This window comes from Podarcis raffonei, chromosome 1 (assembly GCF_027172205.1).
Source record: "Podarcis raffonei isolate rPodRaf1 chromosome 1, rPodRaf1.pri, whole genome shotgun sequence".
NCBI classification, from domain to species: Eukaryota; Metazoa; Chordata; class Lepidosauria; order Squamata; family Lacertidae; genus Podarcis; species Podarcis raffonei.
Window position 1 is genome coordinate 6095381 of NC_070602.1, and position 136778 is coordinate 6232158.

The 136778-nt window shown below is 46.6% G+C and overlaps 2 protein-coding genes and 1 pseudogene across 5 annotated transcripts; 1 reads left to right on the forward strand and 2 right to left on the reverse strand.

Moving 5' to 3' along the window:
- Positions 1-4387: 4387 nt before the first annotated feature.
- Positions 4388-20235, reverse strand: ACTR10 (actin related protein 10). 2 transcript variants are annotated; one of them, XM_053391719.1, is made up of 13 exons: positions 20038-20233; positions 18545-18617; positions 17646-17728; positions 16060-16168; positions 14407-14514; positions 12936-13003; positions 12057-12136; positions 9424-9459; positions 8124-8203; positions 7951-8024; positions 6843-6924; positions 6264-6465; positions 4388-4932 (listed from the first exon to the last, which is right to left on the reverse strand). In XM_053391719.1, exons 1-13 carry the CDS (start codon positions 20112-20114, stop codon positions 4751-4753), a joined length of 1254 nt encoding a protein of 417 aa, XP_053247694.1. In that variant the 5' UTR covers positions 20115-20233; the 3' UTR covers positions 4388-4750. The 2 variants fall into 2 exon arrangements, with proteins under 2 accessions (XP_053247694.1, XP_053247617.1); XM_053391642.1 differs by having other exon boundaries at positions 7951-8203; positions 20038-20235.
- A 10415-nt stretch (positions 20236-30650) lies between these two features.
- Positions 30651-90885, forward strand: ARMH4 (armadillo like helical domain containing 4). 3 transcript variants are annotated; one of them, XM_053391849.1, is made up of 8 exons: positions 30651-30804; positions 43560-44880; positions 52338-52547; positions 61368-61592; positions 70241-70528; positions 83994-84025; positions 89294-89428; positions 90538-90885. In XM_053391849.1, the coding sequence occupies exons 1-8, from the start codon at positions 30790-30792 to the stop codon at positions 90604-90606; spliced, it is 2295 nt and encodes a 764-aa protein (XP_053247824.1). In that variant the 5' UTR covers positions 30651-30789; the 3' UTR covers positions 90607-90885. The 3 variants fall into 3 exon arrangements, with proteins under 3 accessions (XP_053247824.1, XP_053247913.1, XP_053248006.1); XM_053391938.1 differs by lacking the exon at positions 52338-52547 and having other exon boundaries at positions 30652-30804; XM_053392031.1 differs by lacking the exons at positions 30651-30804; positions 52338-52547 and adding an exon at positions 33411-33433.
- Positions 90886-120507: 29622 nt separating this feature from the next.
- Positions 120508-121301, reverse strand: LOC128415635 (peptidyl-prolyl cis-trans isomerase A-like; annotated as a pseudogene).
- Positions 121302-136778: the final 15477 nt, after the last annotated feature.

A 136778-nucleotide genomic window follows, 5' to 3' on the forward strand; every position in this document is an offset into this window, starting at 1 on the left:
ATTATTATTATTATTATTATTATTATTATTTATTATTTTCAAGAACATGGCTCCCCCCCCAAGTGCTGGGAGCTGTAGTTCACACCCCTCACTGAGCTACAATTCCCAGCACCCTTCACAAACTAGTTCCCAGCCCTGTGCTTTGGGTGTATGGTACGGATTGCCTGCTTTTCCTCTGTTCCCCTGGAGATCTTTGAAGGCGATGAAGATAGCCAGCTAAAGCTGCGGTACCGGTTGGAAGACTGATCGTCTCCCAGAGCACTTCAACAGAAGGAAAAGAGCTTAGGAAGACACCCACAAAGCATTAAACATGTGGCATGTCAGGTTAGCAGAACCCAAGCGCAGAGGTCAAGTTTCCTTTTCAGCACAGTGCAGGCTGAATAGAGACGTCTTGGGATTTGTTGAGGTTAAACGTGTTCAAAAGTAACAGACCATCAAGCTGGGCTTCCATTTTAATCTGTGGTGGAGAACGTAGGAAGGTACCTTCCACCGAGTTACACCATTGGCACATTGTCACCTTTTCACCAAGCTGCGTGGCAATAGTCTTGTAGCCCAGTCCAGCCTTGTGCAGGTCTACAATCTTGTCCCTGACACCCTTGGACAGCTCTTTGGTCTTGGTCATGGTGGCTACTTTGGAATCTGCTTGATTGATTGCTTCTGTTGACAGGTGTCTTTTGTACAGGTACTGTTAACGAGCTGGGATTACAGGTAAGACCTCTCCCTTACAGCAGGTGCTTCTAATCTCAGCTCGTTACATACAGTGAAGATACCAGGTAGCCTGACATCTGGCTGGTTGATAGGGGATCAAATATTTATTTCACTCATTATAATGCACATCAATCTCTGACTTTTTGTCTTCTGGGTTTTTTTCTGTTGTTATTCCGTCTCTTTTGTGTGCATGCACACTTCTTCAGAACAAACTTAGTTGGTCACTAAGGTGCTACTGGACAATTTTTAAATTATTTTTATTTATTCAAACTCTTGGACTACACCGAAAAGGCAAAACTGACCAGAAAGCTCAGGAACCAAGAAGACAGAAACTTCAAAAAAGAATGGGAAAAAATTATAATTTATCTTGGAGACCACTGTAAGCAGATGAAAACAGTAGTAGAATTGAATCATAGAATCATAGAGTTGGAGGAGACCACAAGGGCCATCGAGTCCAACCCCCTGCCAAGCAGGAAACACCATCAGAGCACTCCTGACATATGGTTGTCAAGCCTCTGCTTAAAGACCTCCAAAGAAGGAGACTCCACCACACTCCTTGGCAGCAAATTCCACTGTCAAACAGCTCTTACTGTCAGGAAGTTCTTCCTAATGTTTAGGTGGAATCTTCTTTCCTGCAGTTTGGATCCATTGCTCCGTGTCCGCTTCTCTGGAGCAGCAGAAAAACAACCTTTCTCCCTCCTCTATGTGACATCCTTTTATATATTTGAACATGGCTATCATATCACCCCTTAACTTCCTCTTCTCCAGGCTAAACATGCCCAGCTCCCTTAGCCGTTCCTCATAAGGCATCGTTTCCAGGCCTTTGACCATTTTGGTTGCCCTCCTTTGGACACGTTCCAGTTTGTCAGTGTCCTTCTTGAACTGTGGTGCCCAGAACTGGACACAGTACTCCAGGTGAGGTCTGACCAGAGCAGAATACAGTGGCACTATTACTTCCCTTGATCTAGATGCTATACTCCTATTGATGCAGCCCAGAATTGCATTGGCTTTTTTAGCTGCCGCATCACACTGTTGGCTCATGTCAAGTTTGTGGTCAACCAAGACTCCTAGATCCTTTTCACATGTACTGCTCTCAAGCCAGGTGTTACCCATCTTGTATTTGTGCCTCTCATTTTTTTTGCCCAAGTGCAATACTTTACATTTCTCCCTGTTAAAATTCATCTTGTTTGTTTTGGCCCAGTTCTCCAATCTGTCAAGGTCGTTTTGAAGTGTGATCCTGTCCTCTGGGGTGTTAGCCACCCCTCCCAGTTTGGTGTCATCTGCAAATTTGATCAGGATGCCCTTGAGTCCATCATCCAAGTCGTTGATAAAGATGTTGAATAAGACGGGGCCCAAGACAGAACCCTGTGGCACCCCCCTAGTCACTCTTCTCCAGGATGAAGAGGAACCATTGATGAGCACCCTTTGGGTTCGGTCAGTCAGCCAGTTACAAATCCACTGAGTGGTAGCATAGTCAAGACCGCATTTTACCAGCTTCTTTACAAGAATATCATGGGGCACCTTGTCAAATGCCTTGCTGAAATCAAGGTAGGCTACATCCACTGCGTTCCCTTCATCTACCAGGCTTGTAATTCTGTCAAAAAACGAGATCAGGTTAGTCTGACATGACTTATTTTTCAGAAATCCATGCTGACTATTGGTGATCACAGCATTCCTTTCTAGGTGCTCACAGACTGTTTGCTTAATGATCTGCTCCAGAATTGCAGGAACACTTGTAATGTAGCAAGTAGTATGGAGATAATGGAGTTATATAAAATATGGTCTATTGAAAAAATATGCAGTAGAAAAGGTTAAAAATATGACCCCTGGAGGGGAAGGTGAGAAGCCCAGAGATTTGGAGAAATCTTTAAATGTGGGTGTACTGTATATGGTTGTATTGTTATAATTTTATACTTGTAAAATCAAATAAAAATATTTTTTTAAAGAAAGGGAACACTGATTTGCACATGCTAATTTAAACACAGGAGCATTTATGGAAATAAGTTATATATGCAGAAACACAAAACATCTCACCCTAGCCAGGAAGACTGTGTCTGCTCAATCTGTTGTCTAGGTGTTCACTGTTGATGGGCAATTTCCAAGGTCCCTCCCCTATTCCCTTATTCTTTATATTTAAACTATTCTTTATCTTTGAACTGGACTTTGACCAGAGCGTCCTTTGAGCAGAGGATGCCTTCAAATCAAGGATTTCCATGGCCACCCAACTTAGCAAGAAAAGGATGGTTACAAGGGCCCTAAGTCAGACTATCCTCCACCAGGGCCAGGGCCTTCTCAGTGATGGCTCCGACCTGGTGGAATGCTCTGTCGCATGAGACTAGGGCCCTGCACGACTTGATCTCCTTCCACAGGGCCTGTAAGACAGAGCTATTCCGCCTGGCCTTCAATTTGAATCCAGCCTGATCTTTTATTTCCCTTCTCTTCCCTCCCCCTCCCCTTTTATGAAGATCACCCGCTGTGAGACCCCACAGCTAATTCTCCCCAGCCTCCTCGCTGGCCCAAGCAGGACCAATTCAGCCAGCGAGCTCTGGGGATTATCTGATTTTTTATTTTTATTGTTATTCATGTTTTTATACTGTATTTTATGCTGCTTTTATAATTATAAAGTGTTTTAAAGTGTTTTAAATTTGTTGTTAGCCGCCCTGAGTGGCTTATTATTATTGTTAATACAACAATGGTTGCCTCAATCCAAAAGATCCCACCTCAGGTAACTCTGAGGCGACTGTCAGCAGGCAGAGATCACTACGAGGGACTTTGGTAGTGAGCAAGTGAAAAAGACAGTACAGTTTGATATAAAGAGAGTGTTTTCTGGTACCTTAATGACTAACAAATGTACTGCGGTGTAAGCTTTTGAGGACTCAAGGCCATTTCATCCGATACAGAGGTGTAAGATTTCACTTCAAGCCTTTGGCAAAGTAGGCCTGAGAACATGAAAAAGACTCAAAAAGGGGGGAAACTTCCAGAGGGGTAGAAGTGTTAATCTGTGCAGGAAAAGCGAAGTCTTGTAGCATCTTTAACCAGTTTATTATGGTGTAAGCTTTGGGACGCCTGCTTCTTGGGAGAAAAGCAATGATGAACCTAGACAGCATCTTAAAAAGTAGAGACATCACCTTGCCAACAAAGGTCCGTATAGTTAAAGCTATGGTTTTCCCAGTAGTGATGTATGGAAGTGAGAGCTGGACCATAAAGAAGGCTGATCGCCGAAGAATTGATGCTTTTGAATTCTGGTGCTGGAGGAGACTCTGGAGAGTCCCATGGACTGCAAGAAGATCCAACCTATCCATTCTTAAGTAAATCAGCCCTGAGTGCTCACTGGAAGGACAGGCCGTGAAGCTGAGGCTCCAAGACTTTGGCCACCTCATGAGAAGAGAAGACTCCCTGGAAACGACCCTGATGCTGGGAAAGATGGAGGGTACAAGGAGAAGGGGACGACAGAGGACGAGATGGTTGGACAGTGTTCTCGAAGCTACCAGCATGAGTTTGACCAAACTGCGGGAGGCAGTGGAAGACAGGAGTGCCTGGTGTGCTCTGGTCCAGGGGGTCACGAAGAGTCGGGCACGACTAAACAACTAAACAACAACAACAAAGCTTTGGGAAACAAGAGTCAGCTGCACAAAAGCTTACTCTAGGAGGATGGGTGGAGAAAACACACACGCACAAATACTGATAAATTACACATTTTAATGAACTACTGTGAAATAAAACGTTACATTGAGTTTGGCCGAGAACACTGGAAGTGTGGTTTCAGGTTCTGACAAGTTTTAGAATGCTTTAAATAACAGCAAAGGTTGAAAGCCAAGGCCCTTGTAGTACTGTACATATAAATAAACATTATCATTGGGGTATCATCTTAAGTTGGGGAAGTGGAAGTGGCTGATAGCTTGTCTACTGCTCCAGAATTGGACCCTTGCTGGCTTGCTTGAATGTGTGCTTCCAGCTCCATCACAGTCCAACCTCAGGAGAAGGGAGGGAGGGAGGGAGGAAGTGCCGCAATGCAAACAAGACCCGTGTCTCAGCCAGACTCCTACTTCTCTGTGGAAAAGGCCCTTTTCATCAGGGGCGGGGGCGTTTTCCCAACATCAAACATCATTTCCAATGGAGGATTATTGAGGCAGCACCAGTCAGGGATGCGGCCTGTCTGGTTGTAGTATTCTTTCGACACAGAACGACTGCCCAGGATGTCTTGGAGGGCTCCAAAGATTGCTCCTGTAACACGGAACAGAAAGCAGGAATTAGAGAGTCTTGGGACAAGAAGTGTTTGTTTCATTGGGCTTCATTTGAACTTGGGCAATGCAGCACCTCTGGAACGATCTTGGTATGGACTCAGGGCTGGAGTTGTTATTGTTATTATTAATTTATTATTATTATTATTAATTGAATTTATATACCGCCCTAAACCCGGTGGTCTCAGGGGTCTCAAATAATAATAATAATAATAATAATAATAATAATAATTTATTATTTATACCCCACCCATCTGGCTGGGTTTCCCAAGCCACTCTGGGCGGCTTTCAACAGAACACTAAAATACAATAACCTATTAAACATTAAAAGCTTCCCTAAACAGGGCTGCTTTCAGATGTCTTCTAAAAGTCTGGTAGTTATTTTTCTCTTTGACATCTGGTGGGAGGGCGTTCCACAGGGCGGGTGCCACTACCGAGAAGGCCCTCTGCCTGGTTCCCTGTAACTTGGCTTCTCGTAGTGAGGGAACCGCCAGAAGGCCCTCGGCGCTGGACCTCAGTGTCCGGGCAGAACGATGAGGGTGGAGACACTCCTTCAGGTATACTGGACTGAGGCAGTTAAAGGTCAGCACCAGCACTTTGAATTGTGCTCAGAAACGTACACACAACGTAAAAGATCACAATGTATAAAATCAAAGTAAAAACAATAACCCAATTGTTGGGATGCAGCCAGGGGCAATTTGCCAGCCCCCAGCTGGCCCCACATCACCGACCGGTAAGCTGGGCGGATCTCCAGTCCTTAGATCAGCATGAAACTGCGACCCACAGCTTCAGAAGCCTTCAGAAGCTGGAGCACCCACACTCAGCAGAGTAAATAACACTGCACAACAGAAGTGGCAGGAGACGGCTGCGTGAGCATATTTACAAGCTGTTTATTCAGCGTACATCACGACAAAAGGAAAAACATGTCTTCTCCCCTTCATGTCCAAGCAATAGCTATACACCAAACGGAAGTTCCCAGCAAGCTGTGCTGGAGTGTAACCAGACATGTGACATACAACAATCCACACATCTGTTCTTAAGGTGGAACAAGATATCCTAAATCCAATAATGCCCTCCCCCCAAAAAACAGAGCCGTATTTTAAAAGGGTACAGGATGTCGATCAGGTCAACCAAAAGCCTGGTTAAAAAGGAACGTTTTTGCCTGGCGCCTAAAGGTGTATAATGAAGGCGCCAGGCAGACTTCCCTGGGGAGAGCATCCCACAGACGGGGAGCCACTGCAGAGAAGGCCCCGTTCTCGAGTTGTGAGCCCCTCAAAGAATCCCAACGTTAACTCGCAGGTGTCTCAGACTTACCTCCTAACCAGGCCACGCAGTTGGGCTTGGCTGGTGGCGTGTGCACTCGGAAGGTCTTGGATGCCAGCGTCTCCTTATACTTGGGCTTCTCCACCAGGTGCCTGATCTCTGCCATTAATCTGTGCAGGAATCCTGGCAACATGGCGGTGCCGCCAATCACCAGCAAGTTCTCAGCCAGCTGCTTCCTGGTGTCTATCGGGCACTGGCAGAGAAAGGGAGGAGAGAAAATGATTCACTCGGGCCACGGGCTCAACAAGGGCTGGTGTGCAGCTTGCAGGTTCACCACAATGTCCCTGTGTGTGTAGCGATATAGTGATCTGGGGCGGGGGGGGGGAGGGAAAGGGGGCAGCAGATGGCAGGGAGTGGAGCAGATCAAACAGAGGATTGGCAGACAACATGACTGATACTGTGTGGCTGCCATGAGGTTCGCTGTAGCTTTGCTAAGGAAGCTTATCTTCTGCTCCTGGACAGAAGGGTCAGCTAGTTTGCAGGGTGAGTGCGCTCTGTATGGTGGGGGTGGGAGATTCATCCCTGGCGGAGTGGGAGAAAGCAGGAGAAGCAAATTGCCAACCACAGTACCTCAACCAGTGAATCCAGGATCAAAGTAGCCACTGATTTTTCTTCGTTGTCCTGCTCAAAGAGTATTTCGACGACAGAATCCCTGTTGGAAAGAAGCAAACGGAGGCTTTGAGTAATCCAGGCTTAGAATAAGGGATCAGAAGACGCCGCCCAACTCCTCCCAGATGAAAAACCAAAGGGACAAAATTGACATTAGGACACCCCCACGGGGCAAAGTTTGTTGCTCCTTCTGTTTGGCTATGTGGGTTTACAAGGCTGCCGGCTGAGCCGTCAGGGAAGACAATTTTTTTTTTTAAATAAATGTTTATTAAAGTTTTACAAAACAAAGAGTTCATCATTTCACATAGATCATTCCATTAATTAAAACCCACAGAAAAATAAAAAAACAAAAATATATAACACAAAAAAAAATAGAAAAAAGAAAAATCCACTTTAAACAGTTACAAAATTCCTTATCCCTCTGTCCTGACCTCCTCACATCTCCCTTTTTTGTGTTCCTCTTTATTCATCTGATTCAGCAAATTCAAACCCATCTTCAAACCATGCTTACAAATTATGTTTTTCTAATTATTATGTCCCAAGTTTTCATTATCTTAGCCCATTCCTCATCTTATATACTAAGACATAATTTTATTCTGTTCATAACCCCCTTCTCCTTTTTGAAAATTTACTTTTCATTCACATTTAACCAAATCCCACATGCCCTGTTACCTTCACTTCCCACATCATGTTAACACTCAAACATTTTGCAATATTTTTGTAAATAGTCCTTAAACTTTTTCCAGTCCTGTTCCATCAATTCTTCTCCCTGGTCCCGGATTCTGCCAGTCATTTCAGCCATCTCCATGTAGTCGATCACTTGCACCTGCCATTCTTCCACGGTGGGTAGATCTTGTATCTTCCACAGGGATGACAATGTTTTGGATAGCGGCCGCCACGTTTGCACAGCAAGTCAAAAGAGAGCAGCGTTTTTCTATCTCTCTCTCGTACTACTAGAACACAGGATAAAACTACCGTATTTTTCACTCCATAAGGCGCACCGGACCATAAGGCGCACCTAGTTTTTAGAGGAGGAAATCAAGAAGAAAAAAATCATTTTTTATCTAACCTAATTGCTCCATTCACGTGCAAAATCTTCTCTCCGTCCAACGGATAGTCCACGTCTGGAGGTGGAGTGGGGCGCTGCAATACAAGAGAGGCTGTCAGAAGGCAAAAAGCGAAAGAGAAGGCAATCAAGTTCATTCTTATTGAATGGGGAAACCCAGCTCCTTCATCACATACCTCAGCGCTGCCGTCGATGTTGAATTTCGCCGCCTGGATTTTCAGCCCCCGCTGGAGGTCGCTCACGAAACAGGTGCGAACTTTGGAGACGAGCAGAAATGGTTTCAGAACTGTTCTCAGCCTAACAGTCTATACCAGTGGCTCTCAACCTGTGGTTCCCCAGTTGTTGGACTACAACTCCCATCATTCCTGAGCTCTGGCCTTGCTAGCTAGGGATGATGGGAGTTGTAGTCCAACAAACATCTGGGGACCCACAGGTTGAGATCCGCTGGTCTATACAGTCCTTTTAATGGGCGCACGGATGGGAGGTTGCCTGCTATTAGCATGTCGCTTGAGGCCCAGGTGGCCTCACTGTTGCAATGTGCCTTCCATCAGCTTTGACGGGTGGCCCAGCTGCACTCCTATCTGGAAAGGGATAGCTGAACTTCTGTTGTCTATGCTTTGTATCCTCTAGGCTGGATTACTGCAATGCATTTATATGTGGGGCTGCCTCTGAAGACTGTTCAGAAACTTCAGCTAGCGCAGAATTCAGCGGTCAGGTTACTCATCGGAGTAGGCCGGTTTGAGCATGGGATTTTTTAAAATTTAAATTGGATTTTTAAAAATTTAAATTGGATTTTTAAAATAAAATGCTTTTGGAGGAAAAATCTTTCTAAAGATAGTTTTCTATTTGAGTTACATTATAGTCCAAAGGCTATTCATCAGAAAATAAGGATTTGTTTTAAGTTTTTCATGTGTGCTAAAACTCAGTTAAGGTGTTTTTTGTTTTAATTATTTAACCACATCAGTTAACAAACATGGATGCATATGCTATAATGTTATTGCTTTAGTTAAATAAATTATTTAAATGGTTATTAAGGAAATGATTACTTTTCTCCTTCCAATAAAGTACAGCAGAAAAGTTGTCCAAATACAGTTAACTTATTAAACCTCACAATAATAATCATGATTATTTGTCTATGCATTTCTAATAGTATAACCAAATCAGTAATTTTTGATATAACTGTAAATACTACTCTGAAAAATTATTATTCCAAAAATGAAACCTTTATCTCGTTGTAAATATTAAGATTATACCAGCAAGAATGAGGCAATCTATTAAAATCAAGGCAATCCATTTTAGGAATGGTTTGCTCCCTCTACCGAAATGGAAGGTGGAAATTGCCTTGCGAAGTTTACGAATCTGCGCTCCCTTTCCTGGGAATAAGTCCCAACCTTTCTCAATACATTTTATAGCTCTAAAGATGGCAATTTCTGGATGAAAGGAAAGCTAAGGTTTGTATAAAGGCAGTCATTTTACCTTTGATGTCTTCTACAATGTCTTCTGGAACAGAACCTAAAATACAGGATGATGATGATTATTATTATTATACCCCCCCTCAAGGTGGCTTACAGATAAAATAGGTTTTGCTCAAACAGCATCAACAGAACTGTAAGCACCCAAAGACAGAATGCACTTAGAATTTACAGTGGTGCCTCGCAAGACGAACGCCTCGCAAAACGAAAAACTCGCAAGACGAAAGAGTTTTCCGTTTTTGAGTCGTTCCGCAAGACGAATTTCCCTATGGGCTTGCTTCGCAAGAAGAAAGCCCATAGGGAAATCTCCGGGGACCTCTTTTAAATGCTGGCGGTGGGGATAGCTATCCCGGACCGCTTTTAAAATGCTGGCCGTCGGGAGCAAAGACTTTCGCCCACCGCTGGCCTTCAGAAGAGGTCCTGGACCTCTTCTGAAGGCCGGTGGGGGGCAAAAGTCTTTGCTCCCCCCCGCCTGCCTTCCCGGGATAGCGGAGAAGTGTAGCGCGTTTCTCCGCTATCCCGGACGGCTTTTGAAGGCAGGCGGGGGGGAGCAAAGACTTTCGCCCACCGCCTGCCTTCAGAAGACCTCCGCTGTCCCGGGGGCTTTTAAAATGCTGGGGGTCGGCAGCGAAGGCTTCGCTGCCGCCCGCCAGCATTTTAAGATCGCCCTGGGACAGCGGAGAAGTCTCCGCTGTCCTGGGGGCTTTTAAAATGCTGGCGGTCGGGAGGAAAGCCCTCCTGTCCCCGGAGCTTGCGGGGTGGGAGGTGGGGAGAAGGGCTTTTCTTCCCACCACCAGCCTTCAGAACAGCCTTCTGAAGGCTGACGGTGGGAAGAAAAGCCCTTGTCGTCGTCCCCCCCCCCAGCCTTCAGAAGAGGTCGGGGGACAGACTGTCCCCGGATCTGGTCTGAAGGCGGTTTCCATAGGAACACATTGATTGATTTTCAATGCATTCCTATGGGAAACTGTGCTTCGCAAGACGAAAAACTCGCAAGAAGAAAAAACTTGCGGAACGAATTAATTTCGTCTTGCGAGGCACCACTGTAGTACAAATGAGCAGAAGAGTCCTTCAGAATAATCCAATTATTAAAAAGATAAGCCTTTGGTCTGATCCAGCAGATGGGCTCTTATGTTTTCAACCAACATGCTCATGGTTGGAAACCAACAGATTCAGTAATGCATGTGGATCACTGCTTCTTAGGGGCAGTAAGAATTCATGAACTGACACTCCCTTGAAAGGGTTACAGAAAGGTAGCCGTGTTGGTCTGCCATAGTCAAAACAACATTCCCAGGACATTCTATACAAGATCTCAAAGTAGCTGTTTTACTACAAAGGAATTTCAGAAATAGACTGGAAAGAGAAGCTGCTGAATTGCAACTCATTACCAAACTTAAAACCATGGAGAGACCTGGTCTGAACAAAGACATTGGATTCTTATCTCATTATACATGACAAAGCCATTTTTCACCTTCTCACCCCTTGCTTTTTCCTGTAAGACCTATTGCAGTCGTTAAGAGTCGTCAACAGGCTCATCACAGCTATCTGCCAATCACCCATTCCCACCACCCTTCTGAGTAATACCCCTCCCCACCTTCTCACTATATAGAAGGATCTGGCAACTTCTGTTTCAGTGTATCTGAAGAAGTGTGCATGCACACGAAAGCTCATACCAAGAACTAACTTAGTTGGTCTTTAAGGTGCTACTGGAAGGAAAAAAAATTTTGTTTCCCTTGAAAGGGTTTACTTTCTACTTTTCTTTTAGTAACAATAATCAGATGGGAGGTGGAAAATGAGCAAGGTCCCAACTAAAGAAGAATGGCAATTTAAGCTGATGGAATATGCACAGATTGCAGACTTAACATATACAGGGGAAACTCAAAAAATTAGAATATTGTGGAAAAGTTCATTTATTTCAGTAATTCAACTTAAAAGGTGAAACTAATATACGAGATGGACTCATGACATGCAAAGCAAGATATGCTTCTACTTCTCAGAGGTCCAATATTGCTCTATTTGCAATCCTGGTTTTGCTGATTTCAATTAATATTCTAATTCTCTGAGATAGTTAATTTGGGGTTTTCATCTGCTGTACGCCATGATCATCACAATTATAACAAATAAAGGCTTGACATATCTCACTTTGCATGTCATGAGTCTATCTCATATATTAGTCTCACCTTTTAAGCTGAATTACTGAAATAAATGAACTTTTCCATGATATTCTAATTTTTTGAGTTTCACCTGTAGAATAAGAGAACAAGAAGAACACACGTTTAAAGAAGATTGGAAAACGTTTACTGTATATATGGAAAATAATTGTGTACAGATGAAAACGCTGGCAGCATTAAGATTAATTCAACAGTGTAAATAATTTTTGATGGACGTAATAATGGAAAATTGGTATGGTTTTTGTAAAATATGCAGGGATATAAGATATGCAATCTGAACCATGGAAAGAGACGGGAAGTCATTGATATTTCAAGTATGTAAAATGTTTATCTGAAATTGTAAAACAGAAAATTTAATAAAAACTATATTTTTAAAAAATCGAATGGGAGGAGAGGGGATTTAGCTCATTCTCCTCTGAACAGTTCCAATATGCAACACCCGCCTCTCATTAATTGTAATAATAGTTACCCATCACCGAGGGAAGGCTCTGTCCTTTGGTGGTTCCTGTATCCACAGTGCTTTGCTCCAGCAGCTGGTACTCCAGTTCTCTAAAGGATTGCAAAAAAAGTGATTTAGCAAAAAATAGCATTCAGGCAACACGATACATACGCACAACAAGCCATTTCCAACTTTCTGCTCCTAGTATTTATGAGACGGACAGTGGCTCACCGCCAGCCAGTGTTAACTATTCCACAAAGGCCTGCAAGGCAACTGGAGGATGCTGACACGTTTCAGATGTCATGCTTGGAGGACTGGTGGAAAATCTTTCTCCTTATGAGCAGCAAAAAAAAGCTAATGCTATTCTAGGCTGCATCAACAGAAGTCTAGCGTCCAGATCAAGGGAAGGAATAGTACTGCTCTGTTCTGCCTTGGTCAGACCACACCTGGAATACAGTGTTCAGTTCTGGGCGCCACAATTTAAGAAGGATATTGACAAGCTGGAATGAGTGCAGAGGAGGGCAACCAAAATGCTAAAGGGTCTGGAAACCAAGCCTTATGAAGAACGGAAGGAGGAGTTGGGCAAGAGGAGACTGAGAGGAGATATGAGAGCCACCTACAAATATCTAAAGGGACGTCACGTGGAAGATGGAGAAAGCTTGTTTTCTCCTGTTCCAGTGGATTCAAATTACAAGAAAGGAGACTAAACATCAGGCAGAACTTTCTGACAGTAAGAGCTGCTTGGCAGTGGAATGGAAGGTTGTGGACTTTCTTTGGAGGTTTTTAAGCAGAGGTTGGCTGACTATCTGTCATGGATGCTTTAGTTCAGATTCCTGCATTGCAGGGGGTTGGACTAGATGACCCACAAGGTCCCATCCAACTTTGCAAAAATATTTGCTGTCAACTTACTTGTGAATGGCTTTTCCTCCCAATGGTAGCGCCCCCCAGCAGTTCAGAACTGGAATTCCTTCATAGATCTGCAAGCAGCTAAGGATGTTTCATGAATAGTATTTAGGATATACCAGGTGCAAGAACCACACAAGCACCATCTTTCTAACAGCTGCTTCCTTCTCCATTCAATCAAATGACAAGTCAAATGGGCCAAAGAGGCAAGAAGACAAACTTATATTGTTTGGCTCCAAATACCGCAGCCCTGAGCTCTCCAAAAGCTTGAGAAATGTCTTTTGGAGGGCTGGATGCAGTCCAGTGACACACTATCTTTTTGTTTTAGTTACAGGTAGGTAGCCGTGTTCGAATCCCCGCGGCGGGGTGCGCTCCCGTCGCTCAGTCCCAGCGCCTGCCAACCTAGCAGTTCGAAAGCACCTTCGGGTGCAAGTAGATAAATAGGGACCGCTTACCAGCGGGAAGGTAAACGGCGTTCCGTGTGCTGCGCTGGCTCGCCAGATGCAGCTTTGTCACGCTGGCCACGTGACCCGGAAGTGTCTTCGGACAGCGCTGGCCCCCGGCCTCTTAAGTGAGATGGGCGCACAACCCTAGAGTCTGTCAAGACTGGCCCATATGGGCAGGGGTACCTTTACCTTTAGGTAGCCGTGTTAGTCTGCCGTAGTCGAAACAAAATAAAAAAATTCCTTCCAGTAGCACCTTAGAGACCAGCTAAGTTTGTTATTGGTATGAGCTTTCGTGGTCTTACAGGAAAAAGCAAGGGGTGAGATGGCCGAGATGGCTTTATCATGTATAATGAGATAAGAATCCAATGTCTCTATTCAGACCAGGTCTCTCCATGGTTTTAAGTTTGGTAATTAGTTGCAATTCAGCAACTTCTCTTTCCAGTCTATTTCTGAAATTCTTTTGTAATAAGACAGTTACTTTGAGATCTTGTATAGAATGTTCTCCTATTTTTAGCCATCTCACACATTGCTTTTTAATGTAAGCCCAACTGCAGTCGTTAACAGTCGTCAACAGGTTTACCACACCTATCAGCCACTCCCACCACCCTTCTGAGTAATACCCCTCCCCACCCTCTTCCTATATATAAGTGTCTGGTGACTTCTGTTTCAGTGTATCTGAAGAAGTGTGCATGCACACGAAAGCTCATTCCAATAACAAACTTAGTTGGTCTCTAAGGTGCTACTGGAAGGAATTTTTTTATTTTGTTTCGACTATCTTTTTGTATTCACGATATGGAAAGAGGGAGAATGTGAGACAGAAAGGAATGGAATTGTGATGAAAGCATGTTGCAGAAGCAGGTGTGACCTCATAAGGCCAGCATGGGTAAGAATCAAGGGTCTTCCGAAAGTTTGGCAAAGACAGACATGAGACAAACAGGCCTCCCGTTCAGGAGGTTGACTGTGTGAGTTAAATGTCTTGATTAATGTTTTCCTCCTTAAGTAGTCACACCGGAGGGTAAAAAAAAAGATACAGGGAGCACCATGCTTTCTGTATAGCCACAATCCAAGACCATAGCAGAATTGATTCCAAGGGTCAGGAGAGACATCAGGTGGCCTGGGGCAAAGAGCACCGAAGGAACCTGGAAGGAACACAGAGGTGGCAGGCTGAACACATTGCAAGAGAATTTAGAAGGTCTGGAAGCATCAATTACCTGCTTTTCTGAGGCAACTGGTAGCTAAGGTTCAAAAGGATATGGGCTTATAAAACTCTAGAAATTTCTATACAGTGGATGCGCGGGTTGCGAACGTGATCCGTGTGGGAAGCACGTTTGCAAACTACAGTGTTCGTAACCTGCCGCGCCGCGTGTGCGCACGCACGGGTTGCGATTTGGTGCTTCTGCGCATGTGCAAGCACCAAAACCAGAAGTAACCAGTTCCGGTACTTCCGGGTTTGGCATAGTGCACAACCTGAAATCGTGTGTAACCTGAGGTATGACTATAGTACCATATTTTACCATCTTGAGCTCTCATATTCAAATAACCATCATGCAGCGAGACAGGCTACTGCTCTTCCCTTTAGATGTATTTGAAAGAGAGAGCTAAGTCCCATCTGCATGATACATTTAAAGCAGCACCACTTTAGAAAGCCATGGTTTCCCCCAAAGAATCCTGGGAGCTGTAGTTTTCTATGGGAGCTGGGAGTTGTTAAGAGACCCCCAGGTCCCACACAGAGCTACAATTCCCAGAATTCCCTGGGAAGAGTGATTGTTAAATCACTATGGGAACTGCACCCATAGAAAACTACAGCTCCCAGGATTCTCTGGGGGAAGCGGCCAACATGTTTACAGTGGTAGGACACTGGGTTGGGCATATAGTGCAGATGGGACCTTAAGAGTGTTTGTAGCCTGGGGCGCCCAGGACACCAGATTGGAGAAAGCTGCCCTTGTGATAAGCTGGCCTTTTGGACTGGTGGCGCCAGTGTTGTGGAATGCCCTCCCTGCCGAAATATGAGTGGCCCTCATCGGTATTGGCATTCCGCCGGCTCTTGGAAGACACAGCTGTTTAGACAAGCATTCTCCTGCTCTCTTGATCTGAAGATCCTGTTTTAACCACCGTGCTGTTTCAATGGGCTTGCTGCATATTTTAACTATGGATATTCATTTTAATGTTTCGGTGAAATTGTGTCTTTTAATTACGTAGATGCTTTTATATTTATAAACAATCATAATAATTCAGCACTCCTCTGCAGGTGCATGGGCTCTGATGTACACACAAATCTCCCCGTTGCTCACTAGAGCTTCCTCTTGCCTTTGACTAGCTCTGCGAATACCTGTCTGCCCTGCCTATTCAGGTCAGTATGGAAAACTTTGCGAGTGAGGATGCTCCATAAGGACCACTGGGGCAGATACAGGGTTCTAGGCTGCACCACCCAGCAGGTTCATGTTGGAACTGCAAAGGCAGGTGTCCAGCACCTGGCCATCCTGCTAAACTCCATTTTTAAGGGGATTGCTTTGCAGGTGCTGCCGTGGAACTGAACCAAGACCCAGGCTTTGGCCATTATTCAACGGTTAATACAGCAGCTACTGAAAAGCCCAGGTGAGCTCAGCAGCTGCTTTCCCCACAAACAAGCCAAGAAACCTAGACAAGTAGACAGGCAGCTGCAGCAGACGTCTGGAATGTATTACCTCAAAGTATTTGAACAAAACCCTTGTAAGCGTCTCTCTGAAATGGGAAGGGCACAGTACAGACTCCACAATCACAACACGGCGGTCTCGGGGGTTTACCAGCAAGTGCCTGAAAAGTGAATGGATGAGACCAGAAAGCAGAATCAACAGCTGGAACCTCTTCTTGTAAAATAAATCACCCCCTGTCAAGACTTTGGTGATTTCCACAGTCACTCAACATAAGCTGCAATCCATTGTATGGGATTCAATCCCTTCAAACACAGTGGGACTTACTTCATTGCAGACAGGACTGCACAGCTAATTAAGAAAACAACAGGAGCCAGAAATAATGTTGTATGGATGGGACTGGAATGGGAGAATGGGCAGAGCCACATGTTGGAACACTGCCTCTTGGCACAGAAAAATATGAGGAAGGAGACCCAGTCTTCCCTTACTTACAGGCAGGAAAACAGATTTTGTTGCTCTTTAAAGTTGCTATGACCTTTCTGAGACAGAACATTTTCCTCATTGTATATGAAGAGCTTAATTCCAAAAGGGGCTTAAGTCAATTTTGACAAAAAAACCAATTTTGACCTGTAGATGTTTCCGTGAGTCCTACCAATACAAAGTAAAAAATCTTGTATAAATTTTGGGCCTATGTCATTGTTAGCAAGCCTTGAAAATCGTGTTTGCATTTAAAAAAGGCCCTAACCAGTAATAATTTTCTTCCAAATGGAATGTTAGTCAAAACTGACTCAAGCCCCTTTTGGAATTAAGCTCTTTGTAAGGCATGGGCGGAGAAACTTTGGCTTGTGGGCCGAATAAGACCCAGTACTGGTCCCAATATGGCTTGCGAGGCAGTCGCCCCTACCCAAATCATGCCCACCTGCCCCACACCTTATATCATATGCAGTAATGCACAGATTTTGCCACGAAGGAACAATCAGGACTTCCAAATGAACTCCTGAAAGCTAGTTTACTAGCAGGGCTTGCTGACTGATCGACTCTTGAGTGAGCCAGATTTAGATTAGCTGCACTATGGAGTTTCTAGTGGGAAACTCCCTAGTGCTGTCGAGGTGGTTTGCTGCCTGCAGGAGTCTGTTATTTTGTCTTCAGACACATTTTGGGTTCAAGTTGCATTGCAGATGGACATTTTTCTTCTAGAAACACTGTCGTTGTGATATCAGGTGACTTGGCAGGTGACTGGCTTGCAGGGGACGGGTGGGTCCAATATTATCCAGTTTCCAATTCCTGATACAAGGTTCCAGCCCATCCTGGCTTAGTTTAACGTACAAGCCAAAGCACAGAATTCCTGTGTCTTAGGCTACGTATGATTCAAAGAGTCCTGAAGGTCAGAATGGTCTTTGAGGTGCCTCTTACCTGTTTTACACAGACAATCTGAGCTCAACACTAAGAGCAGCCACCTCCCAATTCTGGGATCCTCTTCACAGACGCAACACCAAATTATGTACAATTCAAATGCGGATGTAGACTTTATAATGCTTGATACAACCATTATGGTACTGTATTGCAACAGGATACCTAAGCAATCCATTTCCTAGTCAATCACTTGTTAGAGGAAAAGTCATTACAGCGGCATATCCTACCTGAAGTATAGCATGTGGATGAACTCCTTCAGGTACGAATATAACTCCTCTGTATTGATGTTGTATTGAACAACTTTGACAGGCTGTGAAAGAAGTCCATTTGAAACAGTTTTAACATCGTCATCACGCACACTGATTTGGCTTCAAAAATAAGAACAGGTTTCTTTCTCAATAGTTGTAATCTAGTGGGAACCTAGTGAACTTTTTCCTGTGCAAGACCCCTATGCAGGCAGCCCAATACTGGTCTAGCTAACAAAGTGCCTCCTCCTCAGTCTCTCTCTCATCTCCTAGTCCAGTCCGCCTTGCTTAGGGTAAGATGCCATCCAATGTCACTACTGCCACCTGACAACTGGTGTTTAGCTAGGAAGATTATTCGCAAGACCCCAGAGAGCTTAAGCACATCCTTCAACCCCTTGTATTTATGGCTACACCAGTTTAAGGGCACATGACTTGTCATCCTATCCTATGAGGAGGTCTCAGCAACTTACACAGAAATGCAGCATCACTTGTCCCAGTAATTATACAGATATTGATAGAGAAGGTATTACATCTGATAAATCTGTCGAACACAGGACTTATTTCAACTTATTTCAAAAATAAGGCCCAGCCATTTTTTATGTTTTATTTATTGTAGATGGATGATGGCGGGATGTTTTCGTTCCTGAACTCAAGCAACCAAAACAACTAAATCTTGCTTCCCTGTCTTTCCTCCATTTCCTTCCCAGCGTTGAACTTCAGATTATAATCTTCTCAGGACACAATAACAATAATACTAAAGAAAAATTAACGTTAGCGTTATAGAAGTTACCACAGATAAAATACCTTAAATGGATTTGCATTCAATAAGCTTTTAATATACAGCAAAAGTCAGCCGTTTAAACAAAAAAAAGGGGGCCTACCTTTGAAATTCCAGGTTTCTTTATTTCGCTAGGGATAACACATCTTGGCCCTGTTTCGCCTGCAAAGCCACACCTGGAATTTTAAGATTGAATAGTAAATGTGTGTATTTCTATAAATATTCCAACCTATTCCAAAGAACTTTGTCTGGATTGGCAACAGAAGAAAATGTTTTTAGCCAGCAACCCACAGTGTCTTTAGTAAAGGCAGCAGCACTGGGGTTTTTTTAATTTTGGAGAAAAGGCGAGTGAGAGGCAGCGTGATAGAAGTTCGTAAAATCACATTATGGCGTTTTGGAGAGCGAGCATGCGAGCATGCATCAATTTATTTGTTGCTGTTTTTTAATAATAATAATTGAATTTATATACCGCCCTATACCTGGAGGTTTCACAGAATAGAATCAAAAATATAAAACCACAAAATACATATCATCTCAGGATGATACTACTACTACTGCTAATAATAATAACAGGTATTAATATACCACCTTATACCCGGAGGTCTCAGGGTGGTTCACAGAATAAAATCAAAATATAAAACCACAAAATACATAATCCAAATAAAAGCAACAGCCCAATAACCCCCCTCCTTTACTTAGTGCCCTTTTTGATTCATTTGAATGAAAAGAGGCCTAGAAATAAACCAAAACCAAACCAAAACCAAATTTCCAGGTCTGCGACATCCCTCCTGGGAGTAAATAGGAGTGAAAGGCAAAAATATGACATCATCTTGCAAAAGGAGAGACGTCAACACATCACGTAGTTTTGTGTTTATATCTTGTATTTTTATGCTGTGATCTGCCCTGAGATCTATGGATCAAGGGCGGTAGAAAATATTATTATTATTACAGTGATACCTTGGGTGAAGTATTTAATTCATTCCGGAGGTCCGTTCTTAACCTGAAGCACCACTTTAGCTAATGGGGCCTCCCACTGACGCTGCGCCGTCGGAGCACGATTTCTGTTCTCATCCTGAAGCAAAGTTCTTAACCTGAGGTACTATTTCTGGGTTAGCGGAGTCTGTAACCTGAAGCGTCTGTAACCCGAGGTACCACTGTACTGGGCCGAGGCCGTTTAGGGCTTTAAAGGGCTTTAAATATGACATATGTTCTCCATTCCCCAATACAGTGGTATTTCGGGTTAAGTACTTAATTCGTTCTGGAGGTCCGTACTTAACCTGAAACTGTTCTTAACCTGAAGCACCACTTTAGCTAATGGGGCCTCCTGCTGCTGCCGTGCCGCCGGAGCACGATTTCTGTTCTCATCCTGAAGCAAAGTTCTTAACCCAAGGTACTATTTCTGGTTTAGAGGAGTCTGTAACCTGAAGCGTCTGTAACCCGAGGTACCACTGTGTTGTTATTATTATTAACGAGAGGGGGCGGAGAGGGCAATAACAACAACAACAACAACAAATAAGCGAGAGGGGGGCGGGGAGGGTCGGCGACGCCCAGAGGAAGAAGGAGGCGGGGGGGGATAAATCGAGGGACGCCTCTCACTTGGTGAAGGCCGCGCCCAGGTCGATCACCACCGCGGTCTTCTCGCCGCCGCTCCCGAGGCCCTCGTAAAGCGGCATCGCGGCGGCTGCTCTCGGGACGACGACGAGGAGGAAGAAGAGGAGGCAAAACCCCAATAAATGCCAGTATGGGAAAAGAGGAGGGGGCTTTCTTCACCGGGTGGCGCGCTGAGCTGAATGGCTGGCGGGGCGGGGGCCTTTCGCCTCAGCAGGCGCGTTTCAGGCTGCCCAACATGCCGCCTGATCCCGGGGGTTATTTATAACGCCCTCGTTTCTTTCCGCACGTCTTCTCCTTAACTCCACAGAGTTGTTGTTGCTCGTCTGAAGAGTCACAAGCGCCCCTCGTTTCTCCTCGCCGCCCTTAGGTTCGGCAGGCAATGCGGAAGACACCCCACCGCCGTCGCTGGGCGAAGAGTTGAGGCTGGCGGCGGAAAGGGGAGAGTAAAGGGGGCGCAGTCTAACGAAGTGGAAGCCACATTTCCGGGTGTCGTTGGGATGCTCGATAGGAAATCTCCCACTTGGGTGTCAAGGCTGGTGGTGCATTCACACAAGGATGAAGAGTGGTCATGAAATATACTTTTGATGATAAATGATTGAAACTGCAAAAGAATAACAAGCTAACCATTCCCTGACGTGTTTTTAGGGATGCTAATTACAACTGATTGGTTCAAAATTGGGAAAGGAGTACGGCAAGGCTGTATATTGTCTCCCTGCTTATTTAACTTATATGCAGAATTCATCATGCGAAAGGCTGGGCTGGATGAATCCCAAGCTGGAATTAAGATTGCCGGAAGAAATATCAACAACCTCAGATATGCAGATGACACAACCTTGATGGCAGAAAGTGAGGAGGAATTAAAGAACCTTTTAATGAGGGTGAAAGAGGAGAGCGCAAAATATGGTCTGAGGCTCAACATCAAAAAAACGAAGATCATGGCCACTGGTCCCATCACCTCCTGGCAAATAGAAGGGGAAGAAATGGAGGCAGCGAGAGATTTTACTTTCTTGGGCTCCATGATCACTGCAGATGGTGACAGCAGCACGAAATTAAAAGACGCCTGCTCCTTGGGAGAAAGGCGATGGCAAACCTAGAGAGCATCTTAAAAAGGAGAGACATCACCTTGCCAACAAAGGTCCGTATAGTAAAAGCTATGGTTTCCCCAGTAGCGATGTATGGAAGTGAGAGCTGGACCTTAAAGAAGGCTGATCGCCAAAGAATTGATGCTTTTGAATTATGGTGCTGGAGGAGACTCTTGAGAGTCCCATGGACTGCAAGAAGATCAAATCTATCCATTCTGAAGGAAATCGGCCCTGAGTGCTCACTGGAAGGACAGATTGTGAAGCTGAGGCTCCAGTACTTTGGCCACCTCATGAGAAGAGAAGACTCCCTGGAGAAGACCCTGATGTTGGGAAAGATGGAGGGCACAAGGAGAAGGGGACGACAGAGGACGAGATGGTTGGACAGTGTTCTCGAAGCTACCAGCATGAGTTTGACCAAACTGCAGGAGGCAGTGGAGGACAGAGGTGCCTGGCGTGCTCTGGTCCAGGGGGTCACGAAGAGTCGGACACGACTAAACGACTAAACAACAACAACAACAACAACAACTAATACGCCCAGTCGCCTAATACGCCGGAATCTATGGTATTTACCATTTCAAAGGAATAATTAGGCTACCCAGAAAAGGCAATCAGATAAGGCATTTTCAGGTATCCTGGCAGACAGGAGAGAAGCAACACACTCAAATTTCTGCTGGGGACCATCTCTTTCTGTGATGTATGTATGGTGTTTTGGGGGGTGGTCTTGAGCTACAGGGGAGGCAATTTCAAAAGTCTATATAAAAGCTTGCGCACCATGAGTTTGACCAAATTGCTGGAGGCAGTGGAAGACAGGAGTGCCTGGCGTGCTCTGGTCCAGGGGGTGATGAAGAGTCGGACACGACTAAACGACTAAACAAACTTCATAAATCCTTTGTCAAGTCCTGCATCTTTTGCGTTGAACCCCAGACTTCCCGCCCCTTCTTTACACACACACACACACACACACACACACACACTTTTAAAAAGGAAAAAGTTGCTTACAGGACAACTAGGCATGATCTCCCTTAATTACCGTATTTTTTGCACCATAACACTCACTTTTTTCCTCCTAGAAAGTAAGGGGAAATGTCTGTGCGTGTTATGGAGGGAATGCCTACGGGTGGCATGCCTACAGATTTTCCTCCTCTAAAAACTACGTGCGTGTTATGGTCGGGTGCGTGTTATAGAGCGAAAAATACGGTAAGCGTCATCGAATTATCTCTTAAGTTCTAGTATTGGAGAGAGGGAGAAAAACATCTCGTCCACTCCCAGAAAAACACATTATTTTATATACCTCTGTCATGTCTCTTCTTTCTTGCCTTTTCTCTAAACCAGGAGTCAGCAAGCTTTTTCAGCAGGGGGCCAGTCCACTGTCCCCCAGACCTTGTGTGGGGGGCCCAGACTATATATCTTTTTTTTTGGGGGGGGAATGAACGAATTCCTATGCCCCACAAAGAACCCAGAGATGTGTTTTAAATAAAAGGACACATTCTACTCATGTAAAAACATGCTGATTCCCGGACCGTCTGCAGGCAGATTTAGAAGGCGATTGGGCCGGATCCAGCCCCCGGGCCTTAGTTTGCCTACCTATGCTCTAAACCAAAAAGTCCCAAATGATGTAAGTTTTCCTCATAGGGCAGTTGTTGCATCCCTTTAGTCATCTTTTGTTCTGTGAACCGTCTTGAGACCTCCGGGTATAGGGTGGTTTATAAATTCAATTAATCATCATCATCATTATTGAAGTATACTTGGAGTTGAGAGTGGATTTCATGCTCTTTATTCAGCTCATAGTGGTGAGGAGGAATGGAAGTTCCCCCAGAATGTCTGCTTTATATACATTATTTAAACAATGGGCCCCAGGTGATTGGCTAATTCTGGGATTCTCCTGTAGGCCAATCAGGTTGCGGATTCACTTCCACTTGGAGCTGGATTAGGTGGCTCCTGTGGACCAATCAGACTGCTGCATTCTGGAGCCTATTGTTTTAGGACCAATCAGACTGCTGCATTCTGGAGCCTATTGTTTTAGGACCAATCAGACTGCTGCATTCTGAATCCTATTGTTCTAGGACCAATCAGACTGCTGCCTTTTGGATCCTATTCAACTCAGTACATAACAATCATCACCATCTTGGTTGCCCTTTTCTTACTATTTTCTAGCTCTAAAGATATTTCCTTTGTACAATGGCATTACGATATTGGAAATTTTATTTTCAATCATTTTCCTAATGATCCCTAACGATTGAATTTGCCTTTTTCACAGCTGCTAACTTCTGGGTCTGCATCGCCATTGGGCTGTCCACTACAACCCCAAGTTCTTGTTCCTGGTCAGTTCACCTCCAGTTCAGACCTCAGGAGTATGTATGTGAAATTAGGATTTTTTGCCCTGATGTGCACCCCTTTGCACTTGCTTATAATGAATTGCCTTTGCTATTTTACTGTCTATTCATGCAGTTTAGAGATATCATTTTGGAACTCCTTGCATTCCTGTTTTGTTTTAACCACCTTGAATAATTATGTTGCTGGCATCCGTCTGTCTGGAGAGACAATGGAAGAGTGTGTTCTTGTGGGTTGAGGTCAAACTGAATGGTTATGTACCATGAGGAAAACTGAAAATTTTGAGAAATTGTGCTTGGCAGATCGAGTATTTGAAGAATAGGTTGGGATAAGGAAGAAGAGAATTAAGAATACGGCTGGAGGTTATTGAAGAAACTCTGGGGATTATTAGACTCTCTTTCCAATGGAAGGATGGGCAGATACAAAATTTCATTTTTCATTTTCCCCCCATTTCACTTTTAATTTGTACACTGGCTTTCTATATTACTATACGCAAGGCGGTTTACAAGCTGAAGAAACAACAAAATAGACAGCAAAGATCACACACCTAATAATCTGATCCAAAACAGAAAAGTCAGAATAAAAACATAACTTTAAAAGAAACAACTTGTATAAAACAAAGCAATATTCAGTCATCCATTAGAATATAATAGTAAACAGTAAGATTAAATATCAGCAAATAATAATTAAATAGTTTATACTTAACAATTACAATAAATAATTATTAAACTATAATCAATAAAAATAAGGCAAAATTTGTACAATGGCACTTCATGGGACTTATCCAATAAAGCTGAATAGTGGAAGATTCAAGGTGGTCAAAACGAAGCACAGTAAACTTGAGACTTAACACTCATTTACACACTTGGCAAAAACATTTTTTAAAAAAATTAAAGGGGGCAGAATACAGGTGGGGATCCGGGGGGGGGGGGAATGATAGATAGATAGATAGATAGATGATTGATAGATAGATAGATAGATAGATAGATAGATAGTTTATTACGGCCATAGGCCCATATTCAATACATCATACAGCAAAACAAATATAACAAGATAAAATTAATAAATTAAAATACATTTAAATCAAGTACATCTCAAACCGTATATTTCTAAATTCCATTAAATAAGAACAATATAGCGCTTAAGGTATCAAATTATCAATATATATCAATATTATTTAAGCAAAATCAATAGTCATAGAGTAATCCATTTTTCCTCTTATATGCTAATACTGTTATCAGAAATCTGGCAACAGAAAGGGACCTACTCGGATCAGAATCTTGCAATAAATGTATTAGCTGTGTTTCCAAGGAGTCACCTGAGATTTCCAATAATAAAGGGGACAAAAATCTGATCCGAGAAACTGAATGTAGTGAACAACAGAATAGTATATGTTGTAAAGATTCAATAGATCTGTTATCACATACGCACACCGCTGAGATCTGCCCATTGGAAAATCTATTATTCAAGACATTGGAAGGAAAGGCATTAAATCTTGCCTTAATAAAGGCATATCTGTGGGCCGCTACAGACAAAGAAGTCAGATAAGATGGTATCTGCTGTGAGGACACTATGCCAAGATTTAATAGTGAGCAAGTGCCACTACCCAAAATGATGTTTTGTTGCAGGTCAATCTCCTCGAGTTTTTGAGTGAGGGTTTTTTTTTGCTGTGGCTAGGTCCAATTCCAATAATTCTGATGGAGACAATCCATAGGTCACTATTTTAGAATGGATCTCTTTTGCCCCTAGGACGGGAAAATCATCTCTCCAGAGGCATTGGATCAGATACAGATTCGGGAGCCTATGCCTTAAGGACAACCAGTAGCAAATGCTGCGCCTCCAAAGAGTATTTTCTAAAGATGTAGTTTTTAATTCTAAGCGAATAGCTGCGTTACTAACGCACTGAGGAAGTTTTAGCAGTCGTCTTAGAAATTGATTTTGAATTACCTCCAAGGGCATCAAATTTACTGCGGTCCCCCATAATGGAAAAACATATGCCAATGTTGCAATTACTTTAGCTTTGAATACTTTCAAGGCAGATGGAACGGGGGGGGGGGGGATGACTTCGGCAACCACCTGCCACTGACCGCCAGGTGTTTTGACTATATGGCTTTCGGCACGATCCCTTGAACGTAATGCCTGCATAAGTTACGGACTCCCTGTGCATTTTCACACAGCACATAGTTAAACTAGGCAATTTGCTCTCTCCAGGGGATTTGACAAATGCAGGGAAGAAAAGGCAATTGGTGGTTACTACTTGCCATTTTGGCCATGTGCATCCTACATATAAGCTTCAGTATCAAGTAGAGGAAATACCGTATTTTTTTGCTCTATAAGACGCACTTTCCCCCTCCAAAAAAGTAAGGGGAAATGTGTGTACGTCTTATGGAGCGAATGCAGGTGGGAGGCTCTGCTCATCGCTCCCTTTAAAGAGCCGTGTGGAGCGTGTGTGCGGCTCTTGGGGGCTTTTCCCCGAGGAGGGAGAAGGGCTGCCCTTCTCGCTCCTCGGGGAAAAGCCCCCAAGAGCTGCACACATGCTCCACACGCTCTTTAAAGAGAGCACGGCGCCTGGGGGAGCCTTCATCTCCCTGGCCAGGGGAGAGGTTGTGCACGGCTATCCCATTAGCCAGAACAGCAAGAGGCTATCCCAGAAGCCAGATCCCTGTTGCTGTTCTGGCTTCTGGGATTCAGAATACAGTGGTGCCACACAAGACGAAAAGAATCCATTCCGCAAGTCTCTTCGTCTTGCGGTTTTTTCGTCTTGCGAAGCAAGCCCATTAGCGGATTAGCGCTATTAGCGGGTTAGCAGGCTTAGCGGATCAGCTGATAAGCGGCTTAGCGGATCAGCTGTTAAGCGGCTTAGCGGATCAGCTGATAAGCGGCTTAACGGATCAGCTGATAAGCGGCTTAGCGATCAGCTGTTAAGCGGCTTAGCGGCTTGGGAAAAAGGGGGGGGGGAAGGAAAAAAAACCCCGCAGGAACTCGCAAGACATTTTCGTCTTGCGAAGCAAGCCCATAGGAAATTCGTTTTGCGAAGCACCTCCAAAACGGAAAACCCTTTCGTCTAGCGGGTTTTTCGTCTTGCGAGGCATTCGTCTTGCGGGGCACCACTGTATTTTTTTTCTTGTTTTCCTCCTCCGAAAACTGGGTGCGTCTTATGGTCTGGTGCATCTTATAGAGCGAAAAATACGGTAAATGTAGTAGTCGCTGGGAAACAATGCGTGAGAAATATTGCACTCGTTTCCCCCTTGTGAGCTTTTCGAGAGGGCTCTGTCTGCCCTGCTGCGGTAAAGGAGATGCTGAACAAGATGGACCACTTTTGATCTCATCCCACGGCAGGGCTCTCCTTAGGCACAGTCTGATATTGTTTCCATTAGCATTAATTAATAGGCTGGCCTCTTGAGGTGCCCTTGAGAACATCTCCTTCGGTCGGTTTCCCTTCTCCCTCCCTTCCCCTTCCTTATTTCTTTCTTTGCTGTGCTTGTCTAATTTTGCAACTCGCTATGTAGGACAGGGAGAGGAAGGAAATAGCTCAGTACTGCAGGGAACCGACAGATGGTGGTTTAAATTTAAGTTGAGACGCTACCGTGCGGTGTGACTTTTTCAGTGGGTTCCCTCTACCCCCAAGATTTATTCTCTTTACTTCCGGGCACTTATTTGCTCCATTGATTTATGTACACTCTTAACAGACTCTCTGACCCTGGTTAGCCCTGGAATGCGTAAGGGTATTTCTCTTCCGGGCTTCCTTCCCAGAATTGCAACTTCCTCGTGTGACCTTGGCTAGTTCAGCGAGAATATCTGGGTATTTCTTTTTACTCAGCAGTTCTGCCTCCCAGGTTGTAACTGCTGACTTGATTCACACCAAGTAAAATATTTTCTACTTCCATCAGCGCTGGAGAGATCAGGAGCGGAGCTGGACTCTGTTCTTTTGGGGTCAAACAAAAATGGAAATCTCAAGAACACCCACCTGCCGTGCCACAAGGGGGTGGCCTGGGCAGAGCAGGTATAAACTGGCTTGCAGGTTCTGCTTTGCCGCTTGTGATGTTCTTGTGGAAATCATTAAGAGAGAAAATCCAGGTGAGCTAAAGGAAAATTATATGCGTATTGTTATGGATGGAAGGGGAAGGGAAACACAAGTTGAGGAGTTGAGTGAGGGCTGTAGCTCACTGTAAGGTAAAGGTAAAGGGACCCTTGACCATGAGGTCCAGTCGTGGCCGACTCTGGGGTTGTGGCGCTCATCTCGCTTTATTGGCCGAGGGAGCCGGCGTACAGCTTCCGGGTCATGTGGCCAGCATGACTAAGCCGCTTCTGGCGAACCAGAGCAGCGCACGGAAACGCCATTTACCTTCCCACCAGAGCGGTACCTATTTATCTACTTGCACTTTGATGTGCTTTTGAACTGCTAGGTTGGCAGGAGCAGGGACTGAGCAACGGGAGCTCACCCCGTCACGGGGATTCGAACCGCTGACCTGATCGGCAAGCCCTAGGCTCTGTGGTTTAACCCACAGCGCCACCCGTGTCCCTTGTAGCTCACTGTAAGGAGGCAGCAATTTCTGTTCTGACCTGCATTCATCACAATCAGCGCCGTTTTCCTGCTGCAGTTTGGTTTCCATCAAATACTGTGTTATATGTATTGCCATCCCCTACCTAAAGTTAAGTGATGCAGATTACATAACTATTTATGTAACCGATGTAACTTACATTCATTACAGTGTAATGGAAACTTCTAAACAGTAAAAGAAAGTAATTGCATATATTCTGCACACTTAAATGGCTCAGGGCTGCAATACCTCAAGGACCAACTCTCCCCATATAAACTGACCCAGACCTTGTGATCATCATCTGAGGCCCTTCTTCTACAGCCTTTTAAATGTGTGTGTGCGGGGGGAGTTATTATTTCGTTTTACTTTTGTTTTAACTATTTATTTTGAGCTCCTGTCATGTATTTTTATCTTGTGAACCACTCTGAGATCTCCGGATGCAGGGCGGTAAGTAAGTAAGTAAATAAATAAATAAATAAAATAAATAATAATAATAATAATAATAATAATTAGGTGAAAAAACAACAATCTAAGTGAAAACCAATCGCGTTCGCTTATTGAATTCTGTTCCTGACCGCAGACGAACATGTGAACTGCAGCTGTTTCTGCTTCCTTTTCTCTCAGAATTCTCCAGTGGTCCTGCTCACTGGTAGAGCCCATCCTTTGCATCGAGAAACTCTCAAGCTTGATCTCCTGGTAAGCACACCTGGATGGAGGCTGCACACCTGTAATTCATCGTGGGATGCATCAAATCCAGGAGGAAGCCATTGTTTCTGTTATTGTGGTTGTTGATTTGTCCATCATCCTTCTAGGGCAGGAGTCAGCAAACCTTTTCAGCAGGGGGCCAGTCCACTGTCCCTCAGACCTTGTGGGGGGGGCCAGACTATATTTTGAAAAAAAAAATTAACAAATTCCTATGCCCCACAAATAACCCAGAGATGCATTTTAAATAAAAGCACACATTCCTTTTTTTTAATGATATTTATTAAACTTTAACAATTACAGAAAAAAGAATATCAAACAATAAAAAGTTACAATACTTCAAAAATAAAAAATACAATAAAAAACAACAATACAACAAAACAATAAGAAAGAAAAAACAAAAACATTTAAAAACAAAAACATTTAAAAAAGAAAAAAAAACCATCCAGTATTTTCATGTCTTTATCTTTCATTTACTTGTTTCCTTGACTTCCTCACACCTCCCTTTTTTGTATTCTAATTCAATTAGTTGTTTCAGCAAGTCCTTTCCCTCTTTCTCAGATTTTGTTCCATAATTTATCTTAACGCAATTTAACCTTAGATTTTACACCTTGACCCGTTAACAATCTATTCTTACTTAATTCTTTATAACATTTCTGCTAAAGCCTAAAAGCACACATTCTGCTCATGTAAAAACACCAGGCAGGCCCCACAAATAACCCAGAGGTGCATTTTAAATAAAAGGACACATTCTACTCATGTAAAAACACGCTGATTCCCGGACCGTCCGTGGGCCAGATTGAGAAGGCGATTGGGCCAGATCCGGCCCCCGGGCCTTAGTTTGCCTACCCATGTTCTAGGGTCTCAGGTAGGAGTCCTGTCCTTCACCTCTGCTCCTTTAGATTGTTACCGGAAAAATCCGAGGGCTCCCTTGGACAAAAAGTAAAGACACCAACCAGGATAACTTGGAGCAAAACAGCAGCCTGTAGGCTTGGCCTTTATTGAACTGTTGCAACAGGGTGTTCCCCTCACTTGCAAGAGAGAGGAAAGACCCAGAAAAATGGTGTGCCAGGTCTTATAAAAACTTTTGAAATTCCCATCCCCTAGGTCAAGCCCACCCCCAGAAACATCATGCATACATTACAGAAAGGAGGGGTTGAGGGAGGAGTTGTGGTGGTAACCTGAGTGTCTTGTCACCTGGCTGGTTCCCCCTTTCCCCCTCCCCAGGAATTATTCTCTGAAGACAAAATGTAGTCGCAGTTTCCTGCCCCCTGAGGGAAGATCTGATCATTGTCCTTTGTTCCAGTCCAAGCTGAATCCACTTCCATATGCAAGTTCTTTGTGATCTTGATTGTCTTCTGTCTAGGACCATCAGGGTTGGCATAGCAACTGGGCAGGGCTCCTGTGGATGTGCTGGGATGGTGAAGGGATTATGGCTGACCAGGACCAAGCCACCCCCCTTTGATAGTCCTTGTCATATGGAGTAAAATAAAATGGAACAGTGCAAATCCGATGTATGGTTGATTTTTCTATGAATTTATAACAGAAATATGGCGTATGTAGTGTGTGTGTGTGTGTGTGAAGTTTGTACAAACAGAATGATTGGGGTGGGGGGGTTCCTGTTACAAGATGATGAACCTTCTACATGCCAAGCAGGTGCCCTAACTCTGAGCTATATGGACCCTCCCTTTTGCAACCCAAGCGTTTTTTGCTTTTCTTTAAAGACTTGAAAGTGCTGTCCAAGCTCTTGCTATTTATGATTCCACTGGAGGAACCTGCTGGTATGAGGAACAACCCCCCATCCAACTCCTATAAGCACAGCACAGGTCTGCGGCTGGTGGGCAGGGCGAAGGAGGGCCCCCAAGGGTGGGAAGCTTGCTACTGCTGCCTGGCCCAATCCCCGAGCCAGCGAGGAGGAGTGGCTGATGAATATGAACAGCAGCCTCTTCCTTCCCCTCCCTCTTCTCCTTTCCTCCTCCCAGTCTCTCCTGGCCATGAAGGCAGCAGCAGAGCAGCTGAGAGGAGGATGCTGAGGACCAGCCCAGAGAGCATCTTCCTGAAGATGCTGCCTAGCTGAAAGGATGGAGGGCGCTCAGGTAAGGCAAGGATGATACAGAGACTGCCCTGTTTCCTGGCAACGAGGGAGAGAAGTCTAGGTCCGAGGGAGGCCGAGGGGGGGGGGAATAACTTGTCTGCAGAGAGACTTCTCCCAAGTCACTTTGCCCAATCACAGCTAAAAGATCCCTAGACAAGGGATGCTCGCTGTCCTGGGCTTTTTGAGGGCTGGGGATGGAAGGAGGCCTTGATGCACAGTCCTCGCCACTTGCAAGCCTTGCATTCCACAAGAACAGCAGCGAGAGCTTCTTTGTGTACTGTTTCAGCAAATGGAGGCTTGCTGCCTCTGGCTGCCTTTTGTTTGGGGATTTGCTTCCCCCATCCCTCCACCTCTCTCCCTCTCCCCTTTCCTCCCAAGTTTCTTGGGCACAGATCGAATTTCCCCCTCCGATTCATGGCTTTGATTTCATTCATTTCTCTAGCTCCCCAGACTTCGGAGCAAGAGCCTCGTTGTGGAATTCCCAAGGTTTAGACGATTGCAAGAAAGGGATAGAAAAAAAAAAGAGATGAGAATTGCAAGCCTTTCTTTGAACTTTTTGTGCGTCGCAGAAATACCTCTGAAGGTTACCGTCTGCTGCTCCTTTCCTTAGAAAGGAAAATAATAATAAAAATAAGTGTTTGGCATTTAATGTTCAGAACAGCCACAGGGAATTGGTTTATTCGGAGATGGAAGCAAGCTGGTGGGGGAGGAGCGAAACTTCAGACCATTTGCCATTTGTCTGCTGTGCAGAGATGCTACACCCCACTTTAAAAATAACATAAGGCGGCACTCTGGTGCAATGATATATAACAACAGACACATGCGGTGATCTTTGCAGATGGGGTGTTTTGGAGGAAGGGACTGTCATTTTCGTGTGTGTTTTAATTCATAAAAACCAACAGATCTGCGTCCCGGAAATTTAAGGGGCCATCTGATTCCCCACAGAGAAATAGCTAAGTGGATTAGTGCTGTTTGCATGTATCGCTGTAGCAAATGGATTGCCAGATTTTGGAGAAGGTTGGAGGAACAGGGAGGCGAGGCCTGCAAAGCTAGCCACAGATTCACGCTTTTAAAAGAGCAAACAATTTTTTGGGGGCGGGGGCACCTGTGCCCAACCCCAGATCTGATGCCATCAGTGCTGACGTTCTGCCTGGGGCTATGACAGGTTCGGTGAACATAAGCTGCTAGCCATGTGTTGGTCCCAGGCCCATGCAGAAAAGGAAGGTTTTTTTAGCCCCTGGTTTGTGCTCTGTGTTTGGCTTAGCTGTGCAGCCCTGAGATATAGGATTGAGGTTGAATCCTGACAAGACAGAAGTACTGTTTTTGGGGGACAGGGGGTGTGTGTGCGTGGGGGATTCCCTGGTCCTGAATGGGACAACTGTGCCCCTGAAGGACCAGGTGCGCAGCCTGGGAGTCATTTTGGACTCACAGCTGTCCACGGAGGCGCAGGTCAATTCTGTGTCCAGGGCAGCTGTCTACCAGCTCCATCTGGTACGCAGGCTGAGACCCTACCTGCCCGCGGACTGTCTCTCCAGAGTGGTGCATGCTCTGGTTATCTCCTGCTTGGATTACTGCAATGCGCTCTACGTGGGGCTACCTTTGAAAGTGACCCGGAAACTACAACTAATCCAGAATGCGGCAGCTAGACTGGTGACTGGGAGTGGCCGCCGAGACCATATAACACCGGTCCTGAAAGATCTTCATTGGCTCCCAGTACGTTTCCGAGCACAATTCAAAGTGTTGGTGCTGACCTTTAAAGCCCTAAACGGCCTCGGCCCAGGATACCCGAAGGAGCGTCTCCACCCCCATCGTTCTGCCCGGACGCTGAGGTCCAGCACCGAGGGCCTTCTGGCGGTTTCCTTATTGCGAGAAGCAAAGCTACAGGGAATCAGGTAGAGGGCCTTCTCGGTGGTGGCGCCCGCCCTGTGGAATGCCCTTCCACCAGATGTCAAAGAGAAGAACAACTACCAGACTTTTAGAAGACATCTTAAAGCAGTCCTGTTCAGGGAAGTTTTTAATGTATGACATATTAGTGTATTTTTGGTCTTTGTGGACGCCGCCCAGAGTGGCTGGGGAAACTCAGCCAGATGGGTGGGGTACAAATAAATAATAATAATAATATTAATAATAATAATAATCTTCTCTCTCTCTCTCTCTCTCTCTCTCTCTCTCTCTCTCTCTCTCTCTCAAAAGCTGAAATTACATACCCTCCAACATCTTGAGTCCCAAAACTGGGGTGCATATCTTCCCGCCTGGGTCACACGTGGCCCACCCAAGATCACGGAGCCCCAAAGATGCACTTTTTGGAGTTATGCTTTCAAGAGCTCCAAAACATAAGATTGCAGCCCTGAAAGAGAGCTCTTTTCCCTGGGCGAGATCTAGGCACAAAATAACACAAAATCACAGCACCCAAAATGGCCACCTTGTTTTTGTGCGAGAAAACAGGACGCCCTGGTTTTTTCCACAGCACTTGCAGGGTATGAAATTAGTTTCATACTCCATACTTCTTGATCACGCTAATTTCCTGCTTTTTCTCTCTAAGGTGTCCAAATTGTGGAGGTTGAGGCCATATTATCTTCTCAGCAACCCTGCGAAGCGGACTAGGCTGAATAGTAAAGCTACCTAGCAAAGTAGGCCCCATCTTCTCCATACATTTAGAGCAGTGTAACACAACTTTAAACAGCCATGGCTCCCCCCCCAAAGAATCCTGGGAACTGTAGTTTGTTAAGGCTGTTGAGAGTTGTTAGGAAATCCCTTTGTTTCCTTCACACAGCTATGATTCCCAGAGTGGCTTCCCAGGGAACTCTGGGAATTGGAGCTCTGAGAGGGCAATGAAGGGGTCTCCAAACAACCCCCGACATCCTTAATAAACTACAATTCCCAGGATTCTTTGGGGCAAGGGAAAGCCATGACTGTTTAAAGTTGCTTTTAGATGCATAGTGCAGATGGGGCTTAATTCCCCCGATTTCACTCAGGGAAGGTTTGTGTCTGACTGGGGACCTGAGCTGGACTCTCTTTGTTCAAACAGAACATTAATCTGAAGAGGTGAGGAACTTTTGTCAGTCTCAGGATATCACAAGTTGGTAAATACAATACAGTGGTACCCCGCAAGACGAACGCCTCGGAAGATGAAAAACTCGCTAGATGAAGGAGTTTTTCGTTTCCTTAGCCACTTCGCAAGACGCATTTCCCTATGGGCTTGCTTCGCAAAACGAAGCTTGCCCCGCAAGCTCCGGGGATAGCGAGGAAGCGCAGCGCGTCTTCCCCGCTGTCCCCGGACCCCTTTTGAACCAAGGGGTGGCAACGGGGAGAAGCGATTCTCCCCGCTGCCCCGTCCCTTGCTTTAAAACAGGTCCGGGGACAGAGGTGAAGGCGCACGGCGCTTCCCCTCTGTCCCCGGTCTCCATAGGAATGCATTGATTGATTTTCAATGCATTCCTATGGGAAACCGTGCTTCGCAAGACGAAAAACTCGCAAGAAAAAACTTGCGGAACGAATTAATTTCGTCTTGCGAGGCACCACTGTACAGTGCCGTGCAAGAAAAAAAATAGTCTGGTAAGACTGCTGTCTGGAAGGATTAAAGAAAACTTGTAGTTTATTGCTCTTAGCAAAGAAAGACATTTTTATGCATAGTGAAATATACTCGGAGTCGAGAGTGGATTTCATGCTTTTTATTCAGCTCACAGTGGTGAGGAGGAATGAAAGTTCCCTGCTTTATATACATTATATACATTATATATTATCTGCTTTATATACATTATTTACACAATGGGCTGCACGTGATTAGCTAATTCCGGGATTCTCCTGTAGGCCAATTGGGTTGTGGATTCACTTCCACCTGGAGCTGGATTGGGTGGCTCCTGCAGACCAATCAGACTGTTGCATTCTGGATCCTATTGTTCTAGGACCAATCAGACTGCTGCATTCTGAATCCTATTGTTCTAGGGCCAATCAGACTGCTGCATTTTGGATCCTATTGTTCTAGGGCCAATCAGACTGCTGCATTCTGAATCCTATTGTTCTAGGGCCAATAAGACTGCTGCATTCTGAATCCTATTGTTCTAGGGCCAATTAGACTGCTGCATTTTGGATCCTATTGTTCTAGGGCCAATCAGACTGCTGCATTTTGGATCCTATTCAACTCAGTACATAAGTTTTCACATGTGGTCAAGTCAGAGCAAAGAAGTTAACACAAACACATGCTAGCTCAGTGGTGTCCAAACTTTTTTCAAAGAGGGCCAGACTTGATGAAGTGAAGGGCCACGAGGGCCAACCAAAGTTGTTTACTTTTTTTAGGATTGAAGTTGTTGAGCTTTTTTTATGATTTTACCCCAAAGTTGTTGAGGAATAAACTGACACACGGACCAGATTATACAGACCGGCGGGCCGGATTAGGCCCCCAAAACAAACTCTGGACATGCCTGTGACACCGACTGACTTAGAGAAGAAGCAGGAGGAAGCGAAGTAAAGGAAGTGATTTGCTTCACCAACAATTAGTTATGAAGAAAGGAGGAATCTGTGAGGAGCAGCAGGTTTCCTTTCGATCTGTTGCCCCTCCACTGATTCACGTAGCTTATTACAAGTGTTGTTGATTTACTCTCAAAGGAGGCAAAGTCCCCAAACGCTCAGTGTCTCCATGGCCTGAAAAAAAACATAGCATTGTTGTATTGCCTTGCTGTTGCGATGCATTGATTATCCGGGATTCAAAGAACCCCTCTTTTTGTGTGATAAACCTTTTGCTTCCTGTGAGGCCGGGAGCAAAACTTCAAATTGTGTAATGATTCCTTTAAAAAGAAATAAATAGAAAAGCAATCTGGGGAGCCTGCAGTTTTAAAGTGAGAAACAGCGTGTGTGTTTGTCTGTTTGTGTGCATGCGGAGCTGCTAAAATTTTCTCCCCGCCATTCATTTCTGGTCAAATAACTCCCCTCCCAATATCATTCCCTGCTGCTGGGTTTAATAATAATAATAATAATAATAATAATAATAATAATAATAATAATAATTTATCATTTATACCCCGCCCATCTGGCTGGGCTTCCTCAGCCACTCTGGGCAGCTTCCAACAAAATATTAAAATACCAGAATGCATTCTAGCTGCTTATTCAACTTGTAATTGTGCAGGGGGAGTGGATATGTTCCGGGGAGGGAGATTTTGTGTATCAAAATAGCTTACCAGTGTAATAAACGTAAATCTGCCCTTATTCCCTTATGGGGGACACAAGAGCCCTTATAGAGTTCTTTGCAGGTTCTCCATCGGTCGGAGAAAATAACAGAGGCCAACCAGAGAATATTGAGAAGCAAAGCAGCTAGTAAGCCTGATCTTTACTAACTGTTGCAACAGGGTGCTCCCCTCACACGCAGGAAAGGAGGAGGACCCAGAACCAAGGTGTGTCCACCCTTATATAGACATTTTAAATTGCCCGCCCCGGAATCCAAGACCACCCCCCAGACACATCATACCTACATCACAGAAAGGGCGGTCTACAACAGAAATCTGAGTGTGTTGTTTACCTCCTGTCTGGCAGGTTACCTGTTAATGCTTACTTGATTGGATCCCCTGGGGAACCTGGCCAGTCTTTTGTAATGACAAATACTTAGTTCCTGAGCCAGGTCACAGGCTCACCCTATTCATACACAGACATACCCTTAAGACAGGATTTGTGAAGGAAAAGACAATGGGGAGGCTTTTCCATTTTCCTTGACCTTGCAGAGAAAACATTTGGTTATTTCACCAGAAAGGGGTTAAGCACACACAGCTCCTGCTATCAGCTCAGAACAGCAGCTTTCCAAGGCTGCTTCTCAGGTTTAAAATGCCACCCCCTCCTGGAACATCACTATATTGGGTTCCCTCCTTTGTCACCTGAAGTGGGCTGGGCCAGAAAGAGCTATACCAGGTGGTTTGCCACCTGCAGATTTGAATAGACCCCAGATCCCATCACCATGGTTGCAGATTAATCTTGCAGAGGAGCAACGGAGTGGTACAGATTTTCTTCAGAGGGCACTTACAGGCTGTCGCTCTTTTCCGGTGCAGTTTCGATCAGGTTCCACAAATTTGGGTTGCACAATTATGTTGTTGTTTAGTCATTTAGTCGTGTCCGACTCTTCATGACCCCATGGACCAGAGCACGCCAGGCACTCCTGTCTTCCACTGCCTCCCGCAGTTTGGTCAGATCGTTTATAATTGTTTGCACAATTATAGCTGATTGTTATTGCCTTGCATAAGGAATCATTTTGCAATGGATGTGCTTTCCCATAGAAAGTAATGCAAAACGGATTAATCCGTTCCAGACTTTTACAAACAACCCCTAAAACAGCAATTTAACATGAATTTTACTATCTAACGAGACCATTTGTCCATAAAATGAAAGCAATAATCAATGTACTTTACTATAAAATAAATAAGACAGTATTGTAGATGATAAAAATTATTTTTTTTTCTTATCTGCACTGATGATAGTCATTGTTTGGATGGGGGGGGCTTTTATCCATTTCCGCAGTCACACAATCAATCAATCAATCAATCAGGCAGTCAAAGCTGAACTGGGTTCCACACAGTCAGAAAAACAAATTAACCGAAAAAGCCTCAAAAACAAAAACGCTAAATAAATAGCAAAAACAAAAGCGCCAGACTTAAGCTGTTCCGGAAGTGACTTCCAAAATGTTCAAAAACCAAGGCGCAGCTTCTGATCGGTGCAGGCACCCCAGAAACAATAACCGACAGCTGCATTGGATGTTCGGCTTCTGAAAAATATTTGAAAACTGGAACACTTACTTCCGGGTTTTCAGTGTTTGAGAAGCAAGGCATTTGAGTACCAAGGTACCCCTGTACAGATTTAATCTGCTTTCTCCCACTCTTGTTTAAACCCAGAGTTCTGTGGCAAATTCATTTGGGGCATTTCCCCTCATCTGTACTCAGAGTTTGAAATTCGCCAGGTACAATTTGCACCTGGCTATTGGCCACTTGTGACCAAGTGAAGATGCCCAGGTGTCAGGATCCCGCCTGATGTCTCCACCATCTGGAGGAGTATTCCTGGGGATCCTTGGATCTTGACCGTTTTCAAACGCTAGCAACACACCCTGCAGAAATCTGCCCATTATATTTTAGCTGCACAATCAGAATTAATTTCAGGAATGAAAAAGTTGTATAATAATAATAATAATAATAATAACAACAACAACAACAACAACAACAACAACAATACCCCGCCCATCTGGCTGGGTTTCCCCAGCCACTCTGGGCGGCTTCTAACAGAATATTAAACATTAAAAGCTTCCCTAAACAGGGTTGCCTTCAGATGTCTTCTAAACGTCTGGTAGTTGTTTTTCTCTTTGACATCTGGTGGGAGGGTGTTCCACAGGGCGGGTGCCACTACACTACCGAGAAGGCCCTCTGCCTGGTTCCCTGTAACCTCACTTCTCTCAGTGAGGGAACCGCCAGAAGACCCTCGGAGCTGGACCTCAGTGTCTGGGCTGAACGATGGGGGTGGAGACGCTCCTTCAGGTATACTGGCTGTTTACTTCAGGCTGTTTAGGGCTGTAAAGGTCAGCACCAACACTTTGAATTGTGCTCGGAAACGTACTGGGAGCCAATGCAGATCTCTCAGGACCGGTGTTATGTGGTCTCAGGGGCCGCTCCCAGTCACCAGTCTAGCTGCCGCATTCTGGATTAGTTATAGTTTCCGGGTCACCTTCAAAGGTAGCCCCATGTAGAGCGCATTGCAGTAGTCCAAGCGGGAGATAACCAGAGCATGCACCACTCTAGTGAGACAGTCCGCGGGCAGGTGGGGTCTCAGCCTACCTGTATGGGAAAAATATGACTTTTGAGCCGCCTTGGCCGAAAATGGCAACAAGGCATTCCATTTTGGAGACTGTAATCCTGGTTTAAGGAGCCATTTGGCGCCTAGCTTAAAGATGTGAATTGCCTGTTTGTGGCCACTCATGAAAATGCAGCTTCCCTTTGCAACCTGCTTTTCCAGAATCTTAGCACAGCCTCCCCCAACCTGGAGCCCTTGAGATGTTTTGGACCACAACTCCCATCAGCCCAAGCAAGCATAGGCGTCCTTGGCGGAGCTGATGGGATTTTTAGTCCAACAAGATCATTGTCCCAAGTCACTGAAGGCTGTTCTAGGGATTAACCCTGTTCTAGGGTTGAATCCTGACAAGACAGACGTACTGTTTTTGGGGGACAGGGGGCAGGCTGGTGTGGAGGACTCCCTGGTCCTGAATGGGGCAACTGTGCCCCTGAAGGACCAGGTGTGCAGCCTGGGAGTCATTCTGGACTCGCAGCTGTCCATGGAGGCGCAGGTCAATTCTGTGTCCAGGGCAGCTGTTTATCAGCTCCATCTGGTACGCAGGCTGAGACCCTACCTGCCCGCGGACTGTCTTGCTAGAGTGGTACAAGCTCTGGTTATCTCTCGCTTGGACTACTGCAATGAGCTCTACGAGGGGCTACCTTTGAAGGTGACCTGGAAACTGAAATTAATCCAGAATGCGGCAGCTAGACTGGTGACTGGCAGTGGCCGCCGGGACCATATAACACCGATCCTGAGAGATCTGCATTGGCTCCCAGTACGTTTCCGAGCACAATTCAAAGTGTTGGTGTTGACCTTTAAAGCCCTAAACAGCCTCGGCCCGATATTCCTGAAGGAGCGTCTCCACCCCCATCGTTCTGCCCAGACACTGAGGTCCAGCTCCGATGGCCTTCTGGTGGTTCCCTCGCTGCGAGAAGCCAAATTACAGGGAACCAGGCAGAGGGCCTTCTCGGTAGTGGCACCCGCCCTGTGGAACGCCCTCCCACCAGACGTCAAAGAGAAAAATAACTACCAAACTTTTAGAAGACATCTAACATAATAATAATAATTTATTATTTGTACCCCGCCCATCCGGCTGCGTTTCCCCAGCCACTCTGGGCGGCTTCCATAAAAACCAAAAATACACTAAAATATCACACATTAAAAGCTTCCCTGAACAGGGCTGCCTTAAGATGTCTTCTGAATGTCAGGTAGTTGTTTATCGCTTTCACATCTGATTGGAAGACATCTAAAGCAGCCCTGTTTAGGGAAGCTTTTTATGTTTAATAGATTATTGTATTTTAGTGTTTTGTTGGAAGCCGCCCAGAGTGGCTGGGGTATAAATAATAAATTATTATTATTATTATTATTATTATTATTATTATTATTATTAAACTGAGCTTTTTGTTCCACTTATGAAGACCTTTTGCCTTGTCTGCAGTCTCCGAACACCCTTAACTGGGGAGCCCTGAGCAGGAGTGTGGAAATGTTGCACTTTCCTTGAGGGAAGACGGACTTGTGCCGTTGGGTATTATTGATCTGCTGGTTTATACAATATACTCACCTCCATCATTTTCTAATTAGAAATCACTAAGGAAGACGCGGGTGGCGCTGTGGGTAAAAGCCTCAGCGCCTAGGGCTTGCCGATCGAAAGGTCGGCGGTTCGAATCCCCGCAGCGGGGTGCGCTCCCGTCGTTCGGTCCCAGCGCCTGCCAACCTAGCAGTTCGAAAGCACCCCCGGGTGCAAGTAGATAAATAGGGACCGCTCCAGCGGGAAGGTAAACGGCGTTCCGTGTGCTGTGCTGGTGCTGGCTCGCCAGAGCAGCTTCATCACCCTGGCCACGTGACCCGGAAGTGTCTGCGGACAGCGCTGGCCCCCGGCCTCTTGAGTGAGATGGGCGCACAACCCTAGAGTCTGTCAAGACTGGCCCGAACGGGCAGGGGTACCTTTACCTTAAGGAAGACGATTGCCAAACAAGCTGAGCTTCTGATTTTGGAGACCAGAGAGATGTCTTTGTTTTTGTTTTAAATCGTTTCAGAGGCAGTGAAGGCAGAACATGTATAGTTTAAATTTCTATTAATGTTTGATTGGTTTTTTAAAATTATTATTATTATTTCCATGTTTTTAGCTGTTCTGATTTTATCTGTCAGCTGCCTTGAGATGCCGTCGGGGGAAAAATGGGGTATAAATAAATATATGATAATAACATAACATAACGTAACGTAACGAAACATAACACCGTAACATAACATAACATAATGATAATAAACATTCAGCCAGTAACTTAAAGGGCTTGTTTGTATGGTTCAGTCCAAACAGAATAGTACAGTCCTCTTCAGTCTGTAGAAATCTGATATGCAGGAGAAATTATCATTATTAACTTGCCTGTTTATAAGATTACTTACCTGCCATTTGCCATAAGCTACCAGTAAGGGTTGCGAGTTTATAATAATACAACAGAAAACCTAATAAAAGAGTTGATGGATTATTAAAAAAATAAAACAAAACAATTCCCAACAAAAGCAGCACAGGATAGGATAGGTTCAACGAAACAGAAAAGGTAGGTGCCACAAAATTGCCCGTCTAAGGGCACAACTGAGTGTCTTGTGAAGTAGAAAAATCCCTCGCACGTAGAAAGCTAGCCTCTCCTGGAGAAGTGTCTTGGCCTGACCTTCTCCCTGATGTGCTAGTTTTCCACATGCAAGGAGATTTCCTATTTTTCTTTTTATGGAGGAGACGCACCTTCTTAGTATGTTTGCATTTAAATTTCTCCCACCTCTCACCCCTTTGCAAAGCAGCTGCCCCTGGATTAAGGGCGAAAGTATTGTAGCGAAGCACGGTTGGGATGCTTTAATCGCTGCACCTACCAGTGTCCCTGACTGAGCCTGGCACCACAGGGTGGCGCGTTGAGAGATGACAGCTGCCAGCTGCCAGCTGCTTGCAGTTCTCTCCATCAAGCCTGCCAGCAGGCTGTCATGTTCCTTGAACTTCAGGGATGGAGGTGTTTGCTATGAGCAGAGCAAGCATCTGCGATCATCATGGGCACCTAGTTCTGACAAATGGCGGCCAAACCTTTATCCCAGCTTCCAAATCTGCATCCTTTTGGTGGCATATCTGAACTGTATTGGGCCTTAAATATTAGGCCATGCTCAGCAGGGTTAATGGAAGCAGGAGTCTGAAATGTGTGTCAATATATTCTTAGCAGTGGGATTTATTTTATTTCTAAGCGGCATACGAAAACAGTAAAAATATCAGTGTTGTTGTTTAGTCATTTAGTCGTGTCCAACTCTTTGTGACCCCCTGGACCAAAGCACACCACCCACTCCTGTCTTCCACTGCCTCCCGCAGTTTGGTCAAACTCATGCTGGTAGCTTCGAGAACACTGTCCCACCATCTCGTCCTCTGCCGTCCCCTTCTCCTTGTGCCCTCCATCTTTCCCAACATCAGGGTCTTTTCCAGGGAGTCTTCTCTTCTCATGAGGTGGCCAAAGTATTGGAGCCTCAGCTTCAGGATCTGTCCTTCCAGTGAGCACTCAGGGCTGATTTCCTTCAGAATGGAGAGGTTTGATCTTCTTGCAGTCCATGGGACTCTCAAGAGTCTCCTCCAGCACCATAATTCAAAAGCATCAATTCTTCGGCGATCAGCCTTCTTTATGGTCCAGCTCTCACTTCCATACATCACTACTGGGAAAACCATAGCTTTTACTATACGGACCTTTGTTGGCAAGGTGATGTCTCTACTTTTTAAGATGCTGTCTAGGTTTGTCATTGCTTTTCTAAAATATCAGTAAAAGCAGTTAAAAACAAATATCTGAAACATTTGTTTATTTGTATTAAAATCAAGCCAGAAGCTAAAAGCCAGATTAAAAACTCATGGCTGCATTCTTTGTCTGGGAAGGCAGCCTAAACAAAAATGTTTTCAGCAGGTGCCGAACCTGAAAAGGACTCTATAAGGGCTCTTGTGTCCCCTTAAGGGAATAAGGGCAGATTTTTGTTTATTACACTTGTGAATTGGCGGTTTCAAATTAAACTGAGAACTTAAGAACATAGTGCTGATCATGCCAAGGTTGCAGGTTCGATCTCTGTAAGGGACAACTGCATATTCCTGCATTTCAGGGGGTTGGACTAGATGATCCTCAGGGTCCCTGCCAATTCTGATTCAATGAGTCTGTGTGGGCAATCTATCCGGAAGATAAATGGTATTTCTAGGAGCTTGTGATCTAACATGGTTGCCCTTCCTGCCTTGGTTCCTTTCCCTTCTTATCTCTTGTTACCTTCTTTGATGGCATGAGAAAAGCCTTTAATGTCCTAATCAATCGGGAGGTAAATTGATAGTGCTGGGTACCTTCTTTGATGTTGGACATTGTTTTGAGAAAGTAAGGCATTGGGAGGGGGTGGTCAGTTTGGGAGTCAAAATGGTTTCAGGGCTGTTTTCCTGCGCTGCTTCAGACATGTGGTTTACATATTTATGTACGTGTTTGCTTGGTACATTTATGAACATTTATTATATGTATATAGGGACACGGGTGGCGCTGTGGGCTAAACCACAGAGCCTAGGGCTTGCTGATCAGAAGGTCAGCAGTTCGAATCCCCGCGACGGGGTGAGCTCCCATTGCTCGGTCCCTGCTCCTGCCAACCTAACAGTTCGAAAGCACGTCAAAGTGCAAGTAGACAAATACGTACCGCTCCGGCGGGAAGGTAAACGGCGTTTCTGTGCGCTGCTCTGGTTCGCCAGAAGCAGCTTAGTCAGGCTGGCTACATGACCCGGAAGCTGTACGCCAGCTCCCTCGGCCAATACAGCGAGATGAGCGACGCAACCCCAGAGTCGGTCATGACTGGACCTAATGGTCAGGGGTCCCTTTACCTTTACCTTTACCTATTATTATACCTATTGTATAAGACCTTAAATTTTTTATTTTAAGAGCTTAACTGAACTGAGAGCTCTCTTTTGCTTCTCGCTTCCAGGTCTTGCTCCCCGGCACCGTTCGCTCTCCTCGTTCCCCCGCACGGCGCTCCGCCGGGATGGGCCCCCATCCGATGGATTTCCCTGTCTGCCTCTCCCTCTGCCTCATCCTGCTCAGCTCCTGCAGCCCGCAATGCCTCGCTTTCTGGGAGGCGGAGGGGCGGCCCGCGAGACAACTACGCCAGGCCTTTCCGGAAGACCCCGGAAACGTGAGCGTGCCGGGTCCAGAAAGCACCTTCAGCTCACCTGCGCAAGCAGCCGGCAGTGCGGCTTCCGGAAACCTCTACGAAGGCGCCACAGCCGAGCCGGCCGGGGAGCCGTTAAACACCGCCGCCACCATCAAAGCCACGCTGCCAACCAGCCTGGATGCTCAAAGTCCTTCAGGACGCCAGGGTTTGGATGTTGACGCCACTGCCTCAACCCCAGAGGTGGTTGGCAGCGAGCAGCAGTTGGACCCCAGTGTGCCCAGTAAGGAACTGGGGAGCAACGGGCAAAGCGAAGTCCTGCTTGCCCTGGTTGTGACAGCTCCAGACCCGAACGCCAGGGGTGATGGGCTCAGCACCACCGCAGGAGTGCTGGTGGAGGGTGTCGGGGCAGGAGACGGGCTTGCGTCAACGGCGGATGTTTTTGCGCCAGGCGTCTTGGAAGGAGGCAGAAGCGCCACATGGCGACCGGCCACAGAAGAAGCGCCCATTTCCGAAACGATAGCCAGCAGCCGCTCCGTGACTCCTTCCCCTCCAGTGGGTCAATACGTTGATTCTGATCAAGGGCCGGACAGAGACGACCCCTCAGTTTTGAGTGGCACAGAGGGTCCTGTCTTGGCTCCGACTGACGCCGCCTTGGGTTTGCAAAAGGGGATCTCCACGGATCGGGAGCTCTTGGAAGGCGTTCCTGGTGCCGCGGCAACTGTCACGCCGCAAAGCGACGACTGGGATGATACAAAATTCGGGCCCGCCAGTCGGGTGGGTGCTCTGCGACCCGTGGCGGAGCTTTATCCCGCCGTGGGGGGAGAGGAAGAGGAAGACGATGTGAAGAAGGCTCTGTCGCCGAAATTATCGGCAGCCGCGGCGAAAGGAAGCGAGAATGTTCAGACCGGGTTGGGCCTCGCGTCCGCGGCAAGCGGGGAGCCCACCTCGCCCTCTGCTAGCATGGATCCTGCCCATATCGCTGACACGTCAGCGAAAGCTGAAGCCCCCTCTGGGAGCGCAGTGGAAAATGGAGACCTCGTTGCCACTTCCCGTTCCAGATCCGTCGCAGAGACCACCGCTACGACGGACGCGACCAAATCAGATGTCTTCCAAACCCCGAGAGATTCATCAAGAGGTAAATAAATTCCTCATTTTGCTTTCAGTTTATTTGTTATGCGTCCCTATGACCCCGAAACTGTATGCCAGCTCCCTCGGCCAAAAAAGCGAGATGAGCGCTGCAACCCCAGAGTCGGCCACGACTGGACCTAATGGTCAGGGGTCCCTTTATCTTTACCTTTACCCTATCCTGCCTTCCCTTCAAGCTGCTCAACGGGGCATACACAATCCTGCCCCCTCCCCATTTTATCCTCACACCAGTCCATTGGGATGGGTTATGCTGAGCGGCGGTTACTGGCCCGAGGTTGCCCAGTGACCTTCATGGCCAAGGGGGAGGGATTTGAACCCTGGCCTTTCAGGTCCTCATCTAGCACTCTAACCATTACACCACACTCCTCCTCCTCCTTGGCAGTTCCTTTTTTCAAGAAGGGCTTGGAATAAAGAGCCATTGGCGCGAGAGGACTTGGCCTACATTGCCATCAGGCAATGAGATCGCCTCCTTGGGACGCAGGTGGCGCTGTGGTCTAAACCACTGAGCCTCTTGGGCTTGCCGATCAGAAGGTCGGCAGTTTGAATCCCCGTGACGGAGTGAGCTCCCGTTGCTCTGCGCCAGCTCCTGCCAATCTAGCAGTTCAAAAGCACACCAGTGCAAGTAGATAAATAGGTACCGCTCTGGCGGGAAGGTAAACGGTGTTTCCGTGTGCTCTGGTTTCCGTCACGGTGTCCCGTTGCACCAGAAGCGGTTTAGTCCTGCTGGCCACATGACTTGGAAAGCTGTCTGCGGACAAACGCCGGCGAATAGCGAGATGAGCACTGCAACCCCATAGTCGCCTTTGACTGGACTTAACCATCCAGGGGTCCTTTACCTTTTTTTTTAACCTGCACTTTGGAACTCCCTGCCTGTTGATATCAAGGAGGTGTCTTCAGTGTGCCCTTTCCGATGCCTGTTAACAATGTTTTTGTTCAGGAAGCCTGCCTAGATTTTGAGAAAGCTGACACGTGTTTTAATCTGTTTTTAGTCTATTGTAGTTTTTTAAAAATACAAAATTCTGGTTGATTTTATTGTTCTATCTGTTTTGTAAGCCGCTTTGAGGGTTTGTTTGATTTTTTTACAGTCAAGTGGCATATAAATTTTATGAAATGAAAAAATAAATAAACTTTCCTTACTCTGTGTCCCTTATCTGCCCAAAATGATCAGAATAGAATTTATCTTCTTTGAACCTCTTCCTTGATTTCATTCCCTTTTTGCTGGCTGAGGTCTGGCACCAGAGCGAAGACATTTGCTTTGGTGTCCCAGACTTCCTGTGTAGCTGGAGTCTTTGGTATTTGACCTGTATTATAACACTGTTGCTGGCAGCATTTGCTCATTCATTGGCCCAGATTGCTCAATAGAGGGTGTGTTCACATTACTGCCTTCAAGGTGTAAGTTGCTGGGCTCTTTTGTGTGTGTGTGTGTGTGTGTGTGTGTGTTTCACATCTCCTTTCTGCTCACATCAGCACAGCTTCATTAGTGTCGGATTCATTTCTTTCTTTCTTTCTTTCTTTTTTGTATGGAATCTCCTGGCCCTTCAGGAATTTTATTTACAACATAACACAACCCCCCCACCCCCCAATACACAAACCCACCCTCATTAAACGTGAACATAACATGCAGTGAGCATAACACCCAACAATACAAACAACCAAATAAAAGACTTCCTTTATCCTGTATCTGGCCTCCTTATTTACTTCTTATAAGCTGTTTCCTTTATGAATAATTATTAAGATTTTTCTAATTATAACTTAAATATCCACAAAGTCTCCTGCAGACATTAATCGAAACAAGCCCAGGTATGTATTTTAGGGCACTGTTTTGTGAAGTATTTTCTGCATTTTCCCCATGCTTTTTGAAATTCTTGTCTAGTATGATCTCTAATTGCCTCTGTTAATCTAGCCAGTTCAATATACTCTAACAGTTTGTCTTGCCATTCCTTTTTTGTTGGCACAGTTTCTTTTTTTTTTATAGAATCATATTTATTAGTTTTCCAACAAATTGAACACAACACTACAAAAAACCAAAAAAGAAAAAACATACAATAATACAATACAATAATAAAAAAACCCACCGCAAAACACTAACATACAACTAACAAAACAAAACAAAAACCATTTAAAACACAATCCAATTTCAATATTTTATTCTTCTTTCACTAATTTCCACGACCTCCTCACACCTCCCTTTTTGTATTCCACTTCCATTAATTGTTTCAGCAATTCCTTTCCATCTTCCTCTATTTTCTATCCTATAATTGTCTTAACACATTCTGACCTTATTTTTCCCTTTAATGCTCTAATCATCTATTTATACTTAATTCCTTATAACATTTCTACTAAAGCCATATAACTTCATTCCAACATTTTTCTAACATTCATTAATTTTACAGTATTTCTGTAAATAGTCTTTAAACTTTTTCCAGTCTTCTTCCACCGACTCTTCTCCCTGGTCTCGGATTCTGCCAGTCATTTCCGCCAATTCCATGTAGTCCATCAACTTCATCTGCCATTCTTCCCTGGTGGGTAAATCTTGTGTCTTCCAATTTTGTTGGCACAGTTTCTTTTTTCCAGTTTTTAGCAATTAGGATCCTTGCTGCTCCTGTGGCATAGAGGAATATTTTCTGATCTTCTCTTGCTATACCTGTGTCTGTTATCCCTAGTAGATTCATTTCTGTGTGTTCCTGAGAGTGTTGACAGGGCAGGGATGCCGTTTATCCTACTGAAAGGTGTTCACACCTTGGCTTGAGATGAATTAGGTTTAAGGTCTCCAATTGGTGTGAAACTGGTTGGAGAAACAACACATCAACCAACTGAGGTGTATGCATTTTGGATAATGTCATGTTGACACAGACTAATGTTAGTGGAGAAATCTGAGGGTCCCCTTGGACAAAAAACAAGGACACCAGCCAGGAATAGCAGAGCAAAACAACAGCCAGTAGGCTTGGTCTTTATTGAAGACTGTGACTACAGGACTCCCACCTGCCACCAGGTGGAACAAGATGGAAGCCCCGAACAAAAGAGCCCCCAAACTTTTATTAGCTGCTAATCCCCATGTTACACCCCCCCAAACTACAGCACTCATACATCATGGTTACATCATGAAAGGGGAGGTCTGGTGGCAGTAATCTGAGCATCCTGGTTCCCCTTGCCCTCCACCAAACACCCATCAAGTGGAACAAAAAAGATCATAGAATCATAGAATCATAGAGTTGGAAGAGACCACAAGGGCCATCGAGTCCAACCCCCTGCCAAGCAGGAAACACCATCAGAGCACTCCTGACATATGGTTGTCAAGCCTCTGCTTAAAGACCTCCAAAGAAGGAGACTCCACCACACTCCTTGGCAGCAAATTCCACTGTCAAACAGCTCTTACTGTCAGGAAGTTCTTCCTAATGTTTAGGTGGAATCTTCTTTCTTGTAGTTTGGATCCATTGCTCCGTGTCCGCTTCTCTGGAGCAGCAGAAAACAACCTTTCTCCCTCCTCTATATGACATCCTTTTATATATTTGAACATGGCTATCATATCACCCCTTAACCTCCTCTTCTCCAGGCTAAAAATGCCCAGCTCCCTTAGCCGTTCCTCATAAGGCATCGTTTCCAGGCCTTTGACCATTTTGGTTGCCCTCCTCTGGACACGTTCCAGTTTGTCAGTGTCCTTCTTGAACTGTGGTGCCCAGAACTGGACACAGTACTCCAGGTGAGGTCTGACCAGAGCAGAATACAGTGGCACTATTACTTCCCTTGATCTAGATGCTATACTCCTATTGATGCAGCCCAGAATTGCATTGGCTTTTTTAGCTGCTGTGTTACACTGTTGGCTCATGTCAAGTTTGTGGTCAACCAAGACTCCTAGATCCTTTTCACATGTAGTGCTCTCAAGCCAGGTGTCACCCATCTTGTATTTGTGCCTCTCATTTTTTTTGCCCAAGTGCAATACTTTACATTTCTCCCTGTTAAAATTCATCTTTTACATTTCCCTATTTCCCAGCCAAGTAAATCCCACCCTTTTGTCTTCATCTGGGTTTGTTATTTCTGGAATGGCTACCTTTCTGGCACTCAGGTATCAGGATGCCAGGGATTATCACTCAGGCAGAGGGGCTGCTGAGGAGCTGAGCTCACTTGTCAACAGTCACACCTCATGTTACGTTTGCTTCAGGTTGAGTGTTTTCAGGTTACGTCCCGCAGCGAGCCAGAAGTACCGGAAAGGGTTACTTCCGGGTTTCGGCGCTTGCGCTTGCGCTCACAATGACATCACATGCGTGCGCAGAAGCGGCGACCTGCGCACCCGCAGATGTGGGTTGCGTTCCTTTCAGGTTGCGAATGGGCCTCTGGAACGGATCCTGTTTGCAACCAGAGGTACCACTGTATATGAATTTCTGAAGTTTTCCCAGTGAGCCAGTACATAGATACATTTATCAGTGAATTGTTAACATTTGGTATTGTGCAGCAAAGGCCTTTGAATAGATAGGAAGAAACTGTGATGCAGTGTTTTGTGGGGACAAATCACCAAAGTCACAAAAGCGATTGTGATGATTTTGGTAGCGGGATGCATGTGCATGATACCTGCTGGAGGGGCAACGTACCCCAAGCTATACTTAAATTCCTGCAACACTAAAAACCCAGCCCTGAAAATGCAGTGAGTGCTCAGTGAATGGTTGTGGTTTGACTGTCGGACTAACACCTGGGAGACCAGGGTTCAAATCCTCCCCCCTCAGCCATGAAGCTCACTGGGTGACCCAAGGGCCAGTCACTCACTCTTAGCCTGACCTACCTCACAGGGTTGTTGTGAAAATAAAAATGGGGAGGGAGGGAAGAAAATTATGCACAGCACCCTGAGCTACTTGGAGGGAAAGTGGAATATAAATGAAAAACTAAACAAATAAATAAATAACTATTAGCTTACTTATACTGGAAGCCGAACCATACCTACTCAGAAGCCACTCTTGCTGAATTTGTTGAGAGTAGGATAAGTGATGTTTGATGTTTGAAGCTCAACATCAAAAAAACGAAGATCATGGCCACTGGTCCCATCACCTCCTGGCAAATAGAAGGGGAAGAAATGGAGGCAGTGAGAGATTTTACTTTCTTGGGCTCCATGATCACTGCAGATGGTGACAGCAGTCACGAAATTAAAAGACGCCTGCTTCTTGGGAGAAAAGCAATGACAAACCTAGACAGCATCTTAAAAAGCAGAGACATCACCTTGCCAACAACGATCCGTATAGTTAAAGCTATGGGTTTCCCAGTAGTGATGTATGGAAGTGAAAGCTGGACCATAAAGAAGGCTGATCGCCGAAGAACTGATGCTTTTGAATTCTGGTGCTGGAGGAGACTCTTGAGAGTCCCACAGACTGCAAGAAGATCAAACCTATCCATTCTTTAGGAAATCAGCCCTGAGTGCTCACTGGAAGGACAGATCCTGAAACTGAGGCTCCAATACTCTGGCCACCTCATGAGAAGAGAAGACTCCCTGGAAAGATGGAGGGCACAAGGAGAAGGGGACGACAGAGGACGAGATGGTTGGACAGTGTTCTCGAAGCTACCAGCATGAGTTTGACCAAACTGCGGGAGGCAGTGGAAGACAGGAGTGCCTGGCGTGCTCTGGTCCAGGGGGTCACGAAGAGTTGGACACGACTAAATGACTAAACAACAAAGGATAAGCGGTGTTAGGTTTGCATTTTACAGCTCCCAGGATTCCTGATGCCCTTGCAGGAAACAGAGACTGGTAAATTGGATTGCCAGGGCTTCCCCTAAAGTTTCATTCCCCTGATTCCCAAAGAAGAGGCAGGGGAGCTTTCAAAATTCTGGCAAGTTTGCATTTTTAGCCGGCTGCCACAATCAGATGCTGGTCTGGCAGCAGCAGCAGGAGGATATTTTTTTGACCTTCAGGCTCTTCATTCTGGAGCAACTGCTGCCGCTGTGGAATTTTTCCTGCAGGCAGCATAGAACTTCTGCAGCCTTGATCCAGTGTTTTTTGGCTGTTCCTTTGCCACTGCAGTGAGCTAGTTTGGGCAGGCCCAGGTTCTGGCCGCGGCCGGCTGCTTTGACGGAAATGTCCCCAAATGAAAAATGGGAAAAAACCCAGAGAAAGTGTCATTGCAGGAGGGGAGCCTTGGTCACGCTAGGCTCTGACGCAGCTGTAGAGATGGCAATTGCTGCCATCTGTCTAGCTCTCGCTTTCCAGAGGGGAGGCCGGGTGATCAATGGAGACCCTGTGGGTGTGAGGATATTGGAACATATCCGGCTCGTCTCCTGCAATGAACGGCTGTTTCTGTGGCGGGAGGACTAGGTCAGCTGCAAGAAGAAAAAAGGGGGAAATTCCTGCCAACTTCTTGCACACGTTGTCTCCTGTACAATATGCATAGGGGATAAAATTGAACCCGGAAGAACCCCACATTGAAGGCTCCATGCGGCTGAAGAGCACTCCCCAAGCTGCTGCTTCCTTGGCAATCACTTGTAGCCGAGTAAGATTGTCTTCCATAAGCACAGTTTTAGCAGTGAGTCCGTAAGTGACTGTGGAGGCCAATTCTGGAGCCACATGTCCTTCCACAGTGGGGACATTTCTGGTGTGAGTTGATCACAGTGTGGATTTGCCAAGCGTGCCTTCCTCTCAGCACGTTTCTCCCTTGCGTCCTGCGTTCGAGTGTCTTCAAAACCCATGACACCTTTGGTAAAGGCTGTTCTCCAAGTGGAGCGCTCGCAGGCCAGTGTTTCCCAGTTGTCAGTGTTTATACTACATTTTTAAAGATTTGCCTTGAGAGAAGAAGAAGAGTTTGGATTTGATATCCTGCTTTATCACTACTCGAAGGAGTCTCAAAGCGGCTAACATTCTCCTTTCCCTTCCTCCCCCACAACAAACACTCTGTGAGGTGAATGGGGCTGAGAGACTTCACAGAAGTGTGACCAGCCCAAGGTCACCCAGCAGCTGCATGTGGAGGAGCAGGGAATCGAACCCGGTCCACCAGATTACGAGTCCACCGCTCTTAACCACTACACCACACTGGCTCTGTTTAAGCCTCTTTTGTTGACCACTGGCGCTACGCTTTCCATTTTTAAGTTCGGAATAGAGTAGTTGTGCCCCAAGTATCACCTTCTGGAAATGTCTATCCAAGTAGGACTGGAAACCACTGCAAAAAAAACCCTGGTTTGGATGGCCGCTCCAGAAGGATACCATGGTTGATGGTATCAAAAGCCGCTGAGAGGTTGAGGAGAATTAACAGGGACACATCATCCAGTTTCTGTGCCAAAACCGGGCCTAAACCCTGACCGGAATGGACCTAGGAAATCAGTTTCCTCCAAATACATTTTAAAAAGAATAAAAAATGAATGAATGAATGAATAAATAAATAAGGGTGCTCTCAATGCATTCGGCTTTCCCTAAATGGGTCGGTCCAGTAACAGATATTTTATCTTCTTCTGTGTTTCCCGCCCCACACCCACCAGGCGTTACTCCTGGGGCAGCAACATCCTTCCACGAGGCGGGTGCCGTGCTTCTTCCAGCTGCGACGCAAGGCGACTTTAGCACCCAGGAAGCCGCAGGACCAGAGAGGGGGATGGAGGGAGAAACACCAACAGTTTTCAGACTCTCCCAGCTGCCAGAAGACTCCCCCCTTGCCACCGGTTTGCCTGTACTTAAAACACCGGATGCAAAAGGTTGGTAGACTCTTCTTTCTTTCTTCTTGGCCGTGACTCCATAATAATAATATTACTTTTATTATTTATACCCCGCCCATCTGGCTGGGTTGCCCTAACCATTCTGGGCAGCTTCCAATACAGTCATACCTCGGGTTACAGCCACTTCAGGTTGCGTTTTTTCGGGTTGCGGACTGCCGAAACGGTACCGGCACGGGTTACTTCCGGGTTTCGGTGGCTGCGCATGCGCAGAAGTGCTAAATCGCGCTTTGCGCTTGCGCTGAATCGCAACCTGTGCGTGCGCTTGACGCGCCACTGCGGGTTGCGAAAGCTGCGGGTTGCGAACATGCATCCCTCATGGATCACGTTCGCAACCCGAGCGTCCACTATATGCAAAAACATGATAAACCAGCAAACATAAAAAACACACTTCTTGATACATGGTCCAGCCCACAGCTTGTGTTATAAGAAAAATACTGTTCTCTTCCCCTTATGGGGTATCTAAGAGCCCGTATAGAGTCCTTATGTAGGTTTTCTATCGGTAGAAGAAAATAATAGAGGCCAACCAGAGAATATTGAGAAGCAAAGCAGCCTGATCTTTATTAAACTGTTGCAACAGGGTCTCCCATTCCCCCCATGCAGGGGGGAGGAGAGGAACCCAGAACAATGGTGCGCAAGCTTTTATATAGACTTTTGAAATTGCCTCCCCTGTAGCTCAATACTACCCCCCAAAACACCATACATACATCACAGAAAGAGATGGTCCCCAGCAGAAATTTGAGTGTGTTGCTTCTCTCCTGTCTGCCAGGATACCTGAAAATGCCTTATCTGATTGCCTTTTCTGGGTAGCCTAGTTATTCCTTTGAAATGGTAAATAACATAGATTCCAGCGTATTAGGCGACTGGGCGTATTAGACGACCCCCCAAATTGGCAGCTGCAATTTGGGGATTTGCCTTATAAGCCCAGTCGCCTAATATGTTGGGCAGCAACAGGGGGCGGGCTCAGCTCCGCGCCGGGAAAAAACTGCCCGGCGCGGAGCTGAGCCTGCCGCTCGCTGCTGCTTTGGGCGCCACCACCAAGAAGGCCCTCCGCCTGGTTTTCTGTAACCTCACTTCTTGCAGGGAGGGAACTGCCATAAGGCCCTTGGAGCTGGATCTCGGTGTCCGGGCTGAACGACGGGGATGGAGATGCTCCTTCAGATATACTGGGCTAAGGCCGTTCAGGGCTTTCAAGGTCAGCACCAACACTTTGAATTGTGCTTGGAAACATCCTGGGAGCCAATGTAGGTCTTTCAAGACCGGTGTTATACGGTCTTGGCGGCTGCTCCCAGTCACCAGTCTAGCTGCCACATTCTGGATTAGCTGTAGTTTCCAGGTCACCTTCAAATGTAGCCCCACATAGAGCGCATTGCAGTAGTCCAAGCGGTGTAGATAATATTGTATAGCCAGTCACCAGGCCTTCCATCCACGCTGAAAGACTTCAGTTCATTTGGCCTTCCTTCTTTGGTTCTGTATAGCAATTAGTATGCCTCCTTCTATGACTAAACCAACAAACAGCAACAATATTAGGAAGAACTTTCTGGAGTTTTTCGACAGCGGGACAGACTCCCTTGGGAGGAGGACCACGGAGGACCTTGCAGTCTTCAAACAAAAACATCTTGGAGGTCCCAGGCCACAGGGAGGTTAGGCTGGCCTCACCCAGAGCAAGGGCCTTTTCAGTTGTGGCCCCGTCTGGTGGAACGCTCTGTCACAAGAGACTAGGGCCCTGCGGGACTTGACATCTTTTCGCAGGGCCTGCAAGACGGAGCTGTTCCACCAGGCCTTTGGCCAAGGCACAGTCCTTTGGTGATCCTTACAGAACTCTAGCCCAATGGTTGCCCATCAATTTGATTTTGAATTGATTTTAGAGTGAATTGGTTTTAGAATGCATTTCAATCAATTGATTGTGATTTTATTTAAATTGTGTTACTTTTATTGTTGTTAGCAGCTCTGAGCCTGGCTTAGGCTGGGGAGGGCGGGATATAAATAAATAAATAAATAAATATAATAATAATAATAATAATAATAATAATAATAATAATAATAATTTGCCATGGATGCTCTGGTTGAGATTCCTGCATTGCTCAGTTCTTGTCGGGCTGTTTTGAGGGAGTTCCTCCCCTCACTCTTTTAGGGTGTTTCTCCTAAAGATTTTGTGGTACTTCTGCAAGTCTAGAGGTCCCTGCCACCTGCTGATAACTGGCTTCTACCCTGAAATCGCAATGGGAAATGCACACAGATATCTGTAATCATCATGAGAGTGTGTCTGAAAAACAGAAACACCTAAGGATCCAAAATTCAGCCCAAAGTTCTTGTTTGGAATAGATTTGAACCACTGTCATCCCCAAGAAATGACTTAGGAATGATGGTGGCTGAGGTGATGCACTGAAAAGGCTGGCTGGCTAAGAGTGCCATTTTATGCACATTTATTTGGCAGCATTGTGGGATGGACTTCCAATATAATGTACAAAGGAGGGGGGTGGAAGGGAGGCAGGTCGAATAAGGCTAAGCAAGGCAAGCTGAGGTTGGGTGAGCGAAACCTGTGGAAAGGTGTGTTCTCAGCTCTTTGGATGGTCAGACTGGATGTCTGAAGAGAATAATAATAATAATAATAATAATAATAATAATAATAATAATAATAATAATAATAATATCTTTATTGTCATTGCCCCCTCTCGGGGACAATGAAATTACTTGACTGCTCCATAAAAACACTAATTAAAACAATACAGTATAGTACAGCAAGGAAGATTAGATGACTTTCAAAGTCCAGGCTTCCCATTCAGGGCCGAGATCGCTCTGGAGAAGAAGCTGTTCTTAAGACGGCTCGTTCTTGTCTTCATCGTCCTGTATCTCCGTCCTGACGGCAGGAGCTCGAAGAGACAGTGAGCAGGATGCGATGGATCTTTTACTATGTCCAGTGCCTTCCTGTGGCACCTTGTGGCATAAATCTGCTCTAAGGTGGAGAGTGGGCAGCCAACAATGCTCTCTGCTGCCTTAACAACTCTGCACAACCCCATCCTGATACAGGAAGTATATAGCAGGAGGAAAGTCAAGTCATTGGAACTACAGGATATATGACCTAAACAGTCTCCAGAGGCAATGCTGAACTGAATTTTTGCCAATTGCCTTGTCTGGGCAGCTGACATGGTGCCACAGAGAACAGACAGGCAACTGTTGCCTATCCCTCAGTTCAAAATTTGAGACCTACAGTTGAATTTGAGACTTATATTCTGCGCCCCTCGTGCGCTACCCTTGACAGGTGCGCCGGGTCACGCAGCTGCCAATCATCTTAGCATCCCGACATTGTCATGTGAACCGTTTTCCTTCCCGCCCCCACTTAATTTATTTATTATTAATGTCACGATACATATATGAAATCTTTACACATTGGTACATATACATTATATTCCTAAATTCACATTTTCACATTTCATTATGTACCCACATTCATCCATTTCTTATTTCTTGCACTGTGACTTCCCTCCACCCGTGCGTGACTTCCTGGCTATTATTTTGTACCTTTCTTATTGAGATTGTAATTTTGTATCTTAATAATTAAACATTCAATCTTAGTGAACCGTTTTCTTTTCCCTGCGTAGTGTGAGATCCAGTGGTGCGGGCAAAGGCACAGCCTGTTGCAACCGCCAACTGTCAGCTGATTTTATGCGCCGGCAGAAGTTCTGGCCTCTGCAGGAACTGCCCTGCGCACCTGACATCATAGAGGATGTCATAAGTAAAGGTGAAGGGACCCCTGACCATTAGGTCCAGTCACGGCCGACTCTGGGGTTGCGGCGCTCATCTCGCTTTATTGGCCAAGGGAGCCGGCGTACAGCTTCCGGGTCATGTGGCCAGCATGACTATGCCGCTTCTGGCGAACCAGAGCAGCGCACGGAAATGCCGTTTACCTTCCTGCCGGAGCAGTACCTATTTATCTACTTGCACTTTGACATGCTTTCGAACTGCTAGGTTGGCAGGAGCAGGGACTGAGCAACGGGATCTCACCCTGTCGTGGGGATTCGAACCGCCGACCTTCTGATAGGCAAGTCCTAGGCTCTGTGGTTTAACCCACAGCGCCACCCACTGTCATGCAGAGGGCCAAATAGGGAGTCTGGTGCATCGGATTAGGCCCAAGGGCCAGAGTTTCTGCACCACTGATATAGGATGTAGTCCTATTCTCAGCTCCTGCTTCCATTTGCATGTTCCAAGCTATAAAGGCAGAGGATCCAACTGAGATCTGAGCTCGCATTTCAGCCCAGCGCATAGCTGTCAACTTACAGATTTGAAAATAAGAGACCAGCAGCCTTGAAAATAAGGGACCAGCAGCCAAAATAAGGGACCTGCAGCCTCACCTGTTCCAGGCACTCCAGTCTTCCTGTCCTCCTGCAGTCTGGTCAAACTCATGCTGGGTAGCTTTGAGAACACTGTCCAACAAACTTTGTAACCAGAGGTTCAACTGACTAGAATCTGAATCACATGCACCACAAGGCCTATGCAGTCTCAACTTAAGATGGCAACCCGGCCTGGCTTTGCACTGCAAAGTTTGCAGCAGCACGTGCAACAAAATGGCGTCCAGCATTCAAAAACCCCCTCAGCTTGCATTAACTAGCCACACACAAGGCATGCAAGCTTCACCCCCCAGTCATTCTTAGACTTCTTATTGGGTGAGCAACACAGCCAAGCAACACAGTTGGAGCCTCCCTCCTCCCTGGCCGGCAGGGAGGGAGGGAGGGAGAGGAGCTGCTTCCTTTGAAATTTAAGGGACATCATTTAAGGGACATTTAAGGGACATCCATCAATAAGGGACAGCAGTGGGACATGGCGCTGGAATAAGGGACTGTCCCTTCAAATAAGGGACACTTGACAGCTATGGCCCACCGCCTTCCCCGGAGGTTCGGTTCGCTTTGCCTCGCGGTGCACGAAAACGGAACCCTTTGTGTTTTTTTAAAATAATTTTTATTAAGTTTCTTACAGATATAACACATATCACAACAAAAGAAAAACAGAGGGGGGAAAAAAGAAAAAAGACAAGATAAACAAAAAACAAGGTACCTAACTACCTAAACAACCTAATCACCTAAACAACACAAATTAATTATTATTTAGATTTCTAACCCCATAAACATATTTTGGGCTTTCTCTGAGCCCCCCCATCTGAATTTCCTTGTAATTAAAATGTAGCAGTTTTCTGGTATCATTTTTTTTTAAAAAAACCACAGTATTCCAATTAAAATAAAATTTCTTAGCTTTCCTTTAGGTTCTTTGGAGAGGGAAAATTAAAAAACCAAGGGTAGCATCTTTCTTACCACGCTGCTAAAATATTTAATAGGGATGCATTTATAATTAAGCTTGCTGGAAGCAAACTAATTGCGTGGGGACTCTGACGGTAATCTGTTAGCGATGGGCCCTTGGTGTGGCTCAGACCAGCTCCTTGGGATCACCACAGAGAAGACTTTGAATAATAATAATAATAAATAATAATAAATTTTTATTTATACCCCGCCCGTCCCCGTTTAAAAACCGAGTTCTAGGCGGCTAACAGCAAACATAAAACATGGATTAAAATGAGACTTTAAAAAATCATAAAACAGCATAAAGTACAACATAAAATGCAGCATCAATATCAATAAAATTCAAAAATTCAGGGGTCCTTTTGGGGGGAGGGGACTCAATCAGTAGACATCAAATGATCACAAGGGCCAGGGAAGAATTTAAATGTGGGGTCCCAGAAAGGGTTTCTTCATAGAAGAGGAAAGGGGAAAAGGGAATAGAGGATCAGGCTAATTCAAATTGAAGGCCAGGCAGAATAGCTCTGTCTTACAGGCCCTGCGGGAGGAGATCAAGTCCTGCAGGGCCCTAGTCTTGTGGGACAGAGCATTCCACCAGGTCGGAGCCATCAATGAAAAGGCCCTGGCCCTGGGGGAGGATAGTCTGGCTTCCTTAGGGCCCGGGACCTTTAAGCTATTATACAGTATTCATTTGAAGGCATTTACACACACAGACCCTGATGTTGGGAAAGATGGGAGGGTACAAGGAGAAGGGGACGACAGAGGATGAGATGGTGGGACAATGTTCTCGAAGCTACCAGCATGAGTTTGACCAAACTGTGGGAGGCAGTGGAAGACAAGAGTGCCTGGTGTGCTCTGGTCCATGGGGTCACGAAGAGTCGGACACGACTAAACGACTAAACAACAACAACAACAACAACAACACCACCACACACACACACACACACACAGTGTTTACAAGTGAAAATCCCCACAGGGAACTGGGTAATAGCCTCTACCAGGACTCATAGCTGGAGCGTGTGATTCCTGGTGCTTTGACCCCACTTTAGAGATAAACTTTTTGGCTCATTCCATGTTCTTTTGGCAGTTAAACATTGTGTTTCCTGCATATAAAAGCAGATCTGGTGTGTTTTAAAAACTGCGTCCTACACTATCAGCATCTTATCTTTTTGCTTGTCATAGAACAGGCATCCCCAAACTCAGCCCTCCAGATGTTTTGGGACTACAATTCCCATCATCCCTGACCACTGGTCCTGTTAGCTAGGGATGATGGGAGTTGTAGTCCCAAAACATCTGGGGATGGCTGTCATAGAAGCATAGAATGATAGAGTTGGAAGGGATCCCGAGTTTCATCTTGTCCAACTCCCTGCAATGCAGGAATCTCAACTAGATCATCCATGGCAGGTGGACACCCAACCTCTGCTTCGAAACCTTCAAGGAAGGAGACTCCACCTTCTCCTGAGGGAGACAGTTCCCCTGTCGAACAGCTCATACTGTTAGAAATTTCTTAGAGAGATAGATAGATAATTTATTACGGTCAGAGACCAGCTTATAAAACACACTTGGGGGTACAATCCCAGAAAGAGAACAAACAGTTAAAACAATGTACAACAATAAATTTAAAATTTATAAATGCAATAAGCATGTTGTTGAACAGCTCATACTGTTAGAAATTTCTTAGAGAGATAGATAGATAATTTATTACGGTCAGAGACCAGCTTATAAAACACACTTGGGGGTACAATCCCAGAAAGAGAACAAACAGTTAAAACAATGTACAACAATAAATTTAAAATTTATAAATGCAATAAGCATGTTGTTGTTGTTGTTGTTTAGTTGTGTCCGACTCTTCGTGACGCCCTGGACCAGAGCACGCCAGGCACTCCTGTCTTCCACTGCCTCCCACAGTTTGGTCAGACTCATGCTGGAAAAGCCCCCCAAAGCCGCATACACACTCCACGCGGCTCTTTAATGGGAGCGCTGAGCAGAGCCTCCCGCCTGCATTCGCTCCATAAGACGCACACACATTTCCCCTTACTTTTTAGGAGGGGGAAAGTGTGTCTTATAGAGCAAAAAATACGGTATATGTTTATGCCTTTATTTTTGGTGACTCACTGGTCCCAAATTTTTTTGCTCCCTGTTCCAGCCATTTTGGGATGGCAGCCACAGCACTTTTATCAAGATACGCATGCCGGCAGCTCATTCTTTATTCCCCCCCCCCTTGAAAAAAGCACCACTCAAATCACTAAAGGAAATTAAAAGAAGATAAATGACGCAAACAAATAATCTGTCTGGCTGCTCCTCAGAAGAGAATGCCAGACTAGGCAGGACAGCTCAGCCTGAACCAGGACGACTGACTCATAATGATGACAAATCCTTTGGGAGAATACTTTGTTCCTAAACTCTAGTGTGCAATAAAGTTGCCTTAGTTAATAGCATCTGTGGGATGTAATCCACTGAGAGCAGTCAAGTATAACATTCCTTGTAATGCTTGAGAAGACATGCCGGGTAATGTTTGGTCCAGCCAGTCGAAAACTTCCTGTTTTCTCCTGGCTGGAGCATCCTTCCTTTGCATGTGACTAGAGGTGGGCGTGACCTTACCTGTCCAGGTAACAAAAGGACAAGTCACGCAGCACGCTCTCCCTCTTTTTCACTTCCTTCTTCATTTGACCAGCTTCTCAGCTAGGAATGCACTGGGATTATTCTCCCATATGGGGTAGATCCTCATATACATATTTGTAACTTAAACCTGCCTTCAGGAATCCAACTGTGAACTGATGTGAGTAAACTTCTTTTATTGACTTTGAATAAGATTGTTGTGTCTTTATTCTTTTAAGAGCGATTAAAGGGAACTTACCAGGAACATACAATTCAATATTGAATTGTATAATAGTAAGAGGCTTACACAAGCCTGCAACCAGCTATCTGCTGTGCATGTATGAAAGGGGAATGTAAACTCTGCTACATAAAGAAACTTGCTAGCGCAAGTTAGGTAGGATATTAATAAACAACATATCCTCTTCTGCCACCCTGAACATTCTCGCAACATCTTCCCTGGACGTCGCTTGTGAGTGATGCTCTTGGGCTAGTTTGTGCTCATTATCCTTTTTTAAATTTATTTCCAAAACCGAAAAAAAAGAAAAATTACAAACATCAAATTCAACATCCATATTCATTTTCTAACATAAACCTATTACATAATTAACTAAATTGAAATATACCTAATTACTCTAAACTTCTCTTTGCTGTATACAAATACAACGCAGTTCGAAATTTTATATTAAAGCATTTATATTATAAATAATATTTCAAATTCCCCTATACCCCCTGTTCCCCTTGTGCAGGGGTAAGCAAGGAAATAATAAAAGAATCAGCTGAACAATGATTAAATTATAACAACACAACAAGACGGAAGAAGTAAAAATAAAAATGAGATCACACATGGGTTTGCGCTCATTATCCATGTGGGTGTCGGGTACACACCAATCTCCTGTTTTCCCTTCCTCTTGCACAGGGCCCGTCACTGCCCTTAGCGGAGAGGAGAAGGAGGATGTTTCTGTTGCCAGCTCTCCTGCAACTCTGGGGGACCGGAGAACGCAGGACGAAGGGATTCTGGGAGCGACCGAAGCCATGACAGTTCCCCCGACCTTGGCACCCTTGACGAAGAGGACCACTGTCCCAGCCACGCACCGGATCACCACGGCTGCAACCTATGAGCTTGATAGGCTGGAGTCAGAAGGTATCTATATTAAGGCCTTGGATCTCAGCGCCAGACCACCTGCTCTACGTGCAGAAGGTCCCCCGTTTGGTCCCCGTTAGCATCTGCAGGTAGGGCTGGGAGAAACCCTCCTGCCTGGAGAGTCAGTGTTTTGCAAGCTTGGTTCCCCAGCTATGGTTGGACTACAACTCCCATGACCCCTGCTAGCTGGGGATGATGGGAGTTGTAGTCCAACCACAGCTGGGGACCTAAGTTTGAGAAACTTGGTGGACCACTGGTTTGACTTCAGTATAAGGAAGCTTGGGGACGCGGGTGGCGCTGTGGGTAAAACCTCAGCGCCTAGGACTTGCCGATCGCATGGTCGGCAGTTCGAATCCCCGCGGCGGGGTGAGCTCCCGTCGTTCGGTCCCAGCTCCTGCCCACCTAGCAGTTCGAAAGCACCCTTAAGTGCAAGTAGATAAATAGGTACCGCTTTATAGCGGGAAGGTAAACGGCGTTTCCGTGTGCTGCTCTGGTGCTGGTTCGTCAGAGCAGCTTCGTCACGCTGGCCACGTGACCCGGAAGTGTCTGCGGACAGCGCTGGCTCCTGGCCTCTAGAGTGAGATGAGCGCACAAGCCTAGAGTCTGTCAAGACTGCCCCGTACGGGCAGGGGTACCTTTACCTTTACCTTTGTAAGGAAGCTTATCGTGTTCCCAGGTCCAGTACAATCTCAGTTAACTTGTGCGTTTTGACTTTGCACCAGTTGAAATTGTCCAGATTACATGCACATATTTAAGCTCTTTTGGCGCTGAGTTTTCCTGGTGTGGAGCGAGCTTTTGAACTCTCCTCCTTGCTTACTGCGCAAGTCCCGCTTAGCGCAGGGGCACTGGGATGCTCTTGCGAGATCTCACAGGAGCTCGGACAGCCCCCGTGAGATCTCGCGAGAGGAGCATCTCAGAGGTAAGGATGCCCGACCAGGACAGAACAGTAGGGCTTACATTTTGCACACAGAAGGTGCACACAGTCAGATCCTGGTACCTCCAGCCGAACGGATCAGGGAGTAGCTGATGGAAAACACCTCTGTTGGTTAATGTGTGGAGAAGTGATGGAGTGTTGAAGGACCCTGTGTGAGAGGCAGGGAAGAAGAGATCTCCCGGGATGGGAGGATGGGAGAAGAAAGGTGAGAGCTGGTGGGGCCCACCTTCCTCTGCATGGGACAAGTTAAGATTTAGCAAGAGGTGTGGGATATAGCTATTAATGATAAATCAATGTGTGCCATTAAGGTAAGACGGGGAATATGCAGGAGAAATGATTTTGAGGAGATATGGAGGGTGTTTGTAGAATTTGTACTGTTAAAATGGAAAGGGGTCAAACCATCGCAAGAAGTGTTGAAATTTTGGGAGGTTGCATAGTTACAATGGAATGGTCTCAGTGGTGGGGTGCACATTTTTATTCTTCCTTATTCTTATTACTTTGTCAAAATAAAATAATAAATAACAACAACAACAATAATAAAATAAATAATAAAAGTTAAGATTTATCTGCGAAAGAGGATTCCCCCCCTCTTTTTATGTTTTTGTCTAGATTAGTTGCTCTTTTACTGTAATATATTAGGAAAGGTCTTAATAAAAACTTATATTGATAAATGGATTTAACAGGAAATAAAGTAGAAGAAACAGCTGGATGCCTGTGGGAAACCCAAGCACAAGAGAACCTCTCTTGCTCTCCAACAGTAGAGGCATAGGATTGCCATCCTGGCTAGTAGCCATGGTCAGCTTTGTCCTCCCTGATTTTGTCCAGCCCAATTTTAAAGCTATCCAGGTTGGCGGTCATCCCTGTGGGAGGGAGTTCCATAGTTTAACTATGCACAGCATTCCTAGTTTTACTGAACCACCATTCGTCTCTACCCAGTTGAGTCTTCTTCTTCTTCTTGGGGATAGTTTGGAGGGAAGAATGGAAATCTCTCCAATTCATGTATCTTATACAAGTGCATAAATTTGGGTTTCCGGTGCCAAAAGCTGATAGCTCTGCTCAAACCTACACATTCGTCTGTACAGTGGGCTTGCATTTTACATGATGGTTCAGTTCCGGGGGTCCGCGTGCAACGTCAGGAACCTCCGGGAACCCCCAGCCCACCTCGTGCCATGAGACAGAGGGCTGCTTACCAGGGTCTGGGAAGGTCAGGCTAACCGGAGATGCTTCCAAAGTCCTTGGTCCCAGTAAGTGAGTAAAAGCTCCTGAATGAGGTGAGATGGGATTTATTTATTTCCCCCAACCGCCGTATAAACTGTCTTCTCTTTGGCGATACCTCTTAGCCGAGTAAGATTGTCTTCCATAGACACAGTCTTAAAAGTGAATCCGTAAGTCACTGTGGAGGCCAATTCTGGATCCACACGTCCTTCCACAGTGGGGACATTGGTTCCCGGGCGGGAGTTGATCACGGTGTGGATTTGCCAAGCGTGCCTTCCTCTTAGCACGTTTCTCCCTTGCGTCCTGAGTTCGAGCGTCTTCAAAGCCCATGACACCTTTGGCAAAGGCTGTTCTCCAACTGGAGCGCTCGCAGGCCAGTGTTTCCCACTTGTCGGTGTTTATGCTACATTTTTAAAAAGATTTGCCTTGAGAGAGTCTTTAAACCTATTTTGTTGACCACCAGCATTACGCTTTCCATTTTTAAGTTTGGAAAAGAGTAGTTGCTTTGGAAGACGATAACCAGGCATCCGCACAACATGACCAGTCCAACGGAGTTGATGTTGGAGAACCGTTGCTTCGAAACTGGTGATCTTTGCTTCTTCCAGTACACTGGCATTAGTTTGCCTGTTTTCCCAAGTGATGTGGACATTTTTTTTGGAGACACCAGGAATCTTTTGAGGAGTTGGAGATGGCATTTATAAGTAGTCCATGTTTTGCAAGCATACAGTAAGGTTGGTGGTACAATAGCTTTGTAAACAAACAGTTGAGTAGAACTGGGGTGGCCAGGGTGGAAACCTGTTGTGGAGCACGACTCCCACCCCCCCAAAAAATCCTGGCTATGGTGGCTGCAGCGGCAGCCTGAAACATCTGGAGGGCACTGAGTTGGGGAAGGCTGAGCCCAGTTCCTGCTCTTCGCAGCAGTGCTACATCAGCTCTTGTTTACAACATGTTCACCAGAACGGTGTTATGAAAGCTGTTACCTGCCTGGGTCCTAGTGGGACAGATGGACTATGAATCATGGAGAGAGAGAGAGAAATAGGACGTTCCAATTATGATTTTCCTTGCTTGAAGGTAAGACTGGACTTGTTTCCTGCTTGTTCTTCCAATTAGCAATCACTCTTTGGACTGGCTGCAGGCTTGTTCCTTTGATATAATAACCAGCATCCCATTTGGGCTCTTATAATTAATGTGCTAATGGGCTTCTGAGCAGGATTCGTTCCAAGGAGTGGTTTCTCCCAAGCAACTTATTAAGAACCGCTGCAGCCTAATGGGTGGTTTGTGGCTGTGCGTGTGTGCTGGAAGCAGTAATGCTTCTGAAAACATTGGAAAGGGAGCGTGGCTGGGGAAACCCAGCCAGATGGGCGGGGTATAAATAATAAATTATTATTATTATTATTATTATTATTACTACTACTACTACTACTACTACTACTACTATTAGTGTGCTATTATTCAAAAAGATAAGAACCCATAATAAACAAACAACAAATAAAAAGCATCTGGATAGGCTTGTCTAAACAAAAATGTTTTCAGTAGGCACCAAAAAAGAGCACCAAAAAAGGGATGTGGGTGGCGCTGTGGTTCGAGCCTCTTGGGCTTGCCGATCAGAAGGTCGGCGGTTCGAATCCCCGCAACAGGGTGAGCTCCTGTTGCTCGGTCCCTGCTCCTGCCAACCTAGCAGTTCAAAAGCACGCCAGTGCAAGTAGATAAATAGGTACTGCTCCGGCGGGAAGGTAAATGGCGTTTCCGTGTGTTCTGGTTTCCGTCACGGTGTTTTGTTGCATCAGAAGTGGTTTAGTCTATGGAAAAACGCTGGCTCCCTCAGCCTGAAAATGCTCCCATCATCGCCAGCCAACACAGCCAGTGATCATGGATGATGGGTGTTGTAGTCCAACAACATATTGTGAACCGCACTGAGATCTATGGATGAATGGTGGTATATACATTAAACAAACAAACAAACAAACAAACAAACAAATGTGGGGGGAGCACAGGTAATAATAATAATAATAATAATAATAATAATAATAATAATTTATTATTTGTACCCCGCCCATCTGGCTGGGTTTCCCCAGCCACTCTGGGCGGCTTCCAACAAAGATGAAAAATACACTAAAATGTCACATATTAAAAACTTCCCTGAACAGGGCTGCCTTCAGATGTCTTCTGAATGTCAGGTAGATGTTTATCGCTTTGACATCTGATGGGAGGGCGTTCCACAGGGCGGGCGCCACTACCGAAAAGGCCCTCTGCCTGGTTCCCTGTAACTTGGCCTCTCGCAGTGAGGGAACCGCCAGAAGGCCCTCGGAGCTGGACCTCAGTGTCCGGGCAGAATGATGGGGGAGGAGACGCTCCTTCAGATATACTGGACCGAGGCCGTTTAGGGCTTTAAAGGTCAACACCAACACTTTGAATTGTGCCCGGAAACGTACTGGGAGCCAATGTAGGTCTTTCAAGACCGGTGTTATGTGGTCTCAGCGGCCTCTCCCAGTCACCAGTCTAGCTGCCGCATTCTGGATTAGTTGCAGTTTCCGAGTCACCTTCAAAGGTAGCCCCACGTAGAGCGCATTGCAGGAGTCCAAGCGAGAGATAACTAGAGCATGCACCACTCTGGCGAGACAGTCCGCAGGCAGATAGGGTCTCAGCCTGTGTACCAGATGGAGCTGGTAGACAGCTGCCCTATATCTCCCCCTCCCAATTCTACATGAATCTACATATGTCTCTCAACAAAGGCTTTCCTGTGGGGCCTCCCGATTTTCCTTTAAAAAAAAAAAAAGCTGTAAATAGTAAGAATGTTTTTGTTCTGAATGCAAATCATTGGGAGGGAGATGCATGTATACGAAGAGAAAAGAATTAGAAGGCCATCTGAGCCCTAATTACAAACTGTTTTCCAAAAAGCAAACATTCTGCTGATTCTCTGCAGTGCTGTTGAAAATGAAAATGAGTTTGCAAAGAAGGCCGTTTGGCTCAGCAAACTTCTACCTTCTCCCTCTCTCTGCATTTTCAAACAGCACCCAAAGAAACCCAAACTTGCGTGAAAGGCGGGGTCTTGTGTGATATAGGAAAACTGCCTGATGCTGAATCAGACCATTGTCTAATCTTGCTCACGACTGTCTGAACTGACAGCGGCTCTCCAGGGTGTCAGGCAGGGAATATTTCCCAGCCCTACCCAGCTTCATGGCCAAATAGGAATTTAAACCCTGGCCTCCCAGATTCTCCTCTGATGCTCTAACCGCAATACCACACAGCCCCTCCTCTGGCGAATAACCCCTGCATACAAAGCCGAATGAACACACAAGCTTTGTGGTGAGAAAATCAGGAGGAATATTCAGTAAAGGAGGTTGTTTTAAGGAACCTTTGGCTCAGTCGGTAGAGCACAAGACTCTTGATCTCAGGGTTGCAGGTTCGAGACTTGCGTTGGACCAAAAGTTTCCTGCGTTGGACTAGGAAACCCTAGTCCAGCTCTACAATTCTATGGTTCCGATTTTGTTGCATTTCTGCCTGCAGTTACCGTATTTTTTGCTCTATAAGGCTCACTTTTTCCCTCCTAAAAAGTAAGGGGAAATGTGTGTGCGTCTTATGGAGCGAATGCAGGCTGCGCAGCTATCGCTGAAGCCAGAACAGCAAGAGGGATTGCTGCTTTCACTGCGCAGAGCTCCCTTTAAAGAATTTCCCCCCCTTGCATTCCCCCTCTAAAAACCGGGTGCGTCTTATGTTCAGGTGCGTCTTATGGAGCGGAAAAAAAAGGTAAGTGATGACAACCTCTGCGCTGGCGAAACTTTATCTGGAAGACTGCACTGCTTCCCGGTGACCAAGAGATGGCAGTGTTTCCTATTGTTTCTGAGCAATTTAACCAGGAGCAGAGCGTTAGGGCAAAATGTTTTAGGAGAAAACAGAGCCATTCTGCATAGAATCGTAGAATTGTAGGTTTGGAAGGGACCCTGTAAAGGTAAAGGGTAAAGGGTCCCCTGACCATTAGGTCCAGTCGTGACCGACTCTGGGGTTGCGGCGCTCATCTCGCTTTATTGGCCGAGGGAGCCGGCGTACAGCTTCCAGGTCCTGTGGCCAGCAGGACTAAGCCGCTTCTGGCGAACCAGAGCAGCGCACGGAAACGCCGTTTACCTTCCCGCCAGAGCGGTACCTATTTATCTACTTGCACTTTGATGTGCTTTCAAACTGCTAGGTTGGCAGGAGCAGGGACCGAGCAACGGGAGCTCACCCCGTTGCGGGGATTCGGACCGCCGACCTTCTGATCGGCAAGTCTTAGGCTCTGTGGTTTAACCCACAGCACCTCCCGCGTCCCTAAGGGACCCTGAGGGTCATCTAAATCCAACTCCCTGCAGGAATATGCAGCTGCCCCATATGGAGAATCGAACCTGCAACCTTGGCGTTATCGGCACCAAGCTCTAACCAGCTGAGCTATCCACTGGCCCCAAATGCCAGGCAGTATGGGGCTGCAGCAACACACAACTTCCCAATGAGACTTCCCGATGACTGTGGCTCCTGTCTCTTTTTTGTCCTCTTGGGGGATTCCCCAGCTGGAGCTCCACCGCCGACTTGTCGGCACCCAGCCAAGCCAAGCCATGACAGGGGCTAGTTGCCATTGGTAGCACCATGGTGTTAAATGTGTCGTTGCATCAATACGCCTGGTGTTTTGTTCTTAAATGGGAGTAGCCGCGCAGCCCTTCTCGAGCAGAATCAGGACTGCAGTCCTTTAATTCTTTCCCTCCATGTGACCCTGATTAAAATAGTTGCAGGAATTTATGTATAGGTTGAGGGGGGTTGCCCCTCCAGCAGATATCATGCGCATGCAGCCCACTACCAAAATTGGCACAATCGCTTTTGTGACTTTTGTGATTTGTCCCCACAAAACACTTCATCACAGTTTCTTCCTATCTATTCAAAGGGTCTTTGCTGCACGATACCAAATGTTAACAATTCACTGATAAATGTATCTCTGTACTGGCTCTCTGGGAAAACTTCAGAAATTCATGTAGACATGTGAGCTCAGCTCCTCAGCAGCCCCTCTGCCTGAGTGATAATCCCTGGCATCCTGATACCTGAGTGCCAGACAGGTATTTCAGAAATAACAAACCCAGATAAAGACAAAAGGGTGTGATGAACTTGGCTGGGAAACAGGGAAATGTCAGATCTCTTTTGTACCACTTGATGGGTGTTTGGTAGAGGGCAAGGGGAACCATGGGGCAGGGTCCAGGATGCTCAGATTACTGCCACCAGACCTCCCCTTTCGTGATGTAACCGTGATGTATGAGTGATGTAGTTTGGGGGGGGAGTACCATGGGGATTAGCAGCTAATAAAAGCTTGGGGGCTCTTTTGTTCGGGGCTTCCATCTTGTTCCACCTGGTGGCAGGTGGGAGTCCTGTCGTGACCATCTTCAATCAAGACCAAGCCTCCTGGCTGCTGCTTTGCTCTGATATTCCTGGCTGGTGTCCTTGTTTTTTGTCCAAGGGAGCCCTCAGATTTCACCATTAACAAAATAATAATAATAATAATAATAATAATAATAATAATAATAATAATAATAATAATAATAAATCTCCAGGCTGGGCTCCTCCATGGAGGAAATGGCTACTAGCTACTTACGATGGCTTGGCTTGGCTTGGCTTCCACAGTCGGAAGCCCCCAGAGCAGAAATGGTCAGAAATACTGAAAGGGAAGGGAGTTATTAAACTGCTTCTTAAAAAAACATCTTTAGACCCGGCCAATTTGGCCAACTATCACCCAGTCTCAAATCTTCTATTCTTGGGCAAGGTGATTGAGTGGGTGGTTGCTGAACAACTCCAAGCACGCCTGGAGGATGTGGACCATCTGGATCCCTTCCAGTCGGGATTCAGGCCTCACCATGGGACTGAAACCGCCTTTGTCGCGCTGGTCAATGATCTCCGGGGGGCTAGGGACAAAGGTGAGAGCAGTTTCCTAGTTCTGCTGGATCTCTCAGCGGCCTTTGACACCATCGACCATAACATCCTTCTGGACCGTCTAGAGGGGCTGGGATATACTGTTATACAGTGGTTCTGCTCCTTTCTCCTGGGCCATGTCCAGAAAGTGGTGTTGGGGGATGAGTGTTCAGACCCCTGGGCTCTCACTTGTGGGGTGCCTCAGGGTTCCGTCCTCTCCCCCATGCTTTTCAACATCTACATGGAGCTGCTGGGAGAGATCATCAGGGGGTTTGGGCTGGGTGTCTACCAGTACGTGGATGATACCCGGCTCTACCTCTCTTTCAAATTGGAACCAGTGAAGATGGGGTATAAATAATATATTATTATTATTATTATTATTATTATTATTATTATTATTATTATCTGCCCTGGATGCTGTAACTGAGATTCCTGCATGGCCTCTAGCCATGGTCAAAATGGTCACCAACTGTCCAGCCTTTTTGCATAGATGCTGTCCTCTTGTGGACTCCAATTATATCAATGGACCGCTGTGTCTTTCTCAATATTGTGCTTGTTCTTCTCTCTCCTGCCTTTCTAGAGGAAGAGGAGGAGGAGGAGGAGGAAGAAGAGGAGGAGGAGGAAGAAGAAGAAGAGGAGGAGCCGGAGGAGGAAGAAGATGAGGAAGATGATGGCAACGAAGAGGAGAGGGACCCAAATTCCATGGACGAAAGCTTGGACGAAGATGCCAACCTGTCCAGCTTCACTCTTCCTGGGGAGGTGTCTCAGGAACCCCTGGAAGGGCTTGAGGACCCAGCTGGGGAGCTCTCTGGGGTCTCCTACCAAGTGCCAAGCGCCATCGAATGGGAACAACAGAACCAAGGGCTAGGTAAGCAAAATGCATTCTCTGCGGCAGTGGGCAAGTTTTGCGGCAGCGATCCCTCCCAGTCCTTTTCTGAGCACAATTCAAAGTGTTGGTGCTGAGCTTTAAAGCCCTAAACGGCCTCGGTACAGTATACCTGAAGGAGCGTCTCCACCCCCATAGTTCTGCCCGGACATTAAGGTCCAGCTCTGAGGGCCTTCTGGCGGTTCCCTCGCTGTGAGAAGCCAAGTTACAGGGAACCAGGCAGAGGGCCTTTTCGGTAGTGGCACCCACCCTGTGGAACGCCCTCCCACCAGATGTCAAAGAGAAAAATAACTACCAGACTTTTAGAAGACATCTGAAGGCAGCCCTCTTTAGGGAAGCTTTTAATGTTTGATGCATTACTGTATTTTAGTGTTTTGTTGGAAGCCGCCCAGAGTGGCTGGGGAAACCCAGCCAGATGGGTGGGGTATAAATAAATAAATTATTATTATTATTATTATTATTATTATTATTATTATTATTATTGAAAGTTTGCCAGGGGTGGGATTCATTCTCGCAAACTGAACACCCGCACCCCAAAACCCCGTTGTAAATGTTTCAGACAACAGCAGTTCAGAGTTAAGCCAGATGTTTGGCTGTGTAGGCGACCGACACCCTGTTTAGCACCCTGACTGAAACGCTGCTCCAGTTTAGGAATTTGACATACTGCGATGTTTGCCTTGCACTGGGGCCACATTACAGGTGTTTGGAGCGTGTTTTGGGGGGATTCGGATTTGGGAAGACATCTAAATATTGCTAGGCAAACCTGTCCGTTCCAGTCCATCATTTCCCCTCATTTTTAAAAATATTAAACCATGCTTCTAGCCCTCGTGTTGGGTGTTTGTGCACAAGGCAGCAGCTGGGAAGGACTTCCAGTGTTTGGACCACTGTTCTGTTTGTTCTCTTTTCCTCTTTTTCCTCTTGTTTCCTCTTGGTATTTTTAACATTTATAAAAAGCTGGGGGGGGGGCAGCGGCGGTGTGGAGAAAGAATTCCTTTTCATTTGACTGAGGAGGACACAAACAGGAAGGGGAAAGTCAGGGGAGGGGAGTCACTGCAGGAAAGGCAGGATAGAAAGGATCTCCTAGGTGGGAGATGAATCATAGAATCATAGAATCATAGAGTTGGAAGAGACCACAAGGGCCATCGAGTCCAACCCCCTGCCAAGCAGGAAACACCATCAGAGCACTCCTGACATATGGTTGTCAAGCCTCTGCTTAAAGACCTCCAAAGAAGGAGACTCCACCACACTCCTTGGCAGCAAATTCCACTGTCAAACAGCTCTTACTGTCAGGAAGTTCTTCCTAATGTTTAGGTGGAATCTTCTTTCTTGTAGTTTGGATCCATTGCTCCGTGTCCGCTTCTCTGGAGCAGCAGAAAACAACCTTTCTCCCTCCTCTATGTGGCATCCTTTTATATATTTGAACATGGCTATCATATCACCCCTTAACCTCCTTTTCTCCAGGCTAAACATGCCCAGCTCCCTTAGCGGTTCCTCATAAGGCATCGTTTCCAGGCCTTTGACCATTTTGGTTGCCCTCCTCTGGACACGTTCCAGTTTGTCAGTGTCCTTCTTGAACTGTGGTGCCCAGAACTGGACACAGTACTCCAGGTGAGGTCTGACCAGAGCAGAATACAGTGGCACTATTACTTCCCTTGATCTAGATGCTATACTCCTATTGATGCAGCCCAGAATTGCATTGGCTTTTTTAGCTGCCGCGTCACACTGTTGGCTCATGTCAAGTTTGTGGTCAACCAAGACTCCTAGATCCTTTTCACACGTACTGCTCTCAAGCCAGGTGTCACCCATCTTGTATTTGTGCCTCTCATTTTTTTTGCCCAAGTGCAATACTTTACATTTTTCCCTGTTAAAATTCATCTTGTTTGTTTTGGCCCAGTTCTCCAATCTGTCTATACCTCTGTTTGTGGATAAATGACAGGATATATATGATATAAGGGATGCGGGTGGCGCTGTGGGTTGAACCACAGAGCCTAGGACTTGCCGGTCAGAACGTTGGCGGTTCTAATCCCCGCGACGGGGTGAGCTCCCGTTGCTCGGTCCCTGCTCCTGCCAACGTAGCAGTTCGAAAGCACGTCAAAAGTGCAAGTAGATAAATAGGTACCACTCAGGCGGGAAGGTAAACGGCGTTTCCGTGCACTGCTCTGGTTCGCCAGAAGCAGCTTAGTCATGCTGGCCACATGACCCGGAAGCTGTACGCCGACTCCCTCAGCCAATAAAACTAGATGAGCGCCGCAACCCCAGAGTTGGTCACGACTGAACCTAATGGTCAGGGGTCCCTTTACCTTTACCTATATATGATATAAAGAGAATGAAGGGCCTTATAGGTATTTCCCCCCATCTTTTTTCTCTTGCTTTTATATCTTTTGGTTCTTTTTAATATTCTTGTTCTCCAAACTAGTTTGATTCTTATTGTATTTTACATCAAAAATTGCCAATATATATATCTTTAATGGAAAGAGTGAGGTGAAATAATAATAATAATAATAATAATAATAATAATAATAATAATAATATGGGAGGGAGATGGTCCTTGAGTTATTGGGGTCCTGAACTGCACAAGGCTTTGCAGGTCGAAACCAACACTTTTAATTGGAAACTAACTGGTAGCCAGTGCAGTTCTGCCAGGAATGATATTCAAAAAACCAGACCAGAAATAGGAGCATTCTGTGTGATGTAGCTGTCTTGCGAAAAGTCTTCATAGCAGCACAAACATCAACACACCACGTTCCTGTCGTCACGATACCTTCCTTCCGCTTATGATATTTTGCCCTTTTTGTGTGAAAAGCTTGGAAGGGGTGGGTGGGCCATCTTGAGAGGAAGGGATATGAAAACCTCCCACAGAAGCCTTTCTTTTTGGTAAACAAATCAATCACATTTTGTTTGCCCTGAGACCCCGAGAGAGGCTTGCGCTGGAATCCATTAGGAAAAAAAATAATGTACGAAACCGTGTAGTTCTGGGTTTCCAATAACAGGATAATTGCCTCTGACCTCGAGCGGCCGTTGCCTTTCAAAACTTGGAGATCGGCATTAATCAGCAGGGGGAATCGATAGAACGGGTCTTTCCAGAGAGGTCGTTCTGGCATTGGTACCTGATAAATAGAGATCAAAGCGCTTCCAAGCTCCAAACTGTTTCCCATTAGTCTATTAGCAATTTGGAACCACCCGGCATTTTGCTGTCAGCAGCGGCTGGCCAAGAAGGTTAATTGATCTGTGGGGATCGTGGCACAGACTCCTCCAACCTGGTGCCCTCCAGCTGTCAAGAAGGACATTGGAAAGCTGGAAGGTGTGCAGAGGAAGGCGACCAAGATGATCAAGGGTCTGTGAAATATACTCGGAGTCGAGAGTGGATTTCATGCTCTTTATTCAGCTCATAGTGGTGAGGAGGAATGAAAGGTCCCCCAAAGTATCTACTTAATCTACATTATTTACACAATGGGCTGCACGTCATTGGCTAATTCCGGAATTCTCCTGTAGGCCAATCAGGTTGTGGATTCACTTCCATCTGGAGCTGGATTGGATGGCTCCTGCAGACCAGTCATACTGCTGCATTGTTCTAGGACCAATAAGACTGCTGCATTCTGAATCCTATTGTTCTAGGGCCAATCAGACTGCTGCATTCTGAATCCTATTGTTCTAGGGCCAATCAGACTGCTGCATTTTTGATCCTATTGTTCTAGGACCAATGATACTGCTGCATTCTGAATCCTATTGTTCTAGGGCCAATCAGACTGCTGCATTCTGAATCCTATTGTTCTAGGGCCAATCAGACTGCTGCGTTTTGGATCCTGCTGTTTTAGGACCAATCAGACTGCTGCATTTTTGATCCTTTTCAACTCAGTACATAACAGTCTGAAAGCCAAGCCTGATGAGGAACGGTTGAAGGAGCTGGGGATGTTTAGCCTAGAGAAGAGAACACAGAGATGACATGACAGCCATCTTCAGGTATCTAAAGGAGGATGGAGCAAGCTTGCTTTCTGGTGATCCAGAGGGCAGCGGATTCAAATTACGTGAAAGAAGAGTGCAACTAAATTCAGGAGGGAAATTCTAGCAGAAAGACCTGTTCAATAGTGGAATGGACTCCCTCAGGAAGTTGTGGGTTCTCCTTCCTCAGTGGTTTTTAAGCAGAGGCTGGAGGGCCACTCACTGCATATGATTCTATTACTGCAGTATTGCGAAAGAACGATGTCAATCAACATTGGATGATCTCTTTCTACCGGCACGTTCGCAACCCGCAGTGCCGCGTCTGCGCACATGTGTGACACGATTCCTAGGAGTTTATCTCAGTGAAGACCTTACTTGGAAAATCAATACAACCCAGGTGATTAAGAAAGCCCAACAGAGACTCCATCTCCTCAGAGTATTGCGAAAGAATGATGTCAATCAACATTTGATGATCTCCTTCTACCGGTCAACAATAGAAAGTGTCCTTTCCTACTGCATCACGGTGTGGTACGCTGGTTTGACATCAACTGATAGGAAGTGCCTACGGAGGGTGGTGAATGCAGCACAGGATATTATGGGCTGTCCTGTGAATCTGCTGGATGACATCGTGGAAGACCGTTGCCTCAGGAGAGTGAGGAAAATTCTCAGGGGTGATTCACACCCTGGCCGGCACTATAAAAATAACAGGCACACAAAAAAGCAGTGCAGGATATCCGAGAGAGACTTAAGATTAGGTTTGTGGTGTGCTTAAAGACCATTAGGGAAACCAAATTTTACATCGTCCCAGTGCCGGATTTACGTATAAGCTAAACAAGCTATAGCTTAGGGCCCCACTCTCTTAAAAAATTAAAGAAAAAACAACACTGGATGTACATTTCCAAATTGTATTTCAGTTCAACAATTACTTTGATAAAATACATATTTTATATACATAAATCCGGCCCTGAAACCTGTATAGGGAAGTTTTTTAATGTTTAAAGTTTTATTACGTTTTTATATATGTTGGAAGCCTTCTTATTTTCCTATCGACTGAATTTCCCCCTCCCCATCCCTAATTGTTGCCTAAGATTCTTGTCTGCAGGCTAAGGCAACAAGAAAGGAACAACCACTTTTAAGGCTCTAGTCCTCAGCCTCTGATCTCAACGCAGTGCCGGATTTACGCATAAGCTAAACAAGCTATAGCTTAGGGCCCCACTCTCTTGGGGCCCCCCAAAAAATTATAGGAAAAAACCTGGATGCACATTTCCAATCCAAATAAATTAAAACCTACATACAGCAACAGTGTTTGGCGTTGTGTAGGCTCCTATGATGTAAGACAGGAGTGTCAAACGCAAATTCATCGGGGGCCGCATCAGCAGTTTGGTCACCCTCAAAGCGCCGGTTGTATCTATAGGACTCAATATGCGCTCAATATAAAAACAAGTGGAGGTTTCCTGAATGCATGTAAAGTGGAGGTTTCCTGTGTAGAACAGCCGGCGCCCCTAGAGGGCAAACGTTCTCTGGCTTGTAGGCTGCCGCGCATGCGCTGAAGAGGCGGCTTTCTTGTGTCAGAAAAAAAAGGGGGAGAATAAAAGGTGAAGGCTGGCGGCCGGCGGCGGCTACACGGGCCACATGACAAAGTCTGGCGGGCCGGATTCGGCCCGCGGGCCTTGTGTTTGACACCCGTGATGTAAGACATGGGCCCTGCCTGCTAGCCTGCTCCCTAAAATATCACTGGTTTGCTCATTTCTATATATAGGGTGCCTACATTCTGCATGGACTGGTTGTATGGAAACATGTGGCGTGCAGCTGCAGACCGCAGTGCAGCACAGTTGAATGCACGCCAAGCTGTTGCACCTGTTATCTAATATTAAAGAGTGCTTGCAGACTGATGATCAGGCAGCATAGACTAAGGGTATGAGTCTTATGCCTGCTGATTGATTTCATGTAATACATAATTTATTTATTTTGATCCCATTATAAAAATATTAATCTCTATTATTCAGTAGGCCTATACAGTGGTACCTCTAGTTGCGGACTTAATCCGTTTCAGGGTGCCGTCCGCAACTAGGGCGCCTCTTCTGCGCATGTGTGCGTGGCGAACCCGGAAGTAAACACTTCTGGGTTTGCTGCGTTCGTAAGCTGAAAGTCCATAACAAGAGCAGAATGCAACTAGAGGTACCGCTGTATTATTATTTACTAGTACAGTTCCCTATTACCCCGACTTGCTACTATAATACTATATATAAATATTATAATTATATTAAATATTTTACTTACTTATAAAGGCCCCCATTACCTTCAGTAGCTTAGGGCCCTATCAAACCTAAACCCAGCCCTGTATCGTCCTGTGGAGACCAGAGTCCTGCGTGTCTGTACTTGTCGTGTACAGTGGTGCCTCGCAAGACGAAATTAATTCGTTCCACGAGTTTTTTCTTCTTGCGAGTTTTTTGTCTTGCGAAGCACGGTTTCCCATAGGAATGCATTGAAAATCAATCAATGCATTCCTATGGAAACCGCCTTCAGACCAGGTCCGGGGACAGTCTGTCCCCCGACCTCTTCTGAAGGCTGGGGGGGGGGACAAGGGCTTTTCTTCCCACCGCCAGCCTTCAGAAGGCTGTTCTGAAGGCTGGCGGTGGGAAGAAAAGCCCTTCTCCCCACCTCCCGCCCCGCAAGCTCCGGGGACAGGAGGGCTTTGCTGCCGACCGCCAGCATTTTAAAAGCCCCCGGGACAGCGGAGACTTTTCTGCTGTCCCGGGGCGATTTTAAAATGCTGGCGGGCGGCAGCGAAGCCTCCGCTGTCCCAGGGCGATTTTAAAATGCTGGCGGGCGGCAGTGAAGCCTCCGCTGTCCCGGGGCGATTTTAAAATGCTGGCAGGCGGCAGCGAAGCCTCCGCTGTCCCGGGGCGATTTTAAAATGCTGGCGGGCGGCAGCGAAGGCTTCGCTGCCGCCCACCAACATTTTAAAATCGCCCCGGGACAGCGGAGAAGTCTCCGCTGTCCCGGGGGCTTTTAAAATGCTGGGGGTCGGCAGCGAAGGCTTCGCTGCCGCCCGCCAGCATTTTAAGATTGCCCGGGACAGCAGAGAAGTCTCCGCTGTCCCGGGAAGGCAGGCGGGGGGGGGGGAGCAAAGACTTTTGCCCGCCGCCGGCCTTCAGAAGAGGTCCAGGACCTCTTCTGAAGGCGGGTGGTGGGCGAAAGTCTTTGCTCCCGACCGCAAGCATTTTAAAAGAGGTCCCCGGAGATTTCCCTATGGGCTTTCTTCTTGCAAAGTAAGCCCATAGGGAAATTTGTCTGGCGAAGCACCTCGAAAAACGGAAAACTCTTTCTTCTTGCAAGTTTTCCGTCTTGTGAGACATTCGTCTTGCGAGGTACCACTGTATATATATGGTACAAAATGTAGTGAAATAGCTCTGAGCATGCAGATCTGAGCTTGTAGCGAGGGGGTTCAGGCATGTCCTATTTAGGTGAGTTCACATGGCGAAAGAGAACAGGAAAAGGAAGAAACGTAACTTCCTTCCAGGTGAGGGGCGTGGCCTAATTGAGTCTAGGAATACACCTCTGTGGTCTTAACCCTTTCATGCATTAACTAGCTCCGTGCCCTCTGGTTATATTTGACTTCAATTTCCCACACGAGCTTCAGAGCTTCTGAATGACTCATGAGATCTTAGCGACACTTTCACCTTTTTTTTTGAAAACCAAATATTCATTTTCCTCCGCTCAGTTGCACAAACTCTGCTCTGGTTCATTATCCCCCATTATCCCTTTGAATCTTAATGAATAGCTGCGGTTGTAATTGCAGCCTTGGTGGGAAATGTCACATTAACACCACTCTGTGTTTACAAAGCCCCGGCGTTTCTCTAAACGGGGAAAGGTGGAATAATTATTGCTTTCACTCGGTCCCGTGACGGATATGTTAAAAGCCGGCGCTCATGAGAGAGGATCTTCCCTGTGATTAAGGGAACCAGGAAGTGTCTGTCAAAAGTCTGACACAATGCGTTGATAAATTGTTTTGCATGGTGTGCGGCCAGCATCCGATTAGGATGTGCGAGACACGGGTTCGGCTCCCGCACTCAGCTGGGAAATTCATACGATGACCTTGAGCTAGACACCATCTCTCGGTTGCGACAGTAAGAACGAGGAGGGAGGGAACCAGGTATATCGCCTTGAGCTATTAGCAGGAAGAGTGGGATGTTAATGTAGCAAGCAAATAAAAATAATAATATCATAGAATTGTAGAATGCAGGAATGTGCAGCTGTCTCATGCAGGGATCGAACCTGCAACCTTGGTGTTATCAGGACTACGCTCTAACCCACTGAGCTATCCAGACTTCATGTAAAATGTGGGAAGGTTTTCTACCACAGTTTTACTCGGTTGTCTTTGCTATTTAAAATGTATGGTGTGGTGTAAGTGGGCATGATTGTCTTGGAAGATGTTTAGTAAGGCCAGTTCTGGGGTGCTTTCTAATACTTGCTTGGTTATTTTACTTATTTCTCGTATGGTTGTTGTCCAGAATAGTTGGATTCTGGGGCACTCATCTTTCACCCCACTCCACCTCTTTCCCCCTTTTCTCCCTAATGTCTCAACAAATGAAAACGATTTGTAAAAATGTTACATGGGGGAAAAAATACGAGAGAGGGACATTGCACACACTTTTGTAAATCAACAAAATCTTTAATAATAATAAAAAATAAGTATGCAGAATGATTTTTTTAAATTTTTAAAAGTACAATGAACCAATACAGTTACAGTTCTGGAATGCAAGTGAAAGCAATTGTAATTAAAAGTTAATTTGTTTTTTAAAAAATGTGTGGTGTCTCGCCCCCCCCCCCTTTCTCTCTTATCAGAAGGAGATTGCAAACCTAGATGGAGATTTCGTTTTGCTATTAACCCAAAGCTGGGAGGTTAATATTCCCCCTAAACCCTGTTAATCTTTTTAAAAAGTCGTCATTGCAAGTTGCCACGGTTGATGCTGTAAGTTATCGGCTTACGCCGCAGGCATGTCCAAAGTCCGTTTTGGGGACTTAATCCGGCCCTCTGGTCGATTTAATTTGGCCCCTGTGGCAGTATATGTCCCTGGGGTAACCCCCCCCCCAAAAAGCTCAGGAACTTCAATCCTAAAAAAAGTTCAACAGCTTTGGGGTAAAATTGTAAAAAAAGCTCAAGAACTTCAATCCAAAAGAAAGCTCAACAACTCTGATCAGCCGTCAAGCATGTTCACTTCATCAAATCTGGCCCTCTTTGAAAAAAGTTTGGGCATTTTATCTGAGAGAAATAATTGTCTCCCTACAGCCTTATCCCTGTTCCAGGTACCACATAATACCAGTTCTGCATTTGTAAGAAATCGACCCCCACTTCTTCTTCTTTTCCTCCAGAGATTTCCCTGCGAAAGCCTGCTCTTTAAAGCTCAATTGGAGCAAACAGCAATCTACAGAAAACCTGGGCGCTAAATGAATGAATGATAAAGAGCAAGTTTTTATGGGGAAAACATGGGGCACTGAATAACTGTGAATACTGGTCTACCTTAAAAAAAAAATTAAGAAAGTTTGCTAACAGTAAACATCGAGGTAGCTTGTCATGTGGCTTTGTTTGTTCTGCCTCTAGCAAAATTCAGTTTTGTTCACGATCGTGTTGTAAATTAGGACTTTAGCATTCGGGTGTTTTTTAAATCAGCGACTGGCTGGTGCCTAGCCAAGATTTCACACTGTGAAAATCTTGTTGTTATGGCTAATGGCTCAAACAGTAACACTGCACCGAACTGATCAAGGGGAAAGAATAAAAAAGCAGAGAGAAGAGAAAGTAATATTAATAAGGGATCTTTCTGTCTAACAGGGAATGATGGCTTTTGTTGATTAAATCTAAAGTTTTTTCACAATTCCTCTCTTAGAAAGGGCACCTGCTTGGGGTATTGAATAATAAGGAAACTGATTTCAATTAAATTGATTAATTGGAGAAAGGCAGTGACTAATACACTAAAAATGATTTTGTCAGTTGACTGCCCTATTGGAAAATGGATGTTCGAGAGCTGAGTCACATCTAATGAAAGCCGCCAGGGCTCATAGGTGTTTATAGGAATTGCAAATATTTTGTAGCCTGCCTTCTGTTCTTTCATTTGATTTTTTTCCAAAAAAAGAGAAAGCATTATTGGCAATTAATTAAGTTACACAAGAAAAATTATGTGCCGAAGAGGGACTTCCAGTTGAAAAAGACAAAACTTGTTCCTATAGCTACACGTATAATTAAAGACACTCGTCTTCATTGGAAAAAAACCCCTATTAATATTCCGTGTACACAATTCAACAAATTATTAGATTTTGACCTGTGCAATCTCTGGAGCTGGGAGGATAGCTTCATATTTCATTCTCCTTACTTTCTCATGCTTAGAAATATAGAAAATCTATTCCCTGCCCTAGGTACCCAGATCTTTTATTTTGACTTGGCAAGACAGGTCCCTGCCAATTTTCATTTTAGCAGACAAGGAGACCGAAAGCAAGAAAATGAGTCTGAGTTAGAGGAGGGTGTTTAACCTCCGTTGTCAGAATGAGACCCTGTTGTGTTAGCCTTGTGTCCAGGGCAGCTGTTTATCAGCTCCATCTGGTATGAAGGATGAGACCCTGTCTGCCCGCGGACTGTCTTGCCTGAGTGGTGCATGCTCTGGTTATCTCCTGCTTGGACTACTGCAACGCGCTCTACGTGGGGCTACCTTTGAAGGTGACCCGGAAACTGCAATTAATCCAGAATGCGGCAGCTAGACTGGTGACTGGGAGTGGCCACTGGGACCACATAACACCGGTCCTGAAAGATCTGCATTGGCTCCCAGTACGTTTCCGAGCACAATTCAAAGTGTTGGTGCTGACCTTTAAAGCCCTAAACTGTTAGGATATTTCCGTTCCACCTTAAAAGGGAGCAGGCTTTGTGAGTCACAGAGTCTGCGTATTTCCTGTTCACAGGATGTTTATGTTTTCAGTTGCTTTCGTTTCTCTTCTTCTTGCCTGAGCATACCGATGCAGACGGTCATGGTTTTCTTTGTTCTGACCAACGCTAAATAAACTGTAAATATGCTCTCCTGCTGTGCATCTTTTGCTGTGTGAATTCTGCTGATAGAGTGTGCACCAGCCTAAGAATGTGGAATTCTATTCTTGAGGCTTCGTGTCGCTAAGAGCTGATACTGCGTGTCTACGGGAGGTCGATGGATCGTCCGGCAGCCGGCTTGAGGGCTAAGATGGACTTTGTCTCCCTGGCAGTATCCCAACATAAACTGCCTCGGTCCTGTATACCTGAAGGAGAGTCTCCACCCCCATCGTTCAGCCCGGACACTGAGGTCCAGCGCCGAGGGCCTTCTGGCGGTTCCCTCACTGTGAGAAGCCAAGTTACAGATCCTTGGAGCTGGCTCAGTGTCTGGGCTGGACGATGGGGGTGGAGACGCTCCTTCAGGGATACTGGGCCAAGGCCGTTTAGGGCTTTAAAGATGATCCTCCAGGTCCCTTCCAACTACGTGAGTTGATGCCGCCCATCTGACTGGGTTGCCCCCAACCACTCTGGGCAGCTTCCAAGAACGTCAAACACAGTCAAACATCACTGTGTCAGCAGTGGGGTTTGTGTGTGAAGTTTCAGTAGCCAAGGTATATATAATGCCAAGGCCGACTGAGCCTCTTGGGCTTGCTGATCAGGAGGTCGGTGGTTCGAATCCCCATGATGGGGTGAGCTCCCGCTGCTCTGTCCCAGCTCCTGCCAACCTAGCAGTTTGAAAGCACACCAGTGCAAGTATATAAATAGTTACCGCTCTGGCGGGAAGGTGAACGGCGTTTCCGTGCACTCTGGTTTCTGTCACGGTGTCCCGTTGCGCCAGAAGTGGTTTAGTCCTGCTGGCCACATGACCCAGAAAGCGAGATGAGTGCAGCAACCCCATAGTTGCTTTTGACGGGACTTAACATGGGACGCGGGTGGTGCTGTGGGTTAAACCACAGAGCCTAGGACTTGCCGATCAGAAGGTCAGCGGTTCAAATCCCCACGATGGGGTGAGCTCCCGTTGCTCGCTCCCTGCTCCTGCCAACCTAGCAGTTCGAAAGCACAAAGTGCAAGTAGATAAATAGGTAACGCTCTGGCGGGAAGGTAAACGGCGTTTCCGTGCGCTGCTCTGGTTCGCCAGAAGTAGCTTAGTCATGTTGGCCACATGACCCGGAAGCTGTATGCCGGCTCTCTCGGTCAATAAAGCGAGATGAGCGCCACAACCCCAGAGTTGGCCACGACTGGACCTAATGGTCAGGGGTCCTTTTACCTTTAACTGTCCAGGGGTCCTTTACCTTTACCTTTACCTGTAATGTCACCTGACTTCAGGTGAGATGGTTTTCCTGCCCACATCTGTTAAATAAACTTCATAGTAGCACTGTGTGTGTGTGTGTGTGTGTGTGTGTGAATCATCTCTGATATCAGCACCTGCCCCTTGATCAAAGCCTCTTGCCGGATAGAAGCCCATTGATTCTTCCCCGGAAAGGACAGCCTTTCATTTATGTGATCACAGCGTGAGTTCCTAAGGGGAGCCTCGCTTTATCTTCCGTGTAGGCTTAGCGAAAGGAACTCCCTCCGTTCCGTCGCTTTGATCGCTCGGAAAGTAGCACAGATGGTTTGTAAGTGCCACCAGGAAAGACGTTGCTAAGCTGGCAGGTGAGAGAAATCGTGGTTCAAAGCCCCCCACATCTGTTGCTGCTTGGGAGAGAAAATGGTTTTCTCCCTTTTGCACTGGTCTTCGCGATTCGGCGCTTCTGCGCATGCGTGTGACTTCATTTTGCGCTTCTGAGCGGCGAAACCTGGAAGTAACCCTTTCCGGTACTTGCGGGTCGCCGTGGGACGCAACCTAAAAGAACGCAACCTGAAGCAAACGTAACATGAGGTATGACTGTAGAGAAGAAACTTTCATGGAATAAATTAATGCAAGAAGGAACTCTGTGTGCATGCCTATGATGTGCAGGGAGTGTGGCTGCAGGGGGGCTTGGCAGTGAGGGCAGGGGACCCCCTTGACCTCCTCTCCCTGCATTCCCTGAATCTAGATATGTGTAATCCCCAGTATGCAAACTGCAGTAACTTTTAACAAAGCTGCTTTTCGATCTCACACCCTGCTGCTGCTGCTACAGTGCTGTTCTAAGGTTTATGACTGCCATGGCATGCGGCTTCACTCAGTAGGGGAAGCAGTCGACTCTCAGCACCGCACCGCTCTCCGCCCCCCGTTCCGGAGCCTTTAAAAAGGCTCCTTCGTGGGTCGGGGGGCGCAAATGGTGCCCGCCGAGTCACCAGGTCCACAGGCTTCAGCGCCTGTGGTTTCTGAAGGTCCCCGCGTCGCCGCCGCGGCAGGACCCGACCCCTACTAAGCCGATTCCCTCCGGAGCTCGGAGGGAATCCGCCATTAGGCGATGGCGCTAACCCGGAAGTTGAAAATTTCAATAAATATTTATATATATATATATAAAAGGTTTATGACTGCCATAAACGTTTATGTCGTTGTTTTTTTAGTGAGAAGCTGGATGGAAAAGCTGAAAGATAAGGTAGGGAGATCTTCCTTTGTCTCGCTTTGCGTTTGAAGGCAGGTGCTGTCTTTTGCTTTCGCTTCAGGGGTTCCTTCTAGAAGGGCAGTCGGAGAGCAGATCATGAAGAAAGCACACCAAGAACTCAGGCCAGTGTAAGTTTCAATAGTGGGAGTGGTCCCTACTTGCAAATCAATAGTCAATTGTCAAAAACTAATCCATTCAAAAGTAAGTATTCTGCGGCAGCAAGAATATTATTGGCCCAAAAATGGAAGCAAGAAGAATTACCGACGAAAGAAGAATGGAGGATGAAATTAATGGACTATGCAGAATTAGATAAACTAACCGGGGAAGGATACGAAATCTGCGGGACCAGAAATTCACAGAAGACTGGCGTAAATTTACAGACTATTTGAAAAGTAATTGTAATGGTCAGACTACGTTTGTAGGTTTGCCAGATGTTTTGTGAGGTGAATTATTGGAACTATTGCAAAAATGGATGAAGAGGAGGATGGTTAGTTAAAGGCAATATGAATTTAAGAAATGCATAAGAAGTGGTTAAAACGGTGGATCATCAGAGGTGCTAATGGAAGTCCAAAAAATAAAATAAAAAATTGTATAAATGGTGAAGTTTTGTGGTATTATAATTTATATGTTAAAATTAATAAAAATTATTATTAAAAAAACAAAAGTATGTATTCTGACAAGGATTACAAACTCAAACAGAGATTACAACAGAGATTTCAAACTTAAACTCATAGAGATATGTGTAACATCATAATTCATTACAGAATTAGAGATAAGAGTTTATGAGTAGAGATAAGTTCATGTTAGTCCATAGTCAGATTCGACGTGGAGGTCTTAGTTTCAATCATTGAGCAAAGTCAGAAGTCAATTATGGATCAGAAACCAGGACAGGGCCCTGTTTCAATGTAGTCACCTTCATCAGCTATTGAAACTTACAGTACATTGGCCTGAATTCTTGGTGTGCTTTTTTCTTGGAGAACAGATCCTGACATAGGTTTGAAGGATGGTGGTGACAACCTTCTGCTGTTTGCAGAAAATTGGAAGCACTGAACGCTCAGCTGGTCACTGGACCTCCTAGGCCTGTTGACCTCCATCCTGTTGCACCCAAATTGGACCATTTTTGGTCTCCTTCCTGGTTCTCAACACACAGAGCTCACAACCATGCTTCCATAGCAGCTGCTTTCTGAGATTCTCTGGATTTGATCCTCCTCTCTGAGAACCAGAGAATTTTGACCTTGCCGGTCCTCAAGTCAGCTGCTCCCCATGCTGATCACAACTGATCAGAGTAACCCGAAAGACTGATCCCATGAGTAACCCATGCTGATCACCGCTAGCCAAAATGGAGAACGTTTGTGGTCAATCTACTGCTGCTAAGGCCCAAGTCCCATCAGCCACTGCCAACAGCTGGGAATTCTGGGATTTGGAGTCCATCAACACCTGGAGGACCACAGTTTCCCCATCCCCAGGCCAAGGGCTGATTTGCACTTCGTTTTGGCAACACACCATCTGTTGTGTTCGAACCTGTATTGATTGTGGGGTATTTATGGGAGGGCTTCAACATCGTGCTAAGATCTTCAATCTTGGTTGTCCCTCAATTTCCATCCTCTTGGCGTGTTACTCATCTCCTGACTACTCCTGGTTTCACAACCACCACCACCAAAACAGCTACCTAGTCTGAGTAGCATTCCCATGTGCTGACATCCCTTCCTAGACTTGCCATTTTTGTTCTCCATTCTTGCTTGAACATCCACAATCCCATTCATCACTTTCAGAGGCAGCAGCACCTCTGAATAGCGGTTGCTGGAAACAGCAGAAGGGGAGGGTGCTATTGAGCTCACGTTCCGTTTTAGACCTTCCCAGGAGCATCTGTCTGGTTGGCCACTCTGAGAACAGGGTTTTGGACTAGATCAGTAAGCCTGATCTTTCTTAAACTGTTGCAATAGGTTCCTCCATTCCCCCCACGCAGGGAGGGAGGAGAGGAACCTAGAACAATGGTGTCCAAGCTTTTATATAGACATTTGAAATTGCCTCTCCTGTAGCTCAAGACCACCCCCCAAAACACCATACATACATCACAGAAAGAGGTGGCCCACAGCAGAAATTTGAGTGTGTTGCTTCTCTCCTGTCTGCCAGGATACCTGATACAGTGGTGCCTCGCAAGACGAAATTAATTCGTTCCGCAAGTTTTTTCTTCTTGCGAGTTTTTCGTCTTGCGAAGCACGGTTTCCCATAGGAATGCATTGAAAATCAATTAATGCGTTCCTATGGAGACCGCTTGCCAGGCTGGCGGTGCGGACAAGGGCTTTTCTCCCCACCGCAAGCCTTCAGGACAGGTAGGGGAACAGAGGGGAAGGCGCGCAGCGCTTCTCCTCTGTTCCCGGGGCTTGCGGTGGGAGGAGGGTTTTTCCTCCCCACCGCCAACATTCAGAACAGCATTCTGAATGTTGGCGGTGGGAAGGAAAACCCTCCTCCCACCGCAAGTCTTCAGGACAGCCATCCGAAGGCTGGCGCGGGGAGGTCTCTCCGCCCCACCGCCAGCCTTCGGAGCAGCCTTCCTAAGCCTGGCGGCGGGAGGAGGTCTCTCCGCCCCACTGCCAGCCTTCAGAGGAGCCTTCCGAAGGCTGGCGGCAGGAGGAGGTCTCTCCGCCCCACCGCCAGCCTTCGGAGGAGGTCTGAGGACAGTGGGGAAGACGCACTGCGCTTCCACGCTGTCCCGGAGATTTCCCTATGGGCTTTCGTCTTGCGAAGGAAGCCCATAGGGAAATTCGTTTTGCGAAGCGCCTCCAAAACGGAAAACCCTTTCATCTAGCGGGTTTTCCGTCTTGCGAGGCGTTCGTCTTGCGGGGCACCACTGTAATGCCTTATTATCTGGTTGCCTGTTCTGGGTAGCCTGGCCATTCATTTGAGATGGCAAATACTTAGTTCCTGAATCTCTTACGCATATTGATAGTGTGCTCAGCTTAACACAGGACTCTGCAAACTAAGGTCTGCGGGCCGGATCAGGCCCAATTGCCCTCTGGATCCGGCTCACGGACAGTCCTGGAATTGCCGCTTGGATCGTTGTGATCGTTCAGGCTGTGCCATATTTTTTTTTTGCAATTTTTTGGGGGGCGCCATTTCTACCCCCCCCCACCACGGTGGCGCCTCCTCCCTCCCTCCTCCTGCCTTCTCCCCGCCCTACAGAGGAAGGGAGCTGGGCTTGGATTGGGGCTGGCAGCCAGCCAATCCGAAGCCTCGCTGCTCACTTGCCCAGACCTGCCCCCCACCCCCAGCCTCTCCGCCCATGGCCGCGCTGTGGGCATCGTGACGGGTGCATCGTGATGGCAACATTGTGGGGCTTCAGCTGGAGCTGGGCACGCCTGCTGGCCCCACGCCTGGTGCCCGGGAAAGCTGCCACCACCTCCAGTTCCCAACCAGCGGTGGAGGAGGTAGGAAAGGGAAGTGAGGTGAGGGGCTGGGGGAGAGAGAAGCCCCCCTCCGGCGCATGTGCGCTCCTGCGCATGTAGTCTGGCCGCCACATGGTCTTTTTTAAAAAAATAAAAATAAATATTTTTTATTACATTTTCCATAAAAAAATTTTTTTTACAAAATTATACATCCATTTTTAACTTAAACCCTTTTCCCCAGAACTTCCCTCAGCTTGTCTGATAATTTTCCGTTTATTTTTTATCCTCGTCTCACATTTCCCAATATTATATTGCACTCAAATACTCTTAATCACATCGTATTTTTTAAACAATATTTCTAACAGTAATTTCACAGAGCTTCTTGAAAGCCAACGGACATTATTTGCTCATCACAGAAATTTTTGATATACTCTGTAAATTTCTTCCAGTCCTCGGAGAATCTCTGGGGGAGAGAGAAGCCCCCCTCCGGCGCATGTGTGCTCCTGCGCATGCAGTCTGGCCGCCACAAGGTCTGAGGCGCGGTGAACCGGCCCCCTCCTAAAAAGTTTGCTGACCCCTGGCTTAACAGACACTTGCCAGACTGTATTTACAGGGAGGTGTAAGCCCCTACAGTCCAAAGACAATTGGAAAGCTTTTCCCAATTCCTTCCTCCTTGCAGAGAAATATTTGAGGTCAATTTGGGAGAGTCAAAACGGCTTCAGGATTGCTCTCCTGTACTATTTCAGACACGTGGTTTATGTACTTAGGTCTGTGTTTGCCTTGTACATTTGTGAACATTTCTTTTATATATATAAGATCTTAGAATTCCTATAACACTGAAGTGGAATCCAAGTGTCTGCTCTCACTTTCGAGCCATTAAAATCCAAAAGCCTCTTTTTGGGCTGTTTACTGCCTTCACTGGCAGGCAAACTGCACGCTGTTTAAAGTCCTTGCACAGCTGCGTAGATAGCCAAAACATACTTTGACTTCTCATGCTCTCACTGAGCCAGTCAGTAACTTTCCAAGCCTACTGACTGTCGTTGCCTAGCAACTGTGCATACTTTTCTTCAGACAGGAAATCTTATCACCCACAAGAATTCCTGGTATGCATGCCTTTGCTCTTAGAGCTGTTTTTCCAAACGCAGCTCTCGTGAACCAGAGAATAAATCAATCTGCGTTCACACTTTTTAGCCCGAAATTCAGCATACCTTTTGGGGCTCCGTTGCTTGGAAAACACCCCCTTCTCGGTGTCCAGCCGTCTGTACAGCTTCTGGCTGCACGCAGACGTTATCTTCTTTCCTTTGGTGCAGAGGATGGCAAACGATCCATCGACCTCTCACCTCTCATGCTGATTCCCATGGATCAGATAACCATCGGCATTTGCTACCAGTTGTTGATTTCAAGCCAAAAGTCAGAGGAATTGGCCACCCTCCAGGTGCCCGGCTTGAATCCTTGTTGACCTCCCTGTCTGCGACTCCCGGCAAGATCAGGCGAGGCCTCAATCGGTGATCCTTCTCAACGTGAGAAGAACACACCACTCCTCCCCTCTCATCCCCTGCCATCCCAGGGAGGGGAAGGAGACAGACAGAAATGTATTTACATGCCTTTATTTCTGTCCTTCCAGCAGTACAGAGAAAACGTGACTGCACTCTCTCATTACCAACAGCAGAGAGTGAATACTCCTCCCCTGTACTTCCAGTACAGATCATGTGACACTCTGAGCTAACATCCGGTGCTCAGTGCACTGAATAGACTGTCCCTTTGTTCCCACGGTACAGTCCCAAAACATCAACATCCTGTTTGGCTATCCAGCCACCTGGAGCACGCTGCTGCATTGCTCATTTTTCGTAACACTTCCCCCTCCCCTCTTCTGCAGGCTGGTTACATGTCTGGGATGCTGGTGCCGGTCGGCGTTGGCATTGCGGGGGCACTTTTCATCTTGGGCGCTCTCTACAGCATCAAGATCATGAACCGCCGGCGAAGGAACGGCTTCAAGAGGCATAAGCGAAAGGTAGGCTCCCAGTGCCCTCCCTCCCCCAGCTGCTCAGCCTTTGTAATTTCTGTGCCAGGGCCATGCACGCTGCGTGGCACCCAAGACACGGGGCCAAGCTGGGACTTCTGCTTCAGGTTTCATCACAGATCTCCCCAAAGGACCAAAGTCCATCTTCTTTGGCTCCCTAGCAGTCCTGTCCGATCCTAATAACAATAACAATTTATTATTTATACCCCGCCCATCTGGCTGAGTTTCCCCAGCCACTCTGGGCGGCTCCCAATCGAGTGTTAAAACAATACAGCATTAAATACTAAAAACTTCCCTAAACAGGGCTGCCTTCAGATGTCTTTTAAAGATAAGATAGCTGCTTATTTCCTTGACATCTGGTGGGAGGGTGTTCCACAGGGTAGGCGCCACCACCGAGAAGGCCCTCTGTCTGGTTTCCTGTAACGTCAGTTCTCGCAGTGAGGGAACCGCCAGAAGGCCCTCGGAGGTGGACCTCAGTGTCCGGGCTGAACAATGGGGGTGGAGACGCTCCTTCAGATATACTGGACCGAGGCCGTTTAGGGCTTTAAAGGTCAGCACCAACACTTTGAATTGTGCTCAGAAACTGTTTCTGACCTAAAAAAGGTAAAAGGGACCCCTGACTATTAGGTCCAGTCGTGACCGACTCTGGGGTTGCGGCACTCATCTCGCTTTATTGGCCAAGGGAGCCGGTGTACAGCCTCCGGGTCATGTAGCCAGCATGACTAAGCTGCTTCTGGTGAACCAGAGCAGTGCATGGAAACTCTGTTTACCTTCCCGCCGGAGCGGTACCTATTGATCTACTTGCACTTTGACGTGCTTTCGAACTGCTAGGTTGGCAGGAGCTGGGACCAAACAATGGGAGCTCACCCCGTCGCGGGGATTCGAACCGCCGACCTTCTGATCGGCAAGTCCTAGGCTCTGTGGTTTAACCCACGGCGCCACCTGCGTCCCTGTTTCTGACCTACCCACCCCTTTTAAATGTGCCAACGTACCAGGCAGGGAGTTTGGAGGAGGGGAGGGGAACAAGCAAACGAAAGAAGGTTTCATTCCTTGTCACTGATGTCTTCCCCTGCCTCTCTCTCTCTCTCCCCCCAACACAGCAGAGAGAATTCAACAGCATGCAAGACCGAGTGATGCTTCTAGCGGACAGCTCTGAAGATGAATTCTGAACCAGACTGCGGCGCCTCGTTTCCTGCCCTCCCGTGACTTTTATTTCCTTCTCCCCCCCCCCTGTTTCCCTTCTTTCTTGTCGCCGAGGGAGGTGCGCAAGCGTTTCTGCTGCGCCGCCACAGAGGCCAGCCACCTTCCTCTTGCTCACGGGGCAGCAGTGCTTTTACACAACCTGCCCCTATAAGAGGAAAACACACACACACACACCGATAACAGCATGCTGCAGCCCCAGTGTAACACACAAATATTGTTATTTTTAAAATATATGTATCTCTGTACGGTCGCGCACGTTCATTTTCCACACACGGCACGCCGTTCTGAATGCGCAGCAGGCAAAGGCGTGGACCCAAAAGACAAAGGACGTTTGTTGGGTGTTTTTATTCCATCTGCTGGCTGTCGTGCTGCCGTCCTTCTGGTGTGAGTCCCTGGAGAGGGCAAGCTTCAACCCAGATAACTCCTGTTTCTTTCTCTCTCTCTCGCTGGGGAGCAACTTCTGAATACGTTGCGTTACCTGAGCTGGAGTTTGCAGTTTCCAAAATTAGCTGCTCTGTTTAATTGATGAAGTGCTGCCCCAAAGCAGATCCTGCCCCCATTGTCCAGGTAGGAACTAGGTAGAGTACGACACAGTGATATGTAGATTAAGATACACCGAAGGCCCAAACTAGACGTTTATGTGGGAGACACACAGAGGGCCCCCTACTTTTGTAAACTGCAAAGCAGTTTCGGAGGCTGCAGTTAGGAGAAAGGGAAACAGCTGACTCTCCGGGGTTTCAGATGGGCGGCTTTCCCATCCCAGAACCTGGGATCTATTGCAGGCAAAGCAGGTTCTCATCCACATATCCCTTAAAAAATAACGATAAGGTCCTAGTCCTCAAGGATCTGAACAAAGGACCAATTGATGCTGTCTCCACTGGCTGGCAGCAGGTCTTGAACCTGGGACTTGCTGCATACAAAGCAGATTTTCTGCCGCTGAGCTACGCTCCTTCCCCAAATCTGGCAAGCTGGGAGCAGAGAATGGCAGGGGAAAATGCTTAACCCGTTTCCTTTCTGCTGGTTCCACCCCCCCTCCCTCCAGCTGCTTTTTCACCCGTGTTGGAAAAGATACAGGACCCCTGCAGCTTTTTCCTTGACAAGGGAAAAACAGCAGGGTGTGTGTTACGATGATTTTGAGTGGACAAACGGGAGGAAGGGGAAGGGTCAAGCATCCCCTCCGCTGCTTGTGCTCCTACTGACCTCTTGTGCTTCCAACGTATCCTAAGGTTTAGCCTTCTAAGCATGCCAGCCTACATTGCAGAGCGGCTTATTGAAAGACACAGACAACCCATTGCTATGTGGGTTTTTTCTGGGGCTTTTCCCCCAGCAGGAACTCGCCTCTCCCGTGTCGCCATTGCCATTATAATAGAACAAGGGAGGTATTCGCGGTGAGTTCCAGTGGCTCTTTCTCTAGAGAAATAGCGCTGAGATTTTCTTCCCGTTGTGAATAGCAAGACCATGGGGTGCTGATTCTTTTTGGAACCACAGTGTGTGGGGTCCCTTTGCGCCCCCTCCCCCCATGCTCCCAGTGCATCAAGGCCCTCCCCTTGCCAGCTGCTGAGTTTTCTTTAACCATGACAGCACCGTGGTGTCAAAGTGCACGACAAACACCACGTCTCGCTTGGCCCTGAGGTCACAACCCTGATGATGACGGTGCTGGAATCAATGCTGTCATGGGACACCCCCCCTTTCCTGTGCGGCGGATGCTTCTGGCAAGGCAGCCCAATTCGTTACCGGTATGCTGCCCGTTGGCTTGGGAACTGCTGGCCAAAGGCTTCTGCAGCCCGTCACCTGCAGTCGTGTAGTGTCAAATTCGGAAGCGCAGAGTTCCCTTTGTGATAGTCGCAGCCACTCACCTCTTCTGAGATTATGCAACCTTCTAAGAATATACAATAATATTATAATGATACAAGAATAAGAATAAATAGAGATGCATTGCAGCGATCAATGCAGATCTCCGTTGTGTTGCCTTTCAGCCAGATCTGCTATTTTCTGTGCACGTAAATATTTTGGACGGCTCCAATAATATCTTCCGTTGGAGAGACTGACATTGCGTTTTCCGTGAAGTTCCGTTCCACGTAGCAGAACTTCGAAGCACGCGGTGTTGTTGTTTTTCTGAAGCTGGAGCACCTTATGTTTTCAGTGCTCCTAAATGCTTAGTTTTGCAGCATGCAGAATCATTCTTTCTTGGTCCTTCTCCAGATTGACCCCCAGGAGCCCATCCTCAGTGGCCGACTCACGTCCTTTCCCTTTGCTTGACTCCGGTCAGCACAGAGGGTGAGAAGATGTCTTCTCAGTGGATAAAAAGCTCTCCTTTTATGCTGATCGGGCAGCTCTAAGATGCTGGCGACAGGTACCCTTCTGCAGAAATAGCATCAGGTCTTTTCCTACACCTGGAACTTAAATCCACAGCACTTTGCCTGGTGTAAATACACCCCACATGTGTTCACAATCACTTGGAACATTACCAAGACTATGCTCATCTCTGTCCTGTTGTTTCATGGGTCCTCCTTTACGGCTCCATCGAAGTGGACTGGAGGAGGACACCTGCAAATGGCTGATGCCTTCAGCCTTGTGAAAGGTCGCCCAGGGCCCCCGACCACCTGAGAAGCAGCAAGCAAGCGGCTTTTGGGGTGGTAGGGAAAGGGGAATGTGTGTTCTAGGTTGCTTTCTGGAGAGACGCAGGGTCAGCTGAACGAGCGTGAGCCCAAAGAAGGCCCCAGGAAACCATAACGTAGCGGAGGGGAAGTGGTTTCAAAAGCAAGACTGAAGTGGATCGGAGCTGGCTTTCAGGCTTCTAGTCCATAGTGAGTACTTCGTAGCGCTGCGCTAAAAAAAGGTATACAAGGGAGGTGGACTACATATGCCGAGAGCAGCTTCCCAGCCAAGACTGCAGATGGCAAGGCCAAGGTGAAGCCAAGTGGCTACTTTGCAGGGGTGTGGCAGTCGTGCATCAGACGGGATTGGTGGGTGCTGTTGGACTACAACTCCCATCACTCCCAGCCGGCTTAGCTGAGGAGTTGTAGTCCAGCAACATCTCGGCAGGCCGAGGTAAGCGGGGCATTGCCCAGTTTGCCCTAATGGACCAACCTCTGCTGATAGGAAGCTTAGGACCAGTTGTTTACCCCACACAGCTCAGCGTTGTCCATCCCAGCCTGGTGCTCCCTTCCGACTGTTTTGGACTACAATTCCCATCAGCCCCAGTCAGCACAGCTGGAGGAGAGGCTACTAGATTGGGGAGCTCTTGTCTTCCTCAACTGGCAGCTGCTCTTCAGGGTCTCAGGTAGAAGGAAAAAGGTCTTTCCCATCACCGGTTAACTGGTCATTTAGCTGAAGGTGGTTAGAGCAAAATCGGCAGGCTGGCACAGGAATGGCTTAGAAAGCGACCGTATTTTTCGCTGTATAGGACACACTTTCCCCCCTCCAAAAATGAAGGGGAAATGTGTGTGCGTCCTATGGAGCGAATGCAGGCTTTCACTGAAGCCTGGAGAGCGAGAGGGGTCGATGTGCACTGACCCCTCTCGCTCTCCAGGCTTCAGGCAGTTATCCGCAAGCCTTCTGAGCGTGGCGGGAGTTCCCACTGGGCTCCGAAGGCTTGCGGATAGCAGCCTGCAGCCTGAAGCCTGGGGAGCGCAGCACCAACTCCTGCTGCTCCGAAGGCTTGTGGATAGCAGCCTGTTCTGGGGGCTGGGGTCGGGGGAAGCTCGGGCTTCCCCCATCCCCTGCCCCGCAAGCTCCGGGAGCGGCGGCGAGGTTGCACGCAATCTGGCCGTCGCTCCTGGACCTGTTCTGGGGGCTGGGGGGGGGAAATAATTTTTTTTCTTTATTTCCCCCCCCTAAAAACTAGGTGCACCCCATGGTCCAGTGCGCCCTATGGTGCGAAATGACCAGGATGGCCTATCCAGCTTTATAATGCCCACACAGACTGGCAGAGGCTCTTTGGGGTTTCCCTAGCCCTACCTGGGACCTCGTGCACACAAATCAGAAGCGCTACTGCTGAGCTACGGCACTTCCTTTAAAATTAATAGTAAGTGTCTAGTCCTCAAGGTTCTGAGGGAAGGGCTGATTTAAATTGGAACAGAAGCTGCCTCATCCTGAACCAGATCATTGGCTTAGTGTTGTCCACACTGACCTGCCAAAGGAGATGTTCTGCCGTTGAGCGACAGTTTCTCCTGCAGCTCAGACCACCTAGGCTTTCCCAAACTTGGGTCTCCAGCTGGTTTGGGACTACAGTTCCCATCATCCTTGACCCCTGGTCCTGCTAGCTAGGGATGATGGGATTTGTAGTCCAAAACCAGCTGGAGTTTCCCAAATTTGAGAAACCCTGATCTAGGAAATCGCTAATGCCCACTGATATCTGAACCGTCCCCTGGTCTGGAATGGGATGTCTCTGAATATTTTTAATGTGGAAAGGCAAAATAAAAGAAAAGAAAAAAGAAAGTTCATGGCAAATGTATATCCCAACTAGTGTAGACTTTACATTTGAATTATGCAATCCCTATTGCAGTGGAGAAAGGATTGGACCAGCACGGGGGGGGGGGGGGGGCGAGGTCCGAGACCCATCACCATCATGGAACCGCCTCAGGGCCTCGGGATATGTCACTTTTGCCAGTTTCTCCACCTCTGTGGCTGGGATTTTAGTGACCTACCTCACAGGGTTGTTGTGAGGGAAAACAATAAAGCTTGACAAGCACTTGGCAAATGGAAAGGGCTTTCTGAGAGACGCGAAGCAGCGGTGCCACAATAAATGGATTTAGGAATCACGTGTGGAAATGGGTTCCAAAGGGGAACATCAACTTGGAAGGCACGGTTTAAGGGGGCTACGTCAGCTGGTCTGGCTACAGCCAGTTATGTGAACACAAAACAACAAGCAACAATCCACTCCATTGAGCAGGAAGAGGGTGTGGAAGATTAACTAGGTGGTTTCTGTTCCTGGAGAGACGTCCATTCCTCTGACCAGGCCCAAATGCAGGGCTAGGGAACCTGAGGCCCATAAGATCAGTGTTTCCCATACTTGGGTCTCCAACTGTTTTTGGACTACAACTCCCATCATCCCTAGCTAGCAAGACCAGTGGTCAAGGATGATGGGGATTGTGGTCCAAAAGCAGCTGGAGACTCACGTTTGGGAAACACTGCTCTAGAGATGTTGTTGGACTCCAAATCCCATCAACCTCAACTGGCAGGGCCAATAGGCAGCCAGGGATGATGGGAGTTGTAGTCCAACTAACACCTGAAGGGCAAAATGAGATTTCCTCATTTCTGTTGTGAAGGAAACCACCTGCTCCTCCTGAGCGATGTGGAAACGGTGACTCTACAGATGTTCTTGGACTCCTAAGAAGACATCAAGAGCTGGCTGGATCTGTCTAATTCAGCATCCTGTTGTCACAGTGACCAACCAGATTTCTGTGAGAGATCTCCAAGCAGAATCCAAGCAGAAGAGCAACTCTCCCCCCTGTGGTTTCCATATTGAGTTTTCCATATTTAATTACATCTCATTACACAAATCTGTAACATGAAGCATTGCTCAGACACAGCACCGACTTCCTTCCCTCCCTCTTTCTGACTTCCAGACATCTTTTACTAAATTCTCGCATTTCTGTAACCACTTTTTTTACCTTAAATCTTCTTTTTAAAATAAAAATTACCTCCTTATATGTAAATCAGTTCCTTATTTTCACATTACAAAGCATTTCAATTCAAACCTACAAACATTTTCAAATGTTTACAATTTTCTTTCATATAGAATATAAATTTGCTCCAGTCCTTTTGAAACAGTTTGTCTCGCCAATTCCGGATCTTCCCCGTCAGCTTTGCCATCTCCACATATTCTACCATCTTTATCTGCCAATCTTCCAATACAGGAAGTGCCTGTGAATTTGTCTAATCCTTTTTAAAAGCCATCCAAGTTGGTGGCCGTCACTGCAAGTTTCAGTGTGAAGAAGGACTTCCTTTTATCCATTCCTGAATCTTTCCAGACTGTGCTTCGCAGGGTGTCCAGGAGTTCTGGTGTTATGGAAGAGGGAATACCACCCCCTCTGTACATGTTGATGTTGTTGTTGTTCTTGCTGTTTGGTCGTGTCCGACTCTTCGTGACCCCCTGGACCAGAGCACGCCAGGCACTCCTGTCTTCCACTGCCTCCTGCAGTTGCGTCAAACTCATGCTGGTAGCTTCGAGAACACTGTCCAACCATCTCGTTCTCTGTCGTCCCCTTCTCCTTGTGCCCTCCATCTTTCCCAACATCAGGGTCTTTTCCAGGGAGTCTTCTGATGAGGTGGCCAAAGTATTGGAGCCTCAGCTTCAGGATCTGTCCTTCCAGTGAGCACTCAGGGCTGATTTCCTTCAGAATGGATTGGTTTGATCTTCTTGCAGTGGGACTCTCAAGGGTCTCCTCCAGCACCAGAATTCAAAAGCATCAATTCTTCGGTGATCAGCCTTCTTTATGGTCCAGCTCTCACTCCCATACATCACTACTGGGAAAACCATAGCTTTTACTATACGGACCTTTGTTGGCAAGGTGATGTCTCTACTTTTTAAGATGCTGTCTAGGTTTGTCATTGCTTTTCTCCCAAGAAGCAGGCGTCTTTTAATTTCGTGGCTGCTGCCACCATCTGATTTGGTATGGGGCACCCCAAAAGCCAGCGAGGCACAACTGCCAGGTTAGCAAAGGACTGGGAGCCCCTGGGAGCCTTTGCAACAGTGCGGAAGGTGGTTAAGGCAGGTTCCTAGGTTCTTGTTTGAATGGATCTTGGTTTTTTTGATGTTGAGCTTCAGACCATATTTTGCGCTCTCCTCTTTCACCTTCATTAAAAGGTTATTTAATTCCTCCTCACTTTCTGCCATCAAGGTTTTGTCCTCTGCATATCTGAGGATGTTGATATTTCTTCTGGAAATCTTAATTCCGGTTTGGGATTCATCCAGTCCAGCCTTTCGCATGATGAATTCTGCCCTGATTGCGACTATTTCTTCTTCCCTGTGTTTGTAGACTTCACCCAGGTTGGTTGGTTGACCTTTGAAGAAACAGCAGCCTTAAAATATAATACCTAGAGACAAAGCTCATGGCCACTGACTCCTCCTGCCCCTCCTCACAGCTGCCTTTGTTTTTTGTTCCCCTTGAGAATCTGGCAGAAAGCAAGTTGGGCTCTAGTGAGGTTTCGTCCCCTGAGACCTCCTTGCTCCTTCCATTTTGCAAGCCCTTGCCTCTGCCTGAGCAGCAGTTTCCAACCTGTCCGTCATCCTGTGGGACAGAGACAAGGCAGGCATGAAAACCTACTGAGGTGGGGTGGGGAGGAAACAGCCAGGCGGAGGGAACATCTTTCTCTCCAAGCACATTTTAAAAAATATATTTTTTAAAGGGGCCCTTTCAGATGTCCCTCCCCTCAGTGAGGGAACTACACTGGAACCCACAAACCAAAGTGGAATACGTTTTCTAACAAGGATGAGAAAACTGCCCCTCTGAAGGCTGTTCAATTTCAGCTCCCATCATCCCACTGAGGATGGCCACTGGGCAGGGATGATGGGAGCTGGACCGGAATGATCTAGCAGGATGGAACAGCTATCCATCCTTGATCTGGAATTGAAGCCTGATGAGGAACGGCTGAAGGAGCTGGGTATGTTTAGCCTGGAAAAGAGGAGACTGAGAGGAGACAGGAGAAGCACCTTCAAATATTTCAAGGGCTGTCACACGGAAGATGGAGCAAGCTTGTTTTCTCCTGCTCCGGAGGGGAGGACTCGAACCCATGGCTTCAAGCTGCAAGGAAGGAGGTTCCTGTTGTTTTTTTTAAAAAAATATTTTTTATTAAGGATTTTCTTGTTTTACAGAAGTGTAGTGCCTCGTATTTTTTCTTCTTCTTCCATGTAACATTTTTACAAATCCGTTTCATTTGTTGAGGCATTAGGGGGAGAAGAAAAAAGAAAGAAAAAAGAAAGGGGGGGTGGAGAGAGGGAAGATGGATGGGGGTGGGGTCGGGTGGCGGTGTTTCTATTATGTTTAATGTATGTAGAGTTTGGTGTCAGCGTTGCTTGTGTTGTTCACTTGTGTTCCTTTGGTGGTGAGTTTGGGGTTGGCCTAGGGTGTGATTGTTTGCTTGTGATTGGCTGTGGTGATCTTTGTTTTCATGTGTGAGTGAGGTGGGTGTGTGTTTTGGATCAGGTTAGCCATATTGATTTGTATGCTGTTGGTGGATTATTGTCATTGTCCTGTTGGGCTGTGTATGTGATAAAGGGGAGCCATACCGGGGTGAAGGCGTCTTCTTCTGTTTGTCCCCGTGTCAGTTTCAGTTTATTAGTTAATTTTTCTAGTAGGGCTGTTTCCCATACTATTTGGTACCATTGGTCCATGCTTACTCCTGACAGGTCTCTCCAGTGTCTGGTTATGGTGTTTCTGGCTGCTGAGAGCAGGTGGGTTATGAGTTCTTTGTGGTGTAAATGGGCATTGCTGTTAAACTTTCAGAAAAACTTTCGGGCAGCAAGAGCTGTTTGGCAGTGGAACAGACTCCCTCTGGAGGTTGTGGACTCTCCTTCCTTGAAGGTTTTTAAGCAGAGGTTGGATGGCCATCTGTCAGGGATGCTTTAGCCGAGATTCCTGCATTGCAGGGGGCTGGATTAGAGCAGGGGCAGGCAACCTAAGGCCCGGGGGCCAGATACAGCCCAATCGCCTTCTCAGTCCGGCCCGCAGATGGTCCAGGAATCACCATGTTTTTACATGAGTAGAATGTGTGCTTTTATTTAAAATGCATCTCTGGGTTATTTGTGGGGCATAGGAATTTGTTCATATTTTTTTTTCCAAAATATAGTCTGGCCCCCCACAAGGTCTGAGGGACAGTGGACTGGCCCCCTGCTGAAAAAGGTTGCTGATCCCTGGACTAGAGGATCTGTGGGGTCCCTTCCAACTCTACAATTCTATATGATTCCAGCGAGAAAAGGTTGCAGCGTTGCGGCCTTTTTAGTTTAGAGAAAAGGCGAGTGAGAGGCATCGTTATAGAAGTTTATAAAATTATACATGGCACGAATAAAGCAGATACACTAGTGGCCAGACCTGTGGAAACCTTGTGGGAAAAGTGTATTTGTGAGGTTTGATGGCTCATAACACCTGATTGGCTCTCTAAACACTCATGCTCATTGGCTACATTCAAATGAAGGAAAACTACTGCATATCAACCTAAGCAAGTTGTGCTTCCTTTTCCTGGTTATTTGGCTATAACTTTTGACCCTTCAGGCTCCTGCCCCAGCCCCGGCTCAGCTGGTTCTGGAGGCGGGGAATCCTGTGCAGGCTGGGATCCCTCAGGTTCAGCTTCCGAGTCCGAATCCCAGGCCGTCACAACTGCAGGCTTTCAAGCAAGAAAGTAGTTTCTCTCTCTTACAGGGAATCAAGGCAGTCTCCCCCCCCCCCTTAAATACAACTGTTCACTGGCAAGACAGCCTTAATCAAATGAAGTGAGGCTGCTCATTTAGCTACTTAAATCCCTCTGGCTCTGAGGGAGGCAGAAGAGATAAAGGGTTTTGAGAATCCGATCGCGGGAGAGGATTGAATTCTTTGCAAAGGTGAAAAGGGCTGGCTGTTGGCCAAGGAAGGAACGCAGAGGGAGAGAAAGAGACGTAGAAAGAGACTGCAATGCAGGGAATCCAAAACTGAAGAAATCCACCGATCGATGGAAGGCAGATCCTTGCTGTTTTCAAGGTGGCACACCAAGAGCACTGACACCCAGGCGTGTAGGCACACCCCTTATCACTCCCAAAGCTTGCCAAGCCTCATTTGAGCAGTGACTGTTGCGATGCGTCCGAGGGAACGGGGGCAATTGGCAGGCCCCCAGCTGGCTCCAGCCCACCGGCTGATCGAACTCCAGTCCTCGGTTCTGCATCAGTCAGCGACTCAGAGCTTCAGAAGCCTTTCAGAAGCTGAGCACACAAGTCAGCGGAGATAACAAACTCTTCGCGACAGAAGGGCGGACAGAGGCATATTTACAAGCAGTTTATTCAGCATAGATCAGGACAAAGAAAACATGTCTGCTCTCCTTCATGTCCAAGCAAGAAGGCATAAGGCAAAGGCTATACACAAACGGAAGTTCCCAGCAAGCTGTGCTGGAATGTAAACAGACATGTGACATACAACAGCTCCACACATCTGTTCAGGTGGAACGGAACGTCAATATCCTAACAGTGATGGCAGGAAGAGAGGAGAACTGGGCATCCCCCTGGTGCTGTGTTTCTTCAGAAGAAAACACAGTTATACTACGGAACTCCCCACCACAAGAGGCAGTGACAGTCACAAACTTGGATGGTTTTAAAAAAGGATTTGACACATTCATGTAGGAGTCCTTCGGTGCTGATTGCTAGTTTGCCAGAGGCATCTGAATAACCCCTATGAGAACAGAATGTTGGAACGGATGGCTTGATCCAGCAGTCTCTACTTATCATGTTACGTTCTCATCAGTTCGTGGGGTTTTTTTTTAAGTCCACACGAAAAAGTCCTCCTAATGTACATATCTCACTACGTACATTTGCATGGAAACCAAAATGCTTGTTTACAAAGCTATTGTACTACCAACCTTACCGTATGCTTATGAAACATGGACCACTTATACATGCCATTGCCAACCCCCCAAAGATTCCATCAATGGTGTCTCTGAAAATTTTTATACGTCACTTGGGAAGACAGGTGAACTAATGCCAGTGTACTGGAAGAAGCAAAGGTCACCAGTGTCGAAGCAATGGTTCTTCAACATCAACTTTGTTGGACTGGTCATGTTGTGCGGATGCCTTGTGATCGTCTTCCAAAGCAACTACTCTATTCCCAACTTAAAAATGGAAAGTGAAATGCTGGTGGTCAACAAAAGAGGTTTAAAGACTCTCTCAAGGCAAATCTTTTAAAAAATGTAGTATGAATACTGACAACTAGGAAACACTGGCCTGCGAGCGCTCCAGTTGGAGAACAGCCTTTACCAAAGGTGTCATGGGCTTTGAAGACACTCGAACTCATGACACAAGGGAGAAACAAGCTAAGAGGAAGGCATGTTTAGCAAACCACCATGATCAGCTCCCACCCGGAAACCTATGTCCCCACTGTGGAAGGATGCATGGATCCAGAATTGGCCTCCACAGTCACTTATGGACTTACTTTTAAGACCGTGTTTATGGAAGACAATCATACTCGGCTACGAGTGATCGCCAAAGAAGAAGAAGACATACCTCAACACTTTCTTTTAATATACACAATTTTCCTTGGAAATCTCCACTGCGAAGCCTGGAGAAGTGTGAATTTTTGAGGGACAGCTGCATTTTGATGCACAAACTGGTTTGGGAACTGGGAATGAGGTGGGTTCAAATGAAAGCAAACTCTGAACATTAGGTGCAGATAAATCAGTCCCCTTTGCTTAAAATAAAATACTTTTCTATTGTGCAGTTAAAAAAAATGAAAGCAAACTCTCTCACCCCTAGGTGAGGGTGAATAGGGCTCCCTTCCCAAATAATCTCTTGGGAGGGTGGTCTCCTTGCTACTCAGTTGCCGTTGCAGTTGATGATAGAGTCTTCAACCCCAGGAACATTTTCCCTGTGAACCTGCAGATTGGGCTCTTACTGTTGCAAGCTTTCTGAAACTGACGAGAGTGTTGCTGTTGCTGCAGCAGCAGCAATAATCTACTGACTCAGAAAAGGGCCGTCTGTTATTTGTTGACATCTCCACCTGGCATTTCCTTATCTTGTAGAGCCTCGGTTTTTTCTCAGGATGGAAAAAGAAAGCTGGCAAGGTGATGCTTCACCTCCAAAGGGAGAAACAAGCCGACTTTATGTGTCTGGCATTTTGACAACGGAGGCCCTTTGCTTCCGACCAGCTCCTGGCTTTTAGAGATGTCCCAAATGCCCGATGCTCACCTGTGTGTAGATATTTCCTTGGACTGTGATGCTTCCTGCAAACAGCTGCCAGGATGCTTACAATAACAACATCCCCACTGAAGCACCAGGGTTGCACTCCAGATGGCAAAACGCAGACTATCTGTGCTTTCAGATGCATCGCCAGACTTTAGGTTTTTGCAGTTAATGTGGTGCAACCAATCCACTGCAGAAAGACATAGCAGACTTTTTGAAAATAGGGAAGAGAAGGGGAAATGAACTGCAAAGTGTGGGATGAATGAATGATCAGCAGGAAGAGATGTAGACACCATGCAAGCAAATCTCGGTGAATGCTCTTTGCCGTATCAACTCCCCACAAACAAATTAGTAGGAATAATCCGTGTATAATCCATTCTCCATGTAAACTTCGCACAGGAATTCCTCTGGGGAACTACACACAGAGACAATCTAATCTATAACAGGTTATACCCCATAATTTATTGACTGCATTTATTTTAGGGATTTATGCTTTGCCTTTCAACAAGTTCCCAAGGTTGATTTGTTTGCGGGGAGGTTGTAAAACGTTGTGAAAAACAAGTGTCACCCCACACATTTCCAGGACACTTTCCTTATTGCAAAAAGTCTGAATTTTTTGGGGGGGGACGGGGGACATATTTGTTATGCAAAATCAATTTAACATAAGAACATATGGAGAGTTCTGCTGGATCAGGCCAAACTAGCATGAACCTTCTGGCAGAAGGGGAAATCTTTCTTCTTTTAAAGCGTGGGGGGGGAGGTGTTTTTCAGCCTGGGGGCCTTCTTCCCAGTGGGCAGCTTTCTTAGGGCTACATCCCAATGGTGGGTGGGGCAGCTAATAATAATAATAATAATAATAACAACAGTGGTACCTCAGGTTACATACGCTTCAGGTTACATACTGAAATATACTCAGAGTCGCAAAGTGATTTCATGCTCTTTATTCAGCTCATAGTGGTGAGGAGGAATGAATGCAAGTCCCCTCAAAGTATCTGCTTTATATACATTATTTACACAATAGGCTGCACATGATTGGCTAATTCCGGAATTCTACTGTAAGCCAATCAGGTTGTGGATTCACTTCTATCTGGAGCATGATTGGGTAGTTCCTGCCAACCAATCATACTGCTGCATTGTTCTAGGACCAATCAGACTGCTGCCTTTTGGATCCTATTGTTCTAGGACCAATCAGACTGCTGCAGTTTGGATCCTATTCAACTCAGTACATAACACATACGCTTCAGGTTACAGACTCTGCTAACCCAGAAATAGTACCTCGGGTTAAGAACTTTGCTTCAGGACGAGAACAGAAATCACGCGTTGGCGGCATGGCAGCAGCAGGAGGCCCCATTAGCTAAAGTGGTGCTTCAGGTTAAGAACAGTTTCAGGTTAAGAACGGACCTCCAGAATGAATTAAGTACTTAACCCAAGGTACCACTGTAATAACAACAACAACAATAACATACCACTTAAAATAATCTCTAAGCAGTGTAAATGTAAAGGGACCCCTGACCATTAGGTCCAGTCGTGACCGACTCTGGGGTTGCGGCGCTCATCTCGCTTTATTGGCTGAGGGAGCCGGCGTACAGCTTCCGGGTCATGTGGCCAGCATGACTAAACTGCTTCTGGCGAACCAGAGCAGCGCATGGAAACGCCGTTTACCTTCCCGCCGGAGCGGTACCTATTTATCTACTTGCACTTTGACGTGCTTTCGAACTGCTAGGTTGGCAGGAGCAGGGACCGAGCAACAGGAGCTCACCCCGTCACGGGGATTCGAACTGCCGACCTTCTGATCGGCAAGTCCTAGGCTCTGTGGTTTAACCCAGAGTGCCACCCGCGTCCCTCCTAAGCAGTGTACAAGTGGCTTAATACAACAAAAATTCAAACCAGCAGTTAAAACTGTAAAATCAAAATTCGGTTAAAATGCCTGCATGAATTTTTGTTTCAAGTCTTCGGCAGCAACTCTTACCTTTGCATGGTAGGCTACAGTCTAGCCATGCAAAAGTCAGGGGTTTCTATTCTACACCTCTCTCCCTCCAAGCATTCAAGAGGCATCGTTCATAGAATCATGGAACTTTCATCAAGCTGGAAGGTTCAATGCAGGAAACTCATCTAAAACTAAAGCATCCCTGACAGATGGCCATCCAGCTTCTGCTTAAAAACCTCCAAGGAAATGAGAAATTCCAAAAAGAATGGTTCAAATTTATGGCATACTTAGAGAAAACTGTACATCAATAAAGACACTCACAGGACTGAAATAAAACTCATAACATTTATTGTAAACATTTGGTTAGACCACAAGATGCAATGCCGTAAGATAATAAGGAATGTATGTCTAAAGTATAATACAAAAATTTATTAAGGAATTATAGACATTTATAGAATGTATATATAGTAATCACGCTTAAGCAAGAGCAATGTAGAGAAGCCAGAAGAGGGGTGGAGGGAAGTTAATTTGGATAAGATACTGTATAGATTTAAAGGATGATAATTATTATTATTATTATTATTATTATTATTATTATTATTATTATTATTAATACCCTGCCCATCTGGCTGGGCTTCCCCATCCACTCTGGGTGGCTTCCAACCAAATATTAAAATGCAATAATACATCAAACATTAAAAGCTTCCCTAAACAGGGCTGCCTTCTAAAAGTTTGGTAGTCTTTGACATCTGGTGGGAGGGCGTTCCACAGGGTGGGCGCCACCACCGAGAAGGCCCTCTGCCTGGTTCCCTGTAATTTGGCTTCTCTCAGTGAGGGAACCGCCAGAAGGTCCTCAGCGCTGGACCTCAGTGTCCGGGTAGAACAATGCAGGTGGAGACACTCCTTCAAATATACTGGACCGAGGCCATTTAGGGCTTTAAAGGTCAGCACCAACACTTTGAATTGTGCTTGGAAACGTACTGGGAGCCAATGTAGGTCTTTCAAGACCGGTATTATGTGGTCTCGGCGGCCTCTCCCAGTCACCAGTCTAGCTGCCACATTCTGGATTAGTTGTAGTTTCCGGGTCACCTTCAAAGGTAGCCCCACGTAGAGCGCATTGCAGTAGTCCAAGCGAGAGATAACCAGAGCATGCACCACTCTGGCGAGACAGTCTGCGGGCAGGTAGGGTCTCAGCCTGCGTACCAGATGGAACCGGTAAACAGCTGCCCTGGACACAGAATTCCTTTCCAAGGAAGGCAAGCAAAAAACCAGAGGGGTGTGGCTTGGGTGTCCCCCCCCCCGCCCCAGGCAGCCAGGTAAAAAGAGGTCTGGTGGGTTATATTTGTCCTGTGAGACTGAGGCTCCCTGGACATTAAATAATGCCTGATTGATAGATGACTCTCCCAAAGCAAATAAATAACAAGGCATTTCTTGGGGGCAAAAATGACAAATTGCAGCCACAAAACCAACCAGAGTAGCGATGGGCTGTTCATCAACTCCCCCATTTTCCAAGGCAACCTGTCGCACGTTCGGATAGATAGACAGAAGACGACTGATGCTATCGGCCCATTTGCTGAAGCAGAGACACTGAGTTAGTTTCCTGTCAGCTTTGCCGTCTCGTTGTCCTGAGTGAGGAGGACATTGTCTCTAGTCAGCAGGTTTCTTCAGCGGGTACCAAGCTCAGAGATCTGACAATTAGGGGATGCGCTTGGCTCTGTCAAACACGGGCGGACGCCTTAGATTGAGTCCGACCAAATCTAGCGCAGCATCTTCTGCAGATAGGCCTGGCGATAGCCTCTGCCTGAAACTCTGGACAGCTGCTGCCAGTCAGTGCAGGGGATATTGAGCTGGCTGGAAGCAGAAGCAGCTTAGTCATGCTGGCCACATGACCCGAAAGCTGTACGCCAGCTCCCTCAGCCAATAAAGCGAGATGAGCGCCGCAACCCCAGAGTCGGTCACGACTGGACCTCATGGTCAGGGGTCCCTTTACCCTTTACCTTTGCCGAGTCATGTGGCCAGCATGACTAAACTGCTTCTGGTGCAACAGGACACCGTGACAGAAACCAGAGCACATGGAAACGCAGTTCATCTTCCCTCCGGAGTGGTACCTATTTATCTACTTGCACTTTGAGGTGCTTTCGAACTGCTAGGTTGGCAGGAGCAGGGACCGAGCAACGGGAGCTCACCCCGTCGCAGGGATTCAAACTGCCAACCTTCTGATCTGCAAGTCCTAGGCTCTGTGGTTTAACCCACAGCGCCACCTGTGTCCCTACCCTTTACCTTTACCAGGTCATTAATATTGAGAGGCTTAAACAAGCCTGCAACCAGCTGTCTGCTATGTGTTTAAAAGGGGGATGTAAAACTCTGCTAAGTTATAGAACTTGCTAGCACAAGTTAGGAAGGATATTAATAAACAATATATCCTCTCCTGCCTCCCTGAACACTCCCACAGCAGGGATCCCAAGCGTCATCTAGTCCAACCCCCTGAAATGCGGAAGATTCTGACTAAAGTCAGGAAGAGCGGCTTGACACTTGAAAGTGGTGGTCTCTGCTTCCTTGGAGGTTTTTAAGCAGAGATCGGATGGCCATCTGTCATGGATGCTGTTATGTACTGAGTTGAATAGGATCCAAAATGCAGCAGTCTGACTGGTCCTAGAACAATAGGATTCAGAATCAGTGGCGTAGCGTGGGGGGTGCAGGGGGGGCCTGCCGCACCGGGCGCAACATCTGGGGGTTAGGGTTAGGGGGCGCAAATCCACGGGTTAGGGGATGCAAATTACTTGCCTTGCCCCGGGTGCTGACAACCCACGCTACGCCACTGTTCAGAATGCAGCAGTCTGATTGGTCCTAGAACAATGCAGCAGTATGATTGGTCTGCAGGAGCCACCCAATCTGGCTCCAGGTGGAAGTGAATCCACAACCTGATTGGCCTACAGGAGAATTCCGGAATTAGCCAATCACGTGCAGCCCATTGTGTAAATAATGTATATAAAGCAGATACTTTGGGGGAACTTTCATTCCTCCTCACCTCTATGAGCTGAATAAAGAGCATGAAATCCACTCTCGACTCCGAGTATATTTCACTGGCGACGAAGGTGGGATCCCGCTGAGCTGACAGCCACACACAGCACCGCAGCACCGCCACCTGCCGCACCGCTGCCTCGCACTGTGTATCCAGGCTTCGGGACCCAAGGAACTTAGAATGGCAACCGACAGCAGCTTCTCGCCGTTCAACCCAGCATTCGGAGACTGGGAAGCGTAAGCCTCCCGTTTCACCTTCCTCCTAGAAGCCAAAGGGGTCACCGACAAAGAAAACGCCAAGAAGAGGGTGATATTCTTCAGCGTCTGCGGAGAGGAGACATTTGAAATTGCCCGGGCTCTCCTTGCGCCTGAAGACGTCGCTACTGTTCCATACAAAACAATAATGGAACAGCTGAAGGGGCACTTCTTGCCGCAGCCCTCAGTGGTGCTTCTCCACTCTCGACTCCGAGTATATTTCAGATGCTTAGCTGAGATTCCTGCATGGCAGGGGGTTGGACTAGTAGTTAAACCCTGGGGTTCCCTTCCACGATTCTACGATTCTTTGACAAGACGGCCTTGAACCCACTCAAAGCATTTTGAAATCTGCAATTTGTGGGATTCACTGCGGGCTGCAGAAGTTGCTTGACTAGATTCCTATTAAAGGGGGGAATTAGATAAATTCATACGTTTAAAGAAGATTGGAAAATGTTTATTGAATATATGGGGGGAAATTGTGTACACTTGAAAACACTGACAGCATTAATTCAACAGCGTAAAAAAGTTTCGATGGATGTAATAATGGAATACTGAATGGTTTTTAGTTTATGTAAAATATGCAGGGATTTATGTTATCCAAAATGAACCATGGAAAGAGAAAAAAAGGAAGTTGTTGATATTTAATAATAATAATAATAATAATAATAATAATAATAATAATAATAATAATAATAGATTTATACCCCGCTCATCTGGCTGGGTTTCCCCAGCCGCTCTGGGCGGCTTCCAACAAAATATTAAAAATACAATAAAACATCAAACATAAAAAACTTCCCTGAACAGGGCTGCCTTCAGATGTCTTGGAAAAGCCAAGTACTTCTTTATTTCCTTGACATCTGACATTTTAAGGTTGTTTAAATGAATACGCTGTAAAACAAAAAAATTAAGATTTTTTTTTTTGAGTCATAACACTAGGATCAAGGGCAAACGGATCATAGCTCAGTCAATCTCTCTCCTGGCCTAACCTACCTAGCAGGGTTGGTGTGAAGTTGAAAGGATGCACTCATGTACTTCACTGTGTTTGATATATGGCCAAAGCCCAGCTGCCGCTCAGAAACGAGAGCTTTTAATTTTGGGCATTGTTGCTATCCAGAGACTCTTTTCATTAGACTATAGACAATCCATTGTTTGACAGCCTGGGTTACTCTTGTCATATTATTTACTACCTAAATGAAATATTTCTATTGATTGCTCTCCGAGTGGTGCAGTACAGGCACTTCTCCACGCAGAGCCAATGCGCTGGAAGAATTCCCGGAAGGGTTGCTGTTTTAAGTCTGTTGTAGCAAGAAGCAAAACGCAGAGACTCTTGTGGCACCTTAAAGACGAACAAATTTAGGGTGTTGTAAGCCAGGCTTACAGGGATGCGGGTGGCGCTGTGACTTGCCGATCAGAAGGTCGGCGGTTTGAATCCCCGCGACGGGGTGAGCTCCCGTTGCTCAGTCCCTGCTCCTGCCAACCTAGCAGTTCGAAAGCACATCAAAGTGCAAGTAGATCAATTCTCTGGCGGGAAGGTAAACGGCGTTTCCGTGTGCTGCTCTGGTTTGCCAGAAGCGGCTTAGTCATGCTGGCCACATGACCCAGAAGCTGTACGCCGGCTCCCTCGGCCAGTAAAGTGAGATGAGCGCCGCAACCCCAGAGTCGGTCACGACTAGACCTCATGGTCAGGGGTCCCTTTACCTTTACCTTAAGCCAGGCTTTATCAACCTGGTACCCACCAGAGGTTTTGCAGGGTTAACCCTACCTAACCCTAACCTCACGACTGGATTACTGTAATGTTCTCTGTGTGAAGCTTCCCTTAGAGTTGATCTAGAACAGGGGTCAGCAAACTAACTGCGCCTTGGGCTGGTGTCTCCAGCGCCGATCGTGCGGCTGGCTGGAGGGCGGGGGAGCGCGTGCCCATACTTGTGCGCACACGCTATTTTTTGGTTTGGTGGGTGTGCGTCAGTAAACGAGGGGAATTAAGACTAAGAGAGCTGAGTGGGGGGAGCTTCCACAGTGGGGACATCAGCTTCCAGGTGGGAGTTGATCACGGTGAGGGTTTGCCAGGCGTGCCTTCCTCTTAGCACGTTTCTCCCTCTCATCCTGAGTTTGAGCATCTTGAGTTGTTGGTGTTTATACTTGTCAGAGCTGCCCGAGGTCCCAGCTCACAAAGGACCAACGCCGGTTCGTTGTTATGTACGAAAGTCTTTATTGAAGTTCAGTTTCGCTTTCACAGCCGCAGCGTGCAGCTCTACGTCTCAAACTCTAGACCGCTGAAGCTCCGTCTGAATCTCCTCCCCCCAGACACCAGTTTAAGACTCTAGCCTTGCTCCACCTCTTCCTTTGCTCTTTCCTCCTCTGGTTCCGCCTGTCCGTCGGGGTCTCGCCCTTCCTAGACTCTTCTGACGCTGAGTCCCCTGAGTCTTCCCCCTGCCTCCGGCGGGCTTTAGGACCTGGTTCCCAATCCGGGTTTTCTGCTGTCCCGTGCGCCTGTACATTCGAACTTGGCGCGTGCGCCCAGCCGGCAACCCTCCTCCTGACTGTTACACTGCTCCTGTCACTGCTTCCCCCTTCGGGGAGGCTAGCTGGAACTGACCTCCCCTCCGTTTCCCCACTCTCCGATGGAGGCGTGGTCAGCCCTGACTCATCTTCTCTCCCCGCTGGAGGAGACGCTGGTCCTGACACATGAGACTCTTCCCCCCCACTACGCTCTGGTGGGGAAGCTGGTCCTGATCCCCCGCTGCTGCTTTGGGAGTCCCCGCTGGCCCCTTGTTTCTGGTGCGTCCCCCCTGGGACCCCCCTTGCCCTGACCATCGGCGCCCCCTTCTGGGAATCTTCTGATTCACTGGAGAAGCTCATGGAATCTCTCGGGTCACTGTCATACTCCCCTACGCTGCCCTCGGATTCTTCCCCTTCGCTCTCCATTTCCTCTCTCCCCTGTGCTTCTGCTCCTGAGCCCCTGACAATACTACTTAAAGATTAGCCTTGAGAGAGTCTCTAAACCTCTTTTGTTGACCACCAGCATGACGCTTACCATTTTAAAGTTCAGAATAGAGTAGTTGCTTTGGAAGACGATCATCAGGCATCCGCACAACATGACCAGTCCAACGGAGTTGAGCAGGTCTTCCAGGAATCACAGCCAACTTAGATTAGCAGAATCAATTTCTAGGCAAAGCCAAATAATATTCGGTAGGCCAAATAAGCCTGGGAGCCTCTGCTCTAATGGCTTTCTTCCCACTTCTGTCTCATCTCTCCCACTTTAGTTGCACACATTTTAAGCCTGCCTTTTGAAAAAGAAGATTTTGAAATCATTGCACAATCAACAGCACAAGTTCTTCTTCCACTGTCAGAAGCTGTATACTGGGCACCGTAAGGCGGGGAAGAATCCTGTTGCACTGTGGTCTTGCTTGCATGATATACCCATCTGGTTGGCCACTGTGAGAACAGGATATTGGAAGAGATGGTTCTTTGGCCTGATCCAGCCCCAACAACCTCAGATATGCAGATGACACAACCTTGATGGCAGAAAGTGAGGAGGAATTAAAGAACCTTTTATTGAGGGTGAAAGAGGAGAGCGCAAAATATGGTCTGAAGCTCAACATCAAAAAAACGAAGATCATGGCCACTGGTCCCATCACCTCCTGGCAAATAGAAGGGGAAGAAATGGAGGCAGTGAGAGATTTTACTTTCTTGGGCTCCATGATCACTGCAGATGGTGACAGCAGCCACGAAATTAAAAGACACCTGCTTCTTGGGAGAAAAGCAATGACAAGCCTAGACAGCATCTTAAAAAGCAGAGACATCACCTTGCCAACAAAGGTCTGTCTAGTTAAAGCTATGGTTTTCCCAGTAGTGATGTATGGAAGTGAGAGCTGGACCATAAAGAAGGCTGATCGCCGAAGAATTGATGCTTTTGAATTATGGTGCTGGAGGAGAATCTTGAGGGTCCCATGGACTGCAAGAAGATCAAACCAATCCATTCTGAAGGAAATCAGCCCTGAGTGCTCACTGGAAGGACAGATCCTGAAGCTGAGGCTCCAAGACTTTGGCCACCTCATGAGAAGAGAAGACTCCCTGGAGAAGACCCTGATGTTGGGAAAGATGGAGGGCACAAGGAGAAGGGGACGACAGAGGATGAGATGGTTGGACAGTGTTCTCAAAGCTACCAGCATGAGTTTGACCAAATTGCGGGAGGCAGTGGAAGACAGGAGTGCCTGGCATGCTCTGGTCCAGGGGGGCACGAAGAGTCGGACACGACTAAACAACAATTCCCCATTCATTGTGTGTGCTTGTGCACAAGCTTGGAGTCAGTTCTCCCTTGTGAAACTGGGCTGCTGGTGATTTATGCTATAATTAAATCCCTGGCAAGGCAGCAATTTATTACCGGCCCGACAACGTCGGCACTGATATAATTGGGTTATTGCCCAGTGATTTACAATAACGAAGCCGTCCCCTCCAAGATCAGGGGAACACATTTTGCGGAGAGATTATGGTAACAGGAACCTTGATTAAAATGTCTCTGAGGGGGGAAGAAGGCCCGTGGCCACGGAAAGCTTTAAATCACCGCCAGAGATTCCCTCTTGGCCTGGCAGGGAAGGAATCCCAATGAATTTTATTTAATTCCTGTAACGCAGCTGCCTTTTCCGTGAGATGGAGAGAGGTGGGTGCTCTTCCAGAAACCTGGGGACCTGATAAGGAGAAAGGACCCCCAGGAGACCAGGCTGAAGATCGGTTGGATTAAGAAAGGTAAGACACTCCCTTATATCAAGTCCATATCCGTCCATATCAGCCTAGCCTTTGCTAACACGATGCCAGATGCTTTGGATTATAACTCCTAACAGCCCTGACTGGCATGTCATAGAATTACAGAGTTGTAGAGTTGGAAGGGACCTTGAGGATCATCTAGTCCAACCCCCTGCAATGCAGGAATCTCAGCTGAAGCCTCCATGTCAGATTGTAGCAGGAACCCCCCCACCCCAATCATTCTGTTTGTACAAACTTCACACACACACACACACTCACACACTACATACGCCACATTTCTGTTATAAATTCATAGAAAATCAACCATACATCGGATTTGCACTGTTCCATTTTATTTTACTCCATATGACAAGAACTATCAAAGGGGGGTGGCTTGGTCCTGGTCAGCCATAATCCCTTCACCATCCCAGCACATCCACAGGAGCCCTGCCCAGTTGCTATGCCAACCCTGATGGTCCTAGACAGAAGACAATCAAGATCACAAAGAACTTCCATATGGGAGTGGATTCAGCTTGGACTGGAACAAAGGACAATGATCAGATCTTCCCTCAGGGGGCAGGAAACTGCGACTACATTTTGTCTTCAGAGAATAATTCCTGGGGAGGGGGAAAGGGGGAACCAGCCAGGTGACAGGACACTCAGGTTACCACCACAACTCCTCCCTCAACCCCTCCTTTCTGTAATGTATGCATGATGTTTCTGGGGGTGGGCTTGACCTAGGGGATGGGAATTTCAAAAGTTTTTATAAGACCTGGCACACCATTTTTCTGGGTCTTTCCTCTCTCTTGCAAGTGAGGGGAACACCCTGTTGCAACAGTTCAATAAAGGCCAAGCCTACAGGCTGCTGTTTTGCTCCAAGTTATCCTGGTTGGTGTCTTTACTTTTTGTCCAAGGGAGCCCTCGGATTTTTCCGGTAACAAGATGACCATCCAACCTCTGCTTAAAAGGAAGGAGAGTCTACCACCTCCCAGGGGAAGAAGAAGAGGAGTTTGGATTTGATATCCCACTTTATCATGACCCAAAGGAGTCTCAAAGCGACTAACATTCTCCTTTCCCTTCCTGCCCCACAACAAACACTCTGAGGTGAGTGGGGCTGAGAGACTTCAGAAGTGTGACTGGCCCAAGGTCACCCAGCAGCTGCATGTGGAGGAGCGGGGAAGCGAACCCGGTTCACCAGATTACGAGTCCACTGCTCTTAACCAATACACCACACTGGCTCCAGGGGAGGCCGTTCCATTGTTGAACAGCTCTTGTTCTCAGAAAGTTCTTCTTGATCTTTAGTTGGAATCTCCTTCCCTGCAACTTGAAGCCATGGGTTCGAGTCCTACCCTCCAGAGCAGGAGAAAACAAGTTTGCTCCATACCCTTCAGATATTTGAAGATGGCTAGCATATCTCCTCTCAGTCTCCTCTTTTCCAGGCTAAACATGCCCAACTCCCTCAACCGTTCCTCATAAGGCTTGGTTTTGTTGCAGGAATTTTTGTATAGGTTTTTTTTTTGGGGGGGGAGGTTGCACATGCAGCCCACTACCAAAATCAGCACAATCGCTTTTGTGACTTTTGTGATTTGTCTCCACAAAACACTTCATCACAGTTTCTTCCTATCTATTCAAAGGGCCTTTGCTGCTCAATGCCAAATGTAAGAATTCACTGATAAATGTATCTATGTACTGGCTCACTGGGAAAACTTCAGAAATTCATACAGACATGTGAGCTCAGCTACTCAGCAGCCCCTCTGCCTGAGTGATAATTCCTGGCATCCTGATACCTGAGTGCCAGACAGGTATTTCAGAAATAACAAACCCAGATGAAGACAAAAGGGTGTGATTAACTTGGCTGGGAAACAGGGAAATGTAAAGATCTCTTTTGTTCCACTTGATGGGTGTTTGGTAGAGGGCAAGGAGAACCATGGGGCAGGGTCCAGGATGCTCAGATTACTGCCACCAGACCTCCCCTTTCATGATGTAACTGTGATGTATTAGTGATGTAGTTTGGGGGGGGTGTAACATGGGGATCAGCAGCTAATAAAAGTTTGGGGGCTCTTTTGTTTGGGGCTTCCATCTTGTTTCACCTGGTGGCAGGTGGGAGTCCTGTCACGACAGTCTTCAATCAAGACCAAGCCTACTGGCTGCTGCTTTGCTCTGGTATTCCTGGCTGGTGTCCTTGTTTTTTGTCCAAGGGAGCTGTCAGATTTCTCCGTTAACAGTTTCCAGACCCTTGATTATCTTGGTCACCCTCCTCTGCACACCTTCCAGCTTGTCAACATCCTTCTTAAATTGGGGTGCCCAGAGTTGGACACAGGACTTCAGTTATAGTCTGACCGAGGCCACAGTTGTAGTCTTGGACTTTTCAGAAAATAAGGACTCCCTCCTCTTCCTCCATTCTGCTCCCAACTTGCTGCTGCTTCTCTCCTGTAAACACAGGGTCTGTCTCCAGCATCTCCACACAGAGTGTGATGGCCTGGGATTCAGACTCGGAGGCTGAACCTGAGGAATCCCAGCCTGCACAGGAGTCCCCACTTGGCATGAGCCTGAAGGGTCCTCACCTGTGCTGGATCCTCGGGTGCAGGCATCAGCTGAGTCTGCTCTGGCTCCTGAGGGGATGGAGGACCCATTGCCTGCAGGTGCTCCACTCTCAGCCCCGTCAGAGGAAGCTGAGGTTGCCTCTGGGTCCGGTCACCCTCCAGCCTCTCCTGAGCTGCAGAGGCTCAGAGCAGAGAGGCGGAGGGAACTAAGTTCCCGCAGGAGGAGTGCTCACCTCCAGGCCAGGAGAGGCGAGTCACCTGAGGATTGGGGCCGCCCTATGCCTCAGGGCAGATAAAAGCCGGCCAGCCCCAGTCCCAAGTTGCGGGAGCAACATTGTTGGTAGCCTGTTCCTGCCTGCACCCAGTCCTGCTCTCCTGCCAGAGTTCCTGACCTCACCCGACTCCTTGCCTTGGACCCAGCTACAGCACTGATGGACAGCCTTCATACCGCACCATTGACCTCGGACTGGACTCGGACCTCGCTGCACGGTTAACCCTCGGGACCAGCACACAGAGCTTGAAACTGCTGCCAGTCAGTGTAAGCAAGGCTGAGTAAGATGGGCCAAAGGTCAGACTCAGTCTAATGCAGCCACCTGTTTTCCTACATGACCCCCGATGTTGGTTTGTTGTGGTGCCAGGCACGCATCCTGCCTGCTTACAGTTAGCGTCTCCTGTAATTTGGTGCAGGGATCTGAAGCCAAGTGCAGGGCAGGTGAACGTTTCGCCACCAGGAGGAGCAGGATCCCAGTTTTTCTGCTGAGATACAGAGCAGACCAGGGAACCGACAGATCTTGCTCTGTTAAGCTGGCTGCTACACCAGCAAGTTTGGAAACTCAGCAGTGGCCAGAGGATTGGAGAAGATCAGTCTACATCCCAGTCCCAAAGAAGGGCAGTGCCAAAGAATGCTCCAACTACCGCACAATTGCACTCATTTCACATGCTAGCAAGGTTATGCTTAAAATTCTACAAGGCAGGCTCAAGCAGTATGTGGACCGAGAACTCCCAGAAGTGCAAGCTGGATTTCGAAGGGGCAGAGGAACCAGAGACCAAATTGCAAACATGCACTGGATTATGGAGAAAGCTAGAGAGTTCCAGAAAGACATCTACTTCTGCTTCATTGACTATGCAAAAGCCTTTGACTGTGTCGACCACAGCAAACTATGGCAAGTTCTTAAAGAAATGGGAGTGCCTGATCACCTCATCTGTCTCCTGAGAAATCTCTACGTGGGACAAGAAGCTACAGTTAGAACTGGATATGGAACAACTGATTGGTTCAAAATTGGGAAAGGAGTATGACAAGGCTGTATATTGTCTCCCTGCTTATTTAACTTATATGCAGAATTCATCATGCGAAAGGCTGGGCTGGATGAATCCCTAGCCGGAATTAAGATTGCCGGAAGAAATATCAACAACCTCAGATATGCAGATGACACAACCTTGATGGCAGAAAGTGAGGAGGAATTAAATAACCTTTGACTGAGGGTGAAAGAGGAGAGTGCAAAATACGGTCTGAAGCTCAACATCAAAAAAACGAAGATCATGGCCACTAGTCCCATCACCTCTTGGCAAATAGAAGGGGAAGAAATGGAGGCAGTGAGAGATTTTACTTTCTTGGGCTCCATGATCACTGCAGATGGTGACAGCAGCCACAAAATTAAAAGACGCCTGTTTCTTGGGAGAAAAGCAATGACAAACCTAGACAGCATCTTAAAAAGCAGAGACATCACCTTGCCAACAAAGGTCCGTCTAGTTAAAGCTATGGTTTTCCCAGTAGTGATGTATGGAAGTGAGAGCTGGACCATAAAGAAGGCTGATCTCCGAAGAATTGATGCTTTTGAATTATGGTGCTGGAGGAGACTCTTGAGAGTCCCATGGACTGCAAGAAGATCAAACCTATCCATTCTGAAGGAAATCAGCCCTGAGTGCTCACTGGAAGGACAGATGGTGAAGCCGAGGCTCCAAGACTTTGGCCACCTCATGAGAAGAGAAGACTCCCTGGAAAAGACCCTGATGTTGGGAAAGATGGAGGGCACAAGGAGAAGGGGACGACAGAGGACGAGATGGTTGGACAGTGTTCTCGAAGCTACAAACATGAGTCTGACCAAACTGCGGGAGGCAGTGGAAGACAGGAGTGCCTGGCGTGCTCTGGTCCATGGGGTCATGAAGAGGAGGACACGAGTAAACGACTAAACAACAACAACTGCTTCACCCATTGCAAGTTTGCACAATTGCATGGATGGCAGTTTTGCAACGACAGCAATTCAGAATCAAGGTATCTGCTTTGTCTCTAAGAAAAGAACCTTAGAACCCTGCTGGATCAGGACCATCAAGTCCAGCATCCTGTTCTCATAGTGGCCAACCAGATGCCTGTGGGAAACCCGAAATCAGGATTCGAATACAAGAGCAACTCTCCCCTTCTCTGGTTTCCAGCAACTGGTGTTCAGAAGCATTGCTGCTTCTAACTGTGGAGGCAGAGCACAGCATCCAACGTGGCTAGCGGTACAGTCTGTTCAGTCTGTTAAGCCTGAGTACAGGGACTGTCTGACTGCTGTGCTTGTAAATTGCTCCTTCTTGACTAAAGAGCAAGGTAAACAGGCTCTAAATAAATCAAAAGGTCTCCTATGGGCCCCACCACCCCGGGGAGCAGCTCACGTCCTCTCTTCTCTTGGTTTCCATTGCACACATCGTTAGAGCTGTTCAGCAGAATCCCTGATCTGGACCTTAGCCAAAAAGGTTGCACTCTGGCAAAAGCGTCAGAGAAGGCTGGTATATTCCCATTAAACTTACAACAAATGCACATGTCCTTGGGAGACCCTAGGATCTCTCATCCCTGAACATTTCACCTGGTTGCCCAAGGCCTCAGAATGCTGGACTGCCCTCAGCTCATAAGAAGAGCCCTGTGGGATCAGGCCACATCTAGTTCAGCATCTGAAGAAGAAGAAGAGTTTGGATTTGATATCCTGCTTTATCACTACCCTAAGGAGTCTCAAAGCGGCTCACAATCTCCTTTTCCCTTCCTCCCCCACAACAAACACTCTGTGAGGTGAGTGGGGCTGAGAGACTTCAGAGAAGTGTGACTAGCCCATGGTCACCCAGCAGCTGCATGTGGAGGAGCAAGGAATCAAACCCGGTTCACCAGATTACGAGTCCACTGCTCTTAACCACTACACCACACTGGCTCTCTGGTTTTCACTGTGGTTAATCAGATGCCCAATGGCAATGAGACAGTGCCTGCTTGATGTGTAACCAGAGATAGCTCCAAGGCAGGGGTAGGGGCCACCACACCAAAGGCCCAGCAGAGGGCATGCTGGAGGCCCTCACCTGCAGAGGGTAGTAATCGACTGGGTATATAAGTGGTCCAGAGGTGTATGCTAGAACCAGCATCTTAAGTTTAGCTTGGTAGCAAATCTGCAGCCAGTACAATTCTTTCAGCAGTGGCGTAACATGGAGGTGACAGCCTGTTCTGGTGAGGAGTCGAGCTGGTTTCAGCTTCCAGGCCAACTTCAAGGGCAGCCCCACATAGATCACATTGCAGTAATCCAGCCTGGAGGGTACCAGCCCATGGAAGAGAAAGCTAAACTGGTACAACCTAGGATAAGGAGCTATCTCCCAGGCAAGCTGATGGGGAGATGTTTTATTGGTTGCTGAGAAATGTCATAGCGGCCATTGCTGCAGCTGGTGTTCAGGCATCTTGGCTCTCCTCCTTGTCATCCACATGTGCAAAGCAATCTGTTTCACGAAAGCACAGATCCAGGCCAGACAGGGCATAAAATGTTACAGGCACAGCAGAGAGGATTCAACCACAACAAATGTCTGTGGCGCTCCTTTTGCTGGAAGAGTTACCAGCAGCCCTCGATTAATGGCCTTTGCAAAACACACGCAGGGCTTGCAAGGACAACTGCGTGCAAATCATTCCTTACGAGCAAAGCTAGCGAGAAAAGTTTATTAAAAGCTGTCTCGTTTCTCAGAACGGCAGCAAGGAGGCCTGCTTCCAAACCCCTCTGGATCCATGCATATTTGGGGGACTTTTCAGATTTTGTAGGCTGCAGGATCCAATAGGCTCTGTCTACACATGCACAGAGTAGATTGGATAGGAGCTGGTGCGCCTCTCAAGTACTTAAATCCAGCAAGGCAAATCTTCTCCTTTTTTGGAATAACTTATTATTGGGTTTTATAAACAAGGATCATAGGAATAGTAGATGATACAAACAAATGGACCAGGTCTTCCCATGTCACTTGTCTATCACAAAAATAGCGCAATACATTTGCAGTAATGTCCATGACATATAGGTCCTTATGGATGGTCAATGTGTAAGTTTTTGGTTCGCGAACTGGTTTAAACAAAAACAAAGGGAAGCGTAGTTTATTTGTTAATCTCTCAAGGAAGGCTGTTGTTATGTACTGAAGTTCTCACCCTGGGCCAGCAGGGGAATACTGTAGATAGTTTTCACTCAGGTCCGCATATGCAAATAAGGAATTGAAAGTGACGTTCAGTGATTGGATAGTTACAGAAAGTGGTTACTGCTGCTTTGTAGTGGAGCTCTATATAAGCAGGTTGGCTGAGCCCTTCAGTCAGTTCTGTTCTGGCCTGTGAATAAACAAGAGCTGTTTGAAGAATCGCTGTGTCGTCTGATATGTTCACCCACAACTTAACAGCTGTCTCCCAAACTGCTTTGTACCAGTTGTCTACCATTATGCTGGAAAGGTCTTTCTAGTGTCTGGTTATGTTGCATCTTAACACTTGCAATAAATGGTTTATTAATTCTTTATTATGTAAATCCTGCTTCTTGTTGTGAAATATATTTAGTAAAGCCAATTCTGGTTCAACTTGTTGTTCTGTTATTTTATTAATTCTTGGAATATCGAATTCTAGAAAGGCTGGGTTTTTGTGCATTCCCACCACATGTGGAGATATGTACCAGGTGTGGCCAGGCAAGTTTTCTCAGGCCTTAGGAGGGCTAGCTGGCCCCTCTGAGGAGCTGCTTGCTCTTTTAAAGGACAACTGCCCTGTTCTGTATCTGGCTCTTAAAGTAGAAGGCCAGTAAAGGATGAGTTATGGGATGTCCTCCAAACTGGAGGAGTCCTGTAAGGCCACATATTTGGGCCTGGATGTTCCAAGAGCAAAGGCTCTCATTGAAGCACAGGACCAGTGTAAATGGGCAGTTTTTGCAATGGAGAAAGAAAGAAGTGGACTTTCACCTCCAGAGGTTGGATGGCCACCTGTCATGGATGCTTTAGCTGAGATTCCTGCATTGCTGGACGTTGGACTAGATGACTCTCTGCAATTCTACGATTCCTTGTTCCTAAATGACCTGGAGTCAACAGTGGGCAGTTAGGAGGCCATGTTTGAGGGTGACACCAAGGCGGTGAGCACTGAATCAGGCTGCTGTGAGCTCCAGAAGACCACCTCCAACGTGAAGGAATGGTCAACCTTCTCCACATGAAGCAGGGGCTGTGCCGCTGAGCTGAAGCTCTTTCCCTTGCCTTGCCAAAACTTATGACGTGTGTTTTTTGTGTGTTTTTTTTTTTGGTTTAACTCGTTTTATTTCACTTTGCAAACAAAGTTGTCTTCAGTCCAGCTGGACTTGTGAGGGAGCAGAAATTGAAACCCAATAGAAAAGCAGCCGTAAGTCAGGAGCACAAGGATTACAGGGGACTAACCCCAGCTACAGAAGAAATGGTTGATTGTTAAGACAAAGGAATTTTATGACAGCTGCCCACAGTCAGAGATGGTGATCTTCTTGCTTGTCTTGCCGTTCCTTGACCCAAAGCGCTCCATTGCTTCCACAATATTCATTCCATCTTTGACTTTGCCAAAGACCATGTTTCCCATCCAACCAGTCAGTTTTGGCAGTGCAGATGAAGAACTGAGACCATTTGTATTGGGACCAGCATTTGCCATAGACAAGATGCCAGCACCTGTGTGCTTGAGGACGAAGTTCTCATCAGCAAACTTCTCACCGTAAATTGATTTACCACCTGTTCCATTATGACGAGTAAAGTCACCACCCTGGCACATGAACCCAGGAATGATTCTGTGGAAGCAGGACCCCTTGTAACCAAAACCTTTCTCCCCAGTGCTCAAGGCACGGAAATTCTCTGCTGTCTTTGGAACCGTGTCTGCAAATAGCTCGAAGGTGACGCGCCCCAAGGGCTCACCGTTGGCGCAGACGTCGAAGAACACGACCGGGTTGACCATGATGGCGGGAATGAGTCGAATAAAGGAAGGGGGTAGCTTAAAAAAAAAAGAAAAAAACCGGCGGCAGCGGTATCAGGCAGCACCAGCATCAAGCCCTCTCCACACAGTAAGGAGCACGAAAGAGAGCAGGCAATGATTTGTTCTCAGAATGAGGTTGCATTCATTAGCTCATGGGGAAATGCTCATGTTTCTGGAAATGCGATAAGCACGTTGAGGTCCTTGTAGCATTTCGCTTGGCTATCAAGTGCACCCCGCGCATATTCTTCGGCCACTGTTTCCTGTTAAAAGGCAATGATATCATTCACCTGGGTTGCTTGCTACAGGCGGAATTCGCTGGCCATGCTACTGCGGATATTTCTGCTCCCCTTTGCAACTGAAGGTATCAGAAGAGTCCCTCCCTTCCCTGCGCTTGGCCCTTTGCCCACCCACGGCATGAAAACTGCTTCTGCTAACATTTCTGACTCTCCTGCTTAGTGGAGATGTCAGTCACTTGGATTGGTTCCATTTGCACGACTCCCTCGTTCTGCTTACGCAGAGCTTCTTCGAGGGGAGCAGCCCCAGTATGTTCCTCAACTTGGTTCTTTCAGAGACAAGAGAACGTTCACAGCCCCATTGGTTCACGAATGTAGGAGTCTGTGATGGCCTGGGATTTGGACTCGGATGCTGAACCTGAGGGATCCCAGCCTGCACAGGATTCCCTGCCTCCAGACCCAGCTGAGCTGGGGCTGGGCCATGAGCCTGAAGGGTCCTCACCTGTGCTGGATCCTCAGGTGCTGGCACCAGCTGAGTCTGCTCTGGCTCCTGAGGTGATGGAGGACCCATTGCCTGCAGGTGCTCCACTCTCAGCCCCGTCAGGGGAAGGTGACATTGCCTCTGGGTCCAGTAACCCTCCAGCCTCTCCTGAGCAGAGGTTTAGGGCAGAGAGCCTCTCTCCTGCAGAGGCTCAGGGCAGAGAGGCGGAGGGAACTAAGTTCCCGCAGGAGGAGTGCTCGCCTCCAGGCCAGGAGAGGTGAGTCACCAGAGGATCGGGGCCGCCCTATGCCTTGGGGCAGATAAAAGCCGGCCAACCCCAGTCCCAAGTTGCGGGAGAAACATTGTTGGTTGCTAGTTCCTGCCTGAACCCTGTCCTGCTTTTCGGACAGACCTCCTGACCCGCCCTGGCTCCCTGCTTGCAAGCCTGTTCCTGACTTCACCCGACTCCCTGCCCAGCACCCGGCTTCAGCTACTACGGACAGCCTCCACGTTGCACCTTTGACCACGGACCGGACTTGGACCTCGCCTTTCGGGTAACCCACGGGACCAGCACAGAGTCTTCCATCTACTACAGCATTGACCTCACTGACAGGCAGTAGCTCTACAAAGGTTCAGGCAAGGAACCCTCCTAGTCCCCTATGGACATGCCAGGATTTGAACCCGGGACCTTCTACATGCAAGGCAGATGCTCTGCCACTGAGCTATGGCCCTAGAATGGGAGAAGAGTCCAAAGGCCCACCTAGCCCAGAATCCTGCTCTCACAGTGGCTGAGTTGCCTACGGAAAGCCTGAAAGCAGGACCTGAGTGGAACAGCATTCTCCTGGTTTGTGATTCCCAGGAAGTGGTATTCAAAGGGATACAGCTTCCATCAACTGGAGGCAGGGTGCATTAGTCATAACCAATAGTCGTTAATAGGTTACCCACTGTCAGGAGTCAGACATGGGTCAGCAGTAAGGAAGCAGATCTCCATTGCCAGTTAATGAACATACAACGTGGCCTAGTGGTCTCAGCAACACATTCCCCAGTGGGTCTTGCCCCTATGGAGCAGTTGCCAGGGCTGAAGGTCCCTGTCTTCCACCGTCTCCAAGGCTCTTCCTCTCCCAAGCAGTCAGTATGGTGTAGTGGTTAAGAGCAGTGGACTTGTAATCTGGTGAACTGGGTTCGCTTCCCCGCTCCTCCATATGCAGCTGCTGGGTGACCTTGGGCTTCTCTGAAGTCTCTCAGCCCCACTCACCTCACAGAGTGTTTGTCGTGGGGAGGAAGGGAAAGGAGAATGTTAGCCACTTTGAGACTCCTTAGGGTAGTGATAAAGCAGAATATCAATAATAATAACAACAATAATAATAATAATTTATTATTTATACCCCACCCAACCTTGATGGCAGAAAGTGAGGAGGAATTAAAGAACCTTTTAATGAGGGTGAAAGACGAGAGTGCAAAATATGGTCTGAAGCTCAACATCAAAAAAACGAAGATCATGGCCACTGGTCCCATCACCTCCTGGCAAATAGAAGGGGAAGAAATGGAGGCAGTGAGAGATTTTACTTTCTTGGGCTCCATGATCACTACAGATGGTGAGAGCAGCCACGAAATTAAAAGACGCCTGCTTCTTGGGAGAAGGGCAATGACAGGCCTAGACAGCATCTTGAGAAGTAGAGACATCACCTTGCCAACAAAGGTCCGTATAGTTAAAGCCATGGTCTTCCCAGTAGTGATGTATGGAAGTGAGAGCTGGACCATAAAGAAGGCTGATCGCCGAAGAATTGATGCTTTTGAATTCTGGTGCTGAAGGAGACTCTTGAGAGTCCCATGGACTGCAAGAAGATCAAACCTCTCCATTCTTAAGGAAATCAGCCCTGAGTGCTCACTGGAAGGACAGATCCTGAAGCTGAGGCTCCAGTACTTTGGCCACCTCATGAGAAGAGAAGACTCCCTGGAGAAGACACTGATGCTGGGAAAGATGGAGGGCACAAGGAGAAGGGGACGACAGAGGACGAGATGGTTGGATAGTGTTTTCGAGGTTACCAGCATGAGTTTGACCAAACTGCGGGAGGTAGTGGAGGACAGAGGTGCCTGGCGTGCTCTGGTCCATGGGGTCACGAAGAGTCGGACACGACTAAACGACTAAACAACAACAACCCCACCCATCTGGCTGAGTTTCCCCAGCCACTCTGGGCGGCTCCCAATCGAGTGTTAAAAACAACACAGCATTAAATATTAAAAACTTCCCTAAACAGGGCTGCCTATCAAATCAAACTCCTCCTCCTCCTCCTCCTCCTCCTCCTCCTCCTCCTCCTCCTCCTCCTCCTCCTCTTCTTCTCAAACTGCATCTGCATACCTCTGGGCCTCTGTTCTGCTGTTCTCATGACTCTGCAAGTTCTTGGAGACCAGTGGGGAGGGGAGGGGAGCTTGCCGCAGCAGGAGAGGGAGACCCGCCTGGATTCTTCAGCAGTCTCTCAACCCCCCTCCTCTGCTTCATCCTCAGAGTCGGAACCGCTCCCTGTCACCAGCTCCTCCTGCTCACCAAACCCTGTGGCCCTTTTGGAATCCGGCACCTCTCTCAATCTCCCCGCTCTGACCTCTCCTTGGTGCCCCACCCCCAATCCCCAGCTCTGAGCCCTGTTCCTCTAGGGTTTCCCTTGGGGGTTCCCCGGCTGGTGCTGCCCAGGCACTTCTTGTCATCCAGCTGGTCCATGACACCATCCATTTGTCTAATCCTTCCAGTTTCTCCTGGAGCACAGCTCCCACCATCCCCGGTAATTGGCTGCACTCGCGGAGGCAATAATAATAATAATAATAATAATAATAATAATAATAATAATAATATAATGATAATAATAATAATAATAATAATAATAATAATAATAATAATAATATTTTTTTATTTATACCCCGCCCTTCCCAGTTCAGAAAACCTGGCTCAGGGCGGCTAACAACAAATTTAAAACACTTAATTGATGCAACAAAAAACAGCATAAAATACAGCATAAAACGTGAATAACAATAAATCCTGAATTCAAAAATCAATTTAGGGGGGGAAATCCATCCAATAAACATTAGATGATCACCAGGGCTAGCTGGTTAAATTAGTCTTATTTGGACCAGCGAGGAGACGAGCTGTGGGATCCCAGAGTGGGTAATCTTCATAAAAAGGGGAGGGGGGAAGGAAGGGGAATAAAAGATCAGGCTAAATTCAGATTGAAAGCCAGGCGGAATAGCTCTGTCTTACAGGCCCTGCGGAAAGAAGTTACTGTATTTTTTGCTCTATAAGACTCACTTTTTCCCTCCTAAAAAGTAAAGGGAAATGTGTGTGCGTCTTATGGAGTGAATGCAGGCTGCGCAGCTGTCCCAGAAGCCAGAACAGCAAGAGGGATTGCTGCTTTCACTGTGCAGCGATCCCTCTTGCTATTCTGGCTTCTGAGATTCAGAATATTTTTTTTCTTGTTTTCCTCCTCCAAAAACTAGGTGCGTCTTGTGTCTGGTGCGTCTTATAGAGCGAAAAATACGGTAAATCCTGCAGGGCCCTGGTCTCTTGGGACAGAGCATTCCACCAGGTCGTAGCTGGAATTAACAACACCACCTGGAGACCCAGGGTTTTGTGAATCCTGATGTACAGGGAAAAAATGTTTTGTTAAACTAAATCCTTACACAGTGTTTCAATACAAACAGATAACATTCCAAAAAGGAAGACTAGGTTGACGTCCCCCAAAAGCAGACAGAATGGCAACAGCCAAGAGGCTGTTGACATTCTTAAGGAGTCTCCGAATGTCGCCTCTAAATGGACTGCCATGTTCTGGCTGCGCTTCCTTGTGGCTTGGACAAGAGCCACAGGAGCAATTTTGCAGGATGAGTTTCTTCTACCTTATTATGACCACCAATATTTATATATGCCCAGCATGTCTACGGAAGGAAAAGAAGAGATTCCCCGAACAGGAGGGCTTGGAAATGACTTGAAACTTTGCAGCTTGCTCCTCATCCTGTATCCTTATAACCTTCAGGTGCATCTCCTTCCCTTCCCCTTTGTGCGCCAAAGGGTAGGACTCGAACTCGTGGCTTCAGGTTGCAAGAAAGGAGATTCCAGCTAAACACCAGGAAAAACTTTCTGACAGTAAGAGCTGTTTGACAAGGGAATGGTCTCCCTCGGAAGGTGGTGGACTCTCCTTCCTTTTGAGCAGAGGTTGGATGGACATCTGTCATGGATGCTTCAGCTGAGATTCCTGCATTGCAGGGGGTTGGACTAGATGACCCTCGGGTCCCTTCCAACTCTACAGTTCTACGATTCTATTGTCTACACAGATTGGCAGCAGCACTCCTGGGTTTCATACAGGGGGTATCTCTACGCCATGGGTAGGCAAACTAAGGCCCGGGGGCCGGATGCGGCCCAATCGCCTTCTCAATCCGGCCCGCAGATGGTCCGGGAATCAGCATGTTTTTCCACGAGTAGAATATGTCCTTTTATTTAAAATGCATCTCTGGATTATTTGTGGGGCCTGCCTGGTGTTTTTACATGAGTAGAATGTGTGCTTTTAGGGACGCGGGTCGCGCTGTGGGTAAAAGCCTCAGCGCCTAGGGCTTGCCGATCGAAAGGTCGGTGGTTCGAATTCCCGCGGCGGGGTGCGCTCCCGTTGTTCGGTCCCAGCGCCTGCCAACCTAGCAGTTCGAAAGCACCCTCGGGTGCAAGTAGATAAATAGGGACCGCTTACTAGCGGGAAGGTAAACGGTGTTTCTGTGTGCGGCTCTGGCTCGCCAGAGCAGCGATGTCACGCTGGCCACGTGACCCAGAAGTGTCTCCGGACAGCGCTGGCCCTCGGCCTCTTGAGTGAGATGGGCGCACAACCCTAGAGTCTGTCAAGACTGGCCCGTACGGGCAGGGGTACCTTTACCTTTACCTTTACTTATGTGTGCTTTTATTTAAAATGCATCTCTGGGTTATTTGTGGGGCCTGCCTGGTGTTTTTCCATGAGTGGAATGTGTCCTTTTATTTAAAATGCATCTCTGGGTTATTTCTGGGCATAGGAATTCGTTTATCTTTTCCCCTTCAAAATATAGTCCGGCCCCGTAGAAGGTCTGAGGGACAGTGGACCGGCCCCCTGCTGAAAAAGTTTGCTGACCCCTGCTCTGAGCCTTACCTTCCATACATACCACACCCAGCCTTCTGCTTAACTTAAAGTGAAGCAGAATTAAAACTTTCAGCTGCATATTAAAAGCCATTAAAAGCCACATGGAAAAGAGACGTCTTTACTCATGGAACTTTGAAGTGTCAGGCATAGCTCTAATGGCTTTAGCCCAAACGTAGCAGAGTTTTCCTGCACAGCGAAGAAGCTAGTTGAGGTGGAAATGACTAGTCAGCTAGACTCAGAATAACTATTTACAGGATTTATTAAAAGGAAAAAATAAAACCAGCAGAGTTTCTGCATACAAAACAAAGCAAAATAAATCCTTTCTTTCTCTCTCTCTCTCTCTTAACCACACACAGCACTCCTACTCCTAACACACCCACAACATCACACTGTCCTAGCAATCCCTAGATAACAGAGTTGAGTGCTGGTCGTTAACCAATCAGAGTAAGTAGTTTCTAGGTCAAGCTGACCTTGGCTTTCTGCCAAGAGTAAATTAACACTGCCTTGAGTTAATTGTGTGAAGCCAGAATCTGTAAGTTTCCCATGAGAACCAATTAACAGAAACTCAACACCCCCTCACAGATTCTGCTGGACAATTAACATCAAGTAACACCTATGTAGGAGATTATTTTTCCAGCAAACCTAAACCCTTGCACATTTGCTTGTTCTTTACCTTTGCCAATGGTTTAGTTAACACATCTGCTACATTTTCTTCACTTGATACATAAGTACAGGTGATTACATTGTCTTGTACACAGCAACGCACATTTTGGTATTTTACAGAGATATGTTTGGAACGCGATTTGAAACCCTCTGTTTTACTTAAGGTTATACAAGCTTGATTATCAATGTAAACTTGTACTGGTTCTCCACAATTTACTTTTAAATCTGTTAACAAATGCTTGAAATAAATCACCTCGTTGCACAATTCACTCAATGCGGCGTACTCGGATTCCGTTGATGACACACTTACAACGTCTTGCTTGCGTGACCGCCAGCTGATTAAAGCTCCACCGACCATTATGACCAGTCCTGTGACAGATTTTCTATCCGGCAAATTTCCCCAGTCACTATCACAGTAGCAACTCAACATTTCATCCTCTGAAGAATTTAATTGTAACATATAGCCAATTGTCTGTTTGAGGTATCTCAGAACTTGTTTTACCCCTTTCCAGGCATTTAGTGTGGGTTTTGAGACCAATCTACTTAATATGCCTACTGCATAGCTAATATCAGGTCTGGACCATTGTGCTAGATACAATAAACTTCCAATTACAGAATGATATACATCAGGATGTTCAAATTCAGGACTCTCGTCTGTATGAAGTGTTTTTATGAAACCTGGATCCATAGGCACCACTGCCCCTTTGCAATCCTGCATCCTGTATGTAGTCAGTAGTTGTTTAACTTTGTTCTGCTGACTAATTAGGCAGCTGCCATCTTGGGCCCAGCACACTTCCAACCCTAGATATGTCCTAACCGGGCCTAAGTCTTTCACTTTGAACTTACTGGACAATTGCTTGGCAAACCTTTTAGTTTGTTTATCTGTTTTGCAAGCATACAATACATCATCTACATAAATCAGACAAAACTCTTGATCACTGCCTGTACCACGTACATAAACACAATTGTCAGCTGTACTCTGCTTGAAACCAAATGACACTAAGGCCTCATGGAAACATTTGTTCCAAGATCTTGCAGCCTGTTTGAGACCATATAGAGCTTTGTTTAATTTCAACACTCTATTGGAACCTGTCTCATAACCAGGCGGTTCGGCTAGATACAGGTCTTCTGATATTGATGCATGTAAATATGCAGTCTGGATATCAAAATGGTTTAACAGGAGTTTTCTCTTTGCTCCAAGCGTTAAAATCAGCCTTACACTGTCCCCCTTAGCAGTAGGGGAAAAAGTCTCGTCATAATCTTTTCCAGGCCTCTGAGAGTATCCTTGAGCCACTAAACGAGCTTTGTATTTGTACTCTCCTGTCACCAGAGGTTTAAGTTTGTACACCCACCTGCAGCCTACAATCTTTGCCCCCTCAGGCGCTGCTACTGGTGTAAAAACCTTGTGCTCATTCAGAGAGGACATCTCTTCCTCCATTGCCTCTTTCCAGAGCTCTGCCTCCTCTTTTGGTAACTTTAACACCTCCTGAAAACTCTTGGGCTCTGCAATCACACTAAACACATTTGCAGTATCTGGAGAAAAACGCACTGGAGGCACTCCTTTGTTTTGTCTTTTAGATCTTCTGGGAGAAAATTTTTCTTCTGACCCACTTTCCTCCTCAGAACTATGACCTCTCTTTTGTTGCTTAACAACTGGTCTTTGGGCAACTCCACTTTCTTGAGACCTCTTATCTGAACTTTCCTCCCCCTCAGACTCTGATTCTCTATGTTTACCTTCAGAGTCATGAAGCTCCTGGGAAGGTTCAAACCAAACCTCAGTATTGGCATGTAGTCTCTCCCAGCCACTATGTTCACAAAAACTGGCATTCCTGGAGATCACAATGCCATTTGTCCCTTCAGCAAAGCGGAAACCTTTTCCCAGCTCCTGGTAACCCACAAACACTAACTGTTTGGTCTTAGGATCTCCCTTCTTCCTCATTTGTTTTGGAATTAACACCCAGGCTTTTGATCCAAACACATGCAAATGGTCAATTTTGGGTTTTTTCTGAAACAATTTAAAGTACGGGGTTGTACCTATTGTTTGATGAAAGAGCCTATTTTGGAGATAACACGCGGTGAGCATGCTCTCCCCCCAATAAGACATGGGCAAATCAGCATCATCAAGCATGGCAAACATCATGTCTTGTAAAGATCTGTTTTTTCGCTCTGCAACGCCATTCTCCTCTGGGGAAAAAGCGTTCGTTTTTCTATGCCCAATGCCACGCTTTTGTAACCAATCTCTAAAAGCATTTGACATAAATTCGCCACCTCTGTCCGTCTGAATCCTTCTGAGTTTAGTGGACAGAAATCTTTCCACAGATGCCACCCAGCCTTTAAACTTAGTGAACACGTCACCCTTATTCTTCATGGGAAAAACCCAAGAATAACGTGTGGCGTCATCCACAATTGTTAGTGAAAAACGCGATCCACCCCTGCTTACAGCAAATGGACCAATTACGTCCATGTGAACCAGCTGTAGCGGTGACTCACTAACTCTGTCACTTCTGGGGTAAGAGACTCTGTGGGTTTTAACCTTTTTACAAACGTTACAATCAAGGTACTTGTTACAACTCTTTAAATTACCCCCATCAGCCAATTCAGACATTTTTAGTACACTTTTCCAGCAAGCATGCCCCATTTTCCTATGCAATAAGTGCACACAGTTGTCATGTATAGCTTTGTTATTCACTGCAGGCTGAGATTTACTGACTACTGCTGCAACTTGAGATCCTGCTTTAAGCCAAAACAAGCCTCCCTCTGACTTAGCAGTGCCTAAAATCTCACCAGCCTTCTTAATAATGCAACTGTCTCCTTCAAAATACACTTTAAACCCAGCTTTTAGCAAACAATCTACAGACATCAGATTGCTCCTTAATGATGGCACACAAAGTACATTTTGCAGGCATTCACGAAGACAAGGAACAAAAACTGTACCCCCCGAAATCACTTCGGAAGTACTTCCGTCTGCTAGAGCCACCTGGCTGCGCTGTGCTGAGTTCTTGGAAACAAACAATTCATCTGAATTTACGATGTGCTGAGACGCTCCCGAATCGACCACCCAGACAGCTTGTTTCTCATCAGCAATCTTGACCTCGGCGGTCACCAGTTGAGCCGACTGTTTTCGTTTGAAGAATTTCTTTTTACGCTGCTGCTGCTGCTGCTGATCTCGTCTCTGCTCCTGCACTGGCCACTGAGACTTGACCAACTCAGGACATTGTCGTTTTAGATGCGCTGAAGACCCACATCGGAAACAACGCCTAACAGCAAACGCAGACTCCTCACCGGCACGCTGCTCTTGCTTCACCCCTGGCACGGCATGAGAACTCCTTCCAAACCGCCCGCCTGTAGAAGCCTCTGCAGCAAACGACCTTTCTTGCCTCTTCTGCCATTCTTCAATCAAACGCCCAGTAACGTAACTGATTGATAAATCACGCTCCTGTATGCCTTCTAGAGACAAAACTAAATTATCCCAGCTTTCCGGGAGAGAACTCAAAATAATAGCCACCTTCTCCTGCTGGTCTAACGCACAGTCTCTTTCCTGTAGCGCAGCAAACTTTAACTGTAAACTGTGTAGGTGTTCTTGCATTGTAACCCCAGGCTGTAACATTGCCTTGTACAATGCCTTGCGAATGAACAGCTTGGAAACCGCTGTCTCACGCACATGGAGTTCTTTAAGTGCTTGCCACACACCTCTAGCTGTCTTGACTCCCCTCACATACGGCAACTGGGAATCTTCCAGCCCCAAGACAATTGTGGCCCTTGCTCTTTGGTCTTTATCGAGGTCCTCATCATCAGGCTTCGCAGGAAACTTACTCACCACTTGCCAGAGACGATCCCTCTGCAGCACTGCCTGCATGCGTTCCGACCACAGCAAGTAATTGGAGTCATTCAGACGCTCAAAAGCCATCTGAACTGGTTGTGAGGCCATCTTGAGAGCGATGTCCCTGGAACCCGGAACCAGCTACTCACGACCACCGAGAGAGAAAACAGGAACCACAGCACCCAGCACTCACACGCTGCAGCTGTTGTCCTTGTGTCCGCTGCGTCACCAGCTCACCACAGTCAGGAACCAGCCAGTGTCCATCTGCTGCACCAACAGGAACAACAACTTCTGGAACTACTGGAACCAACGCCGTTGATGCTGACACCACCGCAACTCAGGCTGGCAGCACAATGCCCATAACCTCATGGAACTTTGAAGTGTCAGGCATAGCTCTAATGGCTTTAGCCCAAACGTAGCAGAGTTTTCCTGCACAGCGAAGAAGCTAGTTGAGGTGGAAATGACTAGTCAGCTAGACTCAGAATAACTATTTACAGGATTTATTAAAAGGAAAAAATAAAACCAGCAGAGTTTCTGCATACAAAACAAAGCAAAATAAATCCTTTCTTTCTCTCTCTCTCTCTCTTAACCACACACAGCACTCCTACTCCTAACACACCCACAACATCACACTGTCCTAGCAATCCCTAGATAACAGAGTTGAGTGCTGGTCGTTAACCAATCAGAGTAAGTAGTTTCTAGGTCAAGCTGACCTTGGCTTTCTGCCAAGAGTAAATTAACACTGCCTTGAGTTAATTGTGTGAAGCCAGAATCTGTAAGTTTCCCATGAGAACCAATTAACAGAAACTCAACACCCCCTCACAGATTCTGCTGGACAATTAACATCAAGTAACACCTATGTAGGAGATTATTTTTCCAGCAAACCTAAACCCTTGCACATTTGCTTGTTCTTTACCTTTGCCAATGGTTTAGTTAACACATCTGCTACATTTTCTTCACTTGATACATAAGTACAGGTGATTACATTGTCTTGTACACAGCAACGCACATTTTGGTATTTTACAGAGATATGTTTGGAACGCGATTTGAAACCCTCTGTTTTACTTAAGGTTATACAAGCTTGATTATCAATGTAAACTTGTACTGGTTCTCCACAATTTACTTTTAAATCTGTTAACAAATGCTTGAAATAAATCACCTCGTTGCACAATTCACTCAATGCGGCGTACTCGGATTCCGTTGATGACACACTTACAACGTCTTGCTTGCGTGACCGCCAGCTGATTAAAGCTCCACCGACCATTATGACCAGTCCTGTGACAGATTTTCTATCCGGCAAATTTCCCCAGTCACTATCACAGTAGCAACTCAACATTTCATCCTCTGAAGAATTTAATTGTAACATATAGCCAATTGTCTGTTTGAGGTATCTCAGAACTTGTTTTACCCCTTTCCAGGCATTTAGTGTGGGTTTTGAGACCAATCTACTTAATATGCCTACTGCATAGCTAATATCAGGTCTGGACCATTGTGCTAGATACAATAAACTTCCAATTACAGAATGATATACATCAGGATGTTCAAATTCAGGACTCTCGTCTGTATGAAGTGTTTTTATGAAACCTGGATCCATAGGCACCACTGCCCCTTTGCAATCCTGCATCCTGTATGTAGTCAGTAGTTGTTTAACTTTGTTCTGCTGACTAATTAGGCAGCTGCCATCTTGGGCCCAGCACACTTCCAACCCTAGATATGTCCTAACCGGGCCTAAGTCTTTCACTTTGAACTTACTGGACAATTGCTTGGCAAACCTTTTAGTTTGTTTATCTGTTTTGCAAGCATACAATACATCATCTACATAAATCAGACAAAACTCTTGATCACTGCCTGTACCACGTACATAAACACAATTGTCAGCTGTACTCTGCTTGAAACCAAATGACACTAAGGCCTCATGGAAACATTTGTTCCAAGATCTTGCAGCCTGTTTGAGACCATATAGAGCTTTGTTTAATTTCAACACTCTATTGGAACCTGTCTCATAACCAGGCGGTTCGGCTAGATACAGGTCTTCTGATATTGATGCATGTAAATATGCAGTCTGGATATCAAAATGGTTTAACAGGAGTTTTCTCTTTGCTCCAAGCGTTAAAATCAGCCTTACACTGTCCCCCTTAGCAGTAGGGGAAAAAGTCTCGTCATAATCTTTTCCAGGCCTCTGAGAGTATCCTTGAGCCACTAAACGAGCTTTGTATTTGTACTCTCCTGTCACCAGAGGTTTAAGTTTGTACACCCACCTGCAGCCTACAATCTTTGCCCCCTCAGGCGCTGCTACTGGTGTAAAAACCTTGTGCTCATTCAGAGAGGACATCTCTTCCTCCATTGCCTCTTTCCAGAGCTCTGCCTCCTCTTTTGGTAACTTTAACACCTCCTGAAAACTCTTGGGCTCTGCAATCACACTAAACACATTTGCAGTATCTGGAGAAAAACGCACTGGAGGCACTCCTTTGTTTTGTCTTTTAGATCTTCTGGGAGAAAATTTTTCTTCTGACCCACTTTCCTCCTCAGAACTATGACCTCTCTTTTGTTGCTTAACAACTGGTCTTTGGGCAACTCCACTTTCTTGAGACCTCTTATCTGAACTTTCCTCCCCCTCAGACTCTGATTCTCTATGTTTACCTTCAGAGTCATGAAGCTCCTGGGAAGGTTCAAACCAAACCTCAGTATTGGCATGTAGTCTCTCCCAGCCACTATGTTCACAAAAACTGGCATTCCTGGAGATCACAATGCCATTTGTCCCTTCAGCAAAGCGGAAACCTTTTCCCAGCTCCTGGTAACCCACAAACACTAACTGTTTGGTCTTAGGATCTCCCTTCTTCCTCATTTGTTTTGGAATTAACACCCAGGCTTTTGATCCAAACACATGCAAATGGTCAATTTTGGGTTTTTTCTGAAACAATTTAAAGTACGGGGTTGTACCTATTGTTTGATGAAAGAGCCTATTTTGGAGATAACACGCGGTGAGCATGCTCTCCCCCCAATAAGACATGGGCAAATCAGCATCATCAAGCATGGCAAACATCATGTCTTGTAAAGATCTGTTTTTTCGCTCTGCAACGCCATTCTCCTCTGGGGAAAAAGCGTTCGTTTTTCTATGCCCAATGCCACGCTTTTGTAACCAATCTCTAAAAGCATTTGACATAAATTCGCCACCTCTGTCCGTCTGAATCCTTCTGAGTTTAGTGGACAGAAATCTTTCCACAGATGCCACCCAGCCTTTAAACTTAGTGAACACGTCACCCTTATTCTTCATGGGAAAAACCCAAGAATAACGTGTGGCGTCATCCACAATTGTTAGTGAAAAACGCGATCCACCCCTGCTTACAGCAAATGGACCAATTACGTCCATGTGAACCAGCTGTAGCGGTGACTCACTAACTCTGTCACTTCTGGGGTAAGAGACTCTGTGGGTTTTAACCTTTTTACAAACGTTACAATCAAGGTACTTGTTACAACTCTTTAAATTACCCCCATCAGCCAATTCAGACATTTTTAGTACACTTTTCCAGCAAGCATGCCCCATTTTCCTATGCAATAAGTGCACACAGTTGTCATGTATAGCTTTGTTATTCACTGCAGGCTGAGATTTACTGACTACTGCTGCAACTTGAGATCCTGCTTTAAGCCAAAACAAGCCTCCCTCTGACTTAGCAGTGCCTAAAATCTCACCAGCCTTCTTAATAATGCAACTGTCTCCTTCAAAATACACTTTAAACCCAGCTTTTAGCAAACAATCTACAGACATCAGATTGCTCCTTAATGATGGCACACAAAGTACATTTTGCAGGCATTCACGAAGACAAGGAACAAAAACTGTACCCCCCGAAATCACTTCGGAAGTACTTCCGTCTGCTAGAGCCACCTGGCTGCGCTGTGCTGAGTTCTTGGAAACAAACAATTCATCTGAATTTACGATGTGCTGAGACGCTCCCGAATCGACCACCCAGACAGCTTGTTTCTCATCAGCAATCTTGACCTCGGCGGTCACCAGTTGAGCCGACTGTTTTCGTTTGAAGAATTTCTTTTTACGCTGCTGCTGCTGCTGCTGATCTCGTCTCTGCTCCTGCACTGGCCACTGAGACTTGACCAACTCAGGACATTGTCGTTTTAGATGCGCTGAAGACCCACATCGGAAACAACGCCTAACAGCAAACGCAGACTCCTCACCGGCACGCTGCTCTTGCTTCACCCCTGGCACGGCATGAGAACTCCTTCCAAACCGCCCGCCTGTAGAAGCCTCTGCAGCAAACGACCTTTCTTGCCTCTTCTGCCATTCTTCAATCAAACGCCCAGTAACGTAACTGATTGATAAATCACGCTCCTGTATGCCTTCTAGAGACAAAACTAAATTATCCCAGCTTTCCGGGAGAGAACTCAAAATAATAGCCACCTTCTCCTGCTGGTCTAACGCACAGTCTCTTTCCTGTAGCGCAGCAAACTTTAACTGTAAACTGTGTAGGTGTTCTTGCATTGTAACCCCAGGCTGTAACATTGCCTTGTACAATGCCTTGCGAATGAACAGCTTGGAAACCGCTGTCTCACGCACATGGAGTTCTTTAAGTGCTTGCCACACACCTCTAGCTGTCTTGATTCCCCTCACATACGGCAACTGGGAATCTTCCAGCCCCAAGACAATTGTGGCCCTTGCTCTTTGGTCTTTATCGAGGTCCTCATCATCAGGCTTCGCAGGAAACTTACTCACCACTTGCCAGAGACGATCCCTCTGCAGCACTGCCTGCATGCGTTCCGACCACAGCAAGTAATTGGAGTCATTCAGACGCTCAAAAGCCATCTGAACTGGTTGTGAGGCCATCTTGAGAGCGATGTCCCTGGAACCCGGAACCAGCTACTCACGACCACCGAGAGAGAAAACAGGAACCACAGCACCCAGCACTCACACGCTGCAGCTGTTGTCCTTGTGTCCGCTGCGTCACCAGCTCACCACAGTCAGGAACCAGCCAGTGTCCATCTGCTGCACCAACAGGAACAACAACTTCTGGAACTACTGGAACCAACGCCGTTGATGCTGACACCACCGCAACTCAGGCTGGCAGCACAATGCCCATAACCTCATGGAACTTTGAAGTGTCAGGCATAGCTCTAATGGCTTTAGCCCAAACGTAGCAGAGTTTTCCTGCACAGCGAAGAAGCTAGTTGAGGTGGAAATGACTAGTCAGCTAGACTCAGAATAACTATTTACAGGATTTATTAAA

Coding starts and splice junctions, on each gene's coding strand:
- ARMH4 (XM_053391849.1), top strand. Junction 70,529..83,993: donor ACAACAGAACCAAGGGCTAG/GTAAGCAAAATG, acceptor TTGTTTTTTTAG/TGAGAAGCTGGATGGAAAAG. Junction 84,026..89,293: donor TGGAAAAGCTGAAAGATAAG/GTAGGGAGATCT, acceptor CCTCTTCTGCAG/GCTGGTTACATGTCTGGGAT.
- ACTR10 (XM_053391642.1), bottom strand. CDS start 20,114: ATGCCGCTTTACGAGGGCCTCGGGAGCGGCGGCGAGAAGACCGCGGTG. Junction 9,460..12,056: donor GAGCCTTCCCTCGGTGATGG/GTAACTATTATT, acceptor CCTGTATTTTAG/GTTCTGTTCCAGAAGACATT. Junction 6,925..7,950: donor CACGTGAATGGAGCAATTAG/GTTAGATAAAAA, acceptor TCTTTCCAACAG/GGATTCTGTCGTCGAAATAC.